The 112,091-nt window shown below is 39.7% G+C and overlaps 3 protein-coding genes across 5 annotated transcripts; all 3 read left to right on the top strand.

The window, feature by feature from the left end:
- The first annotated feature begins 3,592 nt into the window (after window positions 1-3,592).
- On the top strand, window positions 3,593-14,261 carry CAMLG (calcium modulating ligand). Of its 2 annotated transcripts, XM_032425394.1 has the most exons (4): window positions 3,593-3,856; window positions 5,732-6,192; window positions 8,175-8,240; window positions 13,643-14,261. In XM_032425394.1, exons 1-4 carry the CDS (start codon window positions 3,685-3,687, stop codon window positions 13,832-13,834), a joined length of 891 nt encoding a protein of 296 aa, XP_032281285.1. In that variant the 5' UTR covers window positions 3,593-3,684; the 3' UTR covers window positions 13,835-14,261. The 2 variants fall into 2 exon arrangements, with proteins under 2 accessions (XP_032281285.1, XP_032281286.1); XM_032425395.1 differs by lacking the exon at window positions 8,175-8,240.
- Window positions 14,262-19,513: 5,252 nt separating this feature from the next.
- DDX46 (DEAD-box helicase 46) lies at window positions 19,514-92,447 on the top strand. Of its 2 annotated transcripts, none has more exons than XM_032425176.1 (23): window positions 19,514-19,721; window positions 23,475-23,663; window positions 25,389-25,532; window positions 29,871-29,967; window positions 32,210-32,375; window positions 35,183-35,334; window positions 36,350-36,463; window positions 37,325-37,490; window positions 38,213-38,333; window positions 38,905-39,080; window positions 40,011-40,132; window positions 41,179-41,257; window positions 43,032-43,114; window positions 55,996-56,160; window positions 56,663-56,825; window positions 72,489-72,682; window positions 74,955-75,092; window positions 75,407-75,556; window positions 79,828-80,001; window positions 81,538-81,756; window positions 82,074-82,218; window positions 88,620-88,693; window positions 90,503-92,447. In XM_032425176.1, the coding sequence occupies exons 1-23, from the start codon at window positions 19,705-19,707 to the stop codon at window positions 90,548-90,550; spliced, it is 3,096 nt and encodes a 1,031-aa protein (XP_032281067.1). In that variant the 5' UTR covers window positions 19,514-19,704; the 3' UTR covers window positions 90,551-92,447. The 2 variants fall into 2 exon arrangements, with proteins under 2 accessions (XP_032281067.1, XP_032281066.1); XM_032425175.1 differs by having other exon boundaries at window positions 79,828-80,004; window positions 90,503-92,446.
- Window positions 92,448-97,900: 5,453 nt separating this feature from the next.
- CUNH5orf24 (chromosome unknown C5orf24 homolog) lies at window positions 97,901-108,327 on the top strand. The gene is made up of 2 exons (XM_032425328.1): window positions 97,901-98,240; window positions 103,850-108,327. The coding sequence occupies exon 2, from the start codon at window positions 103,853-103,855 to the stop codon at window positions 104,417-104,419; it is 567 nt and encodes a 188-aa protein (XP_032281219.1). The 5' UTR covers window positions 97,901-98,240; window positions 103,850-103,852; the 3' UTR covers window positions 104,420-108,327.
- Window positions 108,328-112,091: the final 3,764 nt, after the last annotated feature.

The raw sequence follows: 112,091 nt of genomic DNA, 5'->3' as shown, positions 1-112,091 counted from the left end.
GCCCACTAAAGCAAAGTGCTCTGCAGTGCTGTTTCGGATACTTTCTATCTGCTAAGATGTTTCTCTTGTTTTTGAGTCTTGCTATTTCTTTTCCTCCCTTCATATTTTTAGCTGTTGTTATTTCTGTGTTGAGTAAAGAGGGGTCCAAGCATGAACTTACTGCCTAAATTTAACCCCAGAAATTGAATTCTAGTTTCATCACTTATGGCTCAATCTTTTCAGCTTTGTAGCTACACTTTATCAATAAAGTATTATTACTAGCCTGCCTGAACAACGCTACATAAAAGTTAAAAAAAATAGGGGCACCTGGGTGGCTCAGTTAAGTGTCTGCCTTTGGCTCAGGTCATGATCTCCAGGTTCTGGGATTGAGCCCCACATCAGGCTCCCTGCTCAGCAGGGAGTCTGCTTCTCCCTCTCCCTGTGCCTCCCCCCTTGCTTGTGCGCTCTCTCCCTCTCACTTTCTTTCTCCCTCTCTCAAATGAATAAAATATATTTTTTAAAGATTTTATTTATTTGACAGAGAGAGACAGCGAGAGAGGGAAGAAAAGCAGGGGGAGTGGGAGAAGGAGAAGCAGGCTTCCCGCTGAGCAGGGAGCCCGATGCGGGGCTCGATCCCTGGACCCTGGGATCATGACCTGAGCCGAAGGCAGATGCTTAACAACTGAGCCACCCAGGCGCCCCTAAATAAAGTATTTTTTAAAATTATACATGAGACTAATTGAAAATGCCATATTTTGATACCTCCTCTAAAAGAAAAATTTCTTTGGGGTGTCTGAGTGGCTCAGGCGGTTAAGCATCTGACTCTTGATTTCAGCTCAGGCCTTGATCTCAGGGTTGTGAGTTCAAGCCCCGCCTTGGGTTCCAAGCTGGGTGTGGAGCCTACTTAATAAAACAAAAATTAAAACTGAAAGAGGGGCGCCTGGGTGGCTCAGTTGGTTAAGCGTTTGACTCTTGATTTTGGCTCAGGTCATGATCTCAGGGTCATGGAATCAAGCTCTGCATCTGGCTCTCCGCTCAGCACGAGAGTCTGCTTGTCCCTCTCCCTCTGCTCTTCCCCCTGCTCGTGCTCTCTCTCTCTCTCTCAAATAAATAAATAAAATCTTTAAAAATATAATAATAAATAAAAGAAAAATTTCTGCAACTATTCACAAAAGTTTAATCTAGTGCTGTCAGTGCTAGGTTTGGGCAAAGTGGTAAATTTTATTTTATTTTATTTTAAAGATTTTTATTTATTCATTTGAGACACAGAGATACAGAGAGAGAGAGAGAGCATGAGCAGGGAGAGAGGCAGAGGGAGAAGCAGGCTCCCCGCTGAGCCAGGAGCCCGACATGGGGCTCGATCCCAGGACCCTGGGATCATGACCTGAGCCGAAGGCAGACGTTTAACCATCTGAGCCACCCAGGCACCCCAAAGTGGTAAATTTTTAAAAAATGAGTGGGTTCGCCCTCGTAAAGTCCATAGCGAGGGAGATAGTAATTAATAATCTTAAGTATGCACATCATTTATCAAAGAATCACTTATTGAGAAGTACTAGGGAGTTTAATCAATAAACTACAGAAACCCCACAGGGAAATGGTTCCCCAGAGATAAGTAAGCATATAACATGAAATCTTCACACTTTTAATTCTTACCAAACTATAGGAGCTATCATGCACCTAAGCAGATAAAATTTAAATTTGGATTCTATAGGCTCTCTTTTTTTTTTTTTTTTTTTTAAGATTTTATTTATTTATCTGAGAGAGAGAATGGGAGACAGAGAGCATGAGAGGGGGAGGATCAGAGGGAGAAGCAGACTCCCCGCTGAGCGGGGAGCCCGATGTGGGACTCGATCCCGGGACTCCAGGATCATGACCTGAGCCGAAGGCAGTTGCTTAACCAACTGAGCCACCCAGGCGCCTCTATAGGCTCTCTTAAGTGAAAAAAATATTGTTTATTCTGGAATTGTATTTGGTTTTGGTTCATCGGAACTATACGTCATTAAGTTCTGCACATTTATTATACTTAACAATTATTTCAGTTTTAGAAGTTTTTTTTTAAGACACAACTATGTAGGTCTGTACACATAGGCAGGGCAACCTTTTCTAATGCTTTGTCATTAAGTAGGGCATGTCCTTGGGATTTAGCTTTTACCCAATCAAGGGAGAAAATCCGTGTTTATACCTTGGCTCCTCTTGTTACTGAAGCCAAAAGATAAATTGTTGTTAGATTTTTTTACACTTTTTTCCTCAAATTTTTCTGTCTGTACAGGGTAAGGGGACTAACAGTTAAATATAGTATTTTGTTACCTTCTGTTTAGGCCGGTTTCACTTGCTCCCTGATTTTGAGCATGATTGTGTAGCAGGCTTCATTGCAGGAGACCCACTAGATTGCTTCACCCTCTGCAGCCTCAGGTGTCAAGTGGTCACGGCGCCCTCTCACAAAGGGTTGACGGATGAATTCATTCTTTTATTTATTCACTTCGTCTTTATGACGAATAGTTGCATAGCAAATGCAGGGCTGCCTTATGACTTTCATGTACGCTACGCACTTTGCTTTAGTGGGCCCCTTCCTCCAAAGAGGCTTTTTTTTTTTTTTTAAAGTACGCTGCAGGCCCAGTGCCAGCCCAACCCCGAATTTGAACTCAGGACCCTGAGATCAAGACCTGAGCTGAGATCAAGGGTCAGTGGCTTAACTGAGCCACCCAGGTGCCCCCATAATGGCATTCTTAAATTATATTTTATGACTGTTGGTATAAGGATAACTATAATCCACGCTGGATTCATTATTATGTTAATTATTATCATTACACGTTTCCTCTGACTTTAAAAGAAATTAAAATTAGACATTTCCTCGGGTCCCTAATACTATCATGGCTCTCAACACCGCCTTTTAAGTCAGCCCTGCTGAGTGCTCACGCTGTTCCAGGAGTTGCAGTTGCGAACAAAATACTCTTCCTGGAGCCTACAGTGTAGCTAGGGAGAAACAGACAATAAAATAAGTACATTTAGCTTGCGAGTCGGTTAAGAAAAATAAGGCAGATAAGGAGAATATGGAGTCTTGAGAAGAGTGGCGATTTAGGTAGAATGGACAGGGAAATCTTCACTGGGAAAGTCGTGAACAAAGCCATGAAGAAGGCCTGGAACATGCCAGATGTGTATTTGGGAGAAAAGCGACTGAGGAGAACGAAGAAATCAGCGTAAAGAACAAATCCTAAACGCAACTCTCCCTAAAGCGTCGCTCCCGAGTTACGTATATCCGGAGTTTACAAGCGAGGTCGCAGAAGGTCACTAGAAACAAGTGCCCGCCGCAGCAACCTCCATTTTGCTTTTGGGCACCTACCCAGGTGGGTTTACGCCTGGCCCACATTCTTTTCCCTCCCGTCAGCATGGAGGCCGGTTTTCCTCCCCCCCGCATGAATATCAGAAAAGCCCGGAGGCGGGGGTAGAGGAGCAGCGAGGGCCAGCCCAGGCAGAAGGAACTGGGGTTGTCCAGTCTGCCCTCATCCAAGATGGCGGCGCAAACCTCGCGCTTTGTCCGGTCGACGGCGCACGTGCTTAGCCAGCCTCTCGGGCTTGGCGCTCGGGGGCGTGTCTACGGCGGGGAGGGGGGGTGGGCTTGCGCCCTGCGGCCTGGCCTTAAGTCATCTGCGCCGCGGTTGCCACCTCTAGCGCCACTTTTAGCATTCCTTGGTTTGGGAGGGGAAGATGGAGCCGGTGACCGTCGCGCCTGACAGCGGCGACAGGCCGGGGGCTCCGGCGACCTCAGGCCTGTCGGCTTCCCAGCGTCGGGCCGAGCTGCGGCGGAGGAAGCTGCTTATGAACTCGGAACAGCGCATCAACCGGATCATGGGCTTTCACAGGCCCGGGAGTGGCGCGGGTGAGAGCCTCCCGTCTCCCCTCACTCTCCGGCCCACCGCTTTGAGTCTTCAGGATTATTCTTGCTTTCCCTCTAACGCCCCGCTGGCCTTTTGACAAAGCCCTGCTCTGTGACCTACCCTCTTGTCTCCGCTTCTTAGGTGATGTCACAAGTTCTCACTTATTAACCCCCGGACGTTTCTGGTCCCTCTCCTCAGTTTTCCGTGGGCTTCGCTCCGAGATTGTCCCCATCTCTGCCCCAGGCTGCGAAGCCTTGGCTCTTGAGTCCCCACCTATGCCGTGGTGCTCTCCGCCCGGTTATGCTAGAGAGCCCCTTTTTCGTTCCCCACGCCCTCCCTACTTGAAGGGCGCACCTTTTATCCCCTGTCAGATTGCTCTATTGTACCCCTCAGGAAAATGGCTTTCCTTTATTTCTCTTCCAAATGCTTTCCCTTCCAGTGCCTTTCCTAGCGTCTCTCTTCCTTTTGCCTTTCGCTGTTATTCTGTCGGCCCTCCGGAGCTTGTGTTCACTGAACTGCTCCCTAGTCCTTCCTACGTGGAAATGGGACTCTTACGGTCCTATCCTGGTCTGTGTCAGTGCCCTCAACACTGTCATCTGCAGGCTTTCTACAACAGGAGAATAACACTGGGTGACCATTATTTGTACCCCCAACAAGTGGGACGTGCCCATCTAAGGTCTCTCCTAGTGTGCTGAGATTGATGTGATTGATGTCAGGAACCGCATTTCATTTTATTTAATTAATTTTTTTTTTTTAAAGATTTTATTTATTTGACAGACACAGCGAGAGAGGGAACACAAGCAGGGGGAGTGGGAGAGGGAGAAGCAGGCTTCCTGCTGAGCCAGAAGCCCGATATGGGGCTCGATCCCAGGACCCTGGGATCATGACCTGAGCTGAAGGCAGATGCTTAACGACTGAGCCACCCAGGCGCCCCCAAGGAACCGCATTTTAACCCTAAAGAGAGTTCCTCATGTCTCGCCCAGTGCGTGTACAATTCAATGAATATTCGTGTGAATATTTATTGAGCACTTAGTAGGTGCTAGTGTTCTCTAAGTTTCCATTGATTGCCTTTAGTAATTGACCTTTATTGAGTGTTTGCAAGCTACTTAAAGCTTTGTGATTTCTGTGGGCTTTAGGTAGACAGCCCTGAACTTTTCAGATAGTGTACAAGTTACCAGGAAAGGTAAGAAGCACTATTTGAAATTCTTCTAAACAATAGTTAGAAGACACATTTCTCCCTTTAATGATTAACAGCAGGATATTTCTTCCAAAGGCATTTATTGTCCTTCTCAAGCTGTATTCTGTATTGTGTTCTTTTGCTTTGAAAATTCTGTCACTAAAGGTTTTGTTTTGCTTTTAAAGCAGAACAGCATCCTCAAACTGCTTAATTATCTACTAATGGCTCCCTCACTACGATAGGGAACAGTAGCTCTTCTGTAGGATATGCCACACCCTATGCTGACAGGACTCTGGATTCAGAAATGTAATATTAAAATACAGATTTTGAAAAGCTTTAATGATTTTATATTTTTAATCAAATAAGCTAGAGCAGGCAATCTAGTCATTCTTCTGGGATATATTATCCATGAAAACCTGGTCTTTATAGCTTGCTCCCTCCATGACCATCTTTCCCAATTTGTCTGCTAGTCTTATCTTCCTGCTCCCACAGTTTGGGTTGTATCCTCTGCAAGAATACCCTTTTGGGGTGATACATATTCTGAGGGTGTAGAGGAAGAAACCAGTTTATGTTTTATACAGAATCAGTTTTTAGATTCAGAGACTGCAGAGTTCTAGCAGTAGCGGCATATTTTTTAATATTAATATGAAAGGTGTTTGCCAGTATGTGCTACATAAGGCTTCTAAATTTCTTTTCTCAGAAGAAGAAGGTCAAACAAAATCAAAGCAGCAGGACAGTGACAAACTGAACTCCCTCACCATTCCTTCAGTTTCAAAGCGAGTAGTGCTAGGGGATTCGGTCAGTACAGGAACAACTGACCAGCAAAGTGGTGTGGCCGAGGTAAAGGGGACTCAGCTGGGAGACAAACTGGACTCTTTCATTAAATCACCGGAGTGCAATAATGATGTAAACCTTGAGCTCCGGCAGCGGAATAGAGGGGACCTGACAGCAGACACTGTCCAGAGGGGTTCTCGCCATGGCCTTGAACAGTACCTCTCCAGATTTGAAGAAGCAATGAAGCTACGGAAACAGCTGATTAGTGAAAAACCCAATCAAGAAGATGGAAATACAACAGAAGAATTTGACTCTTTTCGAATATTTAGATTGGTGGGATGTGCTCTTCTTGCCTTTGGAGTCAGAGCTTTTGTTTGCAAATACTTGGTAAGAAACATAATGGAAATTGCAAATTGGCTATAGAATGAGTGCTTTAAATCCATGGAATTGATTGCCAGTATTAATATTTACCAGATTCATGTGGCTGCTTGGAGATATAAACTGCTGTTCACCTTAGATATAGATGAAATGTTCTGGTTAAATACAGAGCCCAATAATAATTGCTTAACTCTTTCTGTATTCTAGGTAGCATTCTGATGCTTTACGTGTATTAATTTATTGAACCTCATCCTTCTGACTTTGTGTTTTATAGATGAGGGAATGTAGACCCAGAGGTTAAATCATTTGCCCAAGGTCACATAGTTACTAAGTGACAGCTGGGCTTTAACACAGTTAATTTCTTTCCAAAACCAAAGGGTAAAGTATCTACATGTACTATATATTAATTACCACTTTTTAAAAAGATTTATTTATTTACTTGACAGAGACAGCGAGAGAGGGAACACAAGCGGGGGGAGTGGGAGAGGGAGAAGCAGGCTCCCCACTGAGCAGGGGCCCAACACAGGGCTCAATCCCAGGACCCTGGGACCATGACCTGAGCCGAAGGCATACGCTTAAGGACTGAGCCACCCCAGGCGCCCCAATTACCACTGTTCAAGTAATTTGAAACCTTAAAATGCAGTTCCTGTGGTCCTGAACATGATGTAATTTTTTTTGTGATTCAGCAAGAACTTCAGCATTTTATAATGTAGTATCATCATAATGGCAGTCCGTCTTCTTTGTGCCTTCACGTGCCTTCACGTGCCTTCATTTCTCCTGAGAAATGAAGAAAAGCATAACTCATAGTTCAGTGTCTTGCTCTTAGAAGTATTTCCATTCACTAGACATTTTAAGAATACCTACCAAGTACTGGGCATATAGCAAATTTTTCAGATAATTAAAGTTTATATTATTCAGCAGGAAAGTTTTTTTAAATCTATTTTATGCACATTTTTTTTTAAAGAGAATCTGTTGTATAGATCTGACATTAAATTGTCATAGCTTTCAGCATTTAATGAGATGTGTAGCTGCTTTTTTTTTAAGGGTTCTGTGCTTTTAGGATTTTAAAGTTATGTCCCATTTATGTGTGAGGTTTTTTGTTTTTTTAGTTTTTTTGCTATCAGATTTTCAGATGTTATTTCTCACTGCTTTCACTATATGTCCATCTGGTAATGTTTGCTCTTTCACTCCCTTCATAATATTTTTAATTTTAGGAATAAATCTAAATCAATTATTTTATTTATTTATTTATTTAAAATTTTATTTATTTATTTGACAGAGTGAGACACAGCGAGAGAGGGAACACAAGCAGGGGGAGTGGGAGAGGGAGAAGCAGGCCTCCCGCAGAGCAGGGAGCCCGATGCGGGGCTCGATCCCAGGACCCTGGGACCACGACCCGAGCCGAAGGCAGACGCTCAACGACTGAGCCACCCAGCCGCCCCCTAAATCAATTATTGTTTGGGTCTTTTCGATTTTCTTGTGCAAGAAGCAAGACAACCACACCATTTTATCTATAGTAAGAATAGCTTGCCCTTTGGATGCCAGCAGTATAGCTAATGAGATAATTTCTTGTCCCAGTGTCTGGGAATGTATGGCATCCAGTAAGTACTGGGCCTTTTCTGTGTGCTTGGAAATTGTTGGTTGATTACGTCTAGATGAGAGAGATGTTACTGCATGATGTATTATACATCTATCGCCACTGAATACTCTAAATCATTTAAAGAATAAGTTTTTGTGAGAGTAGACACTTCGGGGAACATCGAAAGAATGGGACTTGACTTGAGAAACATGTTTTATGATAAGGAGATTCAGTCCCTTTATTTTTTTCACCCTTGTGCAGAAACAAGACTGCTTTCAGCCACTAAAATTAAATATATGTGTATTTTTTTTACAGTTTTTTTGCTTGGAATTTTATAGCTGCTGTTAGTTTGATTTGTTGTGATTTGAATGATGATGTTGGAAATACATAATTTTATCTTCTATCTTCACAGTCCATATTTGCTCCGTTTCTTACTTTACAACTTGCATACATGGGACTATACAAATATTTTCCCAAGGTAAATTAAAACTTTTTCTAAATTATTGATGATGTATTTAGACTGATTGATGACTAGATAATTTTAAGAACTTAAAAAAAATTAGTCATACTCATGTTCTGAATCAGTGCTACTAGAAGTGTCATTGGCCCACCATTGCTGATCTTAAAAACTATTTGTTTCTGTTTGTAACAAGTTAACGTGAGTGATTAGAAAATTTTTGGCAATTTGACATTGCCATAACATTTTTTTCATATTTTACAAAAATGTTGGTCCATCATGGACTGGGGGGAAAACTTAACCACAGAGTTTGAATAATACTTTTCTGAGAAAATGTTCAGTTTAATTACTTAGTGAATTTATTAATACATTTTATCTGTAATAAAGGAAATTAATTTTAAAATGCGTTCATTTATCTTACTATGCTCCTTACTGGATGCCTAATAACAATGCACTGTATCTTTAATGTCCAAGGGCCTGGTATTTCCAAGAATTATTTGGCCCAAGTTGCAGAACAGAATCATGGAAAGTGTCAGTGTTTACCTAGTCTGCTTAACTACAAATGTATACACAGTTTTATGGGACTTGGCTGGCATAAAAAGTAACCTCACTGATATAATTGAGTTTTGTGTGAGGGTTTTTTTATTTTTTTAAGATTTTACTTAAGTTATTTGAAATAGAGGGAGAGCGAGAGAGCATGATCGGGGGGAGGGGCAGAGAGAGGAGGAGAAGCAGGGTCTCCACTGAGCAGGGACCCCAATGCGGGGCACAATCCCAGGAACCTGGGATCATGACCTGAGCTGAAGGCAGACGCTTAACTGAGCCACCCAGGCACCCCTTGTGAGTTTTTTACTGAAAAACAGCTACTTGGTCATTTGCTTAGTCGTTTATAATGCACTGATAGACCTCATGTGTGTTTTCAATGGGTTTGAAACATATTTATGAAGAGTCAAATAGGTTATATATACAAAGTAAAAGAATATAAAAAGAAATGTAATTTTCTTTTATTTGTAAATTTAATTGAATTTTTTTGGATGATACAGATGTATATTTATTGAAAGATTGATAGTTTTGCAATAGCAAAGTTTTTTGTTTTGTTTTTGTTTTTTTAAAGATTTTATTTATTTATTCGACAGAGAGGGAGACATCGAGAGAGGGAACACAAGCAGGGGGAGTGGGGGAGAGGTAGAAGCAGGCTTCCCGCTGAGCAGGGAGCCCAGTGTGGGGCTCGATCCCAGGACCCTGGGATCATGACCTGAGCCGAAGGCAGACGCTTAACCGACTGAGCCACCCAGGCGCCCCGCAATAGCAAAGTTCAGAAACAGCAAAGATGTCTACTAATAAATGACTCATTAAATTATGGCATATCCATTCAGAATGATGAAGCTCTGATATATGGATAATGGTAAGCTTGCCAAGAAATACTAAGAGAAGAAAACAAAATGCAGAGTAGGAGCTATAGTATGCTACTTTTTTCATAAAAAGGAGGAAAATAGGGGTGCCTGGGTGGCACAGTTAAGCATCTGACTCTTGGTTTCAGCTCAGGTCATGACCTCAGGGTCCTAGAATCGAGCCCTGTGTCAGGCTGTACACTCAGCATGGAGTCGGCTTAAGATTCTCTCCCTTTCCCCCTCCTGCTCGTGCTGTCTCTCTCTCTCTCTCTCAAATAAATGGATAAAATCTTTTAAAAAAAAAAAAAAGGAAAATAATACATATTTGATTTTCTTGTATATGTATGAAGAAACTTTGGAAGATTTTTTTTTTTTAAGATTTTTTTTTTATTTATTTGAGAGAGAGAGAGCACATGTGGAAGTTGGGGGTGGGAGAGAGGGAGAAGCGGACTCCCTGCTGAGCAGGGAGTCTGATACACGGCTCACTCCCAGTATCCTGAGATCTTACCCTGAGCCAAAGGCAGCTGCTTAACCAACTGAGCCACCCAGGCGCCCCTCAGCTCAGGTCTTGATCTCATGGTTGTGAGTTTGAGCCCCATGTTGGGCTCCACACTGGGCATGTAGCCCACTTTAAAAAGAAAGAAAGAAAAAAAGAAAAGAAAAAAAAAAAATCTTTACAACCCTGAGATCAAGAGTCGCACACTCCATTGACTGAGCCAGCCAGATGCCCCATATACTCTGGAAGAATATTACATGAAATTATTAACAATGGTTATTTGTGCTAGGAATGTGTATGTCTTACTAGGTAAATGGGGGAGAGAAAAGGAAGGGAGACTACTGTATACTTTTAACAAAACATTTTGTTGTAACTTTTTTTTTTAAGATTTGCTTAAACTTTATTTATTTTAAAGATTTTATTTATTTATTTGACAGAGAGAGCACAAGTAGGCAAAGCGGCAGGCAGAGGGAGAGGGAGAAGCAGGATATCCGCTGAGCAGAGAGCCCAATGTGAGGCTCGATCCCAGGACTCCGGGATCATGATCTGAGCCAAAGGCAGACGCTTAACTGACTGAGCCACCCAGGCACCCCTTATTTTTTATTTTTTAAGATTTATTTTATTTATATCAGAGAGAGCAAGAGTGCGTGTAGGGGGTGGGGAGGGAAGCGTAGAGGGAGAGAGAATCCCAGGCCAACTTTCCACTGAGCACAGAGCCCATCGTGGGGCTCGATCCCAGGACCATGAGATCACAACCTGAGCTGAAATCAAAAGTCAGGTGCTCAACTGACTGAGCCACTCAGGCGCCCCAGGATTTTTTTCTTTTTTTAAGTTATCTCCACATTCAACATGGGGCTCAAACTCAGAACCCTGAGATCAGGGGCGCCTGGGTGGCTCAGTCGTTAAGCGTCTGCCTTTGGCTCAGGTCATGGTCCCAGGGTCCTGGGATCGAGCCCCGCATCGGGCTCCCTGCTCGGCGGGAAGCCTGCTTCTCCCTCTCCCACTCCCCCTACTTGTGTTCCCTCTCTCGCTGTGTCTCTCTCTGTCAAATAAATAAATAAAATCTTTAAAAAAAACCCTGAGATCAAGAGTTGCATGTTCCACCAATGGAGCCAGCCAGGTGCCCCTTATGACAGTTTTTAAACTCACAGAAATGTTTAAAGAATTATGCAGTGAACTCCCGTTTATACTTATTACCTAAATCTATAATTAACATTTTGTTATATTATCATGCATCTATCCAATTTATCCATTTTCAATCCATCTTTTTTTTTTTTTTTTTTTTGATGTATTTCAAAATATGTTGTAGACGTCAGTATATTTTACCCCTACGCATTTTGGCCTACATATCATTAACTACAATTTAATAGTGATCTGTGGTTCTTTTTCCTTTTTTTAAGGTAAAATTCTCATACAGTGAAATGCTCAAGCTGTTAGTGTACCATTTAATGAGTTTTGACAACCTGTGAAACCCAGATCCTTTCAAGGTTTAGAATGTGACTGTCAGGACATTCCACCATGCCCCTTTCAGTCAGCTTCAGCCCCTACAACCTGAGGATCTGGTTTCCTTCTTCTTTTTTTTTAAAGATTTTATTTATTCATTTGAGACACAGAGATACAGAGAGAGCACACGTAGGGGGAGAGGCAGAGGGAGAGGGAGAAGCAGGCTTCCTGCAGAGCAGGGAGCCCGATGCGTGGCTCGATCCCAGGACGCTGGGATCATGACCTGAGCTGAAGGCAGACGCTTAAGCATCTGAGCCACCCAGGTGCCCCAGATCTGGTTTCCTTTTTCCCACTGTAGATTAGTTATTGCCTCTTTTAGTACTTCACTTTTTTTTTGAGATTTTAAGTAATCTCTATACCCAACGTGGCGCTTGAACTCACAACCCTGAGATCAAGAGTTGCTCCACTGACTAAAGCAGGTGCCCCCGTTTTAGTACTTCATATATATGGGATCATTCCTATACATACTTTTTTGTACAAGGATTCTTTTATTCTGCATAATTTTGAGATTCATCCATGTTGTTGAGTGTATTGGGCCATCCCCCCCTTTGTTTTTTCTGAGTAATATTCCATTGTATGAATGTATCCATTTGTTTATCTGATCTCCTGTCCAGAGACATTTTGGTTGTTTCCAGTTTTTAGTTATGTCTAAAGCAGCTGAGAATTTGTATGAATCTTTTTCTGTATATAAGTTTTGATTTCTCTTGGGTAACAGTAGCTTTTTATATTTAAAAAGTTTCTTGGGTGCCAGAGTAGCTCAGTCGGTTAAGTGGCTGCCCTTGGCTTAGGTCATGACCCCAGGGTCCTGGGATTGAGCCCTGTGTTGTGCTCCCTGCTCAGTGGGTAGTCTGCTTCTCCCTCTCCCTCTGCCTCCTCCTTGCTCGAGCTCTCTCAAAAAATAAGTAAAATTTAAAAAAAATCTTTAAATAGGTTTTTTAATCATGTGACTGGATCTGGTGATACCAGATCAACTAAGTAAATGAAAATTCAGCCTTAAATGCCTTTAAAAATTAGACAAGGTGCCTGGGTGGCTCAGACGGTTAAGCGTCTGCCTTCGGCTCAGGTCATGATCCCGGGGTCCTGGGATCGAGTCCCATATCAGGGAGCCTGTTTCTCCCTCTCCCTCTGACTGCTGCTCCCCCCTGCTTGTACACTCTCTCTCTCTCTCTGTCAAAAATAAATAAAATCTTAAAAAATAAAAATAAATAAAAAATAAAAATTAGACAAGAAAATTTCATCAGGAAATAGATGTTCAGTGATACCCTACTGCATGTGTAACAAGTATGAATTCCTTTGCATGACCGCTAGAGCTCTACAGAATGTTCCTATGATTCTGTCACAAATAGCTCTGTATTTTAGTATGGCTATCACTCTTCTGACTTTTGTTGTCTAAGACTTACCTCCAATAAGATTTCTCCTCTCATTTTTGTCCATCTAAATCTTGCTCATTTTTTTTTTTTAAGATTTTATTTATTTATTTCACAGAGAGAGACACACAGAGAGAGGGAACACAAGCAGGGGGAGTGGGAGAGGGAGAAGCAGGCTTCCCGCCGAGCAGGGAGCCCGATGTGGGGCTCGATCCCAGGACCCTGGGTTCATGACTTGAGCCGAAGGCAGACGCTTAAGGACTGAGCCACCCAGGCGCCCCTAATTTCTACCTTCTTTGAGCCACTGTGCCATATATTATTCATGTCCTTCATTTAGCAGTTATGTCCTCTGTAGTAATGTTTTTCCTGTTTTTGTCTTGTGCTGTTGTATATATCTTAAATAGTTATTTATGTTTTGCCTTTCAAGGTAAGACTGTTTTTTTCACTTTTGATAACATGAATGGTGTCTTTCCCCTAATGTCTAGCAGTTTGCTGCTTTACATATTATATGCTTAGTAAATGTTTGTTGATATATTACTGATTGATGTTCTGAAACTTCATTAACGGCTTTGAATCAGGCAAAAATAGCAGCACTGATAATGTTTGTATAGAGCTTAAGTAGTCTTCTGAAAGCTGTAAGATTTATTGAAGTCTTTCTGTGTACAGGGTGAAAAGAAGATAAAGACAACCGTACTAACAGCTGCCCTTCTATTATCTGGAATTCCTGCTGAAGTGATAAATCGATCAATGGATACCTATAGCAAAATGGGCGAAGTTTTCACAGATCTCTGTGTCTACTTTTTCACATTTATCTTTTGTCATGAACTCCTTAATTACTGGGGCTCTGAAGTACCATGAAGCTTGCAGCACTCAGCAGGAGAAGCTTACCAAAAAGCACCTTCTCTTCTACAGTGCAGTGTCTCTAAAGGAGGCAAATGGGTTTACACCTTTATGTAATTCTTGTACTTGATAGGGGTTGTAAAATCATTTGATTAGGAATGGAATGGCAGGTTCCCTGATTTAAAAGCGTTGAGTTTGTATTAATACTGATGTGAAGAATAGACTTCCATTGTCATTAATTGACTTTTCTTTGTTTAATTAGAATCCCTAGTCTCCACGTTTCTCTAACTTCTAAGATTTGTAATTCCTCTTTTGGGAGCTGAGCTGCTGCTTTTGGAGAGCAGATGAACATGGTCTCAGCTAGCCCCAAGGGCTGCAACTTGTATTTGTGTTGTTCTGTCCTGAAAAATGGAGCCATCTTAAAAATAAAATGAAAGAAACTGAATAGTCTAATGTTAAGTCTGCACGTGTTAACTTATAAGGACTAAATAAGGTAGCCAATTTTATCTTTTCTTGTCGAGTATCTTAATTTTTACTCCAGTGCAAAAAAGGAGTAATGAAAGAAATTATTAACATTCATACATGTGAAATTAGAAAGCATTTATGAAGGTATTTATTTTAATTTTTATTTATGGAAAATTATTTTTAAATTTTTTAAAGATTTTATTTATTTGACAGAGAGAGAGAGCACAGGTAGGCAGAGAAGCCGCAGAGGGAGAGTGAGAAGCAGGCTCCCCGCTGAGCAGGGAGCCGGATGCGGGACTCATTCCCAGGACCCTTGCATCATGACCTGAGCTGAAGGCAGACGCTTAACTGAGCCACCCAGGTGCCCCTATAAAAATTATTTTATTATCAAGCTCATAATTGGAAATTTTCACTTTTGAGTGTTCAATTTCTAGAAGTAAGATTTTTAATTTATTTTTATTTACTTTTTTTTTTTTAAGATTTTATTTATTCTACAGAGAGAGACACAGCGAGAGAGGGAACATAAGCACGGGGAGTGGGAGAGGGAGAAGCAAGCTTCCTGCCTAGCAGGGAGCCCGATGCGGGGCTCGATCCCAGGACCCTGGGACCATGACCTGAGCCGAAGGCAGTCGCTTAACGACTGAGCCACCCAGGCGCCGCTATTATTTACTTTTTAAAGATTTTTTATTTTTAAGTAATCTCTATACCCACTGTGGGGCTCGAACTCATGACGCCAAGATCAAGAGTTGCATGCTCCTCCTACTGAGCCAGCCAGGTGCCCGTAGCAGTAGGTTTATTTGTTTGTTTGTTTGTTTGTTTTAAAGATTTTATTTATTTATTTGACAGAGAGAGACACAGCGAGAGAGGGAACACAAGCAGGGGGAGTGGGAGAGGGAGAAGCAGGCTTCCCGCCGAGCAGGGAGCCCGATGCGGGGCTCGATCCCAGGACCCTGGGACCATGACCTGAGCCTCAGGCAGACGCTTAACGACTGAGTCACCCAGGCGCCCCAGGAGTAAGGTTTTTAAGCAAACTAGAATAGTATGATTAGTATGTATAAAAATTGGATTTGAAAATTGACTGGGGTTTGCAACCCAGTATCATAAATACCCTTTTAAATAACTTGGTAACACTATCATATTTGGAAGGTTATAAAACATTAAGCATTATATTGCTTAATATTACATTTCCTTAAAATTTTTGTATGGCCTATTTGATTAATCCTTGTGAAATTATAAACATACTACCTTTTTCTTTATTATTCCCGAAGTCTTTATTTTTTTTAAAAGATTTTATTTATTTGACAGAACACAAGCAGGGGGAGCACCAGAGGGAGAGAGAGAAGCAGACTCCTTGCCAAGCAGGGACCCCGATGTGGGGCTCTATCCCAGGACCCTGGGATCATGACCTGAGTCGAAGGCAGATGCTTAACCCACTGAGCCACCCAGGTGCCCCCAAAGTCTTTATTTTTGTCATTTTACTTTATCCCAAAATAATAGAATATAACTATAATTAAGTGTATTCCTCTGACTTAGGATAAGATTACAAACACAGGTTCTTCCTGATTCCCTAATGAATCTAGTATCTAGAGGAGAATTAGAAAGCACCCTTGGATTTGTCATTTCCCCTCCCAGTCCCTGGGAAGACACTAGTGGTCTTCAATTGCACATATTTACTTTCGTTTCTTACTTTATTTTTTTTGTTCTTTTGTTTCTTAAAAAAAAAAGGCCTCATTTAGCCAGTTGACACATGCGAAGCTTTAGTGCTTACAGATCATTATCGAATCTTTTCAGAGAGAAGAGCTAGCTATAATATATCTATGTCTGTTGGTGCCATTTTTCTTTATTCAGCCAGTTGGCATCTTCCTAATAATTTAAGGATGTTTAATAATACTGCACGGAAATGGCAGTTTCTTAGTGTTGGGAATAATTTTTTAGTTAAAAATTTCAAGGACTTGAAATGTATATGGGTTAAAACTAGATTGAAAAGTGACATCTTCGACCAGTAGCTTTCTAGTCTGATTAGTTGTGTAAATGGATGTATGTGCATCACCATTGGTACTAAAAACAGCAAGAGGGTTATGAGACAGAACTGGGTTAATTAAATCAAAATCTGCTTTGGAAGTCAGGGCATTTTGTTAAAAGTTATGTATTGGAGACATACTGGACTATAATTACTTCTTTTACCCACCCTAATAGTTAAAAACAGCTTTTTCTGGGACATAGAATTGCTGTGAACTTTACATAAACATCTTGTGAATATAAAAAGCCTTTCAGGATTGTCACATGAATGGGTTCTCTTAAAGAGGAGTTATAGGGGCACCTGGGTGGCTCAGTTGGTTAGGTGTCTGGACTCTTGTTTTCTACTCAGGTCATGATCTCAGGTTATGAGATCCAGCCCCAGGTAGGGTTCCATGATCAGTGGGGAGTCTGCTTGAGATTCTCTCCCTCTCCCTCTGTTCCTCCCCCTACTTGCACCCTGTCTCTCTCCCTCTGTTTCAAGTAAATCTTTTTTTTTTTTTAAAGAGGGAGGTAGAAATGATGTATCTTGAAAACAGGTCTGGCCTGGGTATCAGATGCGTTACTGGTTCCAGTTTAGATTCCGAAAAGATTAGTGACCTAGGATTAAGTTTGTTTTTGTTTCCAGAGTCTCAGTTTTCTCAATTAAAATAACGAAATTCAAGTATGTGATTTTAAAAAATCTGTTCCAGCTGTAACATTCAGTTTTGCTTGGCCTCATTCAGTTTTATGGCTTCAAATACTGCATTCTTTTTTTTTTTTTAAGATTTTATTTATTTGCATTCTTAAACATTTTTTTTTAAAAGATTTTATTTATTTGACGGAGAGAGATAGGGAGAGTAGGAATACAAGCAGGGGGTAGTGGGAGAGGGAGAAGCAGGCTTCCTGCCGAGCAGGGAGCCCGACATGGGGCTCGATCCCAGGACACTGGGATCATGACCTGAGCTGAAGGCAGACGCTTAATGACTGAGCCACCCAGGCGACCCCCGCATTCTTCAACATTCTATAAAATGCTTATGACCCCTGTGTCTCAGATAAGTTCTTTTTTTTTTTTAAGATTTTATTTATTTATTTGAGAGAGAGAGAATGAGTTAGGGAAAAAGAGCACGAATGGGAAGGAGAGGGAGAAGCAGGCTCCCCACAAACTGGGAGCCTGATGCAGGGCTCGATCCCAGGACCCCGGGATCATGACCTGAGCTGAAGGCAGACACTCAACTGACCGAGCCGCCCAGGCGCCCCTCTCAGACAAGTTCTATTTCTCCCTTGGACTCCAGACTCCTGTATCTCCTATGTGGCCATTATCCCCTGGATATCCAGCAGGCAGCTCAAACATCCCATCACTCTACCAGATCCACTGATTTTTCTCTCCATCCCCTGCCAAAGTTGCTGCTTCCATCTTTCTCCAGAATATCACCAAAACCCACAGTAGCTCTGTTCAAAGCCCCAGAGTCATCTTTATGCCTCCCTTTCCCTCACAGTTCACATCCAATTTACCAGTTAGTGTTTAGAGAGCTGCCTCTGGAATACATCCAGAATCTGACCACTTCTCAGTGTCACCATGTTTAAGTCACTAGTGGTTTCCTATTTCTCTTAGATTGAAACCCATACTTGTTACCTTTAGCCCACATAGAAGCAATGTAGAGTGGCTCTGATACTTGCTGTCCATTCTGTCAGGTATCAGCCCAAGCCTCTTTTATCCTGGGCACGGACGCTTCTGCTGCCACAGATGGGCAGGAAGGCAGAGAAGAAGAGCAGAAGCTCATCGTGGAGTCAACTCCGTTTCTTCTTTTTTTTTTAAATCACATTTATTGAGGTGAAATTTACATACGGTAAAATGTACCAATTTAAAGTTCACAGTTCATTGAGTTTTCAACCACCACAATCACAATCTAGAACTTTTCTTTCTTAGGTATAAGAATGTAAAATAGTTGGGGCGCCTGGGTGGCTCAGTCGTTAAGCGTCTGCCTTCGGCTCAGGTCATGATCCCAGGTCCTGGGATCGAGCCCTGCATCGGGCTCCCTGCTCCGCGGGAAGCCTGCTTCTCCCTCTCCCACTCCTCTGCTTGTGTTCCTGCTCTATCTCTCTCTCTGTTAAATAAATAAATAAAATCTTTAAAAAAAAAAAGAATGTAAAATAGTACAGAAGCATGTAAACTATGACAGCCTCTTTCTTCACTGCGTTACAGCTTTGCGTCAAAACAACTCAACATGTCAGTATGTTCTACTAGGTGAGTCGTTCTCAACCTTAAGTGTACTTCAAAATCACCTAAGAAGCTTAAAAATTCCCAGTGCACAGGCAGGACTCCAGACCAAGTAAATCAATATCCATATGGAACACATGCATCCATGTATACATACATTTTTAAGATTTTATTTTTAGGTAATCTCTATACCCGACCTGGGGGTGATTTCAAGAGCTGCATGTTCTATAGACTGAGCCAACCAGATACCGCATCATGTATTTTTTTTTAAGACTATTTGAGAGAGAGAGAGTGAGTGAGAGAGCATGAGAGGGGGGAGGGTCAGAGGAAGAAGCGGACTGCCAGTGAGGGGGGAGCCGGAGGGGCTCCATCCCAGGACCGTGGGATCATGACCTGAGCCGAAGGCAGACGCTTAACCAACTGAGCCACCCAGGAGCCCCCCATCATGTATTTTTTTAGAGCTTCCAAGCTCAGGCAATGTTGAGAACCATTATAATCTTAAGAATATATATTTGGCTCTTCCTCTTCTCCACCAACTTAACTCCGACTCAGTCTTCACATGTCACCTCAAAGGTGACATCCTCAGGTAACCCTTTCTGAACTCCTCTCCTATGCCGCAATCTCTTTTTTGTATTACATTTGCTTGTGTTTTTAGTTATGTCTATATCCCCCACTAACTTGTAAGCTCCCCGGATGTCAAGACTTGCCCCACACATAACAATACATATAAATGAATGAATGTATAAATGAGAGTGAATGGAGATGTTGGTAGCACCACTCAGCTCAGGTTAAGGGGGACGGAATGCATATGGCGCCTCGGTGGCCCTTGCAGGAAAGACCTTTCTAGGGCCTGCAAAGCCAAGGCGCCTTTCTCCACCGCACCAAAGGGCACAAACTTTCAAGGCACTGCACGGAAAACGCCGCCAAGGTCGCGTCTTTCAGCGCGGCCGGCGCTGGGCGGCCTCCAGCCTAGAGGGGGCGCTGTGGCGAGATAGCAGCTTCCGGCCCGCTTTTTCCTTCCCTTTGCCACGGGCACCAGCACGTCCTGTTTTCGTTGGCTGCTTTCGGATGGCCGCCGCCGCTGTAGCAGCTGTTCCCCCGTAGTGTTGCTCCTCGTCCGGCTAGCCGAGGGCTGCGCGGCCTCCTCCTTTGTCCGGTCCTTCTGCGCGTTGTCCCAAAGGGCGCCGCTTTTCCCTCGGCGGGCAGCATGGGCCGGGAGTCACGGTGAGGCGGCGCGCCTAGCGGGCGAGCGGGCGGGCGGCTTCCTCGGGCTGGGGGAAAGAGGCGGGAGTTGAGGTGGCAGCGGGACCAGGCCTGAACCGGTGCGGCCCCACGTGCGGCCGGCGCTGCCCGCGGCCACCGGAGAGGCAGGGAGACATCGGCCGAGGAAGTGACTGTACTTGAGCCGGTGACGCTCACAGGGTTCCCTGCACTGCCGTCGCCCGTTGCAGTCCCTGGAACGGGACCACTCCTCCAGGGGGTCAGTGATTGGGCACCACATCCCGCCTTTTCCACGAAGCCCACCGTGATCCCTCAGTAGTGATCCCAGTTGAATTTCTTACCAGTTCGGGTTTGCCACGTTTCCTTGGCGCCCCTTGCTGTCTATTTTAGTTCTTTGTGCGTGTGTGGTATTTTCCCAAGTCAGTTGAAAGGAGCTGGAGGCCAAATATTTTTACATCACCTCCAACATTGAACAATGATTAGGCTTTTAGTGGGCTACAATAAATACTTGTTGCATGGAGATTAATTTCGCAGATAGGTATATTTCTTTGTTATGTGTTTTCTGTCCTTTTAAAACTGTGGATTGGGAGGTCTTACTAGAATTCTGATATCTCTTGGGGCGCCTGGGTGGCTCAGTCGTTAAACGTATGCCTTCGGCTCAGGTCATGATCCCAGGGTCCTGGGATCGAGCCCCGCATCGGGCTCTCCGCTCAGCGGGAAGCCTGCTTCTCCCTCCCCCACTCCTGCTTGTGTTCCCTCTCTCGCTGTGTCTCTCTCTGTCAAATGAATAAATAAAATCTTAAAAATTCTGATATCTCTTCAAAACTTTAGATTGTTACGTGGTTTGGGACCTTGAGGTTTTTATCTTAAAGATGAGTATTTGCTTTATATTTAGCAGTGAATGAAAGATCTTTTTTATCTGGGTTATAAATAATAAGTAATAGTTTATTGAGATACAATTAATGTTCAGGGAAATGGATAAAACTTAAGGGTAGAGCTAGATGAAATTTAGCAAATCCATAAACTGAGTAACCATCACCTGGATAAAGATAAAGAGTAGTTGCATATTTACAGAGGATTCCTGTGCAGGTCTTTTAAATCTCCTTGAAGGCATTGCTATTCATCCGGCTACTCAGACCAGAAACTTGGAAGCAATAGTTTATTTGATTAATTTTTCTCTCAAACTGTCTAAACCCAGTAAGATTCTACACCCTGTCTCCATTTCTGCTCTCCCTGACTTAATCCAGGACCTAATCATTTAGTGCTCAGACTGCTACACTTGCCTCAAGTTGATTATCTTCCTGTGATCTTGCTCTCCTAATAGATTCCTCACACTGCAGCTAGAGTAACATTTCTGAAATAAAGATTATGTCATTCCTTTCTTTTCATCCCTGTTGGTTCTTACTGCTTCCAAGATAAAGTCAGACTCTTAAGCACAGCCTTCAGGGCCCTTCACAAGGAGGCCTCTTCCAGCTCTTTAGCCTTCTCCCCTGTCTGCATGGCTTGTGCTCTAGGTTAGTTCAGGAACTTATGAAAGGCTCAGAGATGAGATGGAGCAAGGTGTTCCAGAAATAAAAGCCCAGTTCGCCTACGTATGTAGGTGTCATGAAGGGTTGAAGAAAAGTGGTAGGAGGTAGGTTCTAAAAGGAAGTTGGGTCCAGAATGTGGGTGGATTGTAGATTTAGTTTTTTTTTTATTATTTTTTATTTTTTAAAAGATTTTATTTATTTAACAGAGAGAGAGAGACAGCGAGAGAGGGAACGCAAGGAGGGGGAGAGGGAGAGGGAGAAGCAGGCTTCCCGCTGAGCAAGGAGCCCGACTTGGGGCTCGATCCCAGGACCCTGGGATCATGACCTGAGCCGAAGGCAGACACTTAACGACTGGGCCACCCAGTCGCCCCTGTAGATTTAGTTCTGAAGTTAAGAACTTTGAGGGGTGCCTAGGTGATTCAGGTGGTTAAGCGTCTGCCTTTGGCTCAGGTCATGATCCCAGGGTCCTGGGATCGAACCCCATATCGGGCTCCCTGCTCAGTGGAGAGCCTGCTTCTCCTTCTTCCTCTGCTGCTCCCCCTGCTTCTACTTTTTCTTTCTTTCTCTGTCAAATAAATAAAATCTTGAAGGTAAGAATTTGAGAGGCTTTGAAGATTTTGAGTAAGAAATGTGTGGGTATGTTTATATAATGCGGTCAGCACTCTGCTTTATGAAGATTACCATTGCAGCAATGAGTAAAACAGATTTCAGGGAAAAGCGAATAGAAGCGAGAAGACCAGGGGTCTTCTAAAATACCGTAACTACATAGTTCTGATGTGGAGTAGTGACAGTGGGAACTCTGAGGAGGTGATATAATGTGAAGAGAATTCAGAGGTGAAATTGGTGATACTTGGTGTTTTACTGGTTGTGTAGAATGAGAAAAATATTGAAGATAACATATTTTGAGACTACTGACTGGTAGTTGGGTTGATAAATGGTTTGGGGAGGCAAAGGTAATAAGTTTGGGTTTCTACACATCGAATTTCAGGTGCTTGAGGGATAATGAGGTGCACTCATTCCCGAGCCATGTTATCCATATTTATTGCTTTAAGTAGCCTTTGTACACTGATGACTCCCTTTGTGAACTCTAGACTCATATTTCAACTATCTACTGTACATCTCCATGTGAGTGCCTACTATCATGATCCCCCCCCCCCCAATATGTGATCCTCCCTCAGGCTTCCCATCTTAGTAAATAGCAACTTCATCTTTCTACTTGGTCCAGCCAAGTATCTCAGAGACACCCACAACTTCTCCCTTGCTGTCACACTTGGTATTGAATTAATACTTAAATCAGTCAGTTCTAGTTTCAAAATGTCTAGATTTTGACACTTCCTAGAAACTCTACTCCTGACATTCTCATCCAACCCACCACTCTCTTACTTGGATGGTTGCTGTAGCTTCCCACCTCTTTTCCCTGCTTCTGCACTTGCCTTCCTTCAGTTTGTTCTCCCCCAGCAGCCAGACTAATGCTTTAAAAATATTAGTGCGGTAACATTACTCCTCTACTTAGAATCTTCCAATAACTTCTCAACTTACTCAGAGTGAAAGAAGAAGTCCTTAGAATGACCCATGAGACTCGGCAGAGCCCTCCCTGTTTGGCCACCCTGCTGTATTTCTGACCTCATCTCGTGGCACTTTTCTTGGTCATTCAGCCCCAGCCACGTCTGCCTTCCTTGCTGTTCCTTGGACACACCAGCCAAGCTTCCTCCTCAGCGACTTTGTACTTGCGATGCCTTTTGCCTGAAAAGTTTCTCCCCCTTGTATCTCCGTGGTTCCTTTTATTTTCTTCAAACCTCTGAAATGTCTGTTTATTAGCAAGTTTTTCTCTTAACACCTGGTATAAAATAGCAAACCTCCTATCTCCCATCCTTTCTCTTTCATTTACTCTGATGTGTTTCTCTCCATAGTACCACTTGACATATTATGTTTTTATTTTTTTACTTGGCTGTCATCTCTTCCTTTACCAGAATGCAAGTTGCTTGGGGCCCAAAGGCAGGAGTTTGGTCTGTTCTTTTTACTGTCCTTGCTTCCCTTTCAGGATAGTTTTCCCCTGTCTACATGGACTATAGTTGCAGGGGTCATTACCTTCCCGTAATTTTAAGAGTTGATGAATAAAAGTCCTATCATTGTTTGTCTGCTGAGATCTTTTGGGAAAATATGATTAAAATATAATAGAAGCTACTACTTGTGTTTGCTAAACTTAATCTTGAACTTAACCTTTTAGCCACTATCGGAAGCGATCAGCATCAAGGGGGCGCTCTGGAAGTCGTTCTAGAAGTCGCTCACCCTCAGACAAAAGAAGTAAACGTGGAGATGACAGACGGTCTAGAAGCAGAGATAGAGATAGAAGGAGAGAGAGGTCTCGTAGCAGGGATAAAAGAAGATCTCGGTCAAGAGACCGGAAGCGCCTGAGGTAAGACATTAGTCTCCTAAAGACTCATGATAAATTGGGCCTTCTCAGCTAAGTCGGGCTTGTTCAAAAGTATGACTTGGACTGGAATTTAGTGGCCCTTTTGTGGGTACTCTGCTTTGACCCCAGCTCGTTTGATTAGGTCCAGAGGTGCTTTGCCTGGAGCAAAGACTCTCAGAGGTAATATGTCATCAAGGCAGTTCTGTTCTAATTCTGTCCCAAGAGAGCTGACCACTGTGTTCAGAGCAGCCACTAAAGCCAACAGGAGGAGGAAAAGCCCTGCTTGCTGTTTGACATTAAAAAAAAAAAGGTATTTTTTTAAAGCTTTTTATTTTTAAGTAATCTCTATCCAACGTGGGGCTCAAACTTAAAACCCTGAGATCAAGAGTTACATGCTCTGCCGACTGAGCCAATCAGGAAGCCCCCCCATTTTTTAATTTCTAAAAAAGATTCTATTAATTTATTTAGTTTAAAGATTTTATTTTTAAGTAATCTCTGCACATAATGTGGGACTTGAACTTACAACCTCAAGATCAAGAGTTACGTACTCTACCAACTGAGCCAGTCAGGTGTCCCTGTTTGACACTTTTAAAAAAAAAACTTTTTTTTTTTAAAGATTTTATTTATTTATTTGACACAGAGACATAGCGAGAGAGGGAACACAAGCAGGGGGAGCAGGAGAGGGAGAAGCAGGCTTCTCGTGGAGCAGGGAGCCCAATGCGGGGCTTGATCCCAGGACCCTGGGATCGCAACCTGAGCCAAAGGCAGATGCTTGATGACTAAGCCACCCAGGCGCCCTTAAAAAAAAACTGTTTTAAACAAAAGGACCTCCTAATTTTTATTTTGCTTTTACTTGCTTACATATTCCTTGGCACCAGTCAAGCAGCTATAACCTTTCTAGAGGTGGAGAACATTGTCTGTAAATAAAAATAATCTTCCCCACACCAAAAGATTGTTTGCTAAGTTTCTTATTATAATAGGAAAGAAGACAAGGTTGTACAGGTGCTGTGAGCTGATCACAGAAAAAACTCTTTTGCAAACACTGGAAGGAGAAATTGCAAAGGTATTACATGGTACTCAGGGAAAATATTCATTTATGAAAATGTGGATAGTGCTTAGTTTCATATTATGTGGTCCCAGGAACGGTTTCATATAATTCAGTCAAGTATGTGTTAAGTGAAATTGATTTTTTTAAGATTTGGTTTTTGACTTTCAGGAGTGAAAGTAGAATTACAAGGTTTTAGAGCAAGAAGGATTTTGAGATTATCTAAGTGGAGTCTCCATATTATATAGATGAGAAAACTGTGACCCAGAGAGTTGATCTGCCCTATGTGTCATGTCGCTATCAGCTCTAGAATAGAAATTGTCTCCTAGTCTTCACATGTGATCTTTCCATAGCCCCATTGTACCCATCCTTATACTTAGGTTTTGGCTGACTTTGAAATTTAGATTTTCTCCTGTAGACCGTAGATTTCAAAAAGACAGATTTATTTCACAGATTTGCTATGTTTTTCAACAAATAATCATTTTGGAATTAGTATCCTCATTTTTTTCATTAACCACTTCTAAGAATTGGCTTTACTTGTTCCCTTTTTACCTGATTTGATGGTTAATTGAAATCTCAGCCTTTAATAATGGTAAAGAAGCTTCTTTCAACATGGGACAGAACCATTATCTGAAAGAAACTCTACTTGGTCATAGAATGAGTGAAAAGTGTCCTCCTTTCAGGCGTTCCAGAAGTAGAGAGAGAGACAGAAGTCGAGAGCGAAGAAGATCTCGAAGTCGAGACAGGAGACGCTCAAGGAGTAGAAGCCGAGGCCGGCGATCCAGATCCTCTAGTCCTGGCAATAAAAGCAAGAAAGCTGAGAATAGGTAATGTTATTGTTGGACTATATCTCTCATGCAGTTTGGGAACTGACTCTTCCCTATTCCTTCCTTTTTTTTAAAAACATCTTTTATAAATAATTACTAACTTTGGCTCCTACCATCAACTGTTGGTTGAGTTTTAATAGATTATAAAGCCTGTAATTCAATTGGAAAATACTAGATTCAGTTACTTTTAACATTCGTAATACATTGTTCTCTTATTTATTTAATACCTACTGTTAATGGTCAGGAATATATTGTATAAACATCTTTTTAGGAACTCTGTTTTTCCTTTGAAATGATGTTCTTAGCATTTCTGACAACTTTTTAACTCATGATAATGCATTGCTGAATTGCTCTTCAGGATAGATATGAATTTTGCTTGTGTTAAGTTAAATGTACATGTTTCCTTAGAATGCCAGTACCATTCAATTTCAAGATATTATTTATATCTATTAGACAGAGCATGTTTACGCTTTATATTTCTCTTTTCAATGGTTTGTTTTTTGCCTGTTTCTAAAGTGGTGACAGAGGATAGTTGATATATGAATTTGTATCTGTTTTCTGTGTATTCTTCATATTAATCATGAGTGTTTTTATCATGTCATTAATTTTATTTTATAAATTTTACTTTTATTTTATCAATGTCAGTATAATAATGCCTATTGGGATTATTATTATTTTTAAAGATTTTATTTATTTATTTGACAGAGAGACACAGCGAGAGAGGGAACAGAAGCAGGGGGAGTGGGAGAGGGAGAAGCAGGCTTCCTGCGGAGCAGGGAGCCCGATGCGGGGCTCGATCCCAGGACTCTGGGATCATGACCTGAGCCGAAGGCAGACGCTCAACGACTGAGCCACCCAGGCGCCCCGCTTAATTATTATTATTTTTTTAAATTTATTTATTTGAGGGAGGGAGTGCGCGCAAGTCACGCGAGCAGGGGGAGGGGCAGAGGGAGAGACAATCTCCAGTAGACTCCCTGCTGAGTGCGGAGCCCAACAAACCTGAGATTGTGACCTGAGCTGAAATCAGGAGTCGCTTGCTCAACCGACTGAGCCATCCAGCCACCCCAGCATAGCTTCACTTTTATTGAATAATCCCAAATACTTTCTAAAGGGGGTATACTAATTGTATTCCAGTGAGCAGTATAATTCTGTTGCTCCATACCTTTCCCAGTATTTGGTATTGTCAGTCCCATTAATTTTTTTAATTGGTTAGACATAGTATTATTGTGGTTTTAATTTGTATTTTTTTGATGACCAGTGAGGTTGAACATCTCTTCATATGTTTATTGGTCATTTGTATTTCTTCTTTTCTGAAGTATGTTAAAATCTTTTGCTTATTTTCCTGTTGAGTTGTTTCTTTAAAAATTGACTTGGAGGGGCGCCTGGGTGGCTCAGTCGGTTAAGCGTCTGCCTTCAGCTCAGGTCATGATCTGTGTCCTGGCATCGAGTCCCGCATCGGGCTCCCTGCTCGGCAAGGAGCCTGCTTCTCCCTCTCCCTCTGCTGCTCCCCCTGCTTGTGCTTGCTCTTTCGCTGTCAAATAAATAAATAAAATCTTCCAAAAAAAAAAATTAAAATTAAAAAAAAAAAATTGACTTGAAGGAGGTTTTTGTTGTTGTTTTTAAATACCCTGGATGGTTGTTGATTGTCATTTATATGAATAGCACATATATTCTTTTACTCTGTGGTTTGTCTTTTTGCTCTGTAATGATGCTTTTGATGAACAGAGACTTAAAGAAGAAACATCAATTCATGTTATGTATTGAGAAGAACCTAGATATTAAAACCTGAGAAGGGCAGTATGAGAAAAGACAATTATAGGCTATATTTAACCTAAACATAAAGGTTATTACACCGAATCAAAAAATATATAAAGAAAATAATTATGAACTATTTGGATTTATTCCAGGAATGGAAGGTTGGTTTAACATTAGAAAATCAGTCAGTCCAGGGGCTCCTGGGTGGCTCAGTCCATTAAGTGTCTGCCTTCGGCTCAAGTCATGATCCTGGGGTCCTGGGATTTGAACCCTGTGGTGGGCTCCCTGCTCAGCGGAGTATCTGCTTCTCTCTCCCTCTGCCCCTCCCCCTGTTTGTGCTCTCTCTCAAATGAATAAATAAAATCTTCTTCAAAAAAGAGAGTGAAAATCAATCAGTGTAATTATTTATATTAATAAGATTCAAGGAGAAAAGTCATGCTTGTCTAAGTAGATTTAGGAAAAGCATTAATTTCAAAACATATTCATGTTTGGGGCACCTGGGTGGCTCAGTTATTGAGCGTCAGCCTTCGGCTCAGGTCATGATCCCAGGGTCCTGGGATCGAGCCCCGCATTGGGCTCCCTGCTCGGCGGGAAGCCTGCTTCTCCCTCTCCCACTCTCCCTGCTTGTGTTCCCTCTCTCGCTGTGTCTCTCTGTCAAATAAATAAATAAAATCTTTAAAAAAAACCAAAAAAACAAACCATATTCATGTTTAAAAGTTCTTAGCATACGTGAAAAGTATTTTACAAACTGATTATAAAATCAGAAATGCAAGGGTGTAAACAATCTTGAAGAACAAGATAGGAGGGCTTGCTCTGCCAGATATTAAAATTTGTCATAAAGTTGTCAAATTAAATGTGATTTTTGTGTAGAGATAGACAAATAGATCATTGGAACCACGTAAAGAGCCCAGAAACAGATCCCCACATATATGGTCATTTAATAAATGACAGTGGTGACAGTGTAATTAGTGGGAAAAAGTTCTTTAAGTAAGTAGTACTTGGGGTGCGGGGGGAGTGCCTGGGTGGCTCAGTTGGTTAAGCATTAGACTCTTGATATCAACTTAGGTCTTGATCTTAGGGTTGTGAGTTCAAGCTCAGTGTGGAGCCTACTTTAAAAAAAAAAAAGTGCTACTAGGGACATTTGCTACAATATAATGAAATAGGACCACCTACCTCATTCTGTACATAAAAGCAGATTAAAGACCAAATTCGATGGCATAATTGTAAACTTTTAAAAAAAGTTTATACTAGAGAATATCTTCTTTACCTCTGGATATCTTCATCAAATCTGGAAGGTTTAAAAAGCACCAATTTTTTTAAAAGGGGGGAAGAAGACTGAATTGATTGCATTTAAATTAAGAAATTTCTTTCTTTTTTTTTAAAGATTTTATTTACTTATTTTAGAGAGAGCGCATCAGCAAGGGGGAGGGGCAGAGGGAGAGGAAGAAGCAGACTCCTCACTGAGCAGGGAGCCTGACACAGGATTCAGTCCCAGGACCCTGAGATCATGGCCTGAGCAGAAGGCAGATGCTTAACCAACTGAGCCACCCAGGCGCCCCAAGAAATTCTTTTTTACTTACAAGATACCAAACATGGGGGTGAAATGCAAGGCCTTTTGGGGTTTTAAACATTATTAATTAAGATTTTAGGGCGCCTGCGTGGCTCAGTTGGTTAAGTGACTGCCTTCGGCTCAGGTCATGATCCTGGAGTCCCTGGATCAAGTCCCGCATTGGGATCCCTGCTCGGCAGGGAGTCTGCTTCGCCCTCTGACCCTCCCCCCTCTCATGTGCTCTCTCTCTCATTCTCTCTCTCTCAAATAAATAAATAAAAAAATCTTTAAAAAAAAATTAATATTTTATTTATTTGATGGGGAGAGAGAGTATATAAGGAGAGTGAGAGGGAGAAGCAGACGTCCTGCTGAGCAAGGAGCTGATGCGGGACTCGATCCCCGGACCCTGAGATCATGACCCGAGCCAAAGGCAAATGCTTAACCAACTGAGCAACCCAGGCACTCTAAACTTTATTAATTTTTAAATGAATTAAAAATTATCTTGGAGAATGTTACTGTTTTGGTAAATTTCGCTGTGTGTTAAATTTTACCTCTTCTATTTAAATTTTGTCATTTTTATATGATAGGTCTACTTTTTCTTGGCCAAATTGCCAAATATTTAATAATATTTGTAACTAATGTTATAGGATTTAATTTTCATTATATTTTCAAGGTGTTTATTAGTATAAAAGTGAAGTTGACTTTTGGAAGTTTCTTACCTAAAAAGTAAAATGCAAGTCTTTAAATGTATTTTATTTTATTTATTTATTTTGTTTTTGAGAGAGAGTGAGTGCGTGCACATGTAAGTGGGGTGCAGGGAGGGGCAGAGGGAGAGAAGCTTAAGCAGACTCCACGCTCAGCACAGAGCTGGACGTGGGGCTCGATCCCCATGATTCTGAGATCACAACCTGAGCTGAAATCAATAGTTGGACACTTAACTGACTGAGTCACTCAGGCGCCCCCTTTAAATGTATTTTAAATGTGAATGTTTCCAAGCATAAATAGATGATGTTTCTTTCTCTCTTTTTTGGTAGGTCTAGGTCCAAAGAAAAAACAGATAGTGGGGAAAGTTCTAAAGAGAAGAAAAAAGACAAAGATGACAAGGAGGATGAAAAAGAAAAAGATGCTGGCGTATGTTTACTAACTAAATAATTGTATAATATCAGATTTTTGTGTCTGTGATCACAAACTGTCAGGGTTTTTTATTGCTATATAGTTTATTTTGTTTTTTTTTTAAGTAGGATCCACATCCAACCTGGGGCTTGAGCTCACGACCCTGAGATCAAGAGCCCCATGCTCTACCGACTGAGCCAGCTAGGTGCCCCTAAATATTTTTATTTTATTTATTTATTTTTAAAGATTTTATTTATTTATTTGAGAAAGAGTGAGAGAGCACAAGCAGGGGGAGCAGCAGAGAGAGAGGGAGAGGGAGAAGCAGACTCCCTGCTGAACAAAGATCCTGACATGGGCTTGATCCCAGAACCCCGGGATTATGACCTGAGCTGAAGGCAGATGCTTAACCGATTGAGCCACCCAGGCATCCCTATTTTTATTTTGAGATAAATGATAGTATGTAAAATAAAAAAGTGAAAGCTGTCCCTATTAGAAGATTTTTTTTCTCAAAAGTATTGCATATCTATATATGTTACTGTTTTTACTTAAAATATGATCATACTATATGTACTATTCTGTACCTTGCTTTTGTTCCTTATTTATTTATTTATTTTTTATTAAGTAATCTCTACTCCCATTGTGGGGCTCAAACTCAACCCCCAGATCAGGAGTTGCAGGCTCCACTGACTGAGCTTGCCAGGTGACCTGCTTTTGTTCATTTTTAAATTACGCATTATTTTATCAATATATATGGTCCGAGGAAGAATACACAGTGGTGTACCCACCATCCAACTTAAATAGAGTACCTTGTTTTCATTTGTTATATATTGGAGATCTTCTGTAACTGCATATATAGATATAGCTCATTGTTTTTAATGCCTGCATAGTGTTCTATTGAAACAAGGTAAAGAAATCACCTTTAATGGACATTTAGGTTATTTCCAGTCTCATTATGAACAGTGGTACATGAATCCTTTTACACGTCTTTTGTAAATATAGTATAGGGTAAATTAGAATCAGTGAAATGGTTTTGTCAGTGGGTATATGCATTTAACATTTTGATAAATAGTATCAAAGTACCCTCCAAAAGAGTTGTATACCTTTTTTTTTTTAAGTTTATTTATTTACGTAATCTCCTCACCCAATGTGGGTCTATACCCATTTCACGACCGTAAGATTAAGAGTCGCGTGTCCTTCTGACTGAGCCAGCCAGGTGACCTAAATTTTTTTTTTTAATTAAGTTTTTAATTTTAATTCCAGGGTAGTTAACATCCAGTGTTATATTAGTTTCAAGTCACCATTAAAATTTTGTGGTATTTTCTTTGACTGTTTTTTGATGTATGTATTTTCGTATCTATAATGATAGCATATGTAAATTAAAAAAAAAAAATCTTTTTTATTTGAGAGAGAGACAGAGCATGAGCTGAGGCTGGGGCAGATGGAGAGGGACAAGCAGACTCCCTGCTGAGCAGGGAGCCCAAAGCAGGGCTCGATCCCAGTGCCCCGAGATTATGACCTGAGCTGAAGTCAGACGCTTAGCATACTGACCCACCCAGGCACCCCAGCATATGTCAATTTTTTATTTCTATGATGTTTAATCATTGAGTTCCTGCTTATGCCTGTGAAAATGGTTTGCTTTCTCCTTTTCAGAGAATTATTAATCATCTTGATAAAGTCTTTGGAATGGCTGTTTCCAGGAAAATTAGACCTAAAGACTTAAAGACCATAACTCTTTAATCATGTTGATAAATAGCTTTCACTTACTCAGTAATTTGTAATAGAAAATTTCTTTTTTATGGAGGCAATCTTTGAGGAGTTTAGAGGATTTAAAGTTGAGAATAACTAATAACTGGGGAATTTTCCTTGTTAATTCATCTAGTTTCTAGTTTGAGGAAGAAAGTGGATTCATGTTAGCATCTTGCCTGAAATTAAAATGAGATTAGTTTATCATGTTTGAAGTCTGTCTGCTTTCTTAGTTGAAGATGCTTTTCATTGTGATTTCGTTTTGCTGGTATATTCGTGGGTATATTTAAAAGATGTGTCCCTGCAATTGTTTCAATTTGGGAGCTATTATAAATAAAGCTACTATAAACACTCAAAAAAAAAAGGATGTGTGATCTAAATCTGGTCTAAATTGAGGAGTTTGTAAATACAGCTGTTTTTCCTTTTCCTTTTTTATAATTTGGAGAATTTTTTTGGAATGTCGCTGGAATAAAGTTGTTAATCTTTGTTTCCCTCTGTATCTCTCATTTTCCCCAAGAACTTTGATCAGAATAAGCTGGAAGAAGAAATGAGAAAGCGAAAAGAAAGAGTAGAAAAATGGCGAGAAGAGCAACGTAAAAAGGCCATGGAAAACATAGGGGAACTGAAAAAGGAAATTGAAGAGATGAAACAAGGGAAAAAATGGAGTTTAGAAGATGATGATGGTATATTCATTTGTTAGACTAATAGTCTATATAACAATTCATGTAGCATATTCTAGAAATATGAGTAATATTTCATGCTGGGAATTTTTAGGCTATTTTTTACTGTGGAAAATATACATAACATTTTAACCTTTTTTTTTTTTTTTTAAGATTTTATTAGCGAGAGAGAGAGCATGAGCGGGGGGAGGGGCAGAGGGGAGAGAGAGAAGCAGACTCCCCACTGAGCAGGGAGCCCAACACGGGGCTTGATCCCAGGGTCCCAGGATCGTGACCTGAGCCGAAGGTAGCTCAGGTGGCTCAGGAGCCCGTGGCTTAACCGACTGAGTCACCCAGGCACTCCAACCATTTTTTTTTTAATATATTTTTTAAAGATTTATTTATTTATTTATTTGAGAGAAATAGAGCTGGAGTGTGCATGGGTAGGGGGAGGAACAGAGAGAAGGAGAGAGAATCTGACGCAGACTTAGCATGAAGCCAGACTCAGAGCTCGATCCCACAACTGCAAGATCATGATCTGAGCCAAAATCAAGAGTCAGTCGCTTAACTGATGGAGGCACCCAGGTGCCCCAATATTTTTTTTTTTTTTTTTAAGATTTTATTTATTTATTTGACAGAGAGAGAGAGACAGCAAGTGAGGGAACACAAGCAGAGGGAGTGGGAGAGGGAGAAGCAGGCTTCCCGTGGAGCAGGGAGCCCGATGTGGGGCTCGATCCCAGGGTCCTGGGATCACAGCCCGAGCCGAAGGCAGATGCTTTAACGACTGAGCCACCCAGGTGCCCCCCCAATATTTTTTTTAAAGATCTATCCATTTGAATGAGAGAGAGAGAGAGAGTGAGAGCGAGTGATCAGGGGGAGTGGCAGAGGGAGAGAGAAACCTCAAGTAGACTCCCCGCCGAGTGAGGAGCCTGACACAGGGCTGGATCCCAGGACCCTGAGATCATGACCTGAGCTGAAATCAAGAGTCAGACGCTCAACCGACCTAGCCACCCAGGAGCCCACATTTTAACCATTTTTAAGTGTATAGTTCTTTGGCATTACATACATTCATGGTGTTGTTCATCATCTGTCACCACTATCCATTTCTAGAATTTTTTCATCATTCCACACACGAACTGTACACAATATAGATTTCTTTTTTTTTTTTTTTTTAATATTTATTTGTCAGAGAGAGGAGAGCATGTGCGCACAAGCAGGGGAAGCCGCAGGCAGAGGGAGAAGCAGGTTCCCCACTGAGCAAGGAGCCCAATGTGGGACTCGATCCCAGGACCCTGGGATCATGACCTGAGCCAAAGGCAGCCACTTAACCGACTGAGCCACCAGGCATCCCCAGATTTCTTTTTTTTCTCTCTTTTCTTTGTCTTTGTCTTTTTTTTTTTTTAAGATTTTTAAAAACTTAAGTAATTGCTATACCCAATGTAAGGCTTGAACCCACAACCCTGAGATCAAGAGTTGCATGGTCCACTGACTGATCCAACTAGGTGCCCCCTGTACCCAATAAAGATTACTCCACATCCTGCCCTACTCTTCACCCCCTTATCCCTGGTAATTCTGTCAGTTTGCCTATTCCAGGTACCTTATATAAGTGCAATCATATAGTCTTTGTCCTTTTGTATCTGGGCTTATTTCACTCAGTATAATGTCCTCAGGGTTCTTCCATGTTGTGGCATGTATGACAATTTCATTCCTTTTTTGTGGCTGAGTCCATTTTGTGGTTACCTATTTCTCTGTGGGCTATGTGGATTGTTTCACCCTTTGGCTGTTGTGAAAAATGCTGCTATGAATAATGTGCAAATATCTCTTTGAATACCTGCTTTTGGTTCTTTTGAATATATACCTAGAAGTGGAATTGCTGGATTCGTATTGAGATATTAAATGTCTTGTAAATATTTATGTTAATACGTAAATTGTAGGGTACTGTTCAATAAGGATTACTGATTTTACCTTAGACTGGATAGTTGGGTTCTTATGGGCGTAGTCAGTAAATAGCTCTTTAATTATTAAACTACAAATAATGTTAGTAATGAAGGTAAATTAAAAGCATGTTTTCAGGTCCCTCCTGATTTTTCATAACTTAGAAATATTTCCCTGCCATATGTGATTTTGACTTGAGGTTATAGTGAAGTAGATGAGTGTGAAATTTTATAGGAAACTGGAATTTTTTTCCATTTTTCTGTGAAAATTCGGTGAATTTTTCGGTTTTTGTGAAAGTTTCACAGAGTAGTTTAAATAGCTGAAGGGATCGTATCTTTAAGGGGAAATGATGTCTTAGTTATATGAAAAAAAGTTAGATTGTCTTGAATTTAAAATACGAGTTTTTCCTCCGATTTAAAAAAAAAGGTAATTGTTCTGGGACATCTGGGTGGCTCAGTTGGTTAAGTGTCTGCCTTCAACTCAGGTCATGATCCAGGGTCCTGGGATGGAGCCCCAAATTGGGCTCCCTGCTCAGAGCCTGCGTCTCCTTCTCCCTGCTGCTCCCCTTGCTCATGCTCTTTCTCTCTGTCAAATAAATAAATAAGATCTTTAAAAAAATAAAAAATAAATAAAAAGTAATTGAAAGAAAAGAAACCTATCATTTAGGAGTTTTTTAGTCCTAGCTCTTTTCAATTTACCTTATAATTTATCATTATTACTATTTAAAACTGATAACATGCTTGATTAAGAAACTCATAAGTGTGAGTATTTGCACTGGGTTGATTGGAAGGGAGGGCATTTGGGCAGGGAGAGAACGGGTAGTGGTGGGCTGCGATCTGATTATGAAGTATTTCCTTTGGAAACGTGTGTACAGAAAAGTGTTTCTGCTATTTTAGATGATGAAGATGATCCTGCAGAGGCTGAAAAGGAAGGAAATGAAATGGAGGGTGAGGAGTTAGATCCATTAGATGCTTACATGGAAGAAGTAAAAGAGGAAGTAAAGAAGTTTAATATGAGAAGTGTGAAAGGTGGTGGGGGAAATGAAAAGGTATGCCATTTTCTCTTATTTTTAAGGGTTTATCCAGTATTCCTAATTGGGTAACTTAAATTACTGTCGCATTGACCTACTGCTGACTTGCCTGACTTTAGAAAGTTATTTCCTCCCCCATCTCAGAAATGCTAGTACTTTTTCTCAGTACTGTAGTTGCTTGGGAGTTTTAGCTGTAAGCCTTTGAGAAATCACTCTTACCACCACCATCTTTGTTTGATATCTTTGCTTATTGTTGACTTCTCAATAGGTTGTCTCCAGACTTCTTCCCCACTTTTATCTTTCATGCTTTAGCCCCTTTCCCATAGTGTATGTTTCTTTTTTTTAATAATACTTGTTAGCTTTTGACAGAATATATAGTTTAGCTTTTTATTGTCTTTATTGTTTTTCCCTTCTTGTAAAATAAAAGCTCCCTAAGAGCCGTGACCTTTATTTGCTTTGTTTATTGATTTATTATAAGTTCCCTGAACAGTGTCTGGCTTGTCCAGTGAGTGAAAAGTACCATTTAGTAGTATTTTTTTTTTTTTTTAAAGATTTTATTTATTTATTTGAGAGAGAGACAGAGCATGAGGGGGGGAGGGTCAGAGGGAGAAGCAGACTCCCCGCCGAGCAGGGAGCCTGATGTGGGACTCAATCCCGGGACTCCAGGATCATGAACTGAGCCGAAGGCAGTTGCTTAACCAACTGAGCCACCCAGGCGCCCCATTTAGTAGTATTTTTAAAATGAACTATATTACAATATTAGATGTTCTATAACTTTACATGTTATATAAAATGATATTAAACTACACAGTATTATATAAAATACACAGTAAACTATATATTATATAATGCAGTTACGTTACATTTTTGAAATTTAAACAAATTCATAAGGAGAATTGTCTTGTCCATTAAGTTTTCAGTAGTAACTAAGTTAATTCGAATTATAAATTGTGACAGTTATTACTGTGTTTCATTTGCATACAATTTGTTTTTCACTTTTACAAATACTTTATATATCCCTCTTTTATTTTAGAAGTCTGGGCCAACGGTCACAAAAGTTGTCACTGTTGTGACAACCAAAAAAGCAGTGGTAGATTCTGATAAGAAGAAAGGTGAGCTGATGGAGAATGACCAGGATGCCATGGAGGTAATTCTTCATTAATTTTGACTTTGTTCATGATAGTATTCTAGAAGTATTTATTAGAAAGCATTGGTAGAGTTGTGCTTTTCAATTATAGAAACTAATGTTACAAGGAATTCTTGTTATTCTCAGTAGTATTGTTGCTGCCTAGCCAGTGGATAGAACATTCTGGTATCTTTGACCTCTTTCTGTATGCCCACATTTTGCTTCCCCTCTGCCCCTCATCAGTTCACCTCAGACATGTAAGGTGGGAGAAGAAATAAAGTGACAGAATGAATTGAATTTCTTCCTATTAACATGCCTTGTAAAGATTTGTGTGGAGAGAATTATATCAAAACTTCCTTAAAGCCATATTAGAATTATTTTTGTTATTTTAGCTTTATGTTGTCATTCGGATGTTCTGTGAGGGCCCAGAATAAAGAAACTAAGTTGAAGAATTCAGAATGCAAAAAAGTAAAGGCCAAAGAATATTTTCTAGGAGAGGAGGATTTTATTTATTTATTTATTTATTTGTCTATCTATTTATCTATATTTTTTTAAGAGAGGAGGATTTTATTTTATTTTTTTATTTAAATGTTTTTTAGAGATTTTTTATTTTATTTATTTGAGAGAGAGAGAGAGAGCACAAGGGGTGGGGAGGGACAGAGGGAGAAGGAGAAACAGACTTCCCGCTAAGCAGGAAGCTGGACGTGGGACTAGATCCCAGGACTCTGGGATCATGACCTGAGCTGAAGGCAGACGCTTAACCAACTGAGCCAACCAGGTGCCCCAGGAGAGGAGGATTTTAAAAGCTAGGAACACTGCCTCCCGTAAGGAGAAAATAGTAATTGTTTTAGCTTTTTTTACTTTTTTTTTTTTTTTAAATAGTATTCTTCAGAGGAGGAAGAAGTTGATCTTCAGACAGCTCTTACAGGCTATCAGACAAAACAGAGAAAGCTTCTAGAACCAGTGGACCATGGAAAAATTGAATATGAACCATTCAGAAAAAACTTTTATGTTGAAGTTCCAGAATTAGCAAAAATGTCTCAAGAAGGTAAAATTCTTTCATTCATTTATTGGTTATTGTGGGAACAGAGGGGGATATGCTTTGCTTTGCTCAGGAGGAATATTGGGTAGGTGTGTGAGGTGATGCATGATTAGGAGGAATTTGCATGGCTTACCTGAAGAAGTGAGAAAGGAAACTAGACTGTGAGAAGTCATTCTAGAGAGTTATGAATGTCATCTGCAAAGATTCAGACCAGTGAGGAATCAATGTAGTTTTGGAAGTATTTTTAAAAATGAGCAAAAATTAGTTTGGCTCATGTAGTTGAGATTTTTAGGGTTGAGAGTACTCTTTATGTGAAGTTACCAAATTAAGTATTGTTAACCTTTTCCTTCTGGGATTTGAGGGTTAGGAACAAATGTGAATCTTGTAATACTGGTAGAATAAGGATAATCTGTACAACTCTTGCTTGGAGAAAAACTGTATTACCTGTCAATCATTGTTTTTTATTGATGTTATAATATAAGACGTAATAAAAGCAAATTATAGAAATTGGAGTATTTCTTTTTGTCTCCAGTTAGTTGTGGCACTGATTGTATTAACTGTCTCCGTGAGCTGTTCAGTATTTTGTCCTGTAGCTTTTCTGTGGAGGTATCTTTAGTAGCACTAAAAAAAAAATTTGAATATTCTTAATCTTACCGGGCCTGACTGAAAAGTAGAAGGCATTAATGGAACAATAGTTAACAGCTTTTAATCTGGATTTTGTTTTGTAGAGGTAAACGTATTTCGGTTGGAAATGGAGGGCATTACTGTCAAGGGAAAAGGTTGCCCCAAACCAATTAAATCTTGGGTCCAGTGTGGAATTTCCATGAAGATCTTAAATTCTCTCAAAAAGTAAGTGGTTAGCAATTATCTACATTTTTCAATGTCTTTCTATTCAGAATGGTTCTTTTATACAATTCACTCTATTTTTATTCTAATAGGAAAACTTACTATTTTTTTCTTACACAGCTTTATTGAGGTAGCATTTACATGTCATAAAGTTTACTCTTTGAGTATACAGTTCAGTGATTTTTAGTATACTTATGGAGTTAAACAGTCATCACCATAATCTAATTTTATAACATTTCATTATCCAGAGGAGGCCTGTATCCATTCGTAGTCACACTTCTCCCTTCTCCTCTCCTAAGTAGCCATGAATCTACTGTCTCTAGATTTGTCTATTCTGGACATTTCCTATAAATGGGATTGTACTAATGTAGTCTTTTGTGACCAGTTTCTTTCACTTAGCGTAACATTTTCAGTGTTCATCCATGATGTAGAATGCCTCAGTACTTCATTCCTTTTTGGCAAATATTATTTCACTGTACGGATATACCACATTTTGGAAAACCTTATTATGGGACTTTGAGAGACCCAGAGATCTCACTTTTTTACCTTATCTTCCTTTGGTTTGCTTTTTAAGGCATGGCTATGAAAAGCCCACACCAATCCAAACCCAGGCGATTCCTGCTATAATGTCTGGACGAGATTTGATTGGTATTGCCAAGACAGGAAGCGGAAAGACCATTGCTTTTCTGTTACCCATGTTTAGACACATCATGGATCAGAGGTCATTAGAAGAAGGAGAGGGGCCAATAGGTACAATTCCTTTCATTAAAGTGTTTTTTCAGGTAACACCTTTGTTGTCAGTTAATCAGAAAGACCTGATACTTTATAATGTTCTATTATAACAATAAAGATGTCTTTATGTACATTTCCTTTATAAATTTGGCACTTTGGGGCTGATTTCCCCTTACCAGCAGGTGGAGTGAGAATCTTCAGAGCTCTGGAGTGACATCTCAGAAGTACAAAAACAGCCTCTCCTGGCACAGCTCAATTTTTAAACTCTGACTCGGCAGGTAGACTCCTCGTGCATCTATCTGTTTATTTATATTGAGGTTTGTGCTTAGCGAGTATCATGGATCAATAAACTCAACATGGAAGATTGTAGGGAAATATATTTCCTTTTTTTATTTTTGGCCTTAAAAGGCTGTATAGTGCCAGCATTTCCTTCAGGATTAGGTCTTCAGATTCATTTCTTGATTCATTTGGCAGAAATCTGTTTTGCAAATTTGAGTAGGGTTTTGGAAATTTGTTCAGCTCCTCTCTTGGAAAAAGAGGGCACAATATATTCCTACTCTGTCTGCCCCTCAGACCAAGGTTGTTTCCTGGAAACCGAGGTATGGCTCTGCAGCACAGTGAGTCACTTGATTATCTTTGCTCTGTGATTTGCAGTTGAGAATGATTTGCATTCTTTGCAACCAAGTATTTTCCTGATGGTTGAGTGAGGCATTTAACTCTCACTTATCTTTCTATAGCATGTTCTTAAAATCTACTTAAAATTATCATATACCACAATGTCTGCTGTTATAAAGCTTTTGAAATAGGATTTTCCAACGTCCATAAAACAAATGAAAACAAAAATTAGACTAAGAAATTTGAATGTTATTACAGAGGTTAAATTTAACACTTTAAAGCATAGCCTCCAGAATTTTGGTGGTTAGTCTTTTGACATATTTATCTTTTCAGCTGTCATCATGACTCCAACTCGAGAACTGGCTTTACAGATTACTAAAGAATGTAAGAAGTTTTCGAAGACCCTGGGACTCAGAGTGGTGTGTGTTTATGGAGGAACAGGAATCAGTGAGCAGGTGGGTACCCATCCCCAAGTGTCTTCTTTTTTTTTTTTTTTAAAGGTTTTATTTATTTATTTGACAGAGAGAGACACAGCGAGAGCAGGAACACAAGCAGGGGGAGTGGGAGAGGGAGAAGCAGGCTCCCCACTGAGCAGGGAGCCCGATGCTGGGCTCGATCCCAGGACCCTGGGATCATGACCTGAGCTGAAGGCAGACGCTTAATGACTGAGCCACCCAAGCGCCCCTCCAAGTGTCTTCTAAAGAATGATAGTCATTAGATATTTTGCTTTAACTAGAAGGAGGAAAAAAAATGGGTTCTGTGATCAAATAAGTTTTGGAAATGTCACATTATACAATGTTAAAGTAGGGTTTTTTTCCCTGCAGGACTTCTTAGTCTTTAATAACAAAAATGTCTTGTGATACTAGAAAAATGGGATAAATTAAGTGACATTTTCTGAACTTATTTAACCACAAAACCCTTTCTGAGGAATAGTTGCTGTTACTAAACACTTTATGTTTTCTGAGCTTATCTTCCTCAGTTGTTTTGATGAGTTTATTGTAAGAAATAATATTTACAAAAATAACTTGATACATGCATGAATATTATATAGAAGTCAAACAAAAGTTTTATGATCTCTAGTCCATTCTGTTTTTACCATTCTATTTCATTTTTAAAACACTGGTTGTGACTTACTTACGTAATGATTCACTAATGGAAACAACTCCTAACTTGAAATAATTGGTCTGTATAATTGCTTTAATTACTGCTCTCTCATGCTCCTTTCCTTGTTTTGAGGGATCATGTCAAATTAAAATTGGTAAAATTCTCTGGTTTTCCCTGAGTTCAAAGTTACAGCACCATGTGGTCATGTTGCCGCTTCCTCTTACTTTGGTTGTACACCAGCATTCCAAAGAATTAAGCAGGAAGCTTTGGAGGCTTCTAATCAGACCTCACTGTCTTTACCCTATGGAGCTGTGCAGGGACCCTGGGCAGTATTTTCAGATTTGTTTAAATAAGTAATAGTGTTAAATAGACTGTAAAATTTCATCTTTTTCATTAGATTGCTGAGCTGAAAAGAGGTGCTGAAATTATTGTTTGCACACCTGGTCGAATGATTGACATGTTAGCAGCTAACAGTGGTAAGTCAGGGGTATTTTTTTTTTTGTTCTTGTTTCTCTTTATTGAATTCTGTACATTTTTATTAAAGCAGATACAAGAAATCACCGAAGTGTTTTTATATTTCTTCTTAAAGCTGTAATATCTTAAAATTTTGCAATAAGCTTATTGTTGCAAGCGTTCATAATATTATTGCAATTTAATTTACAACGTCTTTTCAGAACTAACTCCATCTGATCTTTTTAGCTCTTAACGTGGATTCTTAATCAAATTTTGGCCTAGCTTTGCTTTTAACGGGTCGGGGGGGTGGACTGTCCTTTTATTATTATTATTATTCTAAGCTTTAGACTTTTTTTACCACAGGAGCTAGTATTTTCTTACAATACTGGGTAAATTAAGGTATTGCAGCTTCAAGAAATTTTATCTTTTGTAAATATTGCATGTTTTTTAGCTCATATGTTGTGCTTTGTTAAATTATTCCCTATCAAAACTGTTACTAAACTGTTGACATTATTTAACTTCTGTGGAGAAAGGCCCTTCAAGATTTATAGAACTGGGCTTCCGAGACGTAAGCCATCCAAGGTAGGTCATTTAATGCTGTTCCCAACTTTGCAGAACTAATGGGGGCTGCAGATGTTAGTATGGAATACTTAAATATTAGGAAGCATTTATTTTGGCTTCATTTCTTAGTTTTTTGAAGAAAATGCTTTCAAAGGTTTCCATTGCAATATTCAGTATATACATAGTAGAGTATTAAAAACTGTGAGTAATGCATGTTTCTCATAGCATTCTGCTTGAATTTCTGCATACATTTACTTCTAATTCTCCATGATGTTGGTGAAGTGACACTGAAGTTGTTTGATAAATCTCTGTGCCTGTACAGCATAAAAAGTTCTGGGTTGAATACTGATAAAATAATCCCTTGTTTTTTCTCAATGCTGCATTGATTAAGTCTCCTGAAATTCATCTTGATTAATTTTACCTTTTTCCTTTATCTGTCTTTTTGATTTATATTGAATAACTGTTTTATACATGTTTTTGCCAGGTGATTGATTCATCAGTTGATAGAAACGCTTGTGTTAATCCTTTAGAAAGGCTTCCTGTGTATGTATTTAGTTTTTGCTGGCTAAGAAACGCCTTGCTACTATTTAAACCAGTGGGACCATTTAATAAAATTGAATTTATATCTTTGTATAGAAAAATGTGTATATGCAATACATTTGGTATTTGAAGTTTTTGTGTAGTACTTTAGTTACCTCATGATGTTGAATAGCTTCTCATTAATATCTTGACATGCCCATTAGAAGCTTCTAACTCTGTGGAAGTAGTTTATAAATTAATATAAAAAGGAGGTTTTCTGCATCTAAAATAGTTAGCACTGGAACTTGCTTTCCACACATGCGCTGTAATCTCTAATATGTTTTTTCCTAGGTGATGCTGTCAGATAATGGCTGATGTGGCTCGATGCTTCATCTCAGTCTTAGTTTTATGATGTGTTTTGGAGAGGGCTGTTTTCTGAATTTTACAGGTCCTTCAGGCCCTATGATGGTATGCAAGAGACGAGTTTGACAAAATAAAGGGCCTCATATACCCATTGTCAGAAAGTACTTGCCATTAGATTAAGATCTTGTAGACCAAAATTTCGTTTCACTGTTTAAACATACCTAACTTACCCCTCTGGTTAAGTCAGGCATTTTAGTTCCCTTTACAGTTTTTTAAAGTTCTTGGTAGTCATAAAATGAATTGTGACTGATTTTTAGTTTTCGTTTTGTCTTTATTTTTTTTTCCTCATCTTAGGTCGGGTCACAAATCTTCGAAGAGTGACATATGTTGTTTTAGATGAAGCAGACAGAATGTTTGACATGGGTTTTGAACCACAGGTAATCACTAAATGTCTTAGTGTTTTGAACTATAAAATAAACCTTGTAATTGCCGTGAGAATGAAATGTTCTTATGGGGTCTGAAATTCTCACACACATTTTTGTTGGCGCTGTAATATAGTAAGTTGAGGACATATGAAATTGAAATAGATATTTATGTTTTGAATTCCTCATAAAACTGGTTCAGAAGGTATTTGTGCAGGCTTTCTCTGTTGGTCTTTTAAAACCATCATTGGTAAAATTAGAATTGGAGTGCTGATAATAGAAGCTTAAGCTTTCATATTTTATAGTTTTCGTTGTCCCTTTTTTCTATACATTTTTAAGGTTTTATTTATTTCAGAGAGAGAGCACGAGCAGGGGGGAGAGGGAGAGGGAGAAGCAGGCTCCCCGCTGAGCAAGGAGCCCGATGTGGGACTCAATCCCAGGACCCTGGGATCATGACCCAAGCCGAAGACAGGCGCTTAACCGACTGAACCACCCAGGCACCCTCATTGTCCTTTCAAATTCCTTTACTTCATGCTTTTAATTACCTCATGATCAATATAGCACATGCTGTTTATATTCTCCAAATGTAAAAACGAGGCCCAGAGCATTTATCTGCTTTAGATTTTCATATTCCTCATACACACTCTTTGCTCAGATACAAAATTTCAGTGATAAAAACTTAGAGGGACACATGTTAAGAGGTGGTATTTTTATTGAGATAAAGTATGCGAGTTATCAGTGTGCTATGGATACCAAAAAAGATTTATTTTCTATTGCAAACTGCATTAATTGAAATGGGGTATTAGAAAGGGACACAGTAAAAGTGGTCTTTAGTCTTTTCACGTAAGTCTCTAGAAATGTATTTCTTGTCATGTGCGTGTGTTTAGATTAGGGATCACAGTCTAAATGAGATATAGAAGAGCACATAAGAGTAAAGAGGACTATGATGATGCCTGAACCATGTGAGAAATAGTTAAAGAGGAATATTTAGCTTGGAATAGAGGACTTGATAGCATCCTTTAACCCTTTGAAAAAAATCTGTCACATGAAGGAATCATTGAGGAGTAGACCTGGGACCCACTTGGGAAGTTATATGAAGCTGGATCTGAGCATAATCTGAGAAAGGGCTGGATAAACATTATTTGGAGAGGCGCCTGGGTGGCTCAGTCGTTAAGCGTCTGCCTTCAGCTCAGGTCATGATCCCAGGGTCCTGGGATCGAGCCCTGCATCGGGCTCTCTGCTCAGTGGGAGGCCTGCTTCTCTCTCTCCCACTCCCCCTGCTTGTGTTCCCTCTCTCACTGTGTCTCACTCTGTTAAATAAATAAATAAAATCTTAAAAAAAAAAAAAAAACCACATTATTTGGAGATGAAACAAGTTACATTGTGGGAGGAGGGCAGATACTGAATATGCTTTTCATCCATGTGTTTGGGTAGAGGCAGGGTGGTCCATTTGTGGAAAGAGAGTAGAGGGAATTGATGAATCAGATGGAAGATGGAATTAGATCCTTTTAATGTCTTTCCTAATCCCGGGAAATCTTAGACTTTATGGTAGTGTTTAAGGTAGGTGTGGTGATTGGGCCTTTCTGGTTGATCCGTTAAGCTTTGCCGTAAAGAGGTCAAACAACATTTCCCATTCATTGGTGTGCAGAGCGTGAATCATCCCTTGCCATTAGTGCTTACATCTCCGTAAGTACCTGAGGGAGAAATGCTGAGTAATAGTTTGTTGATCACTAAAACCTGTTGAAGAGAAGAAATTTCAGAGTAAATTAATGATTATTTTGTGAGCTGTAGTATAGAAAGTGCTGGGTTGGGGTCAGTGTCACAGTGCACTATTTGGGTGTAAAGCAAGTAAAGGCACTCGCATTTGAATCAAAGCTGGTATTAGTAAATGCACATCTGCACAATGGCTTCTATCTAGAGAAGAGTGGGCAGGCAGTATGCCTCCAGACATGATTCTGTACTGAAGAAAATAATGAAAATTGGGAACTAAATTAAATCATGGCCGCTGAATGTATATCTTTCTGACTGTGAATGTACAGTAAGTGTACGTGTTGTGCAATGGCATGGGCAGAAGGTACAGGACTCTACTTTTCCACATTGAAGCTTGAACAGGCTGGCAGGTCGAAAGGCGCTCGGGAAAATGTTTGTGTATTGTTTAAACTTAACACTTTTAGTGCCAAAAGAAGAGTTTTTAGGGTGAAGGATAACAGAATTTCCTTTTCTTTTCTCTTATTCTCTCTCTTTTTTTTAAGATTTTATTTATTTATTTGAGAGAGAGAGAATGAGAGAGAGCATGAGAAGGAGGAGGGTCAGAGGGAGAAGCAGACTCCTCACTGAGCAGGGAGCCTGATGCAGGACTCGATCCTAGGACTCCAGGAGCATGACCGAGCCGAAGGCAGTCCTTTAACCAACTGAGCCACTTAGGCGCCCCTCTTTTTTTTTTTAAGATTTTATTTATTTGAGAGAGAAATAGTGAGAAAGAGCATGAGCGGGGTGGAGAGGAAGAAGCAGGCTCCCTGCTGAGCAGGGAGCCCAACGTAGGGCTCGATCCCAGGACCCTAGGATCATGACCTGAGCTGAAGGCAGACGCTTAGCTGACTGAGCCACCCAGGCGCCCCAGATAACAGGATTTCTTAAAAAGACCAGTAGAAAAGTGTACCTCTTTCTTAAACCTTACTGATTTTTTTTTTTTTTAAGAACTTACTGAAGAAAAACTTGTACTTCTTAGTGGACATATTCCTAAGGGCTGCAACAGAATGTGAACTCCTTTTGGAACCAAAGGCAACAGAAGAGTAGATTAGGAATCCATTTGTTCCTTTACCGAAATTGGAATCAATTAAAAGTAGCATTTGACAGAATATTAAAAAGTGGTTTTCATGAGAAATTGCTCTATAGTTTCTAGGTTTGTTCTTTTTTAGTTTCGTAAAAATAAAGAGTAAGAGAAGAAATCAATTAGATACAGAAATTAATCTTTAGCTTAAGTTAGCCACTTTGGAGCTGGACATACATACTTTGGTAGAAGTATGTAAATAATATTCCTCTTATTTAAAAAAATATTATTTATGTGTTATCTTTTTATTAAGAAAGACAATGTTGTAATTGGCCTAAATTTATTCATGCCTATGTCTAATACAAAATGAATGAAGCTGAAGATTCTGAAGACATTTACTCCAAGTTTTCACTTTCTTTCATTCTTTTTTTTTCTTTTTTAAGATTTATTTATTTGAGAGAGAGCAAGGGGAAGGGCAGAGGGAAAGAATCCCAAAGAGACCCCCCTGCTGAGCGCGGAGCCCGACTCAGGGCTCTATCCCACGACCCTGAGATCCTGACCTGAGCTGAAACCAAGAGTCAGACGCCCAACCAGCCAAGCCACCCAGGCGCCCCACCGAGTTTTCACTTTCTTAAAAATACCAATCACATAGTAAAATGAGAGAGTAAATGTGCTTGTCAGTTGTACACTGTAAAGCACCAGGCTTGCATCAGTCATCTTAAGGAGCTCAGTATCTCATGGGAGATTACTGTACTTTGAAGACTGTCTTCAAATTCACATCAAAATTAGGTCACTAGATAGATGATTAGACACCTCAGCATCTCTGAGTCTCTCTCTTGAGGCCAGTGGTGAAGGGTTTGGTGCATAAGCAGTTACAGATGAATAACATGGCTACTACTTAAGGAAATTGAGGTACTGAAAAAAGACAGATTTTTGAAAACTTATTTTTTAAGTCTAATGTAATACTTTACATTAGAGGAGACAGATTCAGAGATGTAATGACACTTGCCTCCCCCGCCGCCCCGCCCCACGTTTTATTACTATTTCATACTATGATCTAGTCCAGGGTAATTTTTACCAACATAGATAGCAACATCTCAAGGACCCTATTGGTGATTTAAAAATTGGGATTGGGATATTTACATTGGTGAATAAATAAATCATTAACTTGGTAGCAAATTATTTTCTTGAGGGTGAAGAAAAGCATTGCACGTCATCAAGAGAAATACAAGACAGAATGTGTTAATCTTTTAGAACGTCTCTAAAACAAGCATATGCCAGTGATCAGGAGTTGAATCAGCGAAAAGTGGAAAAACTACTACCTTTGTAAACGTTAGTGACTGGCCTGATGAATTTAGTTTTAGCCTATGAGTGTGAAAGAAGTTTATGTACTTACTTGGCAGACCACAGCTGACTTGAAGTATCTGTGTAGTGTGAAAGAGGAAACATTGAAAAATTTCAGGAACAGCTTTTAATCAGTAGCCCCCAGTCTGATAGCTTCCAGTCTGATAGCCAAGGCAGTCAAAACACAGACCAGTCATCATTGAAAAAGTATGTGATCATTAGGGTCATTCTGTAGGCATCTTCATGACTCTAAGCAGTAATAGATAGTCATAAGGTAAATCTAAGCTCCCATGTGCAGTACACTGTTACAGGAAGCACAGGGTTTGTAGCTTATTCAGGAAGATTTCTCTGCACTATGACAAGAAAAGGAGTTAGGGGCACCTGGGTGGCTCAGTTGGTTAAGGAACTGCCTTCGGCTCAGGTCATGATCCCGGAGTCCTGGGATCGAGTCCCGCATCGGGCTCCCTGCTCAGCGGGGAGCCTGCTTCTCCCTCTGACCCTCTCCCCTCTCATGCTGTTTCTCTGTTTCTCTCTCCTTCTCTCAAATAAATAAATAAATAAATAAAATCTTTAAGAAAAGGAGTTAGGTCTGGTTCTCCAGAAAACTTTTATCCTTTGATATTGTCTTTCTGCATATGCTGAGAATGAAAGGTTATTTGTGAATAGTCTAGGAAGGCAGGATGTTTATTATTCTTTGAAGAGTTTCAAGGCCACAGTGGCACTTGAATGTGAATTGTCTGATCCTTGTTTATACATGTATAAAATGAGAAGTTGAGACTCAATGAGCAGTCCTTCGACTTGTTTAAGATGATCAGCTTTGTATGTAATGTCTTAAAAGATGGACACATTAATGTGAATTTGCAGTGATATTACTATCAAATTCATATTATCAAACCAAGTGTGGTTAATGATTCCTAATTTTCAGTAATGTACTTCAGTCATTCCAAAAGGGATGTCATTTTATATAGGAAATTAAAGAAAAGCATTCCTGATAAGATGACATAGGAACTGGGACCTGAGTAAAGTGAGAGATTGAGTCATGGGGATATTTGGTAGAAAAGTGTTACAGGCGAAGAGCCAGTACAAATGTCCTGATGTGGGAGCTTGCTTGGCCAGTGTCCCTGGAGCAGAGTAAAGAATGGGGAATGTGATGGGAGAGAGTAGAAGATGAGGACAGAAAGATGTACTGATGGTGTGGTGAACATGTAAGACCCTGTACAGCAGGGCTAGGAATTTGGATTTTGTTTTTTTTAAAGATTTTATTTATTTGACAGAGAGAGACACAGCAAGAGAGGGAACACAAGCAGGGGGAGTGGGAGAGGGAGAAGCATGCTTCCCGCAGAGCGGGGAGCCCGATGTGGGGCTCGATCCCAGGACCCTGAGATCATGACCTGAGATGAAGGCAGACGCTTAATGACTGAGCCACCCAGCTACCCCTAGGAATTTGGGTTTTAATTTTAATGCGATAAGTTATATTGGGAGGCTTTTGGGGTTTTTTGTTTTTTGGCTTGAACTCACAACCCTGAGCTCAAGACCTGAGCTGAGATCAGGAGTTGGATGCTCAACTAAGCCACCCAGGCACACCTAATATATTAGAGGGTTTTGAGCAGAGGAATACCTGATCTAATTTTTTACATTTTTAGTCTTAAATTAATGGTCACACGTGCACATAGGTTTAATGGTACCCCTTCTCTACTTTCTCTTTAGTCTCTTAGCTGATTATTTTGATATTCTATTTCTCTAAATAGAGTGCTTTTACTTCTCCTTTTTAATTTTCTGTTTTTGATACTACTTATTGACTTCCCATGGGGGAATGTAATTTCTCTGTTTTCCTTCCTCCTGTTACATTCTTGCATCATTTTCATCCTTTATATTTTCAGATTTATGTTGCTGTTTTAATTGGATCAGAATATAACATTATGGCAATCTAAATGTTATTCAGAGCTGGGCAATGTATTAAATTGATTATTATTATTATGTTTTTAAAGTAAGTTTTTTTAAGATTTTATTTATTTACTTGACAGAGAGGGAGAGCAGGAACACAAGCAGGGGGAGTGGGAGAGGGAGAAGCAGGCCTCCCGCTGAGTGGGGAGCCCGATGTAGGGCTCAATCCCAGGACCCTAGGATCATGACCCAAGCCGAAGGCAGACACTTAACGACTGAGCCACCCAGGCGTCCCTAAACTGATGATTAATTTCCTCTATAACTTTTTGTTTTCTCTAGAGATAATTGTCTTTTTATGTTTGTTGGCAGGATTTCTATATACTTTAATTAAATGCCAAACTCTGTTAGTTATATAAATATATCAAGTAGTTGAAACAGTCAAGTTTTCTGTTTGTTTCATCTTCCTTAAGGAGTTTTTTTCAGAGCCTTTTGACCTAGTCCAGTCATGGTTTGTTGTTCTCTCTGCTTGACATACAGCTGCTGTCCTGGGATCCATCATTCTGGGATCAACAGAGTCCCCTTTGTTTCTCACCTTATTAGGATCCCCAAAGTTCTGTAACCCAAGACTAAATCTTTTCTTAAATGATTTTTTTTTTTTTTTTAATAGAACACTTTAGGAATTTCTATGTCAATGTTGCATTAAGGGGCCGTACTAATCTCTGTATCATTCCAATTATTTTTAGTATATGTGTTGCTAAAGTGAGCACTTAAGTGATTCATTTTTACTTTTTTAAATTTATTGTTATTCAAGTATAATTAGCCCACAGTATTATATTAGTTTCAGGTGTACAATATTCAGTAAAATAGTACTCATCATGATAAGTGTACTGTTAATCATCTTCACCTATTTCATCCATCCCCACATCTGCCTCCCCTCTAGTGACCACCAGTTTGTTCTCTGTATTTAAGAGTTTGTTTTTTTTTTTGTTTGTCTCTTTTTATTCTTTGTTCTTTTGTTTGGTTTCTTAAATTCCACATATAAGTGAAATCATATGGTATTTGTCTTTTTCTGACTTACTTCGCTTAGCATTATACCCTGTAGGTTCATCCATGTCGTTGCAAATGGCAAGATTTCATTTAAATGATTCATTTTTAAAGATTGCCTTCTACCTACATAGGATCTGTGTCCTCTGAGTTGATTTTCTATTTGCTTTGGTTTCTGCATTCTGTAGATGTCTGGGAATCTGTAGTTATCTACTTGTGTTTAAGGGGTGGAGAAAGGGCAGCTTAAAATTCAAAGCTCTCTGTGCCAGAGCAGGACTTACTGACTGTGACTTTCACTGTTGTGATCTGGTTGGGTCTTTCTTTTGGTTGGGGACTGTCTTCTGCTTGTCTTCTTGCGCTGGGCAGACTGTGCCTGGAGAAATATTGGCAGTCTTCTGCCTCGAATATGAAGGTCTGTCTCCCGTTTTGGGTTGGGAAAGAGGCCTTGATGGAGAGGTGGGAGCCTCAGCCTCGAGCATTATGCGTTTACTTAATGCTTTTCTTCTTAGGATTTTATCCTTGCTTCATCCATTCATGATCTTGTTTTATTCTCTGCAGAAGCTAAACCTTTAGGTCTTTGGCTAGGATGAGAGAAAGGCCCATTGCCTGGCTGAGTAGCAGGTGGAGGTTGGGTGATTTGCTTGCTTCTTAAGCAGACCTTGTATCAATTCTCCTTATTCTGGCACCCCACCTTTCACGTTCATGTAGGGAGAACAGCTTTGTTCTCAACTTTTCCTTACTGCTAGCATGGGATTCTGCTTCCTTGAGCTTGATTAATCTTTTACCATCTTAAAACATTTTATTGCTTTTTGTTTTGTTTTATTGACAAATAAAAGGGCATTTATATATTATAAAACTAATGCTTTTATTTTCTTTTTTTTAAAGATTTTATTTATTTATTGGAGAGAGCGTGAGTGTGATTAGAGAGAATGTGCATGTGAGCGAGGAAAGGGGCAGAGGGAGAGGGAAAAAGTCTTAAGCGACTCCCTGCTGAGCTTGGAGCCAGGTGCAGGGCTCAGTCTCATGATCTCACCACCCTGACATCATGACCTGAGCCAAAATCAAGTGTTGGACGCTTAACCAACTGAGCCACCCAGGCACTCCTCCCTTCTTGCTTTTATCTTTCTTTGTATGCCAGTACATTTGAAAGCTTTAAACAGACTCAGAAGTAAGAACACTGCAGTAGTCTTACATTCATTAAAGAAATCAGCTTTTAATTTTCCCACACGGAAGCCACCAGTTCCTATTTGTTATTAGCAAGTTCTACCAGATATTCCAGGAATTGATAATTGTATTCCTAATCATATTTTATTTCAAAGTATAAAAAAGGGTAAATAACAATTCATAAGATCTTTGTAATCTTTTATTTTTAAAAGGGCTCTCAGTCCTCATTATATACCATAAAATTCACCTGTTTTAAACGTATAATACAATGGTTTTTAGTGTACATACACATTTGTGCAGCTATCCCCACAATCCAGTTTTATTTTTTTTCCACAATCCAGTTTTAGAACATTTCCATCACAAGAAAGATGCCTCATGTCTATTTTTACTCATTTCCGGTTTTCACCCCAGCCTGAGGCAGCTGCTGATCTGTGTTCTGTCTTAATATGTTTGTCTTTTCTGGACATTTCATATAAAATTCATATATTATACATCTAGCTTATTTTACTCAGCATAATGTATTTGAGCTTTGTCCATTTTTTTTTTTTTTTTAAGATTTCTTATTTATTTATTTGACAGAGAGAGACACAGCGAGAGAGGGAACACAAGCAGGGGGAGTGGGAGAGGGAGAAGCAGGCTTCCTGCCCAGCAGAGAGCCCGATGGGGGGCTCGATCCCAGGACCCTGGGATTATTCCCTGAGCCGAAGGCAGATGCTTAACGACTGAGCCACCCAGGCGCCCGAGCTTTGTCCATGTTATAGCATATCTTTCATTCTTTTATTGCTGAGTGGTTAGTATTCTGTCATATGGATGTGTATCATGTTTTGTTTATCCATGAACTGTTTGATAAATATTTTGGATTATTTCCACTTCTGGCTGTTAATGAATGATGCTGCTGTGAACATTTGCTACAAGTTTTTGTGTGGACATATGTCTTTATTTCTACCAAGGGGTAGGATTTCTAAATTGTGTGGTAATTTATATTTAACTTTTTAAGGAACTGTCAAACTTTCCATAGTGGCAATTTCATTTTATAGGCCAATATAATATTGGTATCTAAATCAAACAAGGTATAGTTTAATGTACAATGATGCAAAAACCCTAAAAATTGTATTAGGGAACCAAATATAGTAATGCTTAAAATAAATAATAAATCACATTGAAGTTAGTATTCTTTAGATGCAAAGGCTAGTTTAAAGTTAGAAAAATCAAGTAAGAGCCTCCTGGGTGGCTGTCGGTTAAGTGTCTGACTCTTGATTTTGGCTCAGGTTATGATCTCATGGGTCCTGAGATCAAGTCCTGCAACGGGCTCTGTGCTCAGTGGGGAGTCTGCTTGAAAATTCTCTCCCTCTGCCCCTTCCCTCACTCACACACACACTCTATCTCTGAAATAAAACCGGGGCACCTGGATGGCTCAGTTGGCTAAGCGGCTGCCTTCCGCTCTGGTCATGGTCCCAGGGTCCTGGGATCGAGCCCCACGTCCATCGGGTTCCCTGCTCAGCGGGGAGTCTGCTTTTCTCTCTGCCCCTCCCCCTGCTCATGCTCGCTCCCTCATAAATAAATAAAATCTTTAAAAATAAAATAAAGGGGCGCCTGGGTGGCTCAGTCATTAAGCATCTGCCTTAGGCTCAGGTCATGATCCCAGGGTCCTGGGATTGAGTCCCACATCGGGCTCCCTGCTCAGTAGGAAGCCTGCTTCTCCCTCTCCCACTCCCCCTGCTTGTGTTCCTTCTCTCACTCTCTCTCTCTCTCTCTGTGTCAAATAAATAAATAAATAAATAAATAAATAAATAAATCTTTTCTTAAAAAAAGAAAAAAGAAAAGTCAAAAAAATACAATCCACCCTGTTACCAGAATAGAGGAAAAAACCATACTATTATCTAAAATGTGGAAAAGGCATTTGATAAAATTTCATTTATGATTTAAAAATTCAGCAGCGATGGGGCACTGGGTGGCCCAGTGGGTTACGAGTCTGCCTTTGGCTCAGGTCATGATCCCAGGGTCCTGGGATTGAGCCCCGCATTGGGCTCCCTGCTCAGCAGGGAGTCTGCTTGTCCCTCTCCCTCTGCCCCTCCCGCCCCCTGTGTGAGTTCTCTCTTTCTCTCTTTCAAATAATAAATAAAAAATCTTTAAAAAAATTCAGCAGAGACTAGTGGGGAACCTCCATATCCAATGAACAGTATCTACAAAAAAATCTGTAGTAAATGTTACACTTAGCGGTAGAACTTTTAAACTTTTCACATGAAAAACAAAGTAAAGTAGTTAACATCCATTCAACATTTTACTAGAGGAGAAAGGGTATAATGTTTAGAAAGGAAGAAGCAAGTGTTCTTTGCAGATGTTAAGACTGTCTTTGTAGAAGACTCAAAATGATCTACAGATAAATTGTTAAGAGGACCATAAAGTTTCTGGATACAAAGTCAGTAAACAGAAATCATTTACATTTCTTTTCTCAGTAAGAAAATGTACTTTAAAAATCATATAATTCGGGGCACCTGGGTGGCTCAGTCGGTTAAGCATCTGCCTTCGGATTAGGTCCTGATCTTGGGGTCCTGGGATTGAGCCCCACGTTGGGCTCCCTGCTCAACGGGGAGCCTACTTCTCCCTCTTCCTCTGCCCCTCGGTCCTGCTTGTGCTCTCTCTCTTGCTCTGTCTCAAATGAATAAATAAAATCTTAAAAAAAACATATAATTTACAAAAGCATGAAAAAATAAACCTGACAAAAGATGTATAAGATCTTTTGGAGAAAATTATGAAGCTTTACTGGAAAACATTACAGGGGCGCCTGGGTGGCTCAGTCGTTAAGCGTCTGCCTTCGGCTCAGGTCATGATCTCAGGGTCCTGGGATCGAGCCCCACATCGGGCTCCCTGCTCGGCGGGAAGCCCGCTTCTCCCACTCCCCCTGCTTGTGTTCCCTCCTGCTGTCTCTCTCTCTGTCAAATAAATAAAAATCTTTAAAAAAAAAAAAATACTGGAAAACATTACAGAGAACTTAAGTTGACTCTCAAAGTTAGACATTGGGTGGTGAAGAATAACCCTTCTGTGGAGGAGGGACAGGTTAGGGTGCTTCTTGAAAATCTAGTTCATTCTCATTTTATTTTATTTTATTTTTTTTTATTTTTTTTTTTTAAAGATTTTATTTATTTATTTGAGAGAGAGAATGAGAGAGAGAGAGCATGAGAGGGGGGAGGGTCAGAGGGAGAAGCAGGCTCCCTGCCGAGCAGGGAGCCCGATGCGGGACTCGATCCAGGGACTCCAGGATCATGACCTGAGCCGAAGGCAGTCGCTTAACCAACTGAGCCACCCAGGCGCCCTCATTCTCATTTTAGGATTATGTTTTCTTGGGTCTGGGTACCAACTTAATCAAAATGTTGCTATCATCTCCTGTTTTATTTTCTTACTGTCTTTGTTGGTTTGTGCAGTTTTTAAAGTTGGAAGAGAGGTAGTTGGAATAATCCAGATGAGAGGTGGTTGAGGTTTAGGCCAGGAACCCAGGATTTCGAAGTGCCTTGGGTAGGACTGCCCCTTTCACAGATTTCACATCATGTTTAATTGGAGTGAAAGTGTGGTCCTAGAATTCTGTATATTCCTAGCTAGACCTTCACCCATCCCAATCTCCAACCACTCACCACTGTCTACCTTGAAACTATCATTAATAATCTTATTCATTATTTCTATTTTTCTTGTTTATAGCAGTCATCACAAGAGTCCTAGGATTTCTCCAGGGCTCTATAGAGGTGCCCATATCCTATCCCCTCAACAGTATGTCTGCCTTCATTGTTCTCTTTGTTTCTGTTGCTCATATCAACCTTTGACACATAATATACTTATCTGTCCATCTTCCTTCGAATACAAACTCCATGAAGACAGGGTTTTGTCTGTTTTTATTGCATATTGCAAGCACTTAGAGCAATGCCTTACACATATAGTTGCTCAACAAAAATGTGTTGAATAACTGATGGAAAACAGTGATACCAAAGGAGAATACTTGTATCCCAGATAAAGTTTTAAGATTGAGAATACTGAATTTGTTGGTGGATTAAGTGTGAGATCAGTGAGAGAGAGAGAGAGAGGTGACAGATGGCTCTTCCATCTTTGCCCTAAATATGTGAATAACTATAGTTGCCATTCTTAGGAGGGGGAAACCGAACAAAGCAAATTATGGGGTACTATCAGTTATTTGAAGGTAACAAGTTTAAAAGTCACTGAATAGATGTTCTCAAAATTTCCTTCTCCTTTTTTTGTGTGTGTGGGGTTGTTTTTATTTATTTATTTATTTTAAAGATTTTCTATTTGAGATAGCATGCACCAGCGGGGGGAGCAGAGGGAGAGGGAGAAGCAGGCTCCCCGCTGAGCAGGGAGCCAGATGTGGGACTTGATCCCAGGACCCCAGGATCATGACCTGAGCCCAAGGCAGACAACAACTGAGCCACTCAGGCGCCCCTTTTTTCTTTTTGTTATTTTTAAACATTTTATTTATTTGAGAGAGAGAGTACAGAGGGAGAGCCAGACTCCCCGCTGGACAGGGATTCTGACACAGGGCTCAATCCCAGGACCCCAGGATCAGGACCTGAGCTGAAGGCAGATGCTTAACTAACTGAGCAGCCCAGGCACCCCTTTCTAGTTGGTTTTAACATCGTATGATTTTTGGAGCCTATACTCACCATATTTATTTGCAATGTGTTCTCAGGTCATGCGCATTGTGGATAATGTCCGTCCTGATCGACAGACAGTTATGTTTTCAGCTACCTTTCCCAGAGCTATGGAGGCTTTGGCTCGCAGAATCCTGAGTAAACCCATTGAAGTGCAGGTTGGAGGCAGGAGTGTGGTTTGCTCAGATGTGGAACAACAAGTGGTGGGTACAATCTTTCGGAAATCCTCAATTCCCTGGATGTTTAGGCAGTGTGTGATCCTTTGGGGATCATTGTGATGAAGGCAGGTAATTATCTAATCTTAAATAGGATACAGCTCAGCCATTAATATTTTATCCGATAAACTCAAGCTATTCCTTGGAACTGCGTGTTTAAAATGCTCTTTTTAGTTCCTCCCACCAGAAGAGGTGGGACTGGTGGATGGAAATATCACATACCTATTTTATTCTTTAGTTAATAGGATGTGAGGTCAAGAGGCAGAGAGTACTAGATGATGGTTTGCTCACATTTGCAAGCCCCTTCTCTCAGAAAATTTTTTTTGGTCTTACTGGTTTATCAGTTAAAATCACCATTTTCCTCCCGATTCCTAAAGATACAGCAAGATGTTGTCATTTAGCCATTTGCCACAAATAAAATGAATATTTTTGCTTAAGAGAGAGATTTGCATTTTTATTCCATTGATTTGGTGCAATTTGGTATTTTCAGATTGTTATTGAAGAAGAAAAGAAATTTTTGAAGTTACTTGAGCTTCTTGGCCATTATCAAGAATCGGGATCTGTCATTATATTTGTGGATAAGCAGGAACATGCTGATGGTCTTCTGAAAGATTTAATGAGAGCATCTTATCCTTGCATGTCTCTTCATGGAGGTAATGTTTAGTGAAGTATCTGTTGAGTACTTAATTTGGCCAAGTGCTGCTGTCTTCTGAATGATATTTACTGTGTACTGTGATTTAGAGCCAGATTTTGTATCATCTATCTCAGTTTTTATTCACAACAACTCTATGAAGGGTAAGTATTATTATTGTTCCATCTTAGAGATAAAGAAAATAAGACAACAGTACATTGGTTTGACCAAACCGTATAGCCATTAATCAGATAAGGAGAAATTGAACTTAAAATTTTCTGTTTCACGTTAAATCCTTTCCATTGTGCCATGCTACTTAGATGTTTTCATGATTCGCATTAGACCTTTAATTGAAAGAAACATTTTAATTTTTAATTTTAATGTAACATCTCCATTGTCAAATGTATGTGGGACTTAGAACACTAAACATATGGAACAGAGACAGTTTGAATTATCGTCACTAAGTGTTCTGGCAGTCTGTGACTTTGTAATGAACCATGCCAAAGTTTAGTGGCAAATGTCATTTATTTATAAATGTGCACTTTGGGTGGAGCTCAGCACATACTGTCTAGTTTCTGTTTCATGCTGTGTCTACTGGGGTGGCTTAGTTGGGACTGGGGATCCATTTCCAACTTGCCTTAACTTAGGTGGCTGGCATGTTGACACTGAACTCAGGCTATTGGCCTGGGGTGATGGCTCTTCCCTTTGCGGATCTCTCTGTGGGATACCTGGCTAGAAGGCAAGAACCGAAAGTTGACAAGGCTGGTTAAGGATGGTACTTTCATTTTCACAATATACTGTAGGTCAAAATAGTCCCAGGACTGGCTAAGATTAGAGGGGATGGAGGCGTAGACTCCCAATTCTTGATATGAGGGTCATTCCCTATGCAGAAGAGTATGTAGAATAGGCCATGCTTTTGCTGTCATCTTTGGAAAATACAGTCTACCATACCACGTGTCATTGTGGATGCAGTTAAAAGGGCTTTTAGGTACTTTGAGGGTGTGTATTTGGTTAACTTTTAATGTTTGAAAATGCCTCATATTTTCTCCTTTTTTTGTTATTGGGATAAAATATACATTATATAAAATTTACCGTTTTAACTATTTTTAAGTGTATAAATCAGTGACATTAAGTGCATTCACAATGCTGTGTATTATCACTGTTATCTACTTCCAGAAGTTTTTTTCATCCCAAACAAAAACTCTCTACCTATTAAGTAATAACGTCATCTCCATCCCCACCCCTTAGCCCCTGGGAACCTGTATTCTAATTTTTCCATCTGTTAATTTCCCTGTTTTAGGTATTTCACACACGTGGAATCATACAGTATTTGTCTTTTTGTGCCTTTTTTTTTTCACTTAGTGTAATTGTCTTTGAGACTTATTGATGTTTTATCATGTATCAGAATTTCTTATTTTTTTAATAAGTATTTTAATTCTAGTATAGTTAACATACAGTGCTATATTACTTTCAGTTGTACAATATAGTGATTTAACAGTTGTATACATCACTCAGTGCTTGTCATAAGTGTCCTCTTAATCCCATCACCTATTTCACCCAAGCCCCCACCCACCTCTCCTCTGGTAATCCTCAGTTCGTGCTCTAGATAAGAGTCTATTTCTTGGTATGTCTCTCTCTCTTTTTTTCCTTTGCTCATTTGTTTTGTTTCTTAAATTCCATGTATGAGTGGAATCGTATCATATCTGTCTTTCTCTGAGTTATTTCATTTAGCATTATACTTTCTGGCTTCATCCATGTTGTTGCAAATGGCAAGATATCATTCTTTTTATGGCTGAATAATATTCCATTCTATATATATACCCCCACATCGATATCCATTCATCTATTGATGGATACTTGGGCTCCTTCCTTATTTTAAATAATAGTGCTGTAAACCTAGGGGTGCACATGTCCTTTTGAATTAGTGTTTTTGTATTCTTTGGGTAAATACCTAGTAGTGCTATTACTGGATTGTAGGGTAGTTCTTTTTTTTTTTTTATTAACATATAATGTATTATTTGTTTCAGAGGTACAGGTCTGTGATTCATCAGTCTTAAACAATTCACAGCGCTCACCATAGCACATACCCTCCCCAATGTCTACCACCCAGCCACCCCATCCCTCCCACCCCCCTCCACTCCAGCAACCCTCAGTTTGTTTCCTGAGATTAAGAGTCTCTTATGGTTTGTCTCCCTCTTTGGTTTCATCTTGTTTCATTTTTTCCTCTCTTCACCTATGATCCTCTGCCTTGTTTCTCAAATTCCACATATCAGTGAAATCATATGATAATTGTCTCTCTCTGATTGACTTATTTCACTTAGCATAATACCCTCTAGTTCCATCCACATTGTTCCAAATGGCAAGATTTCATTTTTTTGATGGCTGCATAATATTCCAGTGTGTGTGTGTGTATTACATCTTCTTTATCCATTCATCTGTCAATGGACATCTAGGCTTTTTCCACAGTTTGGCTATTGTGGACATTGCTGCTATAAACATCGGGGTGCACGTACCCTTTCGGATCCCTACTTTTGTATCTTTGGGATAAATACCCAGTAGTGCAATTGCTGGGTCGTAGGGTAGCTCTATTTCAACTTTTTGAGGAATCTCCATACTGTTTTCCAGAGTGGCTGCACCAGCTTGCATTCCTACCAATAGTCTAAGAGGGTTCCCCTTCCTATGCATCCTCGTCAACATCTGTCTTTTCCTGACTTGTTAATTTTAGCCATTCTGACTGGTGTGAGGTGGTATCTCGTTGAGATTTTGATTTGTATTTCCCTGATGCCGAGTGATGTTGAGTACTTTTTCATGTGTCGCCCATTTGGATGTCTTCTTTGCAGAAATGTCTGTTCATGTCTTCTGCCCATTTCTTGATTGGATTATTTGTTCTTTGGGTGTTGTCTTTATAGATTTTGTATACTAGGGGCACCTGGGCGGTTCAGTCGTTAAGTGTCTGCCTTTGGCTCAGGTCATGATCCTGGGGTCCTGGGATTGAGCCCCGCATCAGGCTCCCTACTCAGCAGGAAGCCTGCTTCTCCCTCTCCCACTCCCCCTGCTTGTGTACCCTCTTTCATTGTCCCTCTCTCTGTCAAATAAATAAATAAAATCTTTAAAAAAAAAAAGATTTTGGATACTAGCCCTTTATCTGATACGTCTTTTGCAAATTTCTTCTCCCATTCTGTCAGTTGTCTTTTGGTTTTGTTGACTGTTTCCTTTGCTGTGCAAAAGCTTTTTATCTTGATGAAGTCCCAATAGTTCATTTTTGCCCTTGCTTCCCTTGCCTTTGGCGATGTGTCTAGGAAGAAGTTGCTGCGGCTGAGGCCGAAGAGGTTGCTGCCTGTGTTCTTCTCAAGGATTTTGATGGATTCTTGTCTCACATTTAGGTCTTTCATTCATTTTGAGTCTATTTTTGTGTGTGGTGTAAGGAAATGGTCCAGTTTCATTCTTCTGCATGTGGCTGTCCAGTTTTCCCAACACCATTTGTTGAAGAGACTGTCTTTTTTCCACTGGACGTTCTTTCCTGCTTTGTCGAAGATTAGTTGACCATAGAGTTGAGGGTCCATTTCTGGGCTCTTTACAGGCCACTTTGCTGAATTCCTGTATGAGTTTTAGCAGTTTTGGGGTGGAGTCTTTTGGGTTTTCCACATAAAGTATCATATCGGCAAAGAGTGAGATTTTGACTTCTTCTTTGCCAATTCAGATGCCTTTTATTTCTTTTTGTTCTCTGATTGCTGAGGCTAAGACTTCTAGTACTATGATGAACAGCAGTGGTGATAGTGGACATCCCTGCCACGTTCCTGACGTTAGGGGGAAAGCTCTCAGTTTTTCCGCATTGAGAATGATATTCGCTGTGGGTTTTTCTTAGATGGCTTTTATGATATTGAGGTATATACCCTCTATCCCGACACTGTGGAGAGTTTTAATCAAGAAAGGATGCTGTACTTTGTCAAATGCTTTTTCTGCGTCTATTGAGATTATCATATGGTTCTTGTTCTTTCTTTTATTAATGTAGTGTATCACATTGATTTGCAGATGTTTAACCAGCCTTGCAGACCAGGAATAAATCCCCCTTGGTCATGGTGAATAATCCTTTTAATGTACTGTTGGATCCTATTGGCTAGTATTTTGGTGAGAATTTTTGCATCCATGTTCATCAGGGATATTGGTCTGTAGTTCTCCTTTTTTTTTTTTTTTTTTTTAAGATTTTATTTATTTGTTTGACAGAGATAGCACAAGTAGACAGAGGGAGAGGGAGAAGCAGGCTCTCCGCCAAGCAGGGAGCCAGACGTGGGGCTCGATCCCAGGACCACAGGATCATGACCTGAGCTGAAGGCAGCCACTTAACCCACTGAGCCACCCAGGCACCCCTGTAGTTCTCCTTTTTGATGAGGTCTTTGTCTGGTTTTGATATCAAGGTAATTAATGCTGGCCTCATAAAATGAGTTTGGAAGTTTTCCTTCCATTTCTATTTTTTGAACAGTTTCAGAAGAATAGGTATTAATTCTTCTTTAAATGTTTGGTAGAATTCCCCTGGGAAGCCTTCTGGCCCTGGGCTCTTGTTTTATTGGGATATTTTTGATTACTGCTTCAATTTCCTTTCTGTTTCTTCCTAGGTCAGTTTAGGTAGTTGATACTTCTCTAGGAATGCATCCATTTCTTCCAGATTGTCTAATTTGCTGGCATATAGTTTTGCTCATAATATGTTCATATAATTATTTGTATTTCTTTGGTATTGGTTGTGATCTCTCCTCTTTCATTCATGATTTTATTTATTTGGGTCCTTTCTCAGTGCCATTATATTGTCCATAAGGTGACTGTTATTGTATATTGTCTGTGTTCCCTTCTGGTCCGTGTTACTTTTAGGCTCTCTCTTTGCTTAGAGGACCCCTTTCAATATTTCTTGTAGGGCTGGTTGGTGATCACAAATTCTTTTACTTTCTGTTTCTCCTGGAAGCTTTTTATCTCTCCTTCTATTTTCAATGACAGCCTAGCTGGATATTGTATTCTTGGCTGCATATTTTTCTCGTTTAGTGCCCTGAATATGTCATGCCAGTCCTTTCTAGCTTGCCAGGTCTCTGTGGATAGGTCTGCTGTCAATCTAATGTTTCTGCCGTTGTAAGTTACAGACCTCTTGTCCCGAGCTGCTTTCAGGATTTTCTCTTTGTCTCTGATATTTGTAAGTTTTACTATTAGATGTTGGGGTGTTGACCCATTTTTATTGATTTTTGTGGGGGGTTCTCTGTGCCTCCTAGATTTTGATGCCTGTTTCCTTCCCCAAATTAGGGAAGTTCTCTGCTATAATTTCTTCAGTATACCTTCTGCCTGTTTCTCTCTTTCCTATTCTTTTGGGATCCCAATTATTCTAATATTGTTTCTCTTTATGGTATCATTTAGCTCTTGAATTCTCCCCTTGTGATCCAGTAGTTGTTTATCTCTCTTTTTCTCAGCTTCTTTATTCTCCATCATTTGGTCTTCTATATCACTAAGTGCTCTTCTGCCTCATTTATCCTAGCAGTTAGAGCCTCCATTTTTTATTGCACCTCATTAATAGCCTTTTTGATTACGACTTGGTTAGATTTTATTTCTCCAGGAAGGGATTCTCTAATATCTTCTATGCTTTTTTAAAGCCCAGCTACTATCTTTATAATTGTCATTCTGAACTCTAGTTCCAACATCTTAGTAATGTCCGTGTTGATTAGGTCTCTGGCAGTCGATACTGCCCCTTGTTCTTTTTTTTTGAGGTGAGTTTTTCCATTTTGTCATTTTGTCCAGAAAAGAATAGATGAATGAGAGAATGAGATGCTAAAAGGGTAAAAACGACCCCAGAAAAACATACACCAAACAAATCAGAAGAGACCCAAAACTGGGGGGAAGAGGGAAAAAAAAATGATCAGGCTGGTGAATAGAACAGAGCCACACACTAGATTTTGGGTGTATTTTGGTCTCTTAGAAGGAACCACCTCCCAAAATTTTAAAGAAAGAAAAACATATATATATCCAAAAATAAGGGTAAATACAGTGAAGGGATGGAATATGACTATAAAAATGAAAATTAAAAAAGATTTAAAAAAGGAATTGATAAGTTCGTTGAAAAAGGAAAGGAGAAAAATTAAAAAAAAAAAAGAAGTAGAAAAAGAAAAAAATGAAGAAAATTTAAAAACTTAACTTTGAAAGACTAAAGAATCATGGGGGGAAAAGCCATGAATTCTATGTGCTGTATATCCCTAGCGCTGGAGTTTTGCAGTTCTCATTGATCAGTAAACTTGGTCTTGGCTGGATGTTCTTGCTGATCTTCTGGGGGAGGGACCTGTTACAGTGATTCTCAAGTGTCTTTGTCCCAGGCAGAATTGCACCGCCCTTGCCAGGGGCCAGGCTAGGTACTCAGCTCAGGTTTCCTCTGAAGGCTCTCTGTACAGCTTTCAAAGATGCGAAGGGGCGCCCAGGTGGCTCAGTTAAACGTCTGCCTTCGGCTTAGGTCGTGATCCCAGGGTGCTGGGATCGAGCCCTGCATCAGGCTCTCTGCTCAGGGGGAAGCCTGCTTCTCCCTCTCACACTCCCCCTGCTTATGTTCCCTCGCTTTCTGTCTCTCTTGGGGCCCCACTCCTTGGTGCGACCTTAGAGTAAAGAAGTCATTCCTGTCTCCCTGGTCTCTGGCTGCACTCTGTGCTCTCCTGGCCTGGGGCATCACACGGCCCCAGTTGGAGTCTCCAAACCCAGCAGATTCCTACGGCATGCTCCCGTGCTGCTTCTCTCTGCGGGAGGAAGGGGAATCTCCCCAGTTCTGTTGCTTGTTGGGCCCCGGCTCAAAGAGCAGTGGCCCGACTGTGCTGGGGATCACGGTCGTGGCAACCCCAAGCTGAGAGCCCACTCGTGGGCTCACTGTTTGCAGCCGGCTTTGCCCCCTCTGATACCTGGGAGCTCTGCCACACTCAGGCATCCTCAGTCTTCCTGTGACCCTGAGCGTCCTGAGACCACACTGTCCCAGCGAGGGTTCCACCCCCCTGCTTAGCCACTGGAGCGACGTCCCTCACTGGAGCCGACTTCTAAAAGTTCCTATTTTGTGCACCGCTGCTCTATTACTTGCTGGTAGCCGGCTGACGGAGGCTCCCTCCGCATATCCTACCTTCCAGAAAGTGGTCGCTTTACTGTTCATAGAGTTGCTGCTATTCTTTTCTTTGATCTCCTGTTGAGTTCATAGGTGTTCAGAATGGTTTGATAACTAGCTGAATTCCTGGGACCAGATGAAATTTAGGTCTACTCCTCCACCATCTTGTTAGCCTTCTAGGGTAGTTCTGTTTTTAAGTTTTTGGGGAATCTCCATGCTGTCTGCCAACAGTGCTTGAGGGTTCCTTTTTCTCCACATCCTTACCAACACTTGTTTCTTGTGTTGTTGATTTTAGCCTTTCTGACAGGTGTGAAGTGATATCTCATTGTAGTTTTTGCTTGTTTGTTTTTTGTTTTTCAAGATTTTATTTATTATTTATTTGACACACAGAGACACAGCGAGAGAAGGAACACAAGCAGGGGGAGTGGGAGAGGGAGAAGCAGGCTTCCCGCTGATCAGGGAGCCCAATGTGGGGCTCGATCCCAGGACCCTAGGATCATGACCTGAGCCGAAGGCAGAAGCTTAATGACTGAGCCACCCAGGGGCCCCTCACTGTAGTTTTGATTTTCATTTCCCTGATGAGTGATGTTGAGCATCTTTTCAGTTGTTTATCGACCATGTGGATGTCTTCTGCGATTTTTAAAAAATTTTAATTCAATTAACATATTATGTATTAATAGTTTTAGAGGAAAAAGTCAGTGACTCATCAGTCTTATATAATGCCCAGTGCTCATTACATCACATGCCCTCCTTAATGTCTATCACCCAGGTACCCCATCCCCTCCACTCCCCTCCCCTCCAGTAACCCTCAGTTTGTTTCTTATAATTAAAAATCTCTTATAGTTTGTCCTCCCCCTCTGATTTCGTCTTGTTTTATTTTTCCCTCCCTTCGCCTATGGTCCTCTGTTTTGTTTCTTAAATTCCACATATGAGTAAGATCATATGGTATTTGTCTTTCTCTGACTGACTTATTTCGCTTTTATTTTGCTTAGCGTAATACCCTCTAGTTTCGTCCACATTGTTGCAGATGGATTTCATTCTCTCTGATGATAGATGCTTAACGACTGAGACACCCAGGCGTGTTTAGGGTTTTTTAAGAATTAAAGGGTATAACCACAAAATTCCTAATCTCCACATGAAATTAATGTGCATTTTATACCTAATACATAGTGTGATGCATAGTGAGAAGGAAGCTCAGAGATGGTCTGCATGCTTTGTGTTCTGTAGAGCTACCTGTAGTTCTTCAAGATTTCAGATCTAGTAGGGGAGGAGTGAAGGCCGGAGGTAGGGGAGCTTCCTGCTTAACGTAGAGTCTGCTTCTGTCTCTTCCTCTTCCTCTGCCTCTCTCCCCCCGCTCGTTCTCTCTCTCACTGTCTCAAATCGGGGGCGCCTGGGTGGCTCAGTTGTTAAGCGTCTGCCTTCAGCTCAGATCATGATCCCAGGGTCCTGGGATTGAGCCCCCCCATTGGGCTCTCTGCTGGGTGGGAAGCCTGCTTCTCTCTCCTACTCCCCCTGCTTTTGTTCCCTCTCTTGCTGTCTCTCTTTATCAAATAAATAAAATCTTTAAAAAAATAATCTTAAAAAAATAATGAAACCCATAATGCGTCTAATAGAGTAAATAATGATGAAGTTAGAGCAACACACTGGTTTCTACTTCTGGGTAATTATGATATATGAGAACAGAGGCATTTTTTTATAGGGCAGAGTGCTTCATTGAGGCCTTGGACTTGTAGTATTAATACCAGTTAGTTTTTTATTTTTTCTGCAAATAACAGAAAAAACTCAGGGGGCGCCTGGGTAGCTCATTTGGCTATGTGTCTGACTCTTGATTCAGCTCAGGTCATGATCTCAGGATTGTGAGGTTGAGCCCCACAAGGGCTGTCCGCTGGGTGTGGAGCCTGTTTAAGATTCTCTCCCTCTGCCCCCCCCCCCCCGCTTGTGCTCACTCGCTCTCTCAAGAAAAAAACAAAACAAAACAAAACTAGCTCAGCTGCCTTAAAGCATGAGAAATTTTTATTATTTTACAAAACATGAAATCTGATGGCAAAGTAGACTCCATATTGTTTCCTTCAGTGGCTCACTGTCACTGTAGTTTCTGTACTGCCATTCTGAGTGTGTTAACTTAGTTATTAAGCCAACTTTCTTCATGACTGCAAAAGGCTTCTGCAGTTTTAATCACCACTTTTGTATCCAGGCAACTTGCAGAGGAAGAAGACTTTTCCATATGTCTGTCTTTTTTCCCCTTATTTTTATAACCAAAATTTTTAAACACAGAAAAATCTGAGAAAATTATATAAGGAACACCCTTGAATTCCAATATTAGATTCTACAACCAACATTTTTTTGTATTCCTCTTTCATAGCTTTAGCCATCTGTTCTACCTACTCATCATGTTTCTTAGGTGTTTTGTTTTTTTTTTAAGATTTTATTTATTTGACTGAGAGAGAGAGGGCAGAAACAGGCGGAGCTGCAGGCAGAGGGAGAGGGAAAAGCAGGCTCCCCACTGAGCAGGAAGCCCAGTGCAGATGTGGGGTGGATCCCAGGACCCTGGGATCATGACCTGAGCTGAAGGCAGACATTTAACTGACTAAGCCACCCAGGCGCCCCTGTTTCTTAGTTTTTTGATAAGTTTGAAAGTAAGTTTAAGTTTTAGCATCAGTGCATTTCACTTCAATATGTAGATGGTTAACACAAGTTCATTTTATTTTTTTATTTTTTAAGTAAACTCTACCCCCAATGTAGGGCTCAAATTCATGACCCTGAGATCAAGAATCATGCTCTACCAACTGCGCCAGCCAGGTGCTCCCCCCCCCATTTTTTCTTTAATAAATTATCGGTAAACTGTGGTGAAATGTACGTATCTTAAGCGTGCCATTTGATGAGTTTTAAAAAATGTATATAAGTTGTGAAATCCAAACCTCTATTCAGATACACCTTAGAACTTTTCCTCTATTAATTCCTGTTCTCACCCCCAGAGGCAACCATTTTGTATATTTTTTCCCAACATATATTAGTTGTATTTAGCATTTGAGATAAATAGAATCATATTTTCTGAACCTTTTTGTGTCATGTTATCTTTCAATCAGCATGTGTTTCTGAGTTCTTGCTTTTGTTGTTAATGCTCTTTTATATAAATCTACCCCAGTTTGCTTAGTTCATTTCTGTTGACACCTGGGCTGTTTCTCGGTTTTATTGCCGCTTTAGTCATCCCACAGGATACATCATAATCAGAATATGGAATGGTTCCATCACCCCCCAAAATCCCCTTGTCCTGTACCTTTAAAGGTAACTAAAAAGTAATTTAAAAAATTCTGTTTATAACGCCTGGCAACCACTGATGTGTTCTTATAAGAATATATGTAAATATAGGTCATAAATTATGCACTTGGCTTTTTCACTCAGCATAATGACTTTGAGGCCCACTGAATTTATTCATTTCTTTTATCACCCAGCATTGTTTATTGTGGATGTACCACTGTTTGTGTATCTCTTCATTTGCTGAAGAAATTGGGGTGTTCCCAGTTGTTTTTTTTTAAATTTTATTTATTTATATTTTTAAAGATTTACTTATTTATTTGAGAGAGAGAGAGAGCGAGCGAGCATGGGCAGGGGAGGGGCAGCAGGAGACGGAGAGAGAGAATCCTGGAGCAGACTCCTTGCTGAGTGTGGAACTGGATACGGGGCTCAATCCCAGGACCCCAGGATCATGACCTGAGTCAAAATCAAGAATTGGTCACCCAGCAGCCACTATTCATATTCAAATATGAATAGAGCTGCTATTGAATGTTCAGCTGCAGATTTTTGTGTGAACAGTTTTCGTTGTTGTAGGGTAGATAACCAGGAATGGGATTGCTGGGTCATATGGTAAGTGTATATACTTACTGTATTTAGTCTACTCGTGGTTCACTGAGCTTATAGAATCTGTGAATTTATTTCCTTGGGATATAGTTTGTGATACATTTGGGAAAACCTTGACTATTATTTTTTCAGGTTTTTTTTCCTGCGCTATTTTTCTTCTCTTTTTGGGACTTCAATTATGATATGTTCAGTCCTTTAATACTGTCTCACATATCTTTGATCCTTGTTCACTTTGGGTTTTCAACCTTCTTCTCCCCTCCTTAATTAAGATTGGGTCATTTTTTTTTTAATAGATTTTATTTATTTATTTGACAGAGAGAGCCACAGCGAGAGAGGGAACACAATCAGGGGGAGTGGGAGAGGGAGAATCAGGCTCCCCGCCGAGCAGGGAGTGATGCGGGGCTTGATCCCAGGACCCTGGGATCATGACTTGAGCTGAAGGCAGAGGCTTAATGACTGAGCCACCCAGGCGACCCATAATTGGGTCATATCTTAACTCTATCTTCAAGAAGTTCACGGTTTCCTTTTTGCCATCTCTTACCTGCTGTTAAGTCCATCCAGTGAATTTTTAAATTCAGATAATGCATTTTTTAGTTCTGGAATTTACAACTGGCTCTCTTATATTTTCTTATTTCTCTGATTAGATTTCCTGGCCATCCATTATGCACATTTGAAAATTTTTCCTTGACCATAGTTAAGACGGTTGCTTTAAAATCTTTGACTATTAATCATAACATCTTGGTCATCTGAAGTCAGTTTCTATTGATTGTCTTTTCTTTTGATTTTGTTTTATATATTTTAAATTTTTTTTGTCCAGTAGTTTTGGTTTCTGTACTGGACTTTCTGAATGATACATTATACAGTCTGAATTCTCTCATATTTTCTTTAAGAGTGTTGTGTTTTGTTTTAATAAGGCGATAACTTGATTGAACCCTTATTTGAAACTCGTCTTTTTTTAATGGGCAACATCTGAAATCTCTGTTCATTTCTTTTAGTTATAGCTAGGCTGCTTGGATTGTCCCATGCATGCATAGTTTAGCGGCCACATATTGGAGCATGCCTACTCTGTTGTTCTTTCTTGGATTTATCTCCTATTTTTCTGATCCTGAGTTTGTCCTGAACTCTTTCTTCTTTTTCTTCTTGTCAGTAAGCCTTTCTGTTTAAGTTTGACTTCCCTCCTTGGCGTCCCAGGGCCTTTCCCCAAGCAAGATCTTTAAAGTAAATAAATAAAATCATTTAAACTCAGGGAGTGCCATTATATTATTCCATATGTCAGAAATTCCAGTTTTTGCTTGCTTTTAGTCACTGTCTTGTGCCTTCAAGTAGTTTTCTTTTTTTTTTTTTAACATTTTGGTTAGAATTCATATTTGTTTTCTGCAGGAGGGTTGGTCCAATAAATAGCCTTTCCTTCACTGGGGGAAATGTGTGTTTTTTCTTTTTCTTTTTTTTTTTCAGATGTTATTTATTGATTTGGGAGAGAGGGAGAGCAAGCACCAGTGGGGGGAGGGGTAGAGGGACAAGCAGACTCCCTGCTGTGCAGGGAGCCCAGTGCAGGACTTGATCTCAGGACCCCAAGATCATGACTTGAGCCGAAGGCAGACGCTTAACCCACTGAGCCACCCAAGCACCCCAGAAATGTGTTTTTTCTGTAAGGACATTTTCCCCCATAATCCCTTTTTCTGTACTTCTCTTATCTCTTTCATCAGAACTGCATCACATGCTTATGCCTAAATCATTTGTAAGCAAGGCGAATGACTAATGGTTTTTAAAGTATTGTACTGGGACCCCTGAGGGTCTCTGAGAATTTCAGGGGTTCATGAGATCACAAGTATTTGTGTAATAACCTCACCACGATCTTTGCCTTTTCCACTTTCATTCTGTTAGGAGTGTATATAGAGGAGTTTTCTAAAGGTTTTGTGGCATGTTATATTGCACCAGATTGGATGCAAAAGATATGACATGCCTACTATCCTCTACTAAGCCAGACACTAAAGAGATTTACAAAGTTGTGAAGCATCTTAATAAATTATTTTACTATTTTGGAAGGGTTATTTTTCACAAAAAATTTTCAGTTGTAATATGTAATTGCTTTATTTTTATTTTTAAGTAAGTTAATAAGTACTTTAAATTTTTTCTCTGTTCTGATTTCTTTTTTTTTTTTTTAAAGATTTTATTTATTTATTTGAGAGAGAGAGAATGAGATAGAGAGAGCATGAGAGGGGGGAGGGTCAGAGGGAGAAGCAGACTCCCCGCTGAGCAGGGAGCCCGATGCGGGACTCGATCCCGGGACTCCAGGATCATGACCTGAGCCGAAGGCAGTTGCTTAACCAACTAAGCCACCCAGGTGCCCTGTTCTGGTTTCTTTTTTTTTAGATTTTATTTATTTAAGAGAGACCGAGAGCATGAGTGGTAGGGGGGGGCAGAGGGAGAGGGATAGGCAGACTCCCCACTGAGAGTGGAGCCTGACACAGGGCTCGATCCCAGGACCCTGAGATCATGAACTGAGCTGAAGCCAGACGCTTAACTGACTGAGCCACCCAGGTGCTCCAGTTCTAGTTTCCAATACATTAAATATTGATAAAGATGACTTACGTGAAGTAAACCTCTCTGGATTTTTTTTTTTTTAAAGATTTTATTTATTTGACAGAGACACAGCAAGAGAGGGAACACAAGCAGGGGGAGTGGGAGAGGGAGAAGCAGGCTTCCCGCTGAGCAGGGAGCCTGATGCAGGGCTCAATCCTAGGATTTTGGGACCATGATCTGAGCCGAAGGCAGACGCTTAACAACTGAGTCACCCAGGTGCCCCAACCTCTCTGGATTTAATCCTTATTATTTATTTATTTATTTTAAAAAATATTTTATTTATTTATTTGCCAGGAAGAGGGGGAGAGTACAGCAGGGGGAGCGACAGGCAGAGGGAAAAGCAGGCTCCCCGCTGAGCAAGGAGCCCGATGCAGGACTCGATCCCAGGACCCCGAGATCATGACCTGAGCTGAAGGCAGATGCCTAACCATCTGAGCCACCCAGGCGCCCCTTAATCCTTATTGATTTTAAGACTAGAAAGGCAGCCTTAGCACAGAACGTTTGAGAGGGGTTCATTCACCTCCTAAAACTGAGAATGAGGCTCATCTCTGGTTTGATATACATGACTATGTGTTACGTGGATATTTGAACAAACTTGAGGTATGTTTAAAAGGAAGAGGGTTAATTGCTGCTGGGCAGGTATTCCATATACTTCACTTAGCTCATGGAATAAGGTATGTGCCATTGAGTTAGGTAGTCAGGATACGTCAGTCTAAAGTAAAAGCTTTGGTACCTTTTGATTTTAAATTTATATTGATACTGATTCCATTAATTTTTTTACAAGACTTTTGGGTTCAATGTTAGATTCCACTTGTTTTGACATTAGATCCAAATACTTTCTTTTTTTTTTTTTTTAAAAAGATTTTATTTATTTATTTGACAGACACAGTGAGAGAGGGAACACAAGCAGGGGGAGTGGGAGAGGGAGAAGCAGGCTTCCCGCTGAGCAGGGAGCCCGATGTGGGGCTCGATCCCAGGACCCTGAGATCATGACCTGAGCCGAAGGCAGACGCTTAACGACTGAGCCACCCAGGCGCCCCCCAAATACTTTCTTTTATTCAGTCTTTGAATAGTACATTTAAATTTTAGGTAATAATATTAATTAACATTGATACATACTTAGATACTAAGTATTCTTTGTATTTTATTTTATTTTATTTTATTTATTTATTTTTTTAAAGATTTTATTTATTTATTTGACAGAGAGATAGCGAGAGCAGGAACACAGCAGGGGGAGTGGGAGAGGGAGAAGCAGGCTTCCCGCAGAGCAGGGAGCCCGATGCGGGGCTCGATCCCAGGACCCTGGGATCATGACCTGAGCCGAAGGCAGACGCTTAACGACTGAGCCACCCAGGCGCCCCTATTCTTTGTATTTTAAACTCAGATCATATGTGAAGCCTTAGAATATGTCCTGCTGCAGAATTGAATTTCACGGTTTGAGAATTTACCCCATTCCATTTTGTAATTACTAGAAATTTTCCATCATAAAATCAGTTTGTGGTCTGAGTATCTTGTACTAGAACATTTTAGCATTTTATATTCTCCTTTATCAGTCATCTCGAGGCTCTTTGGGTAACATTTAAGAGATATCCAATTGGGTGTATACTTTTTAACCATTGTATTTCAAACTTTAATAGGAATGTGTAATCACCTAAGGATCTTGTTAAAATATAGAATCTGATTCAGTAGTTATGGGTAGGACCTGAGATTTTGCATTTCTAACAGTGTCCCATGTGATTGATGCTTCTGCTGCTTGGGAAAAAAATGATTAGCAAGGCTCTAATTAACTCATAGGAGAAGGAGAAAGATCTGAATCCTGTTAATGTAGGCTGAATGTACCTGCTTTTTCTTCTTTTATTTCCTAAACAGGTATAGGTCAATGAATCTGATGTGGGGCTTCTGCAAGAAAGGGTGCCAAACAAGGGCAGATTTGGAAGATTCATAAATGAGTTGATAGCAGTAGCCTTTGGTCTTGCCATTAAATTTCCTTAGTGTTTTATTTTTTATACCATTGTTGGTGGACGTGTGGTCAATGTACGTTGGATTTATTCTTTACTCTGCACTTATTTCTGTGCCGGAGGAAATGAAAAATTTAATTGCATTGTGTGGTTTTATAACTTTTTTTTAATTTACTTGCAGGTATTGATCAATATGACAGAGATAGCATCATAAATGACTTTAAGAATGGGACCTGCAAACTTCTCGTAGCTACTTCTGTTGCTGCCCGAGGTCTAGATGTAAAACATCTGATTCTTGTAGTAAATTACAGCTGCCCCAACCATTATGAGGATTATGTGCACAGAGCAGGACGGACTGGAAGAGCAGGCAATAAAGTAAAAAGAATTTTTTAAAGTTGATTTCCATTATATTTAAAATATAGGTTTTTTTTTTTTTTAAGGATTTTAAGGAGTAGATAATAGGAGTTACGGGGACATTTTGAAAATGATCAATCCTCAGAGTATGGGGACTAGTTGATATTCATTTCTATATATAGTATTATTAAAATTATCAGATAACTAGCCATTGTGTTTAGGCAGATAGTGTTAATTGTTTATGTTCTCTTTTAGGGTTTTTTATTTTACCCTACCTAAAAATTTCTGTGTGTGTATATACATACATGCATATAGTTTGGGATCTTTCATTACTATTTTTTAGATTTTTAAAAATTTATTTATTTTATTCATTTGAGAGAGAGAGCACAAGCAGGGGGGAAGGTCAGAGGGAGAGGGAGAAGCAGACTCCCTGCTGAGCCGGGATCCTCTATCCTAGAGCCAGAGGCAGATGCTTAACCAGCTGAGCCACCCAGGCACCCCTTTCATTACTGTTTTTAAAATGTAGGATCATAAATATACTTCCCCAAAACTGTCACCCTTTTTTCTCATTACTTCCCTGTCCCACTCCATATGCTATGTATATTACTTGCTTTTTAAACTCACCTGTAGTCTGGTAAGTATGTAGTCTAAGTCATTCTTTTTGAAGGTAGCAGAATATTCTCTTGTTGGAAGCATTGATGATGATATATTTGATATTCCAACCCTGGACATTTCTACATTGTGAAGCAATATTAATAATAATAGGATATATTTATGTAGTACTTACTGAGTTCCAGACGCTGTTTTCAGTGCTTTTCACATACATAGTCTCACTTTATCCTCACAGTTTCCTTTTAAGGTAAATAATATTACCCCAGTTAATAGATGAGAAAAGCTAAGGCACATGGAAGTTAAGTTAGTTGCCTATGCCCAAGCTTGCATAGCTAATAAGTAGTGATGGCTCTTATTATTTTAACCTGAGTTATTCTATGGATTTGGGAAAGTGTGTAAAGGAGCATGTAGTAAAAATTGTAGCCTTTTTGGTCCACATACAGTCTCTGTCATTTGGGTTTGTGTGTGTGTGTGTACACAAACCTTAAAAAAGAAGTGTTACCATTCTTAAAGAGTTCATGGGCAGTACAAAAGCAGGCCACGGGTCAATTGTGGTAGTTAGATATACCTGGAATACTATATTAAGGCATGTTTTAAAATTTGTCACATTTCTCTGGTAGGGGCAGGGTAGTTGTAGAGATGACATTCTGATCGTGGTGTACTGTTCCTCTACTCCCAGCTTTAGCCTTTCTCTTGCTTGAACCAGAAAGCTCCTGGAGACATGTGAAACCTTAGGTTAACTTTATTTTTGTATATAAAAAATTTTTGTATATGTGTATGTATATATGTATGCATGTTGGGTATATGTGTATGTTGTGTATGTATACACATGTGTGTATATATACATGTGTACACACATATACGTATATAAAAAGATGAAGTCAGCTACATCATCTCCCTGGGGTTTTCTAAAGCCTAGGGTTTCACATGTCTCCAGGAGCTTTTTGTTTTCCTTAAGATTTAATTTATTTGTCAGAGGGAGCGAGAGCACAAGCAGGGGGAGCAGCAGGCAGAGGGAGAAGCAGGCTTCCCGCTGAGCAAGGAGCCTGATGCAGGACTCGATCCCAGGACCCTGGGATTGTGACTTGAGCTGAAGGCAGACGCTTAACCAACTGAGCCACCCAGGTGTCCCTCCAGGAGCTTTTTGGTTCAGGCAAGAGAAAGGTTAGAGTTGTACATACATGTATACATGCACATACATATACATATATGCACACACACCATAAATTGCTTTTTTTATCTTTTACTGGTCTTAAAAAACTATGTAAGGGAAAAATTATATGGAAAGCTAAATCCTAGAAAGTTAATATAAGTTAGTTGGGGTAGAGTGGTGCAGTAGGTAGTGTAGGAAGGGAATGCAAAAAAAAGGGGGAAAGATAAGGTGCTATATTAAAATCCATATATGTGACAATGCATTTGTGCATTTATCTAAAATCATATATTTCTATTTATACATGAAGAAATTAGAAATTTTCTGGTTTTGCTTATTTTTAAATATTAAACATAGATATTTCACTTTGAAGCATTAAAGAATTTAGTAGGACTCTTCTGTTTTTTTAAATTCTTCAGTAATGAAGTTAGTCTTAAGAGGATTTATTAGGTGGGTCAGATTTTATCTTGTGATCTGAGTAAGAGTCTTATTGTTAGTGCCTAATAGTTCCACTTTTTCATCATTCATTAGGGTTATGCGTATACTTTTATCACAGAAGATCAAGCTCGCTATGCCGGTGACATAATTAAAGCTCTTGAATTGTCAGGAACTGCGGTGCCTCCTGATCTGGAGAAACTTTGGAGTGATTTCAAAGATCAGCAGAAAGCTGTGAGTTTTTTTTTAACTCCCATTATTTTTATGCAGCTCATTATTGTGTTGTAAATCTTGAATATTTAATACTTGTAAACCTTGATAGGATTATTTTATCTCTTTAGAGAGGGGGGGAAAAGGAGTGAAAACAAAATCCTTTCTTTTGCTTCAACCCAGTATTATGTAGAGTTCTTTTTTTGTTGTTCATGTGCTAGGTGAAGTGTTTTTGTTACATTGGTATGCACTACTTTGAAAAATACTTAATTACTCCTAAGTTCCTGAACACTAACGTTTTTTAGTATGAAATTAACTTTTTTGTTTTTCCTTGAAAGGAAGGGAAAATAATTAAAAAGAGTAGTGGGTTCTCTGGTAAGGGATTCAAGTTTGATGAAACAGAACAAGCTTTGGCTAATGAGAGGAAGAAGTTGCAAAAAGCGGCTCTTGGTCTGCAAGATTCAGATGATGAGGATGCTGCAGTTGACGTAAGTGTCCTTTTTCTAAGCCTCATTCGTGTCAGTTGAAGCATTGTTGCTTTCGTCCTGGAGGTCTTACCATTTGCTTGTTGAGATAGCCAGTTATCGCAAACCTTTTTGATGTGTGCACTTCCCAAACCTCTCTCTCTCTCTCCCTCTCCCTCTCTCTGTCTCTCTGTATAGTCTCATAATGTCCTACCCATATATATGTATTTTCATAAAAATGAGGCCATACTGCTTTATAAACCTTTACAACAACAGTCTTAGGTTGAAATCTTCTCGTTTTAGTAAATTGATTCTTACATTCTTTTTTTAATGAATTTTTTAAAGATTTATTTATTTTGAGAGAGAGAACGTGCACGAGTGGAGGGAGGGGTAGGAGAGAATCTCCTGCAGACTCCCTGCTGAGCACAGAGCCCTACCAGGGCTTAATCCCATGACCTTGAGATCATGACCTGAGCCGAAATCAAGAGTAGGATGCTGAACTGACTGCGCCACCCAGGCACCCCTCATTCTTACAGTATTCTTACTGGTTACATAATATTTCATTATATGGATATTCCACAGTTTAATTAATCAAACCCTAATTTTGAATATGTGGGTTGTTTCTATATATTCATATTTGGAATATATTATCATAAACTGTATTTTACTGCTTATCCTTGTGCATTTAATTTTGCACATTCATCAGATTAAGTTTTGAGGTTGAGTAGCGTAAATAGAATTGCTAGGCCAAAAGGGTTATCTAATTTGGTTCTGAAACATTGTCAGATTGTCCTCCTGCAAAGTGAATACTAGTCTGCATCCCCTGTAGTGGTATGAAGAGTACCTGGCTCCCCATGTCTTTAATAATATTAGTACTAATATTTTTATTGTGTTAAACTTAATCATTACAGAATATCGTCATTAACAATAGTCAGCGGGGCACCTGGGTGGCTCAGTTGGTAGAGCATGCAACTCTTGATCTTGAGGTAGTGAGTGTAAGCTCCACCCACATTGGGTGTAGTAGAGTTTCCTTAAAAAACAAAAACAATAATAGCACTTTTGAGTGTTACTGAGTGCCATGCATTGTGTCAGATGCTTTACAGGGATTACTTCATTTACTTCTGCACATTATCCAGATAAGGTAGATACTCAATAGTATTCCCATTTTATAATTGAAGAGACTGAGATTTAGAAAGAAATAATCTTTTCAGATTTACATAGCAATTAATGGGATGAACTGGGCCCTGTACCCATTCCATTCTTACTTCAGAGCTCATGGTCTTAGCTAATGGCGTTATTTGTGACCCAGTGAAGAGGGACACTGAGGACTCAGCAAATTCAGGGTTTCACAGAGTATCCTTTGGAGCCCAAAGAAGCTTGAGCTTTAGAAGAGCATGTTTTCATTATAAAATAATTTTGGAAAGTCTCCCTAGTGTATACTACTAGTAGTGGTATTAGCGTATCAAAGGATGTGTAAAATCCTCAATTCAAGAAGCGTGTTTAACTTTAACTCAGAAATCCTCTGACACATTTGGTCATTGATTATAGAAGGTGTTTTTTTAATATATATATATATAATATTATACATACATTATACTGTATTGAACCTGAGCTTAGGACATAATTTTAGAATCAGGAATTCAATCTGATCTTGTCGTTTGAGGAATTTGAAGCCCAGAAAAAGTATTTGGCCCACAACCACATTGGCTGTTAAGCACAGACAGCACCAGACCCCAGATCTCTCATTAACCCTATACCATTTCTTTCTAATATACCATACTGGCTTAAAATTTAATTAAGTCAGTGTTTTAGTTATTGGTTATGGTGTAACAAATCAGTCAAAATGTTGTAGGTTAAAACAACAAACATTTATTATCTCACATTTCCTTTGGGGTAGGAAATCAGGAGCAGTTTAGCTTGTAGTTCTGACTTAGGGTCTCATTGAGGTTGCAGTAAAGCTGTTGTCCTAGGGCATGGCCTTCTGAAGCCTTGACTGATACAGGATCATATTCTTTCGAGATGGCTCACTCACTGTGCTTTTGTCAGGATACCTCTTTTCTTTTTTTTTTTTTTTTTAAGATTTTATTTATTTATTCATGAGAGACAGAGAGAGAGAGAGAGGCAGAGGGAGAAGCAGGCTCCCAAGGAGCAGGGAGCCCGATGCGGGACTCGATCCCAGGACCCTGAGATCATGACCTGAGCTGAAGTCAGACGCTTAACCATCTGAGCCACCCAGGCGCCCAGGATACCTCTTTTCTTTCCTCTGCCTGTGTGTCCTTATAACATGGCAGTTGGCTTCTCCCAAAGTGAGTGAGCTGAAGGAGTGGGCAAAGAGGAAGCCTTAAGGCCTTTTATGACTAATGTCTAAAGACACACACTGGCACTACTACTTTATTCTGTTCTTAGAAATATGTCATTAAGTCCAGCCCACACTCAAGGAGAGGCTCCACCTTTTGAAGGGGAAGAATATTAAAGAATTTATGGCCTTGCTTTGAAACCACATCAGTTTTGTTTTCTCTTTAGGGAGATAGGGGCAGAGGGAGAGGGAGAGAGAGAATCTTAAGCAGGATACACACCCAGCGCCGAGCCCAACTGAGTGCTCGATCTTACAACCCTGAGATCATGACCTGAGGAGAAATCAAGAGTCATATGCTTTAGGGGAGCCTGGGTGGCCCAGTCAATTGGGCGGCTGCCTTTGGCTTAGGTCATGATCCTGGAGTCCGGGGATCGAGCCCCATGTCAGGCTCCCTGCTCAGTGGGGAGCCTGCCTCTCCCTCTCCCTCTGCCTGCCACTCCCCCCTGCTTGTGCTCGATCTGTCTCTCATTCACTCTCTCTCAAAAATAATTAAAAAAAAAAGAGTCATATGCTTTAACCAGCTGAGCCACCCAGGCCCCCCAAAAAACCACCTCAGTTTTTTTGTTACTTTGAACATTATTTTGAATCTCATTGTATGAAATACATCGGTTCTTTCTCTGGTTAATTTTTTTTTTTTTTTTAAGATTATTTATTTGAGACAGTGCGCATGAGTGGGGAGGAGGGCAGAAGGAGAGGGAGAGAGAGAATCTTAAACAGAATCAGCGCTGAGCGGAGCTCTATGCGGGACTTGATCTCACAGCCCTGAGATCATGACCTGAGCTGAAATCAAGATTCAGACACTTTAACTGACTGAGCCACCGGGTGCCCCACCTAATTAATTTTTAAAACCCTACACAAGTTCTTCTCTGCATTTGAGTTTTAGCAGATAAGGCCTTATTAGCCTAATTTAAGTATATAAAGGGGTTTGTATCTCTTTAGTTGGCATTGTCAGTAGTCATTGTTGGGCAGAAGGCATCTTTAAAAGGAAATGCAAATAGCCTATGAGGTAGATGTGTCCAGCCTTAGAATGACACAATTGCAGCTGGACTCATATGGCTCCTGGAAGAGCTGAGGCATTCACCCTTTGTTCTTGCTTTGATGGGGAAAACAACCTTACTGTTTTTCCTTTTTTGGTTCAAAGGAATAAAACAATAAAGCCTTCTTTTCTGATTCTGTTACCCAATTTTTTTTTAAAAGATTTTATTTATTTGGGAGAGAGAGAGAGAACATGAGTGGGGAGGGGCAGAGGGAGAGGGAGAAGCCGACTCTCCACTAAGCAGGGAGCCCGATACGGGACTCGATCCCAGGACCCTGAGATCATGACCTGAGCTGAAGGCAGACGCTTAACCAACTAAGCCACCCAGGTGCCCTTCTGTTACCCAGTTTTTAAGGCAAACCCATTTACACTTTAGAAGCTGGGAAGGATTTGGGGATTCCCATCATAGGAACATGTACCATTCCCCATGAGAACTGTTGACTGTATTTTTAGTGGCCTACTGGCCTTGAGTTATACTGCCCTTTTTTCCAGCCTTTTTCATTGCAGTTTAATTTAGCCGCAAGTCATACTTATATCTCAGCTGCATCATGTTGGGTGCTCTGTCTTGACAGCACATGTTCCTCAGTTGCTAAACTGGGATGTATTTTCTGGACCACTTAGGAGTGTGCTCACTTGGTTCATGTGGCATTGTATCTCTGTTTTCTTTCTCTTTCTCTTTTTCTTTTCTTTCTTTTTCCTGCCATAGGTAACTGATTTTTAAAAATGTGCCACCCTCAACAAATAGCTGGTCTATTTTCCTATTGATCTGTGTGGTTGAATTAACATAAATATAAGTGTCTAATTCTAGCCATTTGATAGAAATAGTCTTTGTTAGTTTCTGTGGATATATCTGAATTGGTATTTTTAATCCAATTTTTATTAATCTTTCTTTTTCTTATTTAGATTGATGAACAAATTGAAAGTATGTTTAATTCAAAGAAGAGAGTTAAAGATATGGCTGCTCCTGGAACATCTAGTGTTCCTGCTCCAACTGCAGGAAATGCTGAGAAATTAGAAATTGCTAAGAGATTGGCTCTTAGAATCAATGCTCAGAAGAATTTGGGAATTGAGTCTCAGGTATTAAGTAATTTGTTCCAAGTTTTAGTCATTACTTTTTATGTCAGCACAAGGGAACAGGTTGTTCTAGACATTGAGTTAGTGGGAATTTAACATTAATCTGAATACAGAATTCTTCAATTACTGCATTTGGATAATTCCTCTTATATGGTTGACTGAAATCTTAATGCCTGTTTTGGAACTCCTAACTGAAGCATGTTAGCTGTTGATAGTTTTTTTTTTTTTTTTTAAGATTTTATTTATTTATTTGACAGAGAGATAGAGCACAAGTAGGCAGAGCAGCAGGCAGAGGCAGAGGGAGAAGCAGACTCCCCGCTGAGCAGGGAGCCCTGATGTGGGGCTCGATCCCAGGACCCTGGGATCATGACCTGAGCCGAAGGCAGACGCTTAACTGACTGAGCCACCCAGGCGGCCCTGGCTTTTTCTTTTTTGATCTGCTTTTATTAGGCACACAAGCAATTCCTTGGAAGTATAATACCTGGTTACATAACTCAAACTAACATGGGCTTAAACAGTGTAAAATGTGTTAAATATTTCACATGCCATCTTTCTCTTGAGAGCTCTTTCATTAACTTAATTTTTAAGAAATTATCAACTTAATTTTTAACTAAGAGTAAACTTTCATAGCATTCCCAAAGAATAGTTTGTTTATTTTACAGTGTTTTGAGGATTTTGAGAGTTTGTGGATCTGTGGAGCCCTGTGTCCAGTAGATGGATAGCTTTAGGATTGTAACACCCAAGCTGGAAAGACCAAGCCAGACGCTAGTGGACTGACTCAGTGAGGCAGCCACAATCAAGGCTTAGAGGCTCAGGTTTCTGTTTTTGTTTAGCCAGTGAGGATCACTTCTCTGCTGCTTGGCTACGATCAGGTGTTTAGCCAGTGAGTTACCATGAAGTGTCTGCTATACTCGGGCCTTACTTCCTCTGAAAACAGGGATTATAGGGCCTAATCTAATATTCTCTGGGATTATTATTGCTAATAACTCTTTATAAGTGAAATCAAATAGCCACGCCGTCTCATTGTTAGAAAAGCTTGAGGTTTGAGTCATGTATTAACTACAGAATTCTGTCCACATTAGGCACATAGTAAAATTAAGTTCAAATTAAAAAGGTTTAAGTACAAAATAAAGTAACAGGGTAAGTTAATTTACTGTACATTGGCTTGGGCTATGAGGGGAGGAGAGCTCAGTGGTGGTAGTGGACAAAGATTCTAATTTAGAGGAAATTCTTAGGAGTCACAAAGTTATATAAATGATTTTAGAAGTATTTCACTATGTTTGATATCAAGAGTTACCTAATTCTCTATGATCCAGTAGAATTTTTAATAATAGAGTTGAATGTTCTTTATTTTTCTCATCAAAGTAAGGGAGATAGATATATTAAACTATTAATATGTACTGCTAAATTGCACCTGAGTAGGACTCTGCATTAGAAAGATGCTTCTAGTTGGTGGCTTTGCAGAATAATTTGTGGTAGGATCCCTGATCCTGTCTCTGCCCTCATTTGAGATTTGACTGTAGGTCTTCTTAACTACAGGATGTGATGCAACAGGCCACCAATGCAATTCTCAGAGGTGGCACCATTCTGGCTCCCACTGTGTCTGCCAAAACCATTGCAGAGCAACTTGCTGAAAAGATCAATGCCAAGCTCAATTATGTGCCTTTGGAGAAACAAGAAGAAGAGAGACAGGATGGTGGACAGAATGAATCTTTTAAGAGATATGAGGAAGAATTAGAGATCAATGACTTCCCACAGGCAAGTAACAGTTTTAAACCTTTTTGAATCATGGAGTAAAAACTCTTGCTTCTTTAGGAGCAAAAATAATTTCTTTAAAACCCATGAACATTTTAATAGCTACCTCACTTTTTATTTAGATGAGGGAGACAACAATAGAAATTTTATATTTATGAATATATTCTAGTTATATTAGGATCTAAATGATTTTATGTGAAGGTGTCAGTTATATTCTTAATATTGAACATAATATTATTTAACCAGCCTATTCTTTGTCAGTACACCAGGTTCTTGTCCTGTTGTGAAGTGATTTTTTCCCCCCACCCTTTCTTCCATAGACTGCTAGGTGGAAAGTTACCTCTAAGGAAGCTCTGCAGAGAATCAGTGAATATTCCGAAGCTGCAATTACAATCAGAGGAACATATTTCCCACCTGGCAAAGAACCTAAGGAAGGAGAGCGGAAAATTTACTTGGCAATTGAAAGTATGTATTGTTGGTTCTGTTGCAGTCTTGAGTTAGGTAAGTTGATAGAGATGTAACAGACATGGAGAGAATATAAGGTCAGTTCTAAAGAGGATAAAAATAAGGAACATGTATAAGAAAAAAAGAGTTTCATATATCATTTAAGGTCTTTATTTAGAAATTCAGTACGTATAGAAAGGTGAATGATCTGTTTATGGAACTCTTTTAGTCTTGACTATTCAAATGAGAAAATCACTCTAAAAGAAAACATGTATTTTAAGGACTGATGTGTAAAAAGTAGAATATTCTGGCCAAAGTTTAGGTTAGAAAGTAAATCAGTATATTAGTTCACTTAATGAATGTTTATCCAAGCAAGTATTCCCTGTGAAATTATGCCCATAAAAGTTCATGCATATCTTTAAAAAAAACTAGTAGAAGTGGACATATAATACCATAACACAAAGTATATAAGTAAGGTATAATATAGAGTGATCAGATTTGGGCTTTTTTGTGTTTTGTTTTGTTTTTGGATTTTAATTTATTCGAGAGATTGTGTGTGTGTCTGTGTTTGTATGTGTGAGAGAGAGTGCACGGGAGCAGGGAGGGTGGCAGAGGGAGAGTATAAGGGAGAAAATCTCAAGCAGACTCCTTGCTGAGCGTGGACTCTGACGCAGGGTTAGATTTCATGACCCTGAGATCATGATCTGAACCTAAACTAAGAGTTGGACGCTGAACTGAGTGAGCCTCCCAGGCCACCCCAGTCAGATTTGCTTTTTAACTTTATTTCACACATTCATGAATGAGTTCAAAAGAGTTTCCATTTTTATTTTTCCCCTAATGTATTATTCCACTGTAGAGTAGGACAACTTGCCTCCCTTCATTTAAATTTAATCTGAATATCTTTGTAATAGACTTACAAGTGTAGACCAGCCAGATCCACTTCATCTATTTAATGAACTAAGTATTTGTTGCATACTGGTTTTGGAGCTGTGGAGAGGTTGATTCTGTGTGTTCTGTAAGCTCAGAGTCTACATACAAAGTGTTTTAAATGGCTTTGATGGCTCCAGAGGAGCCTCTCTCACATCACGTATTATCTTGGGCACTAGCCTACTTTGAGGCCAACACATCACTTCTGACAAAGAAGCCTTACCTCATCCCTCTTCACTCTGTAGCTTACCTGTTTTTCTTCACAGTACTCATCGCAGGAATTGTAATATATTTTTACTTGTCTGTGTCCCTCCCCTACTAGAGTTCTGTGGGTGTGGTGACTTTATCATCTGCTCTATTCTCAGAGCAGATGGTAAACACTTGATAAATTTTCTGAGTAATGCATCTGATTAAGCCCTATAGTCACTTGTCTTCAGGATACGAAGTATTACTTGACAGGCATGTCCTCTATTTGATCTCTTTAAAGCTGCACTGTCCAAGAGAACGCTCTGTGATGGCTGTGGACCACTCAGAATATGGCCAGTGTGACTGACATTTGTAAATTTTATTTAATTTTTGTAAAGGAATTCATATTTGATTTTTTATTTTTTTTTAAGTAATCTCTACACCCATTGTGGGGCTCAAACTCATGACAATGAGATCAAGAGTTGCATGCTCTACTGACTGAGCCAGTCAGGCACCCCAATTTTTATTAATTTAAATTTAAATAGCCACATACATGGCTGGTGGCTACTGTAATGGTTAGCTTTTCTCTAAAGTTTATTGTTGGAAAGATCATTAGAAGGTATTTAGATCCATTGAAAGTATATTGTAAATAAGGTTTGTTGCTGTTATTGACAGTGTTAGTTCTTGTTACATTTTGGCATTTCTTTGATTCTGTGAAGACTTTATAATTTTAGGTAAGTTCTTTACTGAATATAATCTACAGATGATTTGCTTACATATTAGGATTTGATTCTTTCCTGGCCAAAACAAGGAATCCCACAAACATGACTAAAAGTTAATTAGTGCTGTGCCTGTTTAGTCACTTTCCTTTGAATTGGTAACCTCAGTTGTTTTTGTGTGGCATCTTAGCATGAAGACACAAGAAGAGAAACACATGTTGTGTGTATCCCGTCTACCCCTAAGTAGAAATCATTTCCTGGCTAAAAGTGCGAGATAGGGTCAGAGTAAGTTAAAGCACTGAAAAGTGCTGTTGCCAAGGTTATGCTGTTTTGTTTTGTTTTTTTCCCTTAGTAAGTATTTGCCTGGTGCTATAACCTTTTGATTAGTTTCCAGATTTCTGATACAGTTGATTTCAGGTTTTTGCAAATTTATTCACTTTTTGTCCAAGGACAGGATTTTGGAGTTCCAGGCTCTGCCATTTTTACTGATGCACTGTCACTATTGGACTTTTTAAAGTTAATGATGAATTGTGGCAATGGGGAAACTCAAATGCAGCCTTTATATGTTCCATGTTATTGCCATTCTGCCATTATTTCATGCATATTTTAAAATGCATGAATATTTAAGATTCATGCATGTTTTAAAATGGTGTACAAAGGATGTAGAGCTAGAACTAAACAAATTGCATGTGTTTTTTTTGTGTGTGTGTGATTGTGACTTTTATTAAGTCAGGTATTTAAATGCATCCTTTTATGTGTCCTGAAAGACTTTTGTTCTACCAGTGACTGTGTGTTTCTAAATCATGTGATACTCTTCCTTACTGTGTAGTAAAATGAGGGTTGCCGGCACCTAGTTCTTCAAGGAGAGAAAATTACACTGACATCTTTCTGCACTTGGAACTGGACAGGTCTCCCCTACTCCAGTGTTCTTTAGGCCATACAGGATGGAGACACAGTGTCTTCCAGTGGAATCTGATGATAAAACCCTTGGTATACATGTAATCAGCCTTTTATTTTCAGCTTGAATATCATGGGTGTCATTTAAGCAAAACCAATACTTTTAATTGCCTGCCTTATAAAGACATAAATCAGATACAATTGATTGCTTTGAGAAAGGATCCTCTATGTAATTCTTGAATTTAAAGGTACTTATGTTTAGTATAGTATAATATATCAAGGTTCATCTTACATAGAACTTTATCAGAACATATCTCCTCTACTGCCAAGTGAAGTGAGAAGCCCACAGCTTCTGCTTTACTTTTCCATCCACTTAGAATGCTTCTGGTCATTTCTCTCCACTGTCAACTTGTACTTAGGAAATAACGTCTAGTTTTTATAATCTAAACCAGCTTTTTTCCTCCTATGTTGTAAGATAATCTTGTCAAAAATGAATCTTTAGAATTCTAGAGCCATAGTGATGGTTAAGAACTGGAGATTAGTAATTAAAGTGATCCAGAGCTTTGAGATTTTCATAGATGATTAGTTTTTTAAAGGATTTTTTAGTTTTTGAAACGTCAACCAGATCAACTGAACTCTAATAGGATGAAAACAGGTGTTGGAAGGAGCCTATTGTCATCTGTTTCTAGTTCTGTAATTGGAGGGACCCTACTGCCTGGCTCCTTGGAGGCTCTCTGTGGCTCAGCAGTTTCAGGCCTCCCACCAGGCAGCGGGAAGGAGAACAGGAAGGACTTATGTGCCTAGCCATCCTATATAATTAATAGCCTGTTTTGTGACCCTCTCTTTTTACTAGTGGAGAATCCCTTAAAAGCAGCCAGAGTTGTTTTAGGACCAATGAAAAAGGAAATGCCTCTTTTCCATGGCAGCTTATAAACATATGTAACCTATTACCTAAAGAAGCTTTATAAGTCAAAACTTTAAACTGGTCCAAATGGTCAGGCTCTAACTAAAGTAGGAAAATTACTCTTCTACTTGGATTTAGGTGAGAGTGTCATTTTCTTTTTTTAAGAACAGCACAGGATATCAACAAGCTTCACACCAACTCATGCCAAGTAGTATATTTTTCTCCTGAATTTCATTTTGGTTGTAATTTTTAGTCTGGCTTCTCTCTTGATTCTACCCTTTTGTTTACTTTCATCCACCTCTCTTCTCTTCCAGCACCCACAGCTTTAAAATGTGTGGTTGCTGGCTGGTGGAGATGTAGGATTTAAATTAGATATGTTGCTACTTCACAGCCATACTCCTATTGTTAAACTGTTTCTTCTTCCTCCTCGCCTTGCTCTTTCTCCTCTCTTCTTCCTTTTCCTTCATCTCCTTCCCTTCCTCCCCTCTTCCTTTCCTTTGCTCCTTCTGGAATCAGAAAAGGTTATTCATGTCTAATAAGGGGAATTCTTGTGGCTTGTTTTCCTCATTTCATTTTCTTACATAGAATGATAAATACATAGTTTTATATATTGCATCCCTGGTTCTCATATTGTTTAACATTTCACTCCTAGTTCTTAATTTCTAGTCTATTGGTCCAGCTCTTCCATTTTTATCAGTGTGCATTGTGCTACCTATCTACTTTTTTTTTTAATTTTTATTTTATTGTTTGTTTATTTGGGGTTTTTTTGAGAAAGAGAAAGAGGGGAGTGGTGGGGCAGAGGGAGAGAGAGAATCTTAAGCAGGCTCCACGCCCAGTGCAGAACTCAGCATGGGCCTTGATCTCAAGACTGTCAGATCATGACCTGAGCCGAAATCAAGAGTCAGATGCTTAATCGACTGAGCCACCCAGCCGCCCCCCCCCTTTTTAACTTTTATTTGTTTATTTTTATTATTTTTTTGGTGTATGCTACCTATCTAGACTTACCTGCTCCTAGCATTGTCCCTTGGCTTCAGATCCCTCCACACTACCCTTCATGGCTCTCTCATCTCCATGTCTCCTTTACTTCTGGTCCATATTTCCATTGACCTTACTGACATTTCCAACTGGATGTCACATGAGCTCTTCAACTACAGCCATCTCAGAATTGAATTTCATCTACCATGATGACTGCTGATAATACCTGTTTTTCCTCTTAGTTTTTTTGCTTCTCAACTCTTAGCCACTTAAATCTGCCTGGAGAACTGAGGGAGAGGTTTTTGTAAGGAATGGTATTTAGAAGTCATTTTGATAGACTACTTCCTACCTTCTCATTCTGTTGTAATATCTTTACAACTATATGAATGAATGTCTCCAGACTGCCTCATCCTCTAGGCTATCTTGCTGTGTTCTTTTACACTCTTTTCCAACCACACTCTACTTATCTTACTCTTCAGTAATCATGCCTTTTTTTTCCTTGTTTTTTTTCCCCTATATTATTTATTTAAGAAAGAGAGCATGAGCAGGGAGGGAGAAAGAGAGGGAGAAGCAGGTTTCCCACTGAGCAGGGAGCCTGGTGGGGGACTCGATCCCAGGATCCTGGGATCATGACCTGAGCCGAAGGCAGACACTTAACCAACTGAGCCACCCAGGCACCCCTAAGCATGCCTTTCTTAATCTGTACCATTGCACATGGGATTCCCTTCACAAAATTTTCCATGGCATCACTTCTCCTTCAACTTGGGTAGTCCTCCACCTTAGGGAATATAAGTGTCCAATAAATATTTGTTAAATAAATGAACCAAGGAGTTTATATTTCTCTTCAACTTTTTCTTAGTCTCTTTTGGACAAAGTGCTAATCATCTTTTCTTTGCTCTTTTTAATCATACCAAGAACTCTATTTTTTTTTTTTTAGATTTATTTATTTATTTGAGAGAGAGAGCACAAGCAGGAGGGGCAGAGGGAGAGGGAGAGAGAATCTCAAACAGACTCCCTGCTGAGTGTGGAGCAGGACGAGGGGCTCGATCTCATGCCCCTGAAATTATGGCCTGAATCGAAACAAGAGTTGGACACTTAACCAGCTGTGCCACCCAGGTGCCCCCCTACCAAGAACTTTTTTTTTTTTTTTTTAAAGATTTTATTTATTTATTTGACAGAGACACAGCGAGAGAGGAAACACAAGCAGGGGGAGTTAGGGAGGGAGAAGCAGGCTTCTGCTGAGCAGGGAGCCTGATGTGGGGCTCGGTCCCAGGGCCCTGGGATCATGACCTGAGCCGAAGGCAGACATTTAACAACTGAGCCACCCAGGCGCCCGCCTACCAAGAACTCTTTTTTTTTTTTTTTTTTTTTAAAGATTTTATTTATTTGATAGAGACACAGCGAGAGAGGGAACACAAGCAGGGGGAGTGGGAGAAGGAGAAGCAGGCCTCCCGCAGAGCGGGGAGTCCAATGCGGGCTCGATCCCAAGACCCTGGGATCATGACCTGAGCCGAAGGCAGACGCCCAACCGCTGAGCCACCCAGGCGCCCCCCTACCAAGAACTCTTAACGCTACATGTAATGTGATCTCATTGGTTACATTTGAAACTCTAAAAGTTTTTTGAAACTCCCAGAATAATAAGCAGCCATTATATAATGTGGATGATGTTCCACCAGGTTCTGAAAGGCTATCTTGGCAGGCAGTACAGTGTTTCTGAAAGTCATCTACAGTATTTCCTACTGGATCTCCATGACATGGATAAACATCCAGTGTAATCCTAGTAATACGAATAATGTTTTCCTCTTACTCATCAGGTGCCAATGAACTGGCTGTACAGAAAGCAAAGGCAGAAATCACCAGGCTTATAAAAGAAGAACTGATTCGGCTGGTGAGTGAAAACCTCAAAGACTTACTTAATTTGTTTTAGTAAATATTTTATTGAACTATAATAAAAATTCAGAAAAGTACACAAGTCATAAACATATAGCTTGGTGAATTTTCATGAAGGAAGCACACTGATGTCATCACTGCCCAGATCAAGAAACATACTACAATACCAGCATTCCAGAAGCCCCCCGCGTGCCCCTCCTGTCACTATTCATCTCACCCAAATGTAACAGTGTTCTGACTTTCAACATGGTAGATTAGTTGCACCTATTTTTGAACTCCATATAAGTGGGATCGATTGCTGTGTACTCTTTTGTATCTAATTTCTTTGACTCACCATTACTTGGAGGAAATCCATGTTGTTGCATGTAGTAGTAATTAATTATCTTTTGTGGCTGTGTAGTAATTTAATTTGTGAATATACCCACAATCTATGTATTGGACATTGGGACTGTTTTATTTTCTTTTTTATGAATAACACTTCTCTGAGCATTCTTTTTTTTTTTTTTTAAGATTTTTTATTTCTTTATTTGAGAGACAGAGCATGAGGAGGGGGGAGGAGGCAGAGGGAGAGGGAGAAGCAGACTCCCCACTGAGCAGGGAGCCCTATGTGAGGCTCAATCCCAGGACCCTGAGATCATGACCTGAGCCAAAGGCAGACGTTTAACCGACTGAGCCACCCAGATGCTCCTCTTTTTTTTTTTTTTTTTCCTTTTATTTGAGAGAGAGAGAGACAGTGCCAGGGGCAGGGGCAGAGGGAAAGGGAGAGACAGTCTTAAGCAGACTCCGCGCTGAGCTTGGAGCGATGTAGGGCTTGGATCTCACAACCCTGAGATCACGACCTGAGCCGAGACCAAGAGTCGGATGCTTAACGAACTGAGTCACCCAGGTGACCCTTCTCTGAGAATTCTTTCATGTCTCTTTTGTACATACAATATGCTTTTCTCTTGGGTGTATACCTTGGGGTAGAATTGCTAGTTATAGTGTAGACGTAGTTAGCTTTACATAAGTTTTGCTAAATAATTTTCCAAAGAGGTTATGCCATGGAAAAGGCATCTTTTTATAGACCACCTTCCCAAAGAAGGTGAACACATCCCTGTGTCTTTTTTTTTTTTTAAAGATTTATTTACTTTAGAGAGTGCACACAAGGTGGGGGAGGGGCAGAGGAAGAGAAGCAAACTCCCAGCTGAATGTGAAGCTGGCATCGTCGGGGCTCGATCCCACAACCCTGAGATCATGTCCTGAGCTGAAATCAAGAGTCCAGATCCTTAACCAACTGAGCCACCCAGTTGCCCCCATCCCTGTGTCTTTAGTAACAGCTGAAGCTTGTAAACTCCCTATCATGTGTACACTTTGTCCTTTGTCTACAAATGTGTGTTTGAGGTCTTTCCTAAAATTCCCCTTACAGAACTTTCTTTGGGGGGATAAAAAGTTTAAAGAATAGAAGCTATACAAAACAGGAAGGAAGAAGAAAAACAACCTTTTCTTTTTCTTTCTTTTTTTTTTTTTTAAACTTTAAATCAAGGGCTTTTAAGACTATTTCACCAAGGAGTAATAGAGAAAGAACCTTGATGCCACCACCATTAGTTGGTTCAAAACTGTTGTCCAAGAGTAGTCACATGAACACAGACAGATGACTGGTTATTGAAGAGTTTATTCTTCCTCAGTATAATAATACTAACATTTTCTGTTCTAAATATCTGGTAATGCTATAAGTTTGGAAAGGAAATATCTTTGACATGTATTTTTTTCTTTTTCTTATTTTTTTCTTTACTTTTTCTGACTATGTATCTTTTTTTTTCTCTTGTAGCAAAATTCATACCAACCAACAAATAAAGGAAGATACAAAGTCTTATAAAGCATCTGGAGAAAACTTTTTACTTGTGCTGGTCTGTGACACATGTGGCAGTTGTTGTCTTGTTTACAATGTATTGTAAATTAAGATTTTTAAAATTCTGTCTTGCTGATTTTTTTAAATATATGAAACCAGTATTTGCTAAAGAAATCTTCTTTCAGTAAGTACCACCAGAATTATCAAACTGTATTTAAAGCAGGCCTGTTTTCAGCATATGATGTCCTTTAATGTAAACTTTAAATATCAATATTTTAAATATCTGGATAATATTCCAGAAGTTTAAAAAAAATGGAAATATTTGGACTTTCTATTGACAGTAATAAAGTATACAAGTCACTAAGGGGCTCTTTACCTTATCCTCTTGAAATGAAATTGTGATCATCTCCTCAAAAAAAGGTAAAATTCTCTAATTTTGTGTCCTCCCCCCACCCTCCTTGAGCTTAAATCTTACTTGACTCAGTGGAACAATATGAACTGGACTTAAGAATGTTATAATAGAATTTTTACAAAATGTTTCAGTTTTTGTTTCAATTTTTATCATCATAAATGGGCAATAGTTGGACTGCTTTTTGGTTTTGTAAAATTAAAGATTTGTAGTTTAAGAGTTTTTTGCATTTCTTTACACTGCAAAGAGTTTTAGTATTTACTCCTTTTAGGTTCCCCTCACAATCTCTAGCTCTGCGTCTAGATACTAAATCTTTTTTACTCTTCCTTAAAAGAAAGTGATTTGTAGCCTGTAAATATTAATGTTTCCTTTTTCCTCTGAAAGTGTTTGTTTATACATCTGTACATAAAAACAGACTACTAATTTGAATCCACATTTTCTCCAGGATTATTGAGTAGGTTATGAATTTTCTTTCTTAAAAATTTCAAGCATAATGGTACCTGTGTTGTAGACTTAGATTTAAGCATCTCTCAGTGAAATTTAGCTCACAAGGAGTCATAAATTATATTTTTGACCCTTCAGATATAGTTCCTGAATATTCTAATTTAAATTGTTATGATTGGATCACCCAATATTCTTTTCAAGACTCCTGGTGTATTAGAACTTTGTATTGTTGTCACTTCTTGAAAAAAGAAAATTTCCAGGAATTAAATAGATATATTTCTTAAATTAAGAGACAGAGAAGTTTCTGAATATTCTTAAGAGTTTTTTAAAAAGAAGAAAATAAAGCATACTAAAATCATATTAATAGGACATTAAGTGGTTAAAATGACAAGGAGTGTCATTTCTTCAATATAGTTATTCTTACTGAAAAACTAAGATGGATATAACTGGGAAATATTCTTGGATCCTTTCCATATCTACCTTCTTTCTTGGAAGAAGAAAACAGACCAGACACATGTAACAGGAGAACCAAATAAACCATTTACTCTAAAATGCAGGCATCTTGGGCTCCTTTTCCTTTCCTTTTATTTATTTGCTTATTTTTATTACCATTGATAGTTTGTTTCTTTTGATAGAATATATGGCAATCTCACATTGGTGACAATTGGTGCTCCCTTCAGCCTCCTGGATCACTTTGAGATTCAGAGTTTTACATCATTTTAGCATTACTACCTTTATGTTTGTATATCTAGATGTAATAAACCACTGATAGTATTTTGTCCTAAAGTGAAACACATTTCTCTGTTACAACATTTTTTAGTATCACACTGATTCTTTGATTTTTAAAATCAGAATGATGTATAGACTAAATTGTTTTTTAATGCAATATCAATATTTGCTCATGTTTTCTAAATTCCTTATAAAATAAAGTTAATTCAACCTACACTTTCCTAAAATTATCTCTGCTGAAATGTTTTATGCTGTTGCTCTAATTTTGTTTACATTGGTAGGCATGTGAGAGAAGTATTGTACTCTCTGTATCTTTATTAAAAATTCTAGCAACCCTACTACCCAGAATATATGGTTCTATCCAAAAATATCTTCCTGAAGAAGCCTCTTAGTCTTAGGTTGTGTTTGTATTTGGCATAAGACAGATAGGCAATAGGTGAAATAATAGTTCATGTGCCAGTTGGCATTTTGCCACAGTGCACTCGTTTTACAAAATGGGAGTATAGACTTTAACAGTGATGGCTAAGTTCTTTCCAAGTCATTGTCGACACTTTATTATTTGATATGTTTCATGTCTTCTCAGCCTCATTGGTGTACAGATGGTGGTCAGCTGCACCTGAGACTGCAGTCCTTCCTCTGAGCCGGGTAGCCCCGACATGTGAAGTTGTTTGTTTGAGCAGAACCAGCTCTTGAGTACCTGGGATTTATAAATCTTATAAAGCCAGCTGTGGGATCTGTTTCTAAATAGCATATCAGCACTGTAAGGATCACAAGCTAGAAAGCAAAACCTCCAAAGTTGTAACTTAGTTTATTAAAATGTTCTGGTTTTGTGTTTTGTTGATGATGGATGCTAAGCTCTTACAGCGGGCAGGAGTTCTAAGTAGCTAGCCCAGTGTGATCCTTGAGATCAGATGCTTCCTCTTAGATTTGAGTCTGGAGCTACTAGTTCTTCACAGTTTGGTACATAGTTTTAAGAATTGGAATCTGCTGGCATTTTTTTATGCCTTCTGCTTCTGGCATAAAAAGCTGAAGTTAAGATGGGTGTGTAAATATAAAGACAGAGTGAATGAATATGTGTGGAGGGATGTCTTATCTTTTTATTCAGTTTAGGTGATATAATCATCAGAAAACAATAATAAAAATCTCACTTGAGTGGGCTCTTTGGCTTAGGAATATAATCATCATCTTACTGCTTAATGTTAGGCAAGTTCTCCAGAGCTAAAGATGGCTACATTTCCCTCTCTAGTTAAGGATCGTCTGGTGTTTTAAATTGCAGGTATTTGAAGGTCTTTTTTTTTTCCCCCTTCTCTATCAACTTATAATTTTCCTCAGGCAGGAATCCCAAGTAGAAATGTGAAGAAAAATTGTAAACAGACATTTTCTTTGCAAAATCTCCACCATATCAGTGATCTCACCTTTACAGTGCCTTCTTGCTTAGCTGGTATTTGTGCATTTGTAAGTACATACTATCAGATCACATGACTGGAGAGGAATTTATATTTTTGAAGTTTTTATTTTTAAATAATCTCTTCACCCAGTGTGGGGCTCGAATTCACAACCCCGAGATCAAGAGCTGTATACTCCACGGACTGAGCCAGCCAGGCGCCCCGAGGAATTTACTTTTGATTATTTTTCTTGACTTTATTCTTTTCCAAATATGGCTTCAGCTTATAGAAGTTCATGATTTTGAAGCTCTAGCCTTTCAAAAGAAATTCTAACTTTGCATTAACCTTGGGGAGGAAAAACAAGTATGAAATAAAAGTTTTAACAACGCTTTGGAAATCTGGAGCTCAGAGTTACCCTTTCAGATATTATTAGGATTACTGTAAAAGCTAGAGTTTCAGAATGAAAAAATTCCTACATCATTTTTAATATATGGAAATACCTGATAGTTCATGTTTTGAATATTAGACCCTTTTCACAGTTTAACCTATTATGGAATAAAGAATATGTGAGGATTCAGTATGAAAAATGGGCTTTTTGTCCACAGAAGCAGCATATCGTTTTATTTATTTTTTAAACATTTTATTTATTTATTTGATAGAGACAGCAAGAGAGGGAACACAAGCAGGGGGAGTGGGAGAGGGAGAAGCAGGCTTCCCACCGAGCAGGGAGCCCGATGCGGGGCTCGATCCCAGGACCCTGAGATCATGACCTGAGCCGAAGGCAGAGGCCTAATGACTGAGCCACACAGGCACCCAGAAGCATATCATTTTAACTTGGCACTTGGTAGTAGATGGATTTCTAGCAGCTTATCAACTCCAGGCACTTCTTAGCAGCCTCGGATTTAACGTGTCTGTGGCCTTTATTTCTGAATTCTTAGTAGGCTCTTAGGTGCCTGGATCCTGCAGTTCAAGGATCCTTGAAGGCATTATTTTCTGTCTGTGCTTTTGTCTATGGAAGTCTTCTGAAAGCTGAGACCCCCAGAACTGTATTGTTGACTTTTGCAAAAAGAGTCCTTTTTATCTCCCAAGCCAGCCCAGGGCCCAAGTCACCGATTTGGAAAGCTTGATGGAAAGAGCAGGGGGGTGAATGCCTGGGAGTTCCAAGGAGAACACAAGCTCCTCTAAAATTTTAGGGGTCTAGTGGTGCTATTTAAGTGTGTCTGGGGTGGTAATGGTTCTGTGATACACTTCAAGTTTGAAAACTACTGATAATCTTCACTTTTTCTTTTGTTCTTGGATTTTGACTGCCTGTGATCTAACGTAGTGATCTTCAAAGTGGGGCACATGTATAGTAAGCCATTTGGAAAGCAGGAAGAAAATACTAGAGCTATTTGTGTTACTTTTTAAATCTCATCCTTTAAGTTTTTTTGTTTTTTTAATTTAGAGAGTATGTGTGAGCTGGGGGTGGGGCAAAGAGAGAGGGGAGAATCCCAAGCTGACTCCCCACTGAGCACAGAGCTGATCCCAAGACCCCGAGATCAAGAGCCAGATGCCCATCTGACTGAGCCACCCAGGCGCCCCATTCTTTAATTTTTTTTTTTTTTGTAGCTTTTATAATATGTTGTTTCGTGACATGTGTTTAAATACAATATTACAATATTGGTAAAACAGTTCATGTACATAATTATAAATAAATTTACTATATTGGGGGTACCTGAACAACCTTAGGCAGGTTGCTTAAATGCTTTAAAACATTTGCTTTTTCATATGTAAATAGATGTGGTAATACCTGTCTTCGGGTTGTTGTGAGGATGAGGTGAAATAGAACATTTAAAGCATATAAAGATAGTGCCTGGCATATGGTAAGCATCCAATAAGTATCAGTACTATTATCATTACAATGGGTGTAGGTTTTCTCATGCTCTATTTATATATTGCTGTTATTTTCAGTATTGCTATAAGCTGTATACCTAGTGAGAACAGTCCATGGCTACTGATAAACTAAAATCTAGAAAGTGAGATTCATTTTTTCTTTGTGTATATTTCAGTTCAAGTGAAAGTATTTAGGAACACTTGTTGCCGTAGTTCAAAGGTCTCTAGAGGCAGCCAGCTCCTGGCTCTAGACAAATATTCCTTTTATGGCCTTCCTTTTGCATGTGTACAACCACCATTTATCATTCAAAAAATCTTATTAGCTGGTCCTCTGTCTGATCTGGCCTGCCCAGAGCCAGGCTGAAGCTGTTGGAGAAGGAATGAAGAATGTTGGATCAGGTCCAAATTGTATTTCAAGGGTCTATACTTTGAAGAAGAAACTTTGGTTGATAAGTCAGAGTGTGACATTTAAAAGAGTGCTCTTGTTGCACATGAAGTGATGATAAATGGCTCTGCTCTTGAAAAAGCCTCTACATTCAGGACTAGTTACACGTTTTATCTGTGTGTACTATATAGCACCTCATTAAGGCCAACCTGAGATGATTCTCAGAAAACAGATTACTGCATTTAACACTGTATTCTGGTTATCAACTTGAGTTTTTGTCTACATCACCAGAATCTATAAACTCCCTGAGGTCAGGGACCATGTTAGTCCCGTACCCCCAGGACTTTGCATTCAGTAAATATATGTTGAATTGACTAGTCGCTTGTCCACAGTCATATAACTAGTAAGTGGTAGACCTAGATTTAAATCCACCTCTATCTTTACCCATTAGCTCATTTAATTTCTTATCCCTGCAAGGAGGACATTGTCTTCATTTCACACATATGGAAACTTCTGGAAAGAACAGTGACTTGCCCAAGGTACCATAGGAGACAAATGGCAGAGAGGCATTCAAACCCAGGAATGTCTGACTCCATGTCTTATTCTGGCTATCTCTCCATTAGGCCTGCAAATCATCGGACCTTATTAAGACAAAAGTTTGTGTTTCTTAAGTGGTTTTATGTACAAATGCCATTTCAGAAAAAAAATACAGAGTTACGGATCTCGGATAGTCATGGTCTGGGAGTGCTACAGTGCATTTTCAAATTCCACTTGAAGAATAAAAAAGAGGACTTGCGTGGAGAAATCCTGTTTTAACGTTTTTTGGAAGGGTACTTAATATGTCCTCAAATCTGTGTACATATTTTAGCTGTCTTCTACATTGGTATTTTCCTTTTATAAATGAACAGTACAGGTATAATCAGTCCTGTTCTGTAGTATTTTATAGAAGTAATGAGTCAGAATATTTAGAATCTTGTTAGGGAACTACGCTTGATGGAAGATGAATAGGCCACCTTGTTTCATGTACTCCATTTGGTTTTCCTGTTGCTCCTGTCTTTGCTACTGGCAGCAGTGCCCGGACAAATGCTGTGCTCAAAGCAGAACTCAGTGCTAAGAACTACCTCCTCACACAGTCTTCACTGCACAGGCAAAAAGGAGAAACACCGCCCCTAGCCTCTCAGCACTACCTAATAAAGGGTCTTCTAGGCAACCTTCTTAATTCTGGATCCTTTCCTTTCTCACATATTCAAATTCACAGCGGGAAGAACTGGGGAAACCAATCCCTTCTAAGTGGCTTGTATGGGGTGACTGATACGCTGGAAATTTTACAATAACTACATAAAGGGGGGGGATTTTGTAAGCAAACTACGTCTAGTCCCATCCCTTCTTGTGATGGTGTAATGAAGAATATGGCAATTTCTGAGGTCTTGAGTATAAAATCTTTTATTTTTTTTTTAAAGATTTTATTTATTTATTTGACAGAGACACAGGGAGAGAGGGAACACAAGCAGGGGGAGTGGGAGAGAAGCAGGCTTCCCGCTGAGCAGAGAGCCCGATGCGGGGCTCAATCCCAGGACCCTAGGATCATGACCTGAGCCGAAGGCAGAGACCTAACGACTGAGCCACCCAGGCGCCTCCATGAGTATAAAATCTTTTAAAAATTATAGCATGTCCCACAAAATGCGGCTCTTCGTTATCACATGATTCTAGGCTTGAGGGTCCAAACGCCTTATATTATTTGAATATTCCCCATTTTGTTAGCAGGTGGAGGTCTCATCCTACCTGTCCATAACCAGTAAAGGACAGAAGCTGAGTCCTTTCAATATGCTTTGGAAAGCATCTGACACAATTAGGCATTAATCTTTACCAACAGCGCTTAAAAGGCACACTTTCTGGAACCAGATAGCTGGATTCAAATCCTGACTCCATCACATTAGTCCTGTAATCTGAGAAATGGGGTCAAGTAGGAGTTCCAACATCACAGAACCGGGGTGAAAATCAATCCTGTAAGGAAGTTACTCCCCTTCCGGACGGTCTCTGCCCATCTGCGGCGTACGGTCTGCACCACAGCCTGAGCTGCATGGGCCTAAGCCCCGCCCCCTGCCCGTCCCCACCACGCGCAAGCGCAGCCTGGCTCCGCCGGCGACCCTGCCCAGGCTTGCGTGCTGGTCGTCGGCGGGAGACTGGGTCTCGCGATGTGCGTGTGCGTGTGCGTGCGCGATCCTTGCGAGCTCGCGCACGCCTCCCCTCGCAATACTGGGCTGTGGCGGCCTCTTCCTCTTGCGTTTGGGGCAGGACCCTGAGCGGTGGCCGCGGCGAGAGCTGAGCCCAGCGTCCGCTTCGCCGCCACCGCCCTCGCTGCCTGCCCGTCTGACTTGGGCTCTTCGCTCAGTGCCGAGGCGACAGGCTGGGAAGGGAGCGGCGCCGGCGTGAGGTTCCCAGCTGATGGGCAACCCCTGGGCGCGCTGAGGGGCCGGGCTACCAGCGGCTGAGGTAGGTGGGCGCGCGGGGGTTTGTCAGTCTGGCTCCGAGTCGGGGCGGCGGGAGCTCGTGGAGAAGGCGAGGAGGCGGCGAGAAAGGGGGCCCAGCCTGCCGGTGCGAAGAGGTCTCCGACCCACGTCTGAGGAGGGGCTCTGGCCCAGCCCGCAGCGAGAGGAGGGGCCCCGGACGTAGCCTGCTCGTCCCTCGGCGTGGAGCCATTATTGGGGGGAAAATGCCTCCTGCGGCGGCGGGGGGGGGGGAGGGGTCACCTTTTCTTTTCTTTGAGAGGTCAAAATTAGCAGTCCTCCCTGTCCCCCGTTAAATTAAAGCCTGCCGGCTTCGAGATGGACGTCTAGATGGAGTGGTCTGTGGACTTCTGCAGCTTGCAGAACTCCCAAGTGCACGGATAGCGGGCTATGAATTTTGTTGGTTGGAGGGTATACGACTCTTTCTCTGGTGTGGGCGTGTATCTTCTGCAAAGTTGTTATTGTTAATGCATTAATAATCGCTTTTGGTTACAACAGGTAATACATTTCTAAACGCCTCTTGTCAAATAAGGATTCTGGCATGGGGGAAACTGCGCCGTGGGGCACAATTAAGGGGTAGAAAGAAGACAAAGAAGGCCGTTATTTATGATCTGTCTTGGTATCAAAACTTTCCGTGGTGGGACAGGATGCATGGCTTTTGGCATTTGTTTTGGCCCTCGCTGAATAGACTTTCTGAGTGATGTGGGTCACAAATGGACTTTCATTTAGAATTATAAAAATATATATGATTCTGTATAATCGTTGTAACCCAAATGACCTAAAATAAATCTCTCAGAATTAGGTGATGTTTGATCTTCGGAAGAGAACAGAACTTGGGATTTCTTGAAAGAAAGATATTCTCCATGTTTAGAAAGCTTCAGGAATGCTTTGTGAAGTTACTAAAAATAGTTGTAGTTCTTTATGTTGGCAGTAATGAGTACCACATTCAAGAAAAGGGAAAAGAATTATAAAGAACGGCTCATCCAGGGACTTTCGTGTTTAAATACAGTAAAACAGCTTCAAGAATAGCAAGTTTTCGTGTGTGCCTTTTTTTTTCCCTTAAAGATTCATTTATTTATTTTAGGGGGGCGGGGGGAGGGGCAGAGGGAGAGAATCCCAAGCGGACTCCCCGCTGAGTTTGGAGCCGGACGCGGGGGCTCAGTCCCACGACCCAAGCGGAAATCAACAGTCTCTCAACCGACTGAGCTTCCCAGGCGCCCCAGTGTGTGCTTTAAAAGTTCTAATTTAGTCATAGTTAAAATATATAGAAGCTCCTAGTTGACTCCCGTATATTCAGTGAACCATTTTTAAAGGTAATTAACTTTTGATAGGCTACACATTGTGTTATGTAACTCTTGGCTTTCATTCAGTCCAAACTTTATAGAAATGTATTCATTCTGACTCTCTTTAAGAAATGTGGCCTGCATACTTTCACTGAACTCTGTACTGTATTATGGGAAGAGTCTTAACAAGGAAGAACAGTATGCTGCCAAGCCCTGAAGTAGGAGACATTATTAAGTGTAGGATTAATTAATGCTTGTATATATAAATACTGCTTACAAACATATATATCGTGTGTGTGTGTGTGTGTGTGTGTGTGTGTGTGTGTGTATGATGATGCACAAAAGGATCTAATGCTGTTGATTCCCATCTTAAGAGGTTGAAATCCCAAAGTAGAAAGGATGGGTTTTAGCTCTTTCCTTTTTAGTTAACTACATCAGTAACTGTCATAGTAGATTAATTTCTTTTCCAACTTTTTTTTTTTTAAAGAGAGAGCTCAGGCTGTGGGTGAGCAGTGGGGAGAGGCAGAGGGAGAGAGAGAATCTTAAGCAGGTTCCACACCCAACTTGAAGCCCCGCATGGGGCTCTATCTCACGAACCTAAGATCATGACCCTTTCGAAATCAAGAGTGGGACACTTAACCAACAGAGCCACCCAGGTGCCCCTCTTTTCTAGCTTCTTAATCAGTTATTGAGTAAGTAGAATACTGTACTGGTTTTTTGACGGTAGCAGGGAAGAAAAACAGAACATATAGAAGATGTGACCTTAGAAATGTTCTTTAGGTCAGTGTCTCATTGTTTGTCCATTGGAATAAACAACTTTACTCCTGTTTTGTGTCCTAGTGCTTAGAACAGTGTTTTGCATGGACTTGGCTCTCAATAAATGTGAGCCGTGTCAGAAGTAAATTAACATAATACAAACCAAATCCCTAAATTCCTGGAGAAGATTAAAGGAATTGGTGAAAGGTGCCTTTCTTTCTTTCTTTTTTTTTTTTTAATTACAGGTCTACTTTTTAAATAGTGTATTTTTTTTTTTCAGTGTTTGTTGGTGTCTGAGTAGAAGATACTGGCCATCTTGCCTTTAAGAGCCTAACGTAATGTAAGCTGGCTCTGTATCCTGAGCGCTAATATATGGTGAATGTTCTGACAAATTAAGAGGAAGTAAAGTTAAGGGAAGTAAGGTCCAGAGGAAAGGTTTTGGTAAATTAATGATAGGAACTTAAAAGGCATGAAATGTAAAGCACTGAAATAGACTGTAGGAAGAAACATTTTCTTCCTTTACTGTCAGTGCTGGTTGTGGAAGGAAACTTGTACCTTTCTACCTCGTTTTACTAGAGCTTTCCTTGCAGCAGGGTGATTTCTGAATGATAAAATTGAAAAGGGGGTAACTTTTTCTCTTAAAGTCTTCTCAGAGGTCTGTGTTTCTCTTTGTTTTTGCATGTGGTCTCTAGTCCAACTTTATTGGCAATAAACTAGTATTTTGATTCCTGTCTAATTCCTGTTTATATGTCTCAATTAGTTTATAACTTGAAGGGGAAAGGAATGTGGTTAGTCCCTTCACAGATTCCAACAGTTTTCATTTTAGTATAGCTAGGTCATTCTCATAGTAGGGGGTGAGTTTTGCCCCACACCCCCACCTGCCCCCATGCCCCCCGCCAGAGAATATTTGGCAATGTATGGGGAAACTTTAGGTTGTCAAATTGGGAGGGAGAAGAGAGTGTGGTTACTGACATCTAGTGGGTAGAGGCTAGGGATGCTCCTAAGCATCTTAAAATACACAGGACACCCTCTCCCCCCAAAGAATTATCTGATTTAAATGACAGTGCTATTATTGAGAAACCCTGATGTAGTTGTGTATTATGCTGAAATTGTTGGTTCTGATATCAGATTACCTGAATTCCTATTTGGCTTTACCATTTCCTAATGTGTGACCTTGCAAATTGGTAAAAATCCCTCCTTTCTGTAAAATACGGCTAATAATAGTATGTTCCTCATAGAGTTGTGTGGATTAAATCAGATAATGTGCAAAGTGCCAAGCTTATTACCTGGCACATAGAAAATGTTCAAAAACTGTTAACTTTCAGCTAATATTACTACATTTGGAACACATCTTGATCTGTCTTTATTTCTGAGCTGAAATTAGAATTTGAGCTGGTGAAGTGATAATAACATTTCTTATTATATCCTTGGGGATTGAGCAAAGAATTACTCCTTTTAATATTTGTGTTAACTCACTTAAATTGTTTTATGTTCTCAAGTCTGTAAGGCTTCTGCCATAAACAAATAGCTTATCATTGTAGATATTCTTCCTTTATAGTTAAGACTTTAAGCCAGCTGGCGAATAGCTCTGTATCTGTTGATTTTCAGGAAATATTTAGTAATTTAACAAATTCAATTCTGTGACTTGATTCCCATTTCCTTTTGCCTTTATAACTGAGGTTTTGGTGCAATTTTACATGTATGGTGTGTGTAGGCAAACATTAACAGCTTAGGGGCTAGATCTTACTATACACCTGTGACTCTTTTTCTAAATCTGAATTGGAACTCATATCTTTATTTTTCTTACCTTATTGGAATATAATACTTTAGTTTCACTACACTCATTTTCTGGGGCGCCTGGGGGGCTCAGTCAGTTAAACATCTGCCTTTGGCTTGGGCATTGATCCCGGGGTCCTGGGATTGAACCCAGCATCGGGCTCCCTGCTCAGCCGGGAGTCTACCTCTCCCTCCTCCTTCCCAGCTCATGCTCTCTCTCACTCACTCTCTCTAATAAATAAGTAAAATCTTTAAAAAAAAAATAAACTCATTTTCTGTGTGTCTAAATGATACGGCTGTTCAGTGCTGACCTGTTATGGTAGTGGTTGTAATATATACTTTATAAAGAAAAAAAAATCACGGGGATGTTTTCACAGACAGAACAGAGACTGGACTCTTTGTTAATTAGTCAGTCACAGGGCTCTTTTAAGGGAAGAAGATTCACACATATTTATGATCAGGAAGAAATTGCACATTCAGCTTTTTGTCTTGATAATCATACTTCAAAATAGAAGTATTTTATTATGATTGTTACCTATATTTTTGTAGTGTAATTCTCAATTGTATAAGTGTTGGTTCATTTTAGCTAATGGAAACCTTTGTTCACCCTTTATGAATACTTCCTCCTGTGTGGATAGTTTGGATTAAAAGTTTTTGTTTTTTGGGGTTTTTTATAGATTAGTTAATTTAAAGGGGTTCAGTACCTTGAGAGATTGTGTTCTTAGCTTGGCACATTCCGTGTTTTGTAAAGTGTAGCATACACTGAGGATCCTTTTTTTTTTCCCTTTTTTTTAAAGATTTGTTTATTTTAGTAAGCCAGCGAGATCGAGAGCACATGCGCGAGGGGGGAAGGGGCAGAGGGAAAGAATCTTCAAGCAGACTCCCTGCTAAGCACGGTGCTTGAAGCAGGGCTCTATCTCACGACCCTTGAGATCATGTCCTGACCCTTGAGATCATGTCCTGAGCCCTGAGCCGAAACTAAGAGTCGGATGCTTAACTGAGGGAGCCACCCAGGTGCCCCAACACTGAGGATTCTATCAATAATAAGTTATAATAAGGAGGAAGTGTCCACCTTGTGGCAACTATGGCCAGATCAGATGTGTATATGTGAGAAATAAAAGGCCAAAAGAAGACATTCTAAGAATGTTAGGCAAATGGAAAAAAAAAAAAAAAAGAATAATGTTAATAGAGTTCTTGTGTTTGTTGTTACCCTTTTAGGGTTTCATAATCTAGAAGAAAAGAACCTATAAAATGTAACAGATTTAGGGGCGCCTGGGTGGCTCAGTCGTTAAGCATCTCCTTCGGAAGCTCAGGTCATGATCTCAGGGTCCTGGGATCGAGTCCCACATCGGGCTTCCTGCTCGGCGGGAGGCCTGCTTCTCCCTCTCCCACTCCCCCTGCTTATGTTCCCTCTCTCGCTGTGTCTCTCTCTGTCAAATAAATAAATAAAATCTTTTTAAAAAAATGTAATAGATTTATTCTCTAATTATCCACTTTTCCTTTTCCTAAGCAGTGAACATTATGGCTACTAATGCAGTATTATAGTTGAGTTATCTTGTGTGACTTATGTCCATACCCTTGGTTAAGTTGAGGAAAACAAGTATCTTTGAATCCGCTGATGTGTGTTTGTTTATAAGTGGTCTGGAGTCCTGCCTGTCGGCCTAATTTTAGGTAGCCTGCATAGTTTTTGGAAGACAGACTATTTTCCCACTGAATACTGTCATACAGGTATATATTTGTATATGTGTATTTATGCATATTTGTCATTTATTTTTGGTAGAAAATGATGCATCCTGTTGCCAGCAGTAATCCGGCTTTCTGTGGGCCTGGCAAGCCTTCCTGCCTCAATGAAGATGCGATGAGAGCTGCTGATCAGTTTGACATATATTCCTCCCAGCAAAGCAAATATAGCCACACAGTCAGCCACAAACCAATGGCTTGTCAGAGGCAAGACCCATTAAATGAAACACACTTGCAGACTACAAGTGGCAGAAGTCTAGAGATAAAAGATGAACTAAAGAAAAAGAAAAATCTCAACCGATCCGGTAAACGTGGCCGACCTTCAGGAACCACCAAATCCGCAGGATACCGTACCAGCACAGGCCGACCCCTGGGAACCACCAAAGCAGCTGGATTTAAGACAAGTCCAGGCAGACCTTTGGGTACAACCAAAGCTGCGGGATACAAAGTCAGCCCAGGGAGACCTCCAGGTAGCATTAAAGCTCTATCCCGTCTTGCCGATCTTGGTTATGGCTGTGGCACCGCTGCTTTTCCTTACCCTATGATGCATGGCAGAGCAGTTCATGGGGTAGAGGAAACCAGCAGCGAAGTCAAGCCACCCAATGAGTGAGTGAGGCAGGAAAGGAGGGCCAGGTTTAGAAGGAATATTGTGAATAATCCCAAAGCTTCTGGTTTTATTTTGACATACATGATACTATGGCCTGGGCTTTCCAAATTTGTTTTCCCGTTTGATTTGTTTTCCTGCCTTTGCTTAGAAACTGCCATATGCTGACAGATGCACTCAGGGCATGAGCAGTGGCATTGTATTTGTATATAGGTTCAAATGTAATACCTAACTAAATCATTTTTGCTTTTTCTTTAGAGTTCTGGTTGTGTCTCATATTTCATTACTCCTTTTGGGCCATTTTAAATAGATGCTTTATGTGCTAAACAACTGAAACCATTATACCTGTTAGTTTGTGAAGTAAGCCTACAATATAATAAAGATAATATCCAAGGTATTTTTAACTGATGGAACAAAGCAAACTAATGATTCAGGATTACTTGAGGTAATGGCTGTGAGTTTTTGTAACACTTATTTTCATGAGACAGGACACAGATATTTGTATGCTTTGGCATTTACATAGACTTCAGATGTTAAAAATCTTTTAATGGTCTAGGTTTAAGCAGCAGAAGCTTATTTATTTTATTTTATTGATTTACATGGTATTAATTGATTTAACCATCATTCCTAAAAGAATTCTTTAGTGTTTGCCTTTCAACAATGATACGTTGTGTATTTTTTAATTGCCTAAGAGCATATATACCAAACACTACAAACAATTCATATTTACACAAAAATTGAACTTTTTAATGAAAACTGCACATTACATTTCTGGTGAAATATGCATTCTGAGAATAGCATACATAATATAATAGAAAAAGAAACATTCTTAAGGTCTGCATGTAGCTGTAGTCACTACATTTTGCCTTTCATATATTTAGTTTTAAAGCATTATACTTACAACATTTATTAATGTTGTTCATTTATTCAAAATTTTATTAGTTTTTTTCCTGAGAAATTGTCCCATTGCATTAGCACTTATGGTGGTTTCAGGTTTATATCTACCAAAGGACACAAATTGAATGGTAGAGTCTAAAACTGGTATAAACAAAATGCAATTGTCTGTCAGAACCCAAATATTAAGAAACATATAGGAATCCATCTATGCATGAATCATGTAAAAATATGTTGATTAGTTTAATTAAACATCTAATTGTGGCTCCAGTGAGACCACTTCATCCAAAAGAAAATTTTTTCCAACAGTGTTTGCTTCAGAAGCAAGATAGAAAAGAAAAAGTATTGGGTAGATGTGTATGGTAGGGACAGAGAGAAATCACTCTTCTCCCCTTTCTGAAAGGAATAGTCTTCGTTAATATACATTTTATTTATTCTGAGTTTGTTCTAAATAAAATAAACTATTACAAACTTTGGATTTGAAAAAAATTCCACTCAAATTGTGGAATTTTAAATGCCTTTGAGATTATAGTGTAGATTTGCAGGACCCAAAAACTTTTAAAATAATTAGAATTTTAAAAGGGAGCACATTGTGTTATTTGGGCTTGCTCTCAGTTAATGCAAACTCTCGTTATTGCAAATGGATGTCATGTTTCGTACCGTTTCATCAGGAAAAAAGCAGCAAGCCTTCAGGCGTTCCAGTGATGCCTGACACAATGAGCTGGACTTAATGCTGCTCTTTATAGTAGGAGGTGTTGCATTGTATGTGGGGACTGTGTGCACTGGCATCTAAGACAGTGAGTGACCTCAACAATTTCAGCTTTGCACAAACCATAGAAAACAATATTGGATGACTATATAATAAGTTGTAACATTCTGGCAGCTAAATTGTTACAAGGGTTTCTCCTTACAGAAGCTTAAGACATAAAACTTTGAATAATTTACTCAGAACAGTATAACTTCTGACACACACAAATGCTTACATCTTTATTCATATGTTTATCCAGTTTTGATATGTATCTGTCATTTAGCTGTTTCTCAAGGTGATGTTCAGCAGTTGGCTACTTAAAAATCCTCTTTTGAGTTCCTGAAAATAGCTGTTTAATTAAATGTTCTACCGTAGGATAATGTATATCACCGTTAAGGATTTGGTTGCCTCTTGTTTTATACTGTGTCCATTTGACAGTTCCCTTTAAGTTTATTTTCATTCCTGATTTTGTTGTACATACCCTTCCCTTTCTCTCTTGCCTTTGCTTCATTCATTCATTGCCCTGCCTCTTTCCCATCCTTCAGCACATCTACTCAGTGGTGCTGTGCTGTGTGTCAGAAGATAAAGCAGGTGTATTATTGTATAATGAATTTTGTATACATGTTAATGAAATGATGAAATCAACTAAAGGAATTCTGTTCATAACAGTGTTTATTAATATCAGGAGGCAAATGGCTACAGTTGTGAATGGTTAACATTGTTTAGAAAGCTGAATTTTCTGTTCATGTAAGCATTTACCTGGAGTAATTAGATCTGTATGGTGGTGAGCATCTCCTGATTCCACTTTTCTCCTTGTGAACAGTTTATTGGTGCCATGCTGAAGAGAAAGACATCTAAGTGATAACATGAAGTCTTAAAATATAAACTATTTTTACTTCTCTATAAAGACTACATTGTGCATCTTTTGTAACACTGTCTCTTGTCATGGTAAACACTGAAATAGCATGTTAAACAATTGCCTATACTTAATATAATCAGTTGGGGAAAACTGGCCTTTTCCTCCAACTGTGTGATTGTTCCTTGAAAGGTAAATTGCTAATTTTATATTGTATAATTCTGTTCTTCATAAAATAGGTTTCACTATTCTATATTAAAACTGTTGGTCAGAAAATGATCTGCTATTCAAGTAAGTTTGCTTTACTTTTTTTCTTTGAAAACTATTTTAACATGCCTTATTTATTATCATATTAACAAATAAGCAGCTAATACAGATGAAATTTTCATTTTTTGACAGATATAACCTTGCATAACTAATCTTTAGTATGGGATGATTTTGATACTATCTTTGGAGTTTTGCACTGGATATTAAATACTGGCATAATGTATTGGAAGAAAATAAGTATCTGATTAATTTTTAATATTTGGGGACATTTTTAAAAATCAGTGTTCAATTAGACTAAAATATTCTTTATATTTTTTATTTACTTTTTAAAGAAAACATCTGTTAAAGTAATAAAAGTAATCTTCATTCCAAACTGATGTTTGTGTGAATTTACATGTATATTTTCATGATGTAATAGAGTTTCTTTGAGTTAAGGAGGAAAAAACAATTATCTGGATCCATTTATTAGGTTAAAGGTGATCCAGCCAGTGTAAGAAAACCAGTGTATGGGCTAAAGAAAAAAAAACCTTCTCCTTTATATTCTAAGAAGCTTTAAAAAAATAATTCAGGGGATGTCGGCGATACCTGCTGCTCTTGTCGGTCATTGTCTCTGATATGCAGTGAAATTTTATGATCCCTTTATGATATAAAAATTCACAACAGTTAAAAACATTTTTTTCCTTGGACATAAAATATTTAGATGCTATTATATTTTTGTTTTTATTATGGCTTACCTATATGCTATTAAACTCTAGGATGTATCTAAATCTTTCCTTTGCTTTTCCCTCCCCCTCCTCCAAAGTAGGTAAATCTGTATGCTCACATACAATGTATTTAATTTTTGGAAATTTTAATGCTATAGTAAATCAAGTGTGTGATTTATAGTAATCAGACCACTTTGATTCTTTAAGTTTCACAGTTTCCTTTTTCCACAGATAATTACAGAGAAAATAATTACCAATTAACTGATACAAGCACGCTGTCCTCTGCTGTAAAAAGTCTGAATAGATACTGTGTATGTTTTTATGTCCATGAACTTGAGCTACTCGTGTGCAATTATGTGTATGGGAATGGAGTAGTGTTCATGATTTGTATCTACATCATCATATGGATGTATATTTATTAATAAAGTCATTACTTTAAAACCAACTATGTTTACTGCTTTATTTTCTTAGCACAATATTTGTGAAGTAGAGGAATGGTAAGTAGTAAATCTTTATCATGACTGGATCTCGTATTTTCCTGGCTGTGCTTTTTGAAATCTGCCCCTCTGTACTTTTGTTTTTCTCAAAATAGTAATATTTGTATATCTGTAATTTAAAATCCTAACTTTTTTTTTTGAAGATTTTTTTATTGTTATGTTAATCCCCATACATTACATCATTAGTTTTAGATATAGTGTTCCATGATTCATTGTTAGTGCATAACACCCAGTGCTCCATGCAGAACGTGCCCTCCTCAATACCCATCACCAGGCTAACCCATCCTCCCACCCCCTCCCCTCTAGAACCCTCAGTTTGTTTTTCAGAGTCCATCATCTCTCATAGTTCATCTACCCCTCCGATTTCCCCCCTTCATTCTTCCCCTCCTGCTATCTTCTTCTTCTTCTTTTTTTTTTTCCTTAACATATATTGCATTATTTGTTTCAGAGGTACAGATCTGAGATTCAACAGTCTTGCACAATTCACAGCGCTTACCAGAGCACATACCCTCCCCAGTGTCTATCACCCAGTCACCCCATCCCTCCCACCCCACCCCCCACTCCAGCAACCCTCAGTTTGTTTCCTGAGATTAAGAATTCCTCATATCAGTGAGGTCATATGATACATGTCTTTCTCTGTTTGACTTATTTCGCTCAGCATAATACCCTCCAGTTCCCTCCACATCGTTGCAAATGGCAAGATCTCATTCCTTTTGATGGCTGCATAATATTCCATTGTATATGTATATACCACATCTTCTTTATCCATTCATCTGTTGATGGACATCTTGGCTCTTTCCACAGTTTGGCTATTGTGGACATTGCTGGTATAAACATCGGGGTGCACGTACCCCTTCGGATCCCTACTTTTGTATCTTTGGGGTAAATACCCAGTAGTGCAATTGCTGGATCATATGGTAGCTCTATTTTCAACTTTTTGAGGAACCTCCATACTGTTTTCCAGAGTGGCTGCACCAGCTTGCATTCCCACCAACAGTGTAGGAGGGTTCCCTTTCTCCGCATCCCCGCCAACATCTGTCATTTCCTGACTTGTTAATTTTAGCCATTCTGACTGGTGTGAGGTGGTATCTCATTGAGGTTTTGATTTGGATTTCCCTGATGCCAAGCGATATTGAGCTCTTTTTCATGTGTCTGTTGGCCATTTGGATGTCTTCTTTGGAAAAATGTCTGTTCATGTCTTCTGCCCATTTCTTGATTGGATTCTTTGTTCTTTGAGTGTTGAGTTTGATGAGTTCTTTATAGATTTTGGATACTAGCCCTTTATCTGATATGTCATTTGCAAATATCTTCTCCCATTCTGTTGGTTGTCTTTTGGTTTTGTTGACTGTTTCCTTTGCTTTGCAAAAGCTTTTTATCTTGATGAAGTCCCAATAGTTCATTTTTGCCCTTGCTTCCCTTGCCTTTGGTGATGTTTCTAGGAAGAAGTTGCTGCTGCTGCTGAGGTCGAAGAGGTTGCTGCCTGTGTTCTCCTTTAGGATTTTGATGGACTCCTGTTTCACATTGAGGTCTTTCAACCATTTGGAGTCTATTTTTGTGTGTGGTGTAAGGAAATGGTCCAGTTTCATTCTGCATGTGGCTGTCCAATTTTCCCAACACCATTTGTTGAAGAGACTGTCTTTTTTCCATTGGACATTCTTTCCTGCTTTGTCAAAGATTAGTTGACCATAGAGTTGAGGGTCCATTTCTGGGCTCTCTATTCTGTTCCATTGATTGATGTGTCTGTTTTTGTGCCAGAACCATACTGTCTTGATGATGACAGCTTTGTAATAGAGCTGGAAGTCCGGAATTGTGATGCCGCCAGCTTTGCTTTTCTTTTTCAACATTCCTCTGGCTATTCGGGGTCTTTTCTGGTTCCATACAAATTTTAGGATTATTTGTTCCATTTCTTTGAAAAAAGTGGATGGTATTTTGATGGGGATTGCATTGAATGTGTAGATTGCTCTAGGTAGCATAGACATCTTCACAATATTTGTTCTTCCAATCCATGAGCATGGAACGTTTTCCATTTCTTTGTGTCTTCCTCAATTTCTTTCATGAGTATTTTATAGTTTTCTGAGTACAGATCCTTTGCCTCTTTGGTTAGATTTATGCCTAGATATCTTATGGTTTTGGGTGCAATTGTAAATGGGATCGACTCCTTAATTTCTCTTTCTTCTCTCTTGTTGTTGGTGTATAGGAATGCTACTGACTTCTGTGCATTGATTTTATATCCTGCCACTTTACTGAATTCCTGTATGAGTTCTAGCAGTTTTGGGGTGGAGTCTTTGGGGTTTTCCACATAAAGTATCATATCATCTGCAAAGAGAGAGAGTTTGACTTCTTTGCCAATTTGGATGCCTTTTATTTCTTTTTGTTGTCTGATTGCTGTGGCTAGGACTTCTAATACTATGTTGAATAGCAGTGGTGATAGTGGACATCCCTGCCGCGTTCCTGACCTTAGGGGGAAAGCTCTCAGTTTTTCCCCATTGAGAATGATATTCGCTGTAGGTTTTTCATAGATGGCTTTTATGATATTGAGGTATGTACCCTCTATGCCTATACTCTGAAGAGTTTTGATCAAGAAAGGATGCTGTACTTTGTTGAATGCTTTTTCTGCATCTATTGAGAGGATCATATGATTCTTGTTCTTTCTTTTGTTAATGTATTGTATCACGTTGATTGATATGTGGATGTTGAACCAACCTTGCAGCCCAGGGATAAATCCCACTTGGTCATGGTGAAGAATCCTTTTAATGTACTGTTGGATCCTATTGGCTAGTATTTTGGTGAGAATTTTTGCATCCATGTTCATCAGGGATATTGGTCTGTAGTTCTCCTTTTTGATGGGGTCTTTGTGTGGTTTGGGGATCAAGGTAATGGTGGCCTCATAAAATGAGTTTGGAAGTTTTCCTTCCATTTCTATTTTTTGAAACAGTTTCAGAAGAATAGGTATTAATTCTTCTTTAAATGTTTGGTAGAATTCCCCTGGGAAGCCATCTGGCCCTGGGCTTTTGTTTGTTGGGAGATTTTTGATGACTGCTTCAATTTCCTTAGTGGTTATAGGTCTGTTCAGGTTTTCTATTTCTTCCTAGTTCAGTTTTGGTAGTTGATACATCTCTAGGAATGCATCCATTTCTTCCAGGTTATCTAATTTGCTGGCATAGAGTTGCTCATAATATGTTCTTATAATTGTTTGTATTTCTTTGGTGTTGGTGGTGATCTCTCCTCTTTCATTCATGATTTTGTTGATTTGGGTCATTTCTCTTTTTGATAAGTCTGGCCAGGGGTTTATCAATCTTGTTAGTTCTTTCAAAGAACCAGCTCCTAGTTTCGTTGATCTGTTCTACTGTTCTTTTGGTTTCTATTTCATTGATTTCTGCTCTGATCTTTATTATTTCTCTTCTCCTGCTGGGTTTAGGCTTTATTTGCTGTTCTTTCTCCAGCTCCTTTAGGTGTAGGGTTAGGTTGTGTACTTGAGACCTTTCTTGTTTCTTGAGAAAGGCTTGTATTGCTATATACTTTCCTCTTAGGACTGCCTTTGCTGCATCCCAAAGAAAATCCTAACTTTTTAAAAAAGATTTTATTTATTTATTTGACAGAGACAGCGAGAGAGGGAACACAAGCAGGGAGAGTGGGAGAAGGAGAAGCAGGCTTCCCGCCAAGCAGAGAGCCCGATGTAGGGCTTGATCCCAGGACCCTGGGACCATGACCT

The sequence above is a fragment of the Phoca vitulina genome, unplaced genomic scaffold (genome assembly GCF_004348235.1).
Source record: "Phoca vitulina isolate PV1807 unplaced genomic scaffold, GSC_HSeal_1.0 scaffold32, whole genome shotgun sequence".
Lineage (NCBI taxonomy): Eukaryota > Metazoa > Chordata > Mammalia > Carnivora > Phocidae > Phoca > Phoca vitulina.
This window is presented reverse-complemented; position numbering and strand designations above follow the sequence as displayed.

Excerpts from the sequence above, each read along its gene's own strand:
- CAMLG (XM_032425394.1), top strand. The coding sequence starts at position 3,685 with ATGGAGCCGGTGACCGTCGCGCCTGACAGCGGCGACAGGCCGGGGGCT. Across the intron at positions 6,193-8,174 it reads CTTTTGTTTGCAAATACTTG|TCCATATTTGCTCCGTTTCT; the intron begins GTAAGAAACATA and ends CTATCTTCACAG. Across the intron at positions 8,241-13,642 it reads TATACAAATATTTTCCCAAG|GGTGAAAAGAAGATAAAGAC; the intron begins GTAAATTAAAAC and ends TTCTGTGTACAG.
- CUNH5orf24 (XM_032425328.1), top strand. The coding sequence starts at position 103,853 with ATGATGCATCCTGTTGCCAGCAGTAATCCGGCTTTCTGTGGGCCTGGC.
- DDX46 (XM_032425175.1), top strand. Across the intron at positions 32,376-35,182 it reads GAGTTTAGAAGATGATGATG|ATGATGAAGATGATCCTGCA; the intron begins GTATATTCATTT and ends CTGCTATTTTAG. Across the intron at positions 56,826-72,488 it reads TTGCATGTCTCTTCATGGAG|GTATTGATCAATATGACAGA; the intron begins GTAATGTTTAGT and ends ATTTACTTGCAG.